General features: G+C 43.1%; 3 protein-coding genes across 6 annotated transcripts; 2 read left to right on the plus strand and 1 right to left on the minus strand.

Moving 5' to 3' along the window:
• Positions 1 to 21,617: 21,617 nt before the first annotated feature.
• LOC124120485 (protein FAM135A-like) lies at positions 21,618 to 95,300 on the plus strand. Of its 4 annotated transcripts, none has more exons than XM_048400136.1 (22): positions 21,618 to 21,765; positions 47,942 to 48,023; positions 55,922 to 56,010; positions 60,229 to 60,368; positions 61,157 to 61,227; positions 62,829 to 63,002; positions 63,277 to 63,370; positions 63,647 to 63,794; positions 64,190 to 64,239; positions 64,972 to 65,127; positions 67,117 to 67,190; positions 68,326 to 68,486; positions 68,892 to 70,425; positions 71,685 to 71,705; positions 75,502 to 75,561; positions 76,272 to 76,381; positions 81,121 to 81,212; positions 82,875 to 82,972; positions 84,366 to 84,517; positions 86,243 to 86,353; positions 91,081 to 91,197; positions 93,398 to 95,300. In XM_048400136.1, exons 2-22 carry the CDS (start codon positions 47,947 to 47,949, stop codon positions 93,601 to 93,603), a joined length of 3,735 nt encoding a protein of 1,244 aa, XP_048256093.1. In that variant the 5' UTR covers positions 21,618 to 21,765; positions 47,942 to 47,946; the 3' UTR covers positions 93,604 to 95,300. The 4 variants fall into 4 exon arrangements, with proteins under 4 accessions (XP_048256093.1, XP_048256095.1, XP_048256094.1 ...); XM_048400138.1 differs by having other exon boundaries at positions 68,892 to 70,368; XM_048400137.1 differs by lacking the exon at positions 71,685 to 71,705.
• A 15,175-nt stretch (positions 95,301 to 110,475) lies between these two features.
• Positions 110,476 to 116,240, plus strand: LOC124120482. Its single transcript, XM_046483318.2, has 2 exons — positions 110,476 to 110,615; positions 114,249 to 116,240. Exon 2 carries the CDS (start codon positions 114,300 to 114,302, stop codon positions 115,107 to 115,109), a length of 810 nt encoding a protein of 269 aa, XP_046339274.2. The 5' UTR covers positions 110,476 to 110,615; positions 114,249 to 114,299; the 3' UTR covers positions 115,110 to 116,240.
• An 8,008-nt stretch (positions 116,241 to 124,248) lies between these two features.
• LOC124120481 lies at positions 124,249 to 129,639 on the minus strand. The gene is made up of 4 exons (XM_046483317.2): positions 129,531 to 129,639; positions 128,125 to 128,257; positions 127,432 to 127,540; positions 124,249 to 126,308 (listed from the first exon to the last, which is right to left on the minus strand). Exons 1-4 carry the CDS (start codon positions 129,547 to 129,549, stop codon positions 126,213 to 126,215), a joined length of 357 nt encoding a protein of 118 aa, XP_046339273.2. The 5' UTR covers positions 129,550 to 129,639; the 3' UTR covers positions 124,249 to 126,212.
• Between the last annotated feature and the right edge of the window lie 4,637 nt (positions 129,640 to 134,276).

A 134,276-nucleotide genomic window follows, 5' to 3' on the forward strand; every position in this document is an offset into this window, starting at 1 on the left:
ATACATTTGTATATGTAGTGTGAGTAAAGAATACATTTGTGTATGTAGTGTGTGTAAAGAATACATTTGTATATGTAGTGTGAGTAAAGAATACATTTGTATATGTAGTGTGTGTAAATAGTACATTTGTATATGCTGTGTGTGTAAAGAATACATTTGTATATGTAGTGTGAGTAAAGAATACATTTGTATATGTAGTGTGCGCAAATAGTACATTTGTATATGCTGTGTGTGTTAAGAATACATTTGTATATGTAGTGTGAGTAAAGAATATATTTGTATATGTAGTGTGCGCAAATAGTACATTTGTATATGCTGTGTGTGTAAAGAATACATTTGTATATGTAGTGTGAGTAAAGAATACATTTGTATATGTAGTGTGCGCAAATAGTACATTTGTATATGCTGTGTGTGTAAAGAATACATTTGTATATGTAGTGTGAGTAAAGAATACATTTGTATATGAAGTGTGAGTAAAGAATACATTTGTATATGTAGTGTGCGCAAATAGTACATTTGTATATGCTGTGTGTGTAAAGAATACATTTGTATATGTAGTGTGTGTAAAGAATACATTTGTATATGTAGTGTGAGTAAAGAATACATTTGTATATGTAGTGTGAGTAAAGAATACATTTGTATATGTAGTGTGTGTAAAGAATACATTTGTTTATGGAGTGTGTGTAAAGAATACATTTGTATATGTTGTCTGAGTAAAGAATACATTTGTATATGTAGTGTGAGTAAAGAATACATTTGTATATGTAGTGTGTGTAAATAGTACATTTGTATATGCTGTGTGTGTAAAGAATACATTTGTGTATGTAGTGTGTGTAAAGAATACATTTGTTTATGTAGTGTGTGTAAAGAATACATTTGTGTCTGGAGTGTGTGTAAAGAATACATTTGTATATGTTGTGTGTGTAAAGAATACATTTGTATATATTGTGTGTGTAAGAATACATTTGTGTATGTAGTGTGTGTAAAGAATACATTTGTATATGTAGTGTGAGTAAAGAATACATTTGTTTATGTAGTGTGTGTAAAGAATACATTTGTTTATGTAGTGTGTGTAAAGAATACATTTGTTTATGTAGTGTGTGTAAAGAATACATTTGTATATGTTGTGTGTGTAAAGAATACATTTGTTTATGTAGTGTGTGTAAAGAATACATTTGTATATGTAGTGTGTGTAAAGAATACATTTGTATATGTAGTGTGTGTAAAGAATACATTTGTATATGTTGTGTGTGTAAAGAATACATTAGTGTTTGTATTGTGACTCTGTTTAGGCACCTTCCCCAATGATTTGTTATGAATCACAAGCTTCACACGCAGTCCTTGTTAAATCGCTGTAGACACAGACAATCTATATCGCACACAAGATGGTCTCGACGTTAGTGTATTGTATCATCATAGCGTATCTGCAGAGAGATAACAACATGTGTCACTGTACACAACCGGACGTAACTTGGTCATATCCTAGACGTGGAGGGGTTCTGTAGCTCACCCGAAGGTTTGCTACATCGTAGATGAAATTATTGCGACAGACATATCAGCACTAACACTTGTAACACACGTGTCTCCACAACAGGTATACGGTCAACAACAGACATGCATATACCGTATATCCAAGACGACAAAAGACGAAAATTACTGTTTAGCACACACGACAGACAGATCTAAAGTATATCACACGAAACTTACACATCTACTGTATTTAAAAGCGACAAAATCCATGAAAAGCAGAGTCGATTGTACGATTGCGACTATATCATGTGCATGTGTCTGTGACTCTCTATCAAAAAGTGCTAATAACAGTTGTTCGCGAAAAGGTGAGCGTATCCTGACCCAACGCATCACAAACACATTCAAAGGCAAGTCAATTGTTCACCTGAAAAAAACGCTGAATCGTATGGTACAAGCCAAACAAGGTAATTGCATCGGACATAGTTTTTGTCACTACTGCGGGAAATGTCCTCTACATGTCTACCATGAAACGTTTTGAAAGCTGTTCTGAGTCCTTGAAAGTTGTAACCTTCATCTTTTGAGCAAGAGTCGTATGACGCTCTTTGAAATCTTCGTAGAAAAAGCACGTTTGATAGTGCGTGAAAAGGTGTGGCATATAGACACCCAAAGCTGTATACGACTCGCGGGTACATGGATATTGGTCGTGGTCGTGGATCGGAACTTTGCCAGTACATACACCACTGCTGGGGTGACACCGCGACGTTACAGATTCATAAACGCCGACAGGAAATGGGATATCACTTGATCCAAGGGTCATCTGACGGTCAAAGGTCATGAACATGGTAAAATAATATTACACGACAAAGTCGTGACATCGTGCGTACATTAAACACATCCTCTGTATACTGTAGTGAGTGAGTGAGTATGGATTTACGCCGCTTTTAGCAATATTCCAGCAATATCACGGCGGGGGACACACATTGTACCCATGTCGGGAATCGAACCCTGGTCTTCAGCGTGACGAGCGAACGCTTTAACCACTAGGCTACCCACCGCCCCCTGCATACTGTATGGAAACTGGGGAGATAAATGACTTTTTTTTTATAAAACTATTATCTCTCGCAGGTCTATTTTAAAACAGGCTGAAGGGCCAGGAAAGACTCAACCCGGAGCGGGGTTACACGAAATGAATGCTCCACTGATGAAACAAAATGAAATATGCGAAATCTAAGAACGGCATTACCCATCATCGTTGAGAGCGACCTTGACCTCCATCGAGGTCGTCTAGTGGAGTGGGTGCTGCTGTACCGACATGGGGCGATTTAATCAGAGACATACAAGCGTTAGCCTTGCTCCAAGGCTGTACTGAAAGATAAGTCCAGGGATGTGTAGTCATTCTATCCTCCTAATAGGCAAGTCTAGATATATGGACAATACAAGACTCCAGTCTCTAATAGGGACAACTTGTTCTTATTTTTTACATAATCTAGAAATTAGTATTTAAACTCATAATTATTGCCTTAGAGACTTGTACACGTCTATACAAGCGTGTTAGTGAAGGATGCTACACGTCGTTGGACAAAATCAATGTTTGTGAAGAATCACGCTGACTTAAATAAGTAAACCTTAACACAATTAAGTGACTAGATACACGCTGTAGATACAGAACGGTACACTCCTTGGCCAATCGGCCTATGGTGGCTGTATATGCCAGCAAATACCGATTGATATTCTGATTGATTTTAAATCGTTTTGAATTGAATAAATATTACTCGGTATAAACTAATGATTGTACAATTCCCGAGAAAGGAACTAAATAATTATGGGTGCGTGCGTGCGTGCGCGTGTAAGAGGGCGTGCGCGCGTGTGTGTAAAACACTTAAAGTTAAAATAATTGTTTGGTTTTTTTCAAAGCAACCTTTCCTCCTCTGATGTTTTCGCAAGGAAACAAGATTGGTTTAGTTTGATCTAGACTTGTCTAGGCGTATAATTAAAAATAATTTATAAAATAAACTTCCAGTGATGAGGCTGGGCTAATGTGCCACCAGTGGCAACAGGCAATACAGAAATATGTGTTAAATGTTCATTTACACCAAGCTGAATCACACAATTGCGTATGTGTTGTTGCAAAATGTGACTATGTTACACGAGGGGCGCTACACTGCAGCGGTGTAAGACTACAGCGGTGACTTGACATTACGTATAGATACATACGCGTGTTGCCCGTTACACCGCCCTCTCAAGCATGCGCAGTGGGAAGGATGCACGTCAAAGGTTACACGCTTTTGGCCAGTCGCCCTTTATCCTGTTTATTTAGAACGTTCTTCGATAATGCAAACATTGCCCGCTTCCTCTGAGAATACCCGAGCATTGTCTGTTGTACTGGAGAGACAATTCCACATAAGCCACATACATCCTCGTGTATCCAGTGTTTTATATCGCCATTCTGTTACCATAAATACCCGGACCGCATCTGCCATCATAGCTTCGACGTCAGTGTATAGAGAATATTTCATGTGTCGAATGAAGTATTATGTTTCTCTCATTAAGTGACGGGGGGAAGGAGATATTTACATGAGTGGTGTAGCCACGAGTGAAAATATCTCGTTTTCCCCCCGTCACGAGATCAGAGAAACGTGATATTTCATGAGACACATTGAATATCCTATTTATTATATACTTTTTGTGTAAAACCTTGAAGCATAAATTCTCCCCACCTAACAGTGACGTTTCACCACCCCTTTTATTTGAGACTTAAAAAGTAGTTTCGTGCTTTCGCAATCTTTTAAATATAAACAATAATAACAAAAAATATTTAGGGTAACGACAATTCTCTATCGTACATTTAGATATGATTAGATACAGAATCAACTTCAACAAAAAATATTCTTGAAATCTACGAGACGGCTATTGGAAGCGAAAGAATACACGCTGGTCAAGCAACAAAAATGGCGCTTTGCGAAACGAACAGTCTCGGTTGAGGAGTTAACCCTGACAAAACGACTTCATCGTGTTGTGCCTGACGTACTGATCCAAGCAGCGATAGCTCACTCACTCACTCACCCACTCACTCACTCACTCACTCACTCACTCACTCACTCACTCACTCACGCATGCACGCACGCACGCACGCACGCACTCACTCACTCTTATCTCCATGACATACACAATTACATATAGGCAAAAGCTTGAAGTTTCACTTTTGTTTGCCACCATTCACCGTACACCTTGTTCCCATGCATGGGCAACAATAGAAAATCCTGTTGTTTTGATTTGTAGAAAGGCAACTGAACGTGTACTAGTAGTCCTAAATGTGTCTCTGTTGGTGAATTTCTTTTACAACATTAAAATCTGGGAGGAAGCCGACGATGGATACTTTCCTCTGATAAAAACCTCGCCATAAAATGCAGAGTGGTATTTTCCAACCTTTCAGTATTTTTAATGCAATGAAATGGCTTGCCAAGTAAAGCTTCAATCCAACTCTACGTTGGTAAACAGTTTATATGTTTAAATGTTTATGTAATGCTGGTAGTGTATACCACTACTGCTACTTAATACATTATATGTTAAACTCCGTGAAGAAACCGTATAGAATTGATCTTCAGCAACCCACGCTTGTTGTAAGAGGCGACTAACGGGATCGGGTGGTCAGGCTCGTGACTTCATTGATACATGCCATCGTATCCCACTTGCGTAGATCGATGCGCATGACGTCAGTCACTTGATAGACAACAATGTCCAAGCCAGCATGTGTGCGATGTACATGGGGTTCACTGCCTACAATGTAATTTATAAATATTCCTGTATGCAAAAATATCGTGCCAGTGTATCTGAATTACCCGACTTTACTGCTGTGCATCACATTAACTGGGTAATTAGGATGCTCTAGGTGACAACATGTGACAATATGAAAACCAATTATACATTTAGCCTCATAAACACAGCAGAGCACTAGACTAACATCTAGTCTCTGAAATGAACATATCGTACATAAAAAAACAGTTGTTCAGTTATCTTAATAAAAATATAATAAAAAGGAGCCCAGTGACTCTCTTCATTTTCAGATACTACAGTGATCTAGGCTTGCCAAACATTATAGACTTGCATGGGCTGTATTTGATATATATTTGTATCAGGGTCTGTAAGACAGACTAAGCAGAGCACATACAACCATCGGACATCGGTAGTGTTTTTTAGACATTCACTACGCGTCCACACCACCGGGTTCAAACGAGACCACTTTTAGAAACCATACCATGTGTTAGAGATCTAGGATTGAATACAAAGTCGTGTGCATTGCATACCAGTGCTACTACAGTACAGCACCTTCCTATCTGAGTGAACTTCTTAACCTACACCAGCCAGCACGAGATCTCAGATCAGCACATAAACTCCAGTTTAGTGTCCCTATGGTCTCACTCAAAGCATTCGGCAACAGAACTTTTGCTCACACTGCATCTGTGCTCTGGAATTCCCTTCCAGTGGAAATTAGGCAATATCTAACTCTGGACACTTTCAAGACAAAACTAAAGACTTATCTCTTTAGATGTGTCTATGACCCTGTGTGAGGCGCTATGAGCGACTACGTGGACGGAAATGGCGCTGAAGAAATGGACTTTATTATTATTATTATTAGAGATATATGGAAAGCTCTTGGGAATGTGCATTCGACAGTGTCAGAAAATATATCAAAACCACCAAAATGAAGTATGAAGTTATGAATATATCTAAATTTTCCATGATTTTTAACTGTCTTTCAGTGACCTATTATACTTCAAGATCAATGTCTAAAACCCCTACCAGGATGGTATCTGCGGAAAGAGCAGACCATGGGTAATAATCCCAATACAGTGAAACAACTGCCAGTGAAGAAAATGTACAAAGAGTTAAAAAAAATAAAAAAGTTCCACGCGCATACATTTAAGCGGGTCGAAGAGTACACGATTTTTTCCCTCAAATTCCAAATACATTTTTGAGATCCATAGGGTATTACCCATGTGACAACACACTGGAAACTAGTGTCCTGACCCATTTCAAGGTATGCATCTGGGTATTTCCGGCATCTGGGTATTCCTTACAACAAGCATAGTGACCTATCTTCATTGATCAATGATTCCTGTATTACGTATGATGTCTGCACTACATCAACAATAATGCCTGTATAACTTTAACCATGTTTCTAGTATTATGTCAACAATGATGTCTGTACTACGTTAATGATACGTATACTACTTCAACAATGATATATTCATTACGTCAACAATGATATGTTTATTACGTCAATAATGATATCTGTATTACGTCAACAATGGTGGCGGTACTAAGTCAAAAATATGTTTATGACGTCAACAATGATATTTTTATTTCGTCAACAATGGTGTATATATTATGTCAACAATGATGCCTGTACTACGTCAACAATGATATGTTTATTACGTCAACAATGCTACTTGGATTACGTCACCAATGATATGTTTATTACGCGAACAATGATATTTTTATTTCGTCAACAATGGTGTCTATATTACGTCAACAATGGTGCCTGTATTGCGTCAACATTTATGCCTGTGTGCATTACGTCAACAATGATGCCTGTATTGCGTCAACAATTATGCCTGTACTACGTCAACAATGATGCCTGTGTGTATTACGTCAACAATGATGCCTTTGTGTATTACGTCGACAATGATATGTTTATTACGCCAACAATGATGCCTGTATTACGTCGACAATGATATGTTTTTTACGCGAACAATGATATTTTTATTTCGTCAACAATGGTGTCTATATTACGTCAACAATGGTGCCTGTATTGCGTCAACATTTATGCCTGTGTGTATTACGTCAACAATGATGCCTGTATTGCGTCAACAATTATGCCTGTACTACGTCAACAATGATGCCTGTGTGTATTACGTCAACAATGATGCCTTTGTGTATTACGTCGACAATGATATGTTTATTACGTCAACAATGCTACTTGTATTACGTCACCAATGATATGTTTATTACGCGAACAATGATTTTTTTATTTCGTCAACAATGGTGTCTATATTACGTCAACAATGGTGCCTGTATTGCGTCAACATTTATGACTGTGTGTATTACGTCAACAATGATGCCTGTATTGCGTCAACAATTATGCCTGTACTACGTCAACAATGATGCCTGTGTGTATTACGTCAACAATGATGCCTTTGTGTATTACGTCGACAATGATATGTTTATTACGTCAACAATGATGCCTGTATTACGTCAACAATGATATGTTTTTTACGTCAACTTTGATGCCTATGTTACGTCGACAGTGATATATGTATTAAGTCAGTAGTGCTGTGTGTAAGGAGTTTGATTGAACAGGTCCTAGTGCTAGGAAGGCGTTGCGGTCATTGAGACCCAAACTCGCTTATTTCCAGGCGGAAGGGGTACAGCTGGACTGTGGCTGACAACAAGCGATCAGAACATGCATCAATCACGTGACTTGGGACGTCCATAATGGAACAAGGCTGTGGGCCACGGTACCCCAAAGTCGTGGTTCTTGCTCATGCTATCGCCCACTGGTTTGTCGGGCCCTCACTCATTAGAAACTGCCTGTTGTGCGCTGACGGCGGACGAAATTGCTTGTAAAGGGTTTCGAGATATGAGTTAAGTGTTTCTGTTTCTAAAATTATGAAATATGTTTATTTTAAAAAAACAGAGGTTTGCTTATATTTCTTGATAAAGTTGTATTTGGAAGTATATCAAATCCCGTTTCAATTACGTTTACTACATTTCGTTGTTTCAGGAACAGTCACACACTGTAATTAATTCAGAATCGAGTACGAGTAGCATAGAAATTCGTCCACTTGTAAGTCTACTCCTGCTGACTGTATATCTAGGATACAGCTATAAATAGTAACCTGCACAAAAACGGTGAAATATCCTCCATGTGACTGACCTTGAACATGATTGATCGCGTGACCTGGGTCTGATTATGTATATCTATGTATATCCGAACATACGTAATGTTAAGCCCTTCACAGCCTGTAAACACGCGCGGCTATTGTTCAATTCGACGTGTCAGTACTGGGTCACCAGCAACAGAGGATACCTTATCGTTTTGACCATGATCAAGTTATGGGTCATGTTACGGTCACCCTCGCCACAGCAGTGTCACTCATGCAGGTGCACTATGTTCTTAAACTAGCGACACCCATAACGACATGTCATGCGGTGTCCGGGTTCGAATCCACGAAACGCGATCTTAAGAAAAATCACTGCATGAATGACATGTTTTCACAAATAGACTTCGACATTGGCTTGTGGACACTCTCATCTCGGGGAGATGGTCGCTAGATTGGAGATAGAGGTCTGTAAAGATTTACCAGATTTAAAACAGGTGATTATAATGTTTGAAAAGGCCAATTTGAGCAGAGGTAAGGTTATTATGAAGTTGCAAAAAACATCGGACGCGGCGTGGACATTGGGCATAGCTTCAAACAACAGATGACGTCACAAGTTTCTCGACTGTTTTGAAGCATGTCCCTAAAGAGTCCTGTTTCTGTCTTTGAGGTGGTCATGTCGACCCACGTGACCCTTCCAGACGCCCAAATCAAAGGCCACTGATGTCGTTATCACAATATAATGTAGCAGTGTTGTATCATCAAGGAGAGAGTCGGGGAGAAGGGCTTGTGTTACTGAAGTACAGTCGATAGGGCCCCTCTGTTCCACCGATATGACTGTGTGAGAATGATGCATCTCGCAGACCAAGCCAGCCGTCTGAGAAAGTTTCTGCCAGATTCAACGATCAATGGACCACCAAAGAGTTCCCGTGTATTGGTTATCGTTAATAATACATTCGCTGACGCTACCGCCCCTCCCCGGTGAGAAGGTATGTAGGAATCACTGCAAGCCAAACAGACGAGCCTAACGGTCGCAGAACGCTCCTGACAGAACAGTTTGTGTTTTGCGCAGGCCGACAAAAAACGCCAGGTATTGGTTGCGTGTAAGTGTGGCAAGTTGTTTTCATGAGACAGTTGTCAGCCACTCACGGGATACAAAATGTCCCTCAGTCCCCATAGATCATTCGGTTGTACTTAAAAACAGGAATTAACGGCGAGTCGGCAGTAAGTCGGGTATAAGTACATACAACCAAGGAAGTGACGTCATGTCTCGCGCGTCGGGGAGTCCTAAGACTGGGTATAACAACTAAACATCTTGTATAATGACGGTCTATCACGTCGGAGAAAAGCTGTGCGATGTCAAACAACGTATTATTTATGCACAAACCTTCAATATAAGAACAGTACTGGTCGCGATAATAGGGACCCCATACACGTACTTTCTCTCAGATCTGACCTTCATTTAGACGTAATCGTTAATAATGTCTCAGTGTGACGTTCATATGCACCTCGCTTTGACCTTGCCGGCATTCGCCATCACACCGTGGAACTATTAACAAGCCATTCATCTTACGCCGGTTCCAAGTCATACGTAATGAGTTGGATAAACAGGGGCTGAAAATAAACTAAACGCACTTAGCCAAAGATGGCAGTGATTGTTCGGCGACGTACGAAAGTTCTTCATATAGTTCTTATAAGTTGGCGCAACTGGATGCTTCTATCCAAAACAACAGAATCTTTAAGAATAAGAACAGAGTTCAGAAATGTCAAATATATCCTCGTATGTGTACGTAACCATTTCTACATATGGGGCGGCCGGGTAGCCTAGTGGTTAAAGCGTTCGCTCGTCACGCCGAAGACCCTGGTTCGAATCCCGATATGGTTACAATGTGTGAAGCCCTGGTGTCCCCCGCCGTGATGTTGCTGGAATATTGCTAAAGGCGGCATAAAACCATATTCACTCACTCACCCCATTTCTACAGATACAGGCCATGTGGCAAGCTCATCTCAATACTTCCACACAACCAGGAATATAGTTTTCTCTTCTTTGTGAATGAGGGGCGGTCGGGTAGCCTAGTGGTTAAAGCGTTCGCTCGTCAAGCCGAAGACCCGGGTTCGAATCCCGACATGGGTACAATGTGTGAAGCCCATTTCTGGTGTCCCCCGCCGTGATATTGCTGGAATATTGCTAAAAGCGGCGTAAAACCAAACTCACTCACTCTTTGTAAAATACTGATGTGACATGTTTACCAAGCGACGAAAAGTTCAATGTCAAGCATGTTTCCCTGACTTTGAGCTTGCAAGGGATTCGTTTTCCAAAATCTCTGGGGGATCTTTTGACCCACGTAAGCAAAGATCACATTTTACTTAAAAGAAATTGAATTAATGAATAAATTGTAGAAATTGGTTGAAAAGACACGCTGTTATTTAAATTTGGTGTGATTACATTGTTAACTGCGATTTTGTGAGGCGGTATCATTTCAGGTGGTTAAAGTTGTGGAAAATGATTGCACCCTGATAATGTCATGTCAAGTCTTATCACAACCAAAGTAAATATAATCAAACAGGATTTTATTGTTTGTGTTGTTATCGCGATTATGTTTAAACTTGTGGCTAGCATTTCCTACAGCCGCCAGCAGTGAGGTGATGACGGAATCCTGCTGGGGCATCATACAGGTAGTCTGTCTTACAGACCCTGATACATTTATATCAACTACAGCCCATGCAAGTCTATAATGTTTGGCAAGTCTAGATTACTGCAGTATCAGGAAAATCTGAAAATGAAGAGAATCACTGGGCTCCCTTTTTATTAGATTTTTATTAAGATAACTGAACAACTGTTTTTTCTGTATGATATGTTCATTTCAGAGACTATATGTTAGTCTATCATACAGGAAGCTAAGGTCATACCAGCCCCAATGGTGTACAACACTTGTCGGACAGGGTTTTATTGAAGTGGGGAATACCTGTTACGTGAGAGATGGACGCAAGGATCGGACCACGTGACACGGTGGGCGGACGTGAGAAGACCTGTTCTGGTCCAGTCATCCAGCGACCTCTATAAGTTCAGGGCCGGGTGTTGCGTGTCAATAATTTGGTACACTGTCGCCTTAAGTAATCCGATAGTATAAGATGTATCTAGATTATTAAGCCTGAGAATTTGGGTGTTTAAATAGCCTGTTTGAAGACAGGCAAACCTTCCACAACAGCCACACAGCTTAAGTTGATCTTCTCCAAGGATCATCAAAGTCACGTGCATACAGGAGTATGAAAAGTAATGGTTATGCCTATCACTGGATTGTCTGGTCCAGACTCGATTTTATACAGACCGCCGTCATATAGCTGGAATATTGCTGAGTGCGGCGTTAAAAACAAACAAACAAAAGCAATGGTCATCTTATTCTGCTGTGTTTTCGATGGACAAATTGTTGCGACAGATTTCGGGTCCAAAGTCCAGGGAGGTCGCGTTGTATTAATCCTCGTGGGACGAAAACAATATGGCGCCATAGATATCAGATTACCTTAGGAAAATATCAACCATTTTTATCATTATGCTTTGATCAAAATAAAATGATACTAAAGTAATAAAAATAAATATCTGAAACGTTCTGGTATAACTGGAGTAGTGAGCAAATCGACGTTAAACCCAATTGCAAACTGCAGTTAACATCTGTGAGTGCCCTTTATACAGACAGGGGAAGCCTCGTGATTAAGCGTTCGTGGGTCGTGGTTCGCCGAAGGTCCGGGTTCGTGTCCTTGCTGGGATACAATGCCTGAAGCCACATTAGGGCGAAATCAAAATTCACACAATCTACAAAGTTTGGCCAATCCCGAGGCACCGAGGCCCCGAGGTCAGACAATAGATCATTTTACGTCCTCTTTACTCAGATATTCTAAATAACATATACCACATCGGTGCGCCGTGACCTGCCTGCCAGTGACAGTGATTTACCTAAAGTGGACTATTATAAGACTAGCACGAGTGAAGCGTCCCATCTCACTACCGGCTTCCGTCAGTGGGTAACACAACTCCGCCGACCTCATACACAGTGACCCCCCCCCCCCCCCCCCCCCCTTTGTCGCCGGACGTGATTCAGCGTTTTACCCCGACATACATTCTGACACCATCGTGGATTCAATCTGCAACATCTGCAGCAGCAGCAACAGCAATAGCCGCATTAACATCGATAGCAACAGTGTCGTTGTTCCATCCATCTTTGTTGTACTGTATTCATTATGTTCAAAATACATTTTCCAAAAGTGTAAATATTTTTCTGTAGCTATAATCATTATTATTTTTTATATTATCATTCTATATTTAAGACTTTAATACTTGACACTATATACTTTCCTGCACTGCAATATGACATATAAGCTTTAATAGTTTATGCATGCTTGATATATGTAGTATATTTGTATGACTAGAGTGAATGAATGAATGAATACCAGCAAGAATCAGGTTTTATAATATGTTTGTGATAAATAAAGCCAGAGCATTTATTTAGTTATTTATTTATGTATTTATTTATTCATAACTTTAGTGCTGATATTGACTGAATTTAGTTGATATGACTCATGTTATTTGAATTGTTAGTTCTATGAATAAACATGAACGGGGTTGTGGTGTTCTTACTAATCACGGGGCGGTCGGGTAGCCTACTGATGAAAGCGTTCGCTCGTCACGACGAAGACCCGGGTTCGATTCCCGACATGGGTACAATGTGTGAATCCCATTTCTGGTGTCCCTCGCCGTGATATTGCTGGAATATTGCTAAAAGCGGCGTAAAACCATACTCACTCACTCTCAATACGTCAACGCTGTATTCAACATCGCCGTTGTAGGTGCAGTAGTGTCTGTTCATGCAGTGTAGTGGTGTAGTGGAGGGGTGCCCTTACTTAATTTGTAAATGTTTGTTTATAATTCTTAATGGTGTTTATTACCACATACAGAAGCGCATTGTACACCACCATCATCAATATGCCGCACCCGCGATACCAACCAGCACACCGCGTGCGCGCTATTTAAATATCTGAACTTGTATAACATGTTTGCAATTATCCATCTCTCCAATCTCATTAAAATCAGATCTTAGTTTTCGCTAGCGACAGCGAGAACTAAGATCTGATTTTAATGAGATTGACATCTCTCAGTTGTTGTTTTGAAGGAACTCGGTAGACCATTCACTTTAATCACAGTAATTAACGTTTTATTATACTTGCTTTCACAATTATAATACATCGTGAACAATACATCCAATTACCATTACTCTAGTTATATAACATATAGTTGATGCGAGTAAAGACCACGGAGGAAGTAAACTATATCAGTCCCTTGCCTCAAACGAAATGAAAACCAATCACATGTTGTGACAAAACGTTCCGAGTGAACGCCAGAACTTCTTAAAAACGGTGTCGTACATAATAGTTACCCATAGAATACTATCTATATATTTTACATGCGCTTCGACATGTCGAGGACAAGAGATAATCAGGTCTCATGATAATCAGGTATATGTTCCGATACGACACTTGTCTCCGTGAAGATCTACGGACACATCCATAGGAGGTGGCATCTAGTCAGCTTCTAACAAGCCTATCACGTACAAGGCTTCTAGGTTATAGTGTAGGAGCGAAGTATTCAGACCATCATGTCACTTTCAGTATTTCCAAAGCGAACTAAATCGACAAGTTCCGAATGTATTTGTTTATATTGTTCTTGATATTTCATACGCGCAATGGTATCTTTACCCAATAGGGATGAGCCGAATGAATACTCTGCGGGTTTTCACTGTATAAATTGAAATTTCCGAATTGAGGTGGTAAAGAAAACAAGCCGAATCGTTTTAGAAAGTTCACTTCTGATTGGCACAAGTGCCCACCTATCTTTCATTTAAATTGAGCGGTCAAAGGTTGTTCAGGGCTCACCTCTCGCATCCTTCTTTGAAGGTGTCTTTAGATCTTCACGCAGAGACGTATCGTATCGTAGTGAAAGACTTTGTTTTAATTATATCTACTGCCGGATACTCACAGCATGGCATCATACACGATCAGGGCTCCATTAGTAGCATCATGACATCATACACGACCAGGGCTCCATTAGTAGCATCATGACATCATACACGACCAGGGCTCCATTAGTAGCATCATGACATCATACACGACCAGGGCTCAATTAGTAGCATCATGACATCATACACGACCAGGGCTCAATTAGTAGCATCATGACATCATACACGACCAGGGCTCCATTAGTAGCATCATGACATCATACACGACCAGGGCTCCATTAGTAGCATCATGACATCATACACGACCAGGGCTCCATTAGTAGCATCATGACATCATACACGACCAGGGCTCCATTAGTAGCATCATGACAGGCCTACAACTTGTGGCAATGCGGGAAACGTTGACCTAGTTTCCGTGTAGCGAGATTAGCACTTTTGGACAGTGTGAATAGCTGACGAGTCGGGCTCAAGGGGTAAACATATATTACTAAACTCTCATAGAGAAATATGGTTCATGGTTAAAAATAACAGACGCACTCACATGCTGTCATACACGATCAGGGCTCCTTGAGCGACTGTGTCAACTTAATACCCAATGTACCTTGAAAACAATTACAAATGTTACAGGAAGCCATTGCTGTGAAAATGTATTTAGTAGTTTTGCACACAGTCAGAATAGGCCTTCAGCAACTCATGCTTGCCGTAAAAGGCGACTATGCTTGCCATAACAGACGACTAACCTGATCGGGTGGTCAGGTACAATTACTTCGTTGATGCATATCGTGGTATCCCAATTGCGTAGATCGATGCTCATGATGTCAGTCACTAGATTGTCTGGTACAGACTTGATTGACAGCCGTCATATAGCTGGACTATTGCTGAGTGCGGCGTTAAACAACAAACAAACTAGTTTTATTTTCATAATGTGTTTGTTTTCTGCTGTTATATTACCATCTTCCCAAGGCAAGTGTGATAACTGACTTTTAAAGTCCTGTTTCCACTACACTTTCATAGTCAGTTAACTCCCTTGCCTCGGGAAGATGTTATTTTACATAAATATTTAAACTGTTTTGGCGTCTGGGTTACACGTGTACGTTTTATGACAATGTAGATATTTGCATCATCGGACAGGGATGCTACAAAATGTCTTTGCGCCGTTTTAATCCTCTGCATCAAAGTCATCTTGTTCTTTTATTAAATACATTTTTTATCCGCACTAACAGCCATGAGCGTCGGAGCAAAGGTTGAAGGTCGCAAAAGCAGTATCGGTGAGAACCTGACAGTGTTTTTAATCCGCCACAACACTTCATCTGTGGTTCCCCTTCTTAGGCCAAGCCACCTCGTTCTGTGATTGTCTAAATAAAACACACGCAGATAACGAATCGAACTGGTGAGTGAGGAAGCGGGGAGGATTTGGACGACATTAAGCCATTTAGAGTTGTCTCCCTTCCACCAACTCGTCTCCGTGTGTGAAGGTGTCCACGGGTGAACAGAGGTATGATCTTTGTTTTGTACTGGTTGAATGTGTCATTATGTAATTCAGTTTTCCGTGATTGACTGAATGGTCAGACAAGCAATCCTAAATGTAAAATCATAAACTTTAAATCACAAAATCTAGAGAAAATTTGAGATGCCCACAGTCATAGTCATCAACTAAATAACCTTTATGTGGTAAAGACGTTATATTCTCGTCCCCTTATTAGCAAGGTAAATTATATCTATCTAGAACCTTTAGCCAATTATAAGTTAAAAAATAGAAATCAAATTAATAGTTTACGAAAGACGCGTTAATATCCAAAAACTTCACCACGGTATTCAGTTTCTGATACATTTTGATGTTTCAAACTTTCCTTCCAGGCAAATTAATTTAAATCAGTTTTTATCGTCGACTGGAGAAGAGTTCCATTTGTGAAATAAGAAATACCAAGATATGAGAACGGGCCAATCATCTTTCTTATCAAGCAAATACAGCTACTACGCCAGTCACCTCCGGATGTACCGAACCCGGGACACCGGCCGTTTATCCGGCTGAACCAACAACAGGGCCCTGTTCCACAAAGCGATCTTAGTGCTAAGTTGGTCGTAACTCCCATACTTTATCATAAGCTTACGATCAACGAAGCACTAAGATCGCTTTATGGAACAGTGCCCAGAACAGGGTGCCGTTGTACAAAGCGATCTCAGCGCTAAGGTGATCGTAACTCCCATACCTTAACATAGACTTACGACAGTCGTAGCGCTAAGGTTGTTTTGTACAACGGCATCCAGATATGTTCCAGACATTTCCCACATCTGTTAGACGAAACCATGTGTTAGACACCCATGTCTCAGACATTTTACTAGAAATTGAAATTGGGCTTACCTGTCGCTGTAATGGACTAGTCCAATCTAGCGAGGCTGATTAGAACTACTACTGATTATTATTACTGACCTGCGTAAAGGGATTAAGGTCACTGAGTCAACTGTAAATTCTGGGAGAAAAGGAATTACAGTGCATATGTACACTTGTATCCGATGAGTCGTAACACTCAAAGTAAAAAGTATTTGAGTTTAAACAAGATTCTTAACTATTCTTTTGTTTGAGTAATTTCATATATTTGACACTTCATAATTTAGATTTAGCGATATCAGGTTTGTGCTGATATTGGCAATATAGTGCTGATATTGATTGAATTTAGTTGTAATGACTCATGTTATTTTAATTGTTAGTTCTATGAATAAACATGGACGGGGTTGTGGTGTTCTTACTAATCACGGGGCGGTCGGGTAGCCTAGTGGTGAAAGCGTTCGCTCGTCACGCCGAAGACCCGGGTTCGATTCCCGACATGGGTACACTATGTGAAGCCCATTTCTGGTGTCCCTCGCCGTAATAATGCTGGAATATTGCTAAAAGCGGCGTAAAATCAAACTCACTCACTCAGTCTTACTCTTCACTGTCTGACAAATGGCGGAGTCCACTTAAACCGCAGGCAACAGGCATGGGATTAGTAATCAATCAACCGTTACTAACCCCGTCTAACACGTGGGGTGTCAGACAGATGCATGGGAGGACACCTCTGTGGCATATGAAGATCAACACAGTGTGTGACAGTACCGTTACTCAGTCACTCTTTAAGACGGTGTAGCAAGCCGGGTCCTTCCACGGTGTGGGGCGGTCGGGTAGCCTAGTGGTTAAAGCGTTCGCTCGTCACGCCGAAGACCCGGGTTCGATTCCCGACATGGGTACAGTGTGTGAAGCCCATTTCCGGTGTCCCCCCGCCGTGATATTGCTGGAATATCGCTAAAAGCGGCGTAAAACCATACTTACTCACTCACTCATTCCACGGTGTGTCGACAAAGCAATTTTCCGAGATCCTAAAGAGTCGACAAACCAAAAAGTATGGTAGTTCCCACAGTGTGATCACTCGGGTGTTATACTCGTCTTGGCGTGTTGGTTTAGCTGTAGAGTAGTCGGAGGATCCAGAAGTGAAGAAGGTGGTCCGTCGAGCTGCCACGCTGCCGTTAGTGCCCTTGGACATGGTAGAGGACGTAGGAGCATTACAAAACTTAGCCGCTGCGGCTAAGGTATCTAAAGATGTGGCCAAGGATTGGCTAAAGAAACAAGCGATGTGGCAAATATACTTACCGGCACCGCATTATATACCGAGTATATGTCAGGTTCAATGAACTACATACTACATGTGCGTTACTTCTTTTGAAGAGTGTAGATCTTAGTGCTTCGTGAATTATCAATGATTTTCGTGTTATTCCCTTATATATACAAAAGGGGGAAAGTACCTGTGCTTCACATAAAGTTATGTAAATGTTATGTTATTGAAAATAACAACACAACGCTTCGTTATTCGTCCGTTCAATGTTCTATCATAACAATTTCATTGACAAACCCATACCTAGAGACAAAGCGACACGCCCTAAAAGAGAGGTGATGCAACAATGTCAATTTCGGATGTGATCACCATTTGCGTTGATACAGGAGAGGCAGCTGCGGCGGAATGAAGACATCAGATGATTGAAAACAGCCTGGGGGATGTTGTTCCAAATGTCAATCAAAGATTGGCCGACCTGAACTACCGTTACCGGCTGGTTCTGGTCCCGTCGTATGCGTTGTTCCGTCTTATCCCAGACATGTTCTATAGGGGAGAGAACTGCAGAAACAGCCGGGCATGGTAGTCCAGCAATGTCATGTTGCTTCAAAACGTCTGTTCCAACACATGCAACCTCTGGGTGTGCATTACTCGGCTGCAACGTGATATTACGTCCCTGTATTTGTATAAAACCCTGTCTTCCCGGTTGCGTACGCCATTCAAATTGCCAGTTACAATGATGAGTTGTGTTTTCCCTAGAGTTGCGACGACACCCTTTACCATTACACTTCCACCCCCAAATCGACGATATTGAGTAACGCTAGCGTCGATAAAACGTTCGGCTCAACGCCTGTAGACCCTTGCACGACCATCAGAGCTGCCCAGATGAAACCTAGAGTGATCTGTAAACAGTGTCCCAGTCTTGTCTTGTGAACAGCAGTCATATATAATTCTTTCATGAAATGCATTGTCATGAGATTAGGTGAAATGGGGTTTAACGTCGCGTTCAACGTGCGTGTGTGCGTGCGTGTCTGTTTTGTGTTTTGCTTCTTCTAGTTCAGACTAATGACTAGTCCACTGAGATACCTTCCCACAGTTTAACATAGATACCCCACTCAGATACAGAATACTGACTCCGATACGACCAGTTCTTGTTTTATCCCTTTAATGTCGAGTGCCAGGCAGGGTAACAACAAGTACCACTTTAACTTAAAGCATCACTGTGGATCATAAGGACTTAAAGTATCACTAAGGATCATAAGGAAATAAATCCGTACTGTTGATCATAAGCACGTAAAGAGTCACTGAAGATCATAAGGACTTGAGGCGTCACTGTGGTTTTCGATCCAGGACTTATACTCGGACCCCGTGGTACCGCGGCATTCATCGTATCGCGGCATTTGTGATTTCCGATAGTTCACGCGGGACACGCCTCTTAGCAGCGGTCTATTAATGCAAATGAGTAACCAGGAATGGCTCACTTCGTAAACAATTTCAATTTCCTCGGAATGTTCCGTCTGCTGTAAGTAAGGAGTTATTAATGTGTTGATACATACTTCTGGCATCTTTTTTAATATTGCCTTACCCCGATCTATCAATGGCCAACGATATAACCCGCAGTTCCCCAAGTAAACTTTCTCTATCGACCTGAACTAGATCATCTGCATATTCATGGCGACTAATAAGGTAACGGAAGTACGTAGTCCGCACATTTTTTCCCGCTCTGTGCCCAGAATCTATTGGGAGATCATAAGGGCCATAATGCCAAATTTAGAAATACGTTCTCCACTAGTAGCCAAAAGATAAATACATACTTTGGGCATACTAGGAGCGTTTTTTATATATTTATTGTTGACTTTTAACATTTTTCCATTTTGTGACAAATTATTGTCATCCAATTTTTTTTAGAAACAATCTTAGAACATAATTCCTGATATTTTGTTGTTGACTTATAAAAATATTTTTCTCTTACTTTTCGGTAAATATACATTGAATACCTATTGCTGATAACACGTTTAGAATTTTACTTGTGCTGTCTTTGCACTTGTCTGGACAAATCACTGATGTCTGGCATGATCATACCAAATGGTTGGTAGAATTATGTCCTCTTTTTGTCCAATTCGGACCTCCATACACAACTTTTCTCTGTACCGCGATACGATGGAGTTCTCTCCCTTGTCAAACAGAGCGCGAGGCCCGGCTTTTACTCGGAGCTACTAATGTAAATAATGAACTTTTATCAGTAAAATATGCATTGTTTGATAAAATAAATGATATCTGATATGGAGAACACGAATAATCATAAAGGTTAGTGAGTGCATTTTGTTTCGATTAGCGTACATGACAAGTATCGCGATACCCCGAGGTTGCAGGCTAAATGATTGAGTGGGTTTCATTTTATGCCGCTTGTACCAATATTCCAGCAATATCACGGCGGGGGACACCAGAAATGGGCTTCACAAATTGTACCTATATCGGGAATCGAACCCGGGTCTTCGGTGTGACGAGCCAACGCTTTAACCGCTAGGCTACCCAACCGCCCCAAAGGACTTAAAGCGTCGCTGAGGATCATAAGGACTTAAAGCGTCGCTGAGGATCATAAGGACTTAAAGCGTCGCAGAGGATCATAAGGACTTAAAGCGTCGCTGAGGATCATAAGGACTTAAAGCGTCTTTGTCCAAGATGTTATCGTGAAGTACTGATCTTGAATCTAAGAAATATCTCTGACACCCCAAAAATTATGGCTCATTAAAAGTAGAATTCAATAGAAATATGTTATTTCGAGGAATGTGTATGATGAATGCCATGAGGAAATCACAAGGTGTTATCAATCGTTGTTACAACAATCCTGGTATCGCTGGGGGGGGGGGGGGGGGGGAGAAGGGGAGGGGAAGGGGGGGGGGGGGGTACTGTCATTGTGAAATGTCGTTTCAGGAAATGTGTACGAAAAGATTGCCACTAGTTCAGGAAATATGTACATAATGTCTGACCAATTCAGGGAAGTGTACATAGTGCTTGTATCATAACCACCATCCAAAGTTCATGCATAATCCAATTTGATCAACATTTTATCCATCCATAGCACACTCCAATAAACAATTCAATTCATTAACCGAGGTCTACAGTCACGCCTCGATCGGGGCTAATGACGTCATCATGATGAGGCGATCACCCACCTGTCAGCGCCCCGGGAACCACCTGTGCCGTTATCTTCTCACCTGGCCATACACATGAATGAATATAAATGGTTATCTGATTGTCAATGATAACAGTGCATATTGTTTGCAAAATTAGCGGTTTTCCACAAGCGGCGTATGGTCTCTGGATACATTCTTGCAAAACTTAATCTTTCGTCATCTGTCCTTTTGATAACGCAGAATAACATTTGTTTCATAAAATGTATAATTGCCTAGAAAATTGTTTCTTTCACGCAATTGTGTAACACAAATTCAACAATTATTTATCGATTTTAACAGATTGTGTTTAGTAGGGTTTTTTCCCTAAGACCATATGACATAATTTTCTTCTCTTATCAATTGATATTATCCGAGATAAAATACAGCGATAATGAAACGATTTTCCATCATGAGGGTAGTTGAACGGCGGAAATTGCCGAACTTTCCCGCTAAAACCCGAGGGAACGGGCACCTGCTGAAGAAGGGGGACAACTCTTTCAAACGCATGCGCAAGTTGAGTTCCTGCTGATTGTTGATCGCTGTCATCGTAGACTCAAAGCTGAAGATTTTCAGTTATAACAACAAATGAAGACTATTCGGGATATTCTGTGTTAGGGAAGCCCGCCATCACGAATTGTTTTGCCAGGTAACCAACAGTTTTCGATCCAGATCTTTTAATAACCTCTATGTCAGTGCCTAGAATGGCATGTTTAGGAATTCCTTCTGACCGATGTTCTGAATCTGTGTGTATGGATATAAGAAAAGATGCCGCTAAAGTGATTGTGGTGACACATGGGAATCCTAGAAATAGCACAGCCAGTACGTGTTGGTTGGGCCGACAGGTCATTCGTTATTCGATAAGTATAACACGTTGACACACTGCTCAATCAGGATCTAGTTTTATCGGGGGAAATCGATAAAAAGTTTGTATGATTGATTGTTTGGTTAGGCGAGGTTAATGAGGAAGAACGCTGTCACCACGCTGATGTCATCTTCTCCTTGAGCTAAGTATGTTGTCAGTGTCAGCTGACAACACCAACAAACTTTGGCCCGTTGTTTTGTATGATGGTGTATTTTATTATCAGTGACTTGGACAAGTATGTTTTTGCTTGCAAACACCTTATGCATGGGCTGTGTCAGTTTCCCAGGCATGTATTTGTTCACTTGGTGACTTGGGTAATGTGCCCACAACCCAACTCCCATTTTCCAAATTCTAGATATCCCTCTGCATGGTAAAGAACAACTAACATGAGGGCTTCAACAGATCCAAATATACTCATCACCAAAAGAAACATGAACCATAGAAACATATATAGAAGTATGTTCATAAAGAAGAGATGTTTCCAATGTGTATCACTTAATGACAAAACTAACAATCAATCAAGTGTTACCACAGAGTGTCTTTATTCTTATCACGATATTCACGTGATTTCCAAACTTTACAAGCTAATCCTGCACAAGACAAATCATGGATCTGTGACATCACATGTGATGCGTTCATGAGCGACGGTTTACACAACACAGCAGTATGTACGTTTGTGCATCCAACCAATATAAAATTTCTTAAATATGAATAATTCTTCATATATTAACCAAAAAGAATGGTATTTGCGTTTCTTTTGTCAGTGAGCATATTTTGACTCGAGTACCCAGGGGACGAAACTTGACTTCTGCATGAGTACCCGATACTAGAAAGAGTAAGAACTTGTGTAACTTCCTTTTTTCCCAGGGAATAAAAGTAGATAATATTACTTAATTTACATCAGAGCTTCAGATAAGCAGCTTATTTGCGTAACATACCCCCAAAAAATATTCAAAACCCAATTACTTTCAATTAACTTGCGTACAGTAACTTATGCATTAAATGAAAAACTCAAATGTGTAAAAACAGCATGCGTAAATACCCAATGGAGCTTTTTCAGCATGCGTACAAAGGAGCTAAATTCCGAAACACAATTACGATCCAATTTACTTTAAGAGTCAAGCCTATATAGAACAGTTATCATGGTATACAGCTAAAACATAATTTCATATATTTTAAATCTTAAAATGTTCACTCTTTTTTGGAAATACCCAATAGAGTGATGAATAGATGAGTGAAAAAATATTGGTTACCCAATGAAAAATGTAATAACCCAATTAAAATAGAAACCCTAGAGTAAACACTCAATTGCTCAGAAAGTTATCTGGAGCTTTGTTACATAACCATGACAACATGTCGATAAACCCACCTGTGTGTTAGATTTTCATAATCGTAATTTTCTGGAATATGTTGACCTAAGCACATCGTGTAAGGCAATGACGCTGTCACTGACGTACATGAAAATGTCTCGGGCAACTCTACAACTTGCTACAAAATGAATACACTGACAACTTATTTATCTACTGTGGCCAGAAACTTGCTCTATGTATTTGTAACAACAGGAAAGTAGTTTGAAATATTAATCATTTGATATCTGTTTGCAACAGTCTTTTAGAATGTGCCTGTTAACATAAGCTTGTATGTGATTGGATAACTGACAGAACATTCATCCAATGAAATTTCAGAATAATTACTATCAATTCTATATGCTGTATACACCACCTTCCTGGTAATGTCAATTGTTTGACTAAATTAATGAGACGTCTTTCTTTGATTACGTACATTTGTTTTGAAATTAACAAAATATTGAATTAGAGTTACCTCCCCTTCACGAGTACTCAGTACAGACTTGAGTTATGCTGATACCAACCGGCCCCAAGTACTTGAGTACTCGTTGGAGCCCTAAATTACACTACTTCAAACTATAAACTCATGAATCCAGAAAAGACATCGAGAATGATGTGGACACGATGTGTGGTATCAACCATTAGTTTACAGCACCCAGATTTTATTCAGGCATTCTTGGTAGATCTGGATTTATTCCTGACTTTCAGGGCAAACAACATTCATTCACTTTAAGAGGCTGTCGAGAAACCAGGACCTGTTGCACAGATGGGCCAGCAGTTTGTGTCAGTTTAGTTTGTGAGACAATGTTCGTATGTATTCAGAAATCAGTTTTGAACCAATTGATCAGTAAAGAGTGAAGGAGTGAGTTGGGTTTAACGCCGCTTTTAACAGTATTCCAGTTATATCACGGTGTGTCAGCTTAATGTGGGAGGAAAACCTGAAGTGATGGAGGTCTCAGATGTTTACCACTTCGGTGAAACCCATGAACACGGGTATGGTGCTGACAAACCTAAAAACATAATTGGGGCAAACCGGGATTCGAACCCACAATCATGGGTTTTTTTGCGTGCCCAAGGGATGCAACTCTGCACAGCGAATCGTGGCGCCTTAGACGACTGGGCCATCCGTGCCCCCTGATCAGTAAAGATAATGTAATGTGAGTTAGCAGAACATTTTGGAAATACCTTTTATGTTTGCAAACTCTGGAGTCATTTGTTCCAAAATGTCTAATTTTTCTTTTCAAAATTTGAAAATATCAAAAACATTGCTGATGCAGAAAGGATAGTCTGGATTTATTATCCACATTTAGTTTCACAAAAAGTCTGCATTGGCTATAATTGTCCTTGGACTAGCCCAGCTAACTGTTGACAGTGGTTATAATTGTCTTTGGTCTAGCCCAGCTAACTGTTGACAGCGGTTATAATTGTCTTTGGTCTAGCCCAGCTAACTGTTGACAGTGGTTATAATTGTCCTTGGACTAGCCCAGCTAACTGTTGACAGTGGTTATAATTGTCCTTGGACTAGACCAGCTAACGGTAGACAGTGGTTATAATTGTCCTTGGACTAGCCCAGCTAACTGTTGACAGTGGTTATAATTGTCCTTGGACAAGCCCAGCTAACTGTTGACAGTGGTTATAATTGCCCTTGGACTAGACCAGCTAACAGTTGACAGTTGTTATAATTGTCCTTGGACAAGCCCAGCTAACTGTTGACAGCGGTTTTATTGTCCTTGGACAAGCCCAGCTAACTGTTGACAGCGGTTATAATTGTCCTTGGACTAGCCTAGCTAACTGTTGACAGTGGGTATAACTGTCCTTGGACTAGCCCAGCTAACTGTTGACATTGGTTATAATTGTCCTTGGACTAGCCCAGCTAATGGTAGACAGTGGCTAGGATTATCCTTGGACTAGCCCAGCTAACTGTAGACAGTGGCTAGTATTAGCCCAGCTAAGGGTAGACAGTGGGTAGGATGATCCTTGGACTAGCCAAGCTAACTGTAGACAGTGGGTAGGATTATCCATGCACTAGCCAGCTAACTGTAGACAGTGGCTAGGATTATCCATGCACTAGACAGCTAACTGTAGACAGTGGCTAGGATTATCCATGCACTAGCCAGCTAACTGTAGACAGTGGCTAGGATGATCCTTGGACTAGCCAAGCTAACTTTAGACAGTGGCTAGTATTAGCCCAGCTAACGGTAGACAGTGGCTAGGATGATCCTTGGACTAGCCAAGCTAACTGTAGACAGTGGGTAGGATTATCCATGCACTAGCCAGCTAACTGTAGACAGTGGCTAGGATTATCCATGCACTAGACAGCTTACTGTAGACAGTAGCTAGGATTATCCATGCACTAGCCAGCTAACTGTAGACAGTGGCTAGGATTATCCTTTGACTAGCCCAGCTAACTGTAGACAGTGGCTAGGATTATCCTTGGACTAGCCAAGCTACCTGTAGACAGTGGCTAGGATTATCCTTGGAGTAGCCAGCTAACTGTAGACATGGTAGATAGAATTACGGTTATAGTATGGAGGTATGGGCTATGTTTAGCCCACAGAACTCCCAGACTGTGGTGCTCTGTGAGTCACTGACATTTGTGTGGAGGGCGGCAGGGGGAGACAGGGGAGGAGTACACATGTACTGGCCAGGCAAACAGGTGCTCCTCAGACCAGCAGGTGGTGTTTTCAGAGGGCTGACCTCTGTTGTTCCATGGATGTATTTATCACATCCTGCAGTTGGAGGATGAAAACATGTGAAAAGATTGGGAAGGAAGCTACAGTTAACATGGTTGACAAAAGTGGTTATATTTTGTTTACCGGATATGAAATTATGTAGACAAACACAAAGTACATTCCTTCATCCTCGAACTTCGTACATTTTGTCGTTGTTCAACTTTGCCTGTAATTGACACAAACTGTAATACATGACTCACGGTGTATGTTATATATAATGTATGCACATTTTATTCATTGGTAAGCCGATACACCAGCATACACTGTGTGAAAAAAAATTCATAATTTTTATGATGTTGGCAGATCTGGCTGATTCAGCATGAGCTTGTTCCAAGGTATTAATAAGCTTTGGCCTGTGTTTTAGAGTCATAGACACTCATCATGGTCTGTCTTGATCTCGAAAACAATATGTTGACATATAATGGTCAAACTACAACAAGTATTACTTTTAGCATGTTTAGTGAGTCAAAGTATGGCATTTATCATATGTGTATCCATTCTGTGACAACAAGGTTTGCAGGATGTCAATAACGGTTACCTGATAATAGTTCTGTAATTAAAGAGGAGCTGATCAGTTCACACATGATTTCTACCAAAATATCATTGCAAACAATATTGAATGAAAATTTGAATAAAATTTTAAAAATGGATTACAAATGTAAACCATGTGTACAATGAACACTTTTTTTACCATATAGTGCAACAACAGGATTAATTAACTTGCATAATTCAGTACAGATTTGATGATGTGCTGTTTACAGTGATGTGAAGGTGTTTGTTTGTGAGGAAAATATTGAAATGTATTTGTACCATTGATTACCCAGTGGTTTGAGCAAATCCGCCACAGCATTAAGAGTGTTATAGCGAGGGACGACCGTAGTTTCGTTTGTTGGCATGATATTTGTGGACCATGGAAGTTTAACTTTAAGAACATAAAGAATGACATTTTGTCAGCTGCAATCATTTTTAAATTTTATCGGGTTTATGGCCCATTGCAATTATCAGTGGCCTATAGAACATGTAGGATGAAGTTAATGACCCATGAATACAAGAAATGGACTATAAAATTTGTAATCATAGGGCCGAAGGCCCACAAAGAAAATTTCCTCCCTATCAGTGATGTTTGCTTATGTTATCATTTCCAAAAATATTGATTGATACAGATAATGTAATGTGAGTTAGCAGAGGTTTTTATTATCATATCTGCATGATCAGTTAAGTGTGAACACACTACAAAGTCAATTTTTCTAAAGTGTCTAATTTTTCTTTCCCCAAATTGATACCATAAAAAAGAATTGCTGATGCAAATAGGATATGCTGGATTGATGATCCACACTACACTGGTGATAATTGTCCTCAGACTAGCCCAGCTAACTGTAGAAAGTATGAAGGTACCGGCTAGGATTATCCTTGGAGTAGCCCATCTAACTGTAGACTGTATGAAGGTATCGGCTAGGATTATCCTTGGTGTAGCCTATCTAACTGAAGACTGTATGAAGGTATCGGCTAGGATTATCCTTGGACTAGCCCAGCTAACTGTAGACAGTGGCTAGGATTATATTTTGACTAGCCCAGCTTGCTGTAGGCAGTGGCTAAGATAATCCTTTGACTAGCCCAGCTTACTGTAGGCAGTGGCTAAGATTATCCTTTGACTAGCTCAGCTTATTGTAGGCAGTGGCTGGGATTGTCCTTTGACTAGCTCTCCTTCTGTAGGCAGTGGCTAGGATTATCCTTTGACTAGCCCAGCTAACTGTAGACTGTATGAAGGTACCGGCTAGGATTATCCTTGGAGTAGCCCAGCTAACTGTAGACAGTGGCTAGGATTATATTTTGACTAGCCCAGCTTACTGTAGGCAGTGCCTAAGATAATCCTTTGACTAGCCCAGCTTACTGTAGGCAGTGGCTAAGATTATCCTTTGACTAGCTCAGCTTATTGTAGGCAGTGGCTGGGATTGTCCTTTGACTAGCTCTCCTTCTGTAGGCAGTGGCTAGGATTATCCTTTGACTAGCCCAGCTTACTGTAGGCAGTGGCTAAGATTATCCTTTGACTAGCTCAGCTTATTGTAGGCAGTGGCTGGGATTGTCCTTTGACTAGCTCTCCTTCTGTAGGCAGTGGCTAGGATTATCCTTTGACTAGCCCAGCTAACTGTAGACTGTATGAAGGTACCGGCTAGGATTATCCTTGGAGTAGCCCAGCTAACTGTAGACAGTGGCTAGGATTATATTTTGACTAGCCCAGCTTACTGTAGGCAGTGCCTAAGATAATCCTTTGACTAGCCCAGCTTACTGTAGGCAGTGGCTAAGATTATCCTTTGACTAGCTCAGCTTATTGTAGGCAGTGGCTGGGATTGTCCTTTGACTAGCTCTCCTTCTGTAGGCAGTGGCTAGGATTATCCTTTGACTAGCCCAGCTTACTGTAGGCAGTGGCTAAGATTATCCTTTGACTAGCTCAGCTTATTGTAGGCAGTGGCTGGGATTGTCCTTTGACTAGCTCTCCTTCTGTAGGCAGTGGCTAGGATTATCCTTTGACTAGCCCAGCTAACTGTAGACTGTATGAAGGTACCGGCTAGGATTATCCTTGGACTAGCCCAGCTAACTGTAGACTGTATGAAGGTATTGGCTAGGATTATCCTTGGACTAGCCCAGCTAACTGTAGACTGTATGAAGGTACCGGCTAGGATTATCCTTTGACTAGCCCATCTAACTGTAGCCTGTTCGAAGGTATTGGCTAGGATTATCCTTGAACTAGCCAAGCTAACTGTAGACTGTATGAAGGTATTGGCTAGGATTATCCTTGAACTAGCCAAGCTAACTGTAGATTGTATAAAGGTACCGGCTAGGATTATTCTTTGACCAGCCCAGCTAACTGTAGACTGTATGAAGGTATTGGCTCGGATTATCCTTGAACTAGCCCAGCTAACTGTAGACTGTATGAAGGTACCGGCTAGGATTATCCTTTGACTAGCCCAGCTAACTGTAGAGTGTATGAAGGTACCGGCTAGGATTATCCTTTGACTAGCCCAGCTAACTGTAGACTGTATGAAGGTATTGGCTAGGATTATCCCTGGACTAGCCCAGCTAACTGTAGACAGTATGAAGGTACCGGCTAGGATTATCCTTTGACTAGCCCAGCTAACTGTAGACTGTATGAAGGTATTGGCTAGGATTATCCTTGGACTAGCCCAGCTAACTGTAGACAGTATGAAGGTACCGGCTAGGATTATCCTTTGACCAGCCCAGCTAACTGTAGACTCTAGGAAGGTACCGGCTAGGATTATCCTTTGACTAGCCCAGCTAACTGTAGACTGTATGAAGGTACCGGCTAGGATTATCCTTTGACTAGCCCATCTAACTGTAGACTGTATGAAAGTATCGGCTAGGATTATCCTTAAACTAGCCCAGCTAACTGTAGACTGTCTGAAGGTATTGGCTAGGATTATCCTTGAACTAGCCAAGCTAACTGTAGCCTGTATGAAGGTATTGGCTAGGATTATCCTTGGACTAGCCCATCTAACTGTAGACTGTATGAAGGTATCGGCTAGGATTATCCTTAAACTAGCCCAGCTAACTGTAGACTGTATGAAGGTATTGGCTAGGATTATCCTTGAACTAGCCCAGCTAACTGTAGACTGTATAAAGGTACCGGCTAGGATTATCCTTTGACTAGCCCAGCTAACTGTAGACTGTATAAAGGTACCAGCTAGGATTATCCTTGGACTAGCCCAGCTAACTGTAGACAGTATGAAGGTACCGGCTAGGATTATCCTTGGACTAGTCCAGCTAACTGTAGACAGTATGAAGGTACCGGCTAGGATTATCCTTGGACTAGCCCACCTAACTGTAGACTCTAGGAAGGTACCGGCTAGGATTATCCTTGGACTAGCCCAGCTAACTGTAGACTGTATAAAGGTACCGGCTAGGATTATCCTTTGACTAGCCCAGCTAACTGTAGACAGTGGCTTGGATTATCCTTTGACTAGCCCAGCTAACTGTAGACTGTATGAAGGTACCGGCTAGGATTATCCTTGGACTAGCCCAGCTAACTGTAGACTGTATAAAGGTACCGGCTAGGATTATCCTTGGACTAGCCCATCTAACTGTAGACAGTGGCTAGGATTATCCTTTGACTAGCCCAGCTAACTGTAGACTGTATGAAGGTACCGGCTAGGATTATTCTTGGACTAGCCCAGCTAACTGTAGACTCTAGGAAGGTACCGGCTAGGATTATCCTTCGACTAGCCCAGCTAACTGTAGACAGTGGCTAGGATTATCCTTGAACTAGCCCAGCTAACTGTAGACTGTATAAAGGTACCGGCTAGGATTATCCTTTGACTAGCCCAGCTAACTGTAGACTGTATAAAGGTACCAGCTAGGATTATCCTTGGACTAGCCCAGCTAACTGTAGACAGTATGAAGGTACCGGCTAGGATTATCCTTGGACTAGTCCAGCTAACTGTAGACAGTATGAAGGTACCGGCTAGGATTATCCTTGGACTAGCCCACCTAACTGTAGACTCTAGGAAGGTACCGGCTAGGATTATCCTTGGACTAGCCCAGCTAACTGTAGACTGTATAAAGGTACCGGCTAGGATTATCCTTTGACTAGCCCAGCTAACTGTAGACAGTGGCTTGGATTATCCTTTGACTAGCCCAGCTAACTGTAGACTGTATGAAGGTACCGGCTAGGATTATCCTTGGACTAGCCCAGCTAACTGTAGACTGTATAAAGGTACCGGCTAGGATTATCCTTGGACTAGCCCATCTAACTGTAGACAGTGGCTAGGATTATCCTTTGACTAGCCCAGCTAACTGTAGACTGTATGAAGGTACCGGCTAGGATTATTCTTGGACTAGCCCAGCTAACTGTAGACTCTAGGAAGGTACCGGCTAGGATTATCCTTCGACTAGCCCAGCTAACTGTAGACAGTGGCTAGGATTATCCTTGGACTAGCCCAGCTAACTGTAGACTGTATGAAGGTACCGGCTAGGATTATTCTTGGACTAGCCCAGCTAACTGTAGACTCTAGGAAGGTACCGGCTAGGATTATCCTTGGACTAGCCCAGCTAACTGTAGACTGTATAAAGGTACCGGCTAGGATTATCCTTGGACTAGCCCAGCTAACTGTAGACTCTAGGAAGGTACCGGCTAGGATTATTCTTGGACTAGCCCAGCTAACTGTAGACTGTATAAAGGTACCGGCTAGGATTATCCTTTGACTAGCCCAGCTAACTGTAGACTGTATGAAGGTAACGGCTAGGATTATTCTTGGACTAGCCCAGCTAACTGTAGACTCTAGGAAGGTACCGGCTAGGATTATCCTTGGACTAGCCCAGCTAACTGTAGACAGTATAAAGGTACCGGCTAGGATTATCCTTGGACTAGCCTAGGTAACTGTAGACTGTATAAAGGTACCGGCTAGGATTATTCTTGGACTAGCCCAGCTAACTGTAGACTGTATAAAGGTACCGGCTAGGATTATCCTTGGACTAGCCCAGCTAACTGTAGACTGTATGAAGGTACCGGCTAGGATTATCCTTTGACTAGCCCATCTAACTGTAGACTGTATGAAAGTATCGGCTAGGATTATCCTTAAACTAGCCCAGCTAACTGTAGACTGTCTGAAGGTATTGGCTAGGATTATCCTTGAACTAGCCAAGCTAACTGTAGCCTGTATGAAGGTATTGGCTAGGATTATCCTTGGACTAGCCCATCTAACTGTAGACTGTATAAAGGTATCGGCTAGGATTATCCTTAAACTAGCCCAGCTAACTGTAGACTGTATGAAGGTATTGGCTAGGATTATCCTTGAACTAGCCCAGCTAACTGTAGACTGTATAAAGGTACCGGCTAGGATTATCCTTTGACTAGCCCAGCTAACTGTAGACTGTATAAAGGTACCAGCTAGGATTATTCTTGGACTAGCCCAGCTAACTGTAGACAGTATGAAGGTACCGGCTAGGATTATCCTTTGACTAGTCCAGCTAACTGTAGACAGTATGAAGGTACCGGCTAGGATTATCCTTAGACTAGCCCAGCTTACTGTAGAGTGTATGAAGGTATTGGCTAGGATTATCCTTGGACTAGCCCAGCTAACTGTAGCCTGTATGAAGGTATTGGCTAGGATTATCCTTTGACTAGCCCAGCTTACTGTAGACAGTATGAAGGTACCGGCTAGGATTATCCTTGGACTAGCCCAGCCAACTGTAGACTCTAGGAAGGTACCGGCTAGGATTATCCTTGGACTAGCCCAGCTAACTGTAGACTGTATGAAGGTACCGGCTAGGATTATCCTTAAACTAGCCCAGCTAACTGTAGACAGTATGAAGGTACTGGCTAGGATTATCCTTTGACTAGCCCAGCTAACTGTAGACAGTGGCTAGGATTATCCTTGGACTAGCCCAGCTAACTGTAGACTGTATGAAGGTACCGGCTAGGATTATTCTTGGACTAGCCCAGCTAACTGTAGACTATAAAGGTACCAGCTAGGATTATCCTTGGACTAGCCCAGCTAACTGTAGACTGCATAAAGGTACCGGCTAGGATTATCCTTTGACTAGCCCAGCTAACTGTAGACTGTATGAAAGTAACGGCTAGGATTATTCTTGGACTAGCCCAGCTAACTGTAGACTCTAGGAAGGTACCGGCTAGGATTATCCTTGGACTAGCCCAGCTAACTGTAGACTCTAGGAAGGTACCGGCTAGGATTATCCTTGGACTAGCCCAGCAAACTGTAGACTGTATGAAGGTACCGGCTAGGATTATCCTTGGACTAGCCCAGCTAACTGTAGACTGTATAAAGGTACCGGCTAGGATTATTCTTGGACTAGCCCAGCTAACTGTAGACTCTAGAAAGGTACCGGCTAGGATTATCCTTGGACTAGCCCAGCTAACTGTAGACTGTATGAAGGTACCGGCTAGGATTATCCTTGGACTAGCCCAGCTAACTGTAGACTCTAGGAAGGTACCGGCTAGGATTATCCTTGGACTAGCCCAGCTAACTGTAGACTCTAGGAAGGTACTGGCTAGGATTATCCTTGGACTAGCCCAGCTAACTGTAGACTGTATAAAGGTACCGGCTAGGATTATCCTTGGACTAGCCCAGCTAACTGTAGACTCTAGGAAGGTACCGGCTAGGATTATCCTTGGACTAGCCCAGCTAACTGTAGACTCTAGGAAGGTACCGGCTAGGATTATCCTTGGACTAGCCCAGCTAACTGTAGACTCTAGGAAGGTACCGGCTAGGATTATCCTTGGACTAGCCCAGCTAACTGTAGACTGTATAAAGGTACCGGCTAGGATTATCCTTGGACTAGCCCAGCTAACTGTAGACTGTATAAAGGTACCGGCTAGGATTATCCTTGGACTAGCCCAGCTAACTGTAGAGTGTATGAAGGTACCGGCTAGGATTATTCTTGGACTAGCCCAGCTAACTGTAGACAGTATGAAGGTACCGGCTAGGATTATCCTTGGACTAGCCCAGCTAACTGTAGACTGTATGAAGGTACCGGCTAGGATTATCCTTGGACTAGCCCAGCTAACTGTAGAGTGTATGAAGGTACCGGATCTGAGGTACAGTTTTAAATATTTAAGATATTCAAGGATAGCACTGGTTGCCCAGTCATCTCACTGTGTTGAGTTGCATCTCTTTGGCACAATAGAAACCTATGATCGAATCTCAATTCGCCCCAGTTGTTTCCTGGTTTGTCAGCACCATACCTGTACTTGTTGGCTTCAAGTGGTTAATCTCTGCATCTCTTCAGGCTTTAATCCCACATCCAGCTGATACGTTAAAATGTAACTGAAATACTGTTCAAAGCGATGTTAAACCGGCTTACAGAATCTACCCCCTGCGTATACTATGATTTAGGAGTTTCCAGAATCTACCCCTATTTATAATCTGGGAGCTCCCAGAATCTACCCCAGGTTATAACTATAATTTAGGAGTTCCCAGAATCTACCCCTATTTATAATCTGGGAGCTCCCAGAATCTACCCCTGGTTATAACTATAATTTAGGAGTTCCCAGAATCTACCCCTATTTATAATCTGGGAGCTCCCCGAATCTACCCCAGGTTATAACTATAATTTAGGAGTCCTCAGAATCTACCCCTATTTATAATCTGGGAGCTCCCAGAATCTACCCCAGGTTATAACTATAATTTAGGAGCTCCCAGAATCTACTCCAGCCCTGTTTGATTTAAATATTTTTATTTCATGGATGTACATGAAGTTTTCATTTTGGGGATGCATCTAACTCAGTCTTGATCTCTTCTGGTCAATTGCTGTAACAACATTGTCGTCTGATTAAGTTTACATGTATGCCTATTCAGTACACAATAAGTTTTAAAACATTCATATTCTGTTATATAAATTGAGAAGACAAAGATTTCTTCTTGCATGTATAAAACAACACTTTGAATTTTTGGATTCAGTAACAATTTATTATTATCTACACTGGGGTTGATTCTGGGAACTCCTAGATTATACCCTCTGGGGGTGGATTCTGGGAAAGGGAGAAAGTCCCCAGAATCTACCCGGGTATACTCTGAAGGGGGGTTGATTTTGGCAGCTTGCACTGGTTCCATCTCTGTTTGCTTACAGTGCCGATCGTGTACAGCAAAGCTTGTTTGTAGTGCACTTTGCCTACACTATGAAAAATGCACCCCTTACATTAACCGTGTACATGGTCAAAGTTTTTTGTATGTTATTATTACTTGACTCTCTGTTAAAAAACCTGTGAGTTGCTTTGAAACATGTTGTTGATCATATATTTCCTCTCAACACCCAGAAGGTAAAAGCAAAACTCTGTGTCTTTTCATAAGTTAATAATCCTTTGTAGAATTAAAAACTAGTTGTGTTTATAGTCAAGCTATTGTTATCTAAATCCCACGAGCAACCAGTGAGAAAGCCAATCATGGGAAAGATTGAACTAGAATAAGAGGAACTCCAAAATTGGTAAGAGAAAAAAATATTTATTAGATATTGTATTTTGATAAGTCATGAGTTTTGACAAAGAAATAAATATGTTCATAGTGTTATCTATGTTTAGGTAAGAGCACGAGCACCTTCTGTCCACGTCTCGGGCTCTAACTGACCATTTCAACGATTAGACACCATGCCCTGAGTGCTCTACCCCACCTAAACCATGTCCAACATTCATAGCACCTAAAATGCTTAAAAATCATTGTTTTGCGGAAAGTATTTTGAAATATATTCAGGAACTCTATGCTTACCAGTGAGAACACTGTGTGAGTCAGCCTGTGTGATGCACAAGAATATGGTCCCCGAGCCTTTCGCACGTGTACCTCACACTTTACCAACACAGGTTATGTAAAGCATGTTCGGGGACAAATATACCATACCATCAATCACCTAAACATTACTTGCCCATGTTCATGGGCCTTTTATGAGCAAACGTAGCCCTGATCAAGATAATAGTAATTTCTTTTCTTTCTATATGTTTCGTTGAACGAAAAGGTATCAAATCACTTACGCATATGTCAATCACTGGATTGTCTGGTTCAGACTCGATTATTTACCGACCGCTGTCATATAGCTGGAATATTGCTGAGTGCGGCGTTAAACAACAAACAAACTTACGCATAAATACTACAATACATAGAGTAATATATTGTGTAAAACTGCATTAAACACATATTTGGCAGTTGATAACCAGATAATTAATTTGTCTTTATGTAAGTAAATATTTAGTTGTTAATTTCGTGTATTTTCTCCCATGTCGCTGTGGCAGAAGACTACATTCGTTAGCCTTCTGTTTGCACTTCGCGGGTTTGAATCCAGATGGCCACACACGCTCTTCATGAAATTGTTCTAACATCAAGGTGAATGATAAGGTAAAAAGAAGTTCTGTCATTGCCAACTGGTGTTTAACTAACGATTAAGTTAGTTGGAGCATGGCATTACCAGGCAGGGATCAAACCAATTGTGGAGAAGATTAAAACAAACCAATTTTCAAATAAAGGACAATAAGATTAACTGACTTAACTAGATTAGTTACCGGTGCTCAACACCTGTAACAGAATATACAAGAAAACTTTTCATGCGCTGCATCATCACAGGCGGCAAACTCTTTGTTCATCAGGTTAAATTTACAATAAATTAATTTCCCCAAACTATTTAACAAGCTGTGAACTCCTGCTGTGAAGGTTGAAAGCCCAAGAGTAGCTGAATGAAATACAAATGCGGATTTATCTTGTTATCATGGTTATGACTAAGGAAAGAAAATTACATCATTAATTCAAATTTGAGTTTAAACAAATTACGATGAGACAAAAGTTATTCAGCATGTTGAGTATGGAGGGAATAGAATGAAATAAGCTTGCTCAGTACCTCCAAGGCGCCCGACCTCCACCTCGAAAGAACTACCGGGAACTTAGGAAGTGTCAAATATTTATTATCAATTTTTTATCATGTTAATATATATACAAAAAACTACAAGTATGACATTATTCCTTGTTTGTTGAGAATGGCATTGCTTGGAGGAGGTCATTATGGTATAGGGGTGACAGTTTTGCTATTGTGTGCCCTGAACAATGAAACTGTTTTGTAGGCAAAGTGCACTGTAGGCAAAGTGCAGTGTAGGCAAAAAGAGAAGTTACCGTTAAACACAACTCACTCACTCACTCACTCATTCACTCACTCACTCACTCACTCACTCACTCACTCACTCACTCACTCACTCACTCACTCACTCACTCAAGTTATTAGTTTTGGCGTATGTTTTAAAATCATTCACACTTAAGAAAGTGGTGAGGTATTTCCTGTGTTTAAATCTCAGAATTAAGTAGTTTCTTTTGACTGTACACCAGCAAATATGGGTCAGAGTAGGCAAAACAATAATCAAAATCGTTTTGTTTTTGTTTGTTGTTTTACGCCATACTTCACCATATTTGAGCTACATGGCAGCGGACAGAAAATAGTCTGAACAAACAGACCAGTGATTGATATTATGAGGCATTGGAGAACAATGACACACAATCAGTCAAGTCACCGAGCCTGATCACCGAATCCATTTAGTCAATTGGTACAACCAGCACAGGCTGCTTCTGACCTGCTCTAACCAGACACTCCTCGTGTTTTATAATCAGAATTCTTTTCAATTTTTAAAGATATTTAAGTACACATATTAAAGATAAAAATGTTGATTTAATGCTGGTACGTTACCTAAACCTGACAAGTTATTGATCTCATTTATCAGTCTTATCAGATTCTTGAAAATATAATTCTCCCCTCCAGAAGTTTGAACTGAGCTGAAATCATTTTCAAATTGCATTTGAAATTCCTGATAGACTTGATCATGTTGATATTGTTCATGTTTTCAGGTTTTATCAAGCTGGTATTTTATGAATGGTTCAACATCTAAAACTTAAGTTGCATATTGATGACATTTATCCTGACCAGCATCAATTATGGATACATTCCATGCATACAATTAATAAGCCGAGGAAGGATTACCGATTATTGATCGATGATGAAAATCAATCATATGTATATACCATGATATACGTTGAGATCAATACTGACCCTACATACCCCCGGCTGCTACTCTAGTTCAGCCTCAAACACAACATGGGAGATATCTGTTGTTTAAAACGTGGAATAAATACCAGTATCTCCCTAGTGGTGTGGTATGTGTGGTATTACAGCAGTGTGTACATGCACCCAGTATTGATTGGTGTGACTGCAGGGTCAATAGCACACTGTGTATACAGCCCATGACGCAGGGCCATCTGCAGCACACAACAGCTTCACACAATCACAGATGTAGGTAGGAATACCACTGTATTAATATATGTTACAGTGTTGGAATAGGAGTTTTATGTCAGAATTATATGTTAATGTTATTTATCAGAGGGTCCAAGAATGTAGAAACTTTAATGATTTCTTTTCATACAATCATTCTATTTTCATTGTGACATTTATTGGGCCTACCTTTAGAATACAGTACCACAAACTTTTCAAACATGTCACAACACCTTATGACATAATTTGTGGTATTTTGTTCCAGTCACTCTGGCGAAACAATGGCCTGTGACGTCAGGGGTCATTGAGTGTGCTTAAGCTCCTCCCAGTGATCTATCATCTCTACACGCAATGTCATTGAATAAGCCCAGCGATGTTGAGAGTTTCAAATATTTGTTTACTAAATATAGCCTGCGATGGCGCTTTTTATAGCAAACGCTAGTTTACGGAAGCACTTTTATTTTCAATATTTTTTTCGGAATTCAAGTGGCTAAATGATCATAAACTAATATACTTATATTATTTTTTTTATTCTTTAATTTTCATTATGCAGAGGGATGCAGTTCATTAGGTATATTGGAGCTGAACACATCAAAATGTCGCTGCAGTGTTAGGGTAGATTATCCCAAACTCTAACCTTAGCCCTTGGATCTCCTACACGCTACAAGTGAAAACTCCTCACTGTGATGGGTGGCCACAACCATGCTTGGAGTTAAACTCTCAACCAACGGACCGTTATGTTTACAAACAAGTGATGACTGTCGTGACGCTGAATACTCTTACCCCTGCTTAATTATTTTCTTTGTTCATCAATTTGAATTTCTATTTCATGTCAACTATCAGGTAATTGGTATAGTAAGAATGTAAGGGGGAAGTTAAGTGATTTTCCATTCGTCTGCAATCTTGAAGCAATATGATCAAATGAACAAAAAGTTAACAAATTCGTCTTGGAAATATGGTCAGTCGTAAACCTTTTCAAAATGAGCTACGATGGCATTTCCAAAGACATAAACGGAAGTATATACGTGACTAGATTTGGGGTTAGTAAAATTTCAAGATTCTTGTAATGGCTGCATCCACACTGGTTGCAACCATGTTAATGAGAGTGTAGCAAAGGTGTCATATGCTGGGAAGAAGCTGGGTTACACACAACCTAATGTTTTCCCATAGACTTCAATAGTAACATTATATTTTTTTTTTTAAATAATTAAGCATTCAACAGCTATTACCTGTACATGTGTGCACAGTTTTTGGCCTTAGAGCAGCAATAAAAACAAAAAAAATGGCTAGCTTAGCCAGCTCCTTTTCCGAGTACAGAAAAATATCTGTGGTCACATTCAGCATAAGTCATCATGTTGAAAAAGACATAATAGATAACGGTATAGAAAAACATGGTCAGTTTTAATAACTAGATGGATGTACATTTAAACATGTTAAAAGACATAAAAATCCTACACAATATCATCTAATCACAGCCTACAGATGTCTCTCGATCTGCACTGAAGGCACCCTACAAAAACTGCACTGTCACAACTGGTTCTGATTAAGTGTAGTAGAACCTGTACCGCCTGTTTACAAAGGGGCACAACTCTTGTAGCCCTTCTTGCATACCACTAATAATATAGTAACCTTTGTAACATGGTTCTTGCAAGTTTTATGAATGCTAGTTCGTCAATGTCAAACAAGCCAAATACTTTTTTTTCTGGATGCAACATATTGCTTTCTATACCCATTTGGAAATAGATGCAAATAATTCGACCTGCATGAGATGCACAGAGCATGACTGTGTCATTAAACCAAATTCAGCTGAAACATTTGGGAGCATGCACAATCAATATTTACTGTCCGTGTCTTGTCTTATCCATAGTTAGACAGTCAGAGAAAGCTTTACAGATCTTGTTTAGTGTGTCGTTGGTACAGCAGTCTTCCTTGGACCATCCCTAGTCCCCAGGACTCCCTAGACTGCCCCTGCTTGTGGAAGAGTAGGAAAAACATCATTGATCTTGACATAGTTGGGTCAAGTTACATTCACCGGCAGGTGGCAAGGGAATGCTGGAATCAGTGGGGAGTTGATCTGTTCATCATCCGATAATAAACCCACACATTCTATACGACTCAAAGAAATTAGAGAACTGCCAATTCTTTCATGATACTAAAGCTAATTATGACAGATTAGCTACAGTAATTTGAAGGAATCGGGTTGTCTTTAACTTAATTTTAGAAGTATATGTGTTTGGGTTTCAGACACAGGGTAGATACACTCACACAGGGTAGATACTCTCACACAGGGTAGATACACTCATGCAGGGTAGGTACACTCACGCAGGGTAGATACTCTCACACAGGGTAGATACACTCATGTAGGGTAGATACACTCATGTAGGGGAGATACACTCACACAGGGTAGATACACTCATACAGGGTAGATACACTCACACAGGGTAGATACATTCACACAGGGTAGATGCACTCATACAGGGTAGATACACTTACACAGGGTAGATACACAGGGTAGATACACTCACACAGGGTAGGTACACTCATGCAGGGTAGGTACATTCACACAGGGTAGATACACTCACACGGGGTAGATACACTCACACAGTGTAGATACACTCACGCAGGGTAGATACTCTCACACAGGGTAGATACACTCATGTAGGGTAGATACACTCATGTAGGGGAGATACACTCACACAGGGTAGATACACTCATACAGGGTAGATACACTCACACAGGGTAGATACATTCACACAGGGTAGATGCACTCATACAGGGTAGATACACTTACACAGGGTAGATACACAGGGTAGATACACTCACACAGGGTAGGTACACTCATGCAGGGTAGGTACATTCACACAGGGTAGATACACTCACACGGGGTAGATACACTCACACAGTGTAGATACACTCACGCAGGGTAGATACACTCACACAGGGTAGATACACTCACACTGGATAGATACACTCACACAGGGTAGGTACACTCATGCAGGGTAGGTACACTCACACAGGGTAGATACACTCACACAGGGTAGATACACTCACACAGGGTAGATATACTCACACAGAGTAGATACACTCACACAGGGTAGATACACTCAAACAGGGTAGATACACTCACAGGGTAGATACACTCACATGGGGTAGATACTCTCACACAGGGTAGATACACTCACACAGGGTAGATACACTCACACAGGGTAGATACATGCACGCAGGGTAGATACACTCACGCAGGGTAGATACACTCACACAGGGTAGATACACTCACACGGTAGATACACTTACACTGGGTAGGTACACTCACACAGGGTAGATACACTCACACAGGGTAGATACACTCACACAGGGTAGATACATTCACACAGGGTAGATGCACTCACACAGGGTAGATACACTCATACAGGGTAGACACACAGGGTAGATACACTCACACAGGGCAGATACATTCATACAGGGTAGATACACTCACACAGGGTAGATACATTCATACAGGGTAGATACACTCACACAGGGTAGATACATTCACACAGGGTAGATGCACTCATACAGGGTAGATACACTCACACAGGGTAGACACACAGGGTAGATACACTCACACAGGGTAGATACACTCACAGGATTGATACACTCAAACAGGGTAGATACACTCACACAGGGTAGATACACTCATACGGGGTAGATACACTCACACAGGGTAGATACATTCACACAGGGTAGATGCACCCATACAGGGTAGATACACTCACACAGGGTAGACACACAGGGTAGATACACTCACACAGGGTAGATACACTCACAGGATTGATACACTCAAACAGGGTAGATACACTCACACAGGGTAGATACACTCATACGGGGTAGATACACTCACACAGGGTAGATACACTCACACAGGGTAGACACACAGGGTAGATACACTCACACAGGGTAGATACACTCACACAGGGTAGATACATTCATACAGGGTAGATACACTCACACAGGGTAGATACATTCACACAGGGTAGATGCACTCATACAGGGTAGATACACTCACACAGGGTAGATACACTCACACAGGGTAGATACACTCACAGGATTGATACACTCAAACAGGGTAGATACACTCACACAGGGTAGATACACTCATACGGGGTAGATACACTCACACAGGGTAGATACACTCACACAGGGTAGATGCACTCGTACAGGGTAGATACACTCACACAGGGTAGACACACAGGGTAGATACACTCACACAGGGTAGATACACTCACAGGATTGATACACTCAAACAGGGTAGATACACTCATACGGGGTAGATACACTCACACAGGGTAGATACACTCACACAGGGTAGATGCACTCATACAGGGTAGATACACTCACACAGGGTAGACACACAGGGTAGATACACTCACACAGGGTAGATACACTCACAGGATTGATACACTCAAACAGGGTAGATACACTCATACGGGGTAGATACACTCACACAGGGTAGATACACTCATACGGGGTCGAGCAACTTTCACAGCTCACATGAAGCCAAAACTGTCAATTTTGTTGTCAGTAGTATCATCATGATCATTTCAAAAGGTATGTTTCTGTGCCGAATAGCTGCAAGGATGCTGATTGGGTAGGTTTGCTTGTACAACAGACACTTAACGTGACATGGGGCAGTGGTTTAAAGGGGCAGCGTGGTTAATTCCAGACTCATATTCTCACCATGTGACCCTGCTGTTTGATGTAGCCATAATGACCCAACACACTACCTGGCATACAGACCTGGTGTATTATTGTTCCAAGATGGTGCTGATGTGACCCGGCAGGGTGCTGTAATGCTATGCACCTGGGCTGGAGGCTGGGAGAGTTATCACACTTGTTTGTCGTTGTCGGCCTTTGTTTGGTCATTGGGCCGGAGGCCAGCAGCCTTCATGTCGTGGGACATCACAAACACTGGCTGAGTTGCGACAAGAACTGGTAATTGTTGAAAGTTTTCACACATACTCTCCTACACTTTGTGAGCTAAAGCTGTTGCTCGTATGCTGTTTCATCCTGCTTGTTCACAGACATGTGCAGGGAGTGTCAATTGTGACACAAATAGCTTGAAGCTTGAACTGAGGAATATTTAGTTTCACATTCAAATCAAGTACTTTGATGTTCTTCTGTACTGTGGGATTCCAGGTTAAAATACGTCCCCAGTAACCTATGCTTGTCTCTCCATGGGGATTCTGTGATAGAATACGTCTCCAGTAACCTATGCTTGTTTCTCCATGGGGATTCTGTGATAGAATACGTCCCCAGTAACCTATGTTTGTCTCTCCATGGGGATTCTGTGATAGAATACGTCTCCAGTAACCTATGCTTGTCTCTGTGGGGATTCTGTGATAGAATACGTCCCCAGTAACCTATGCTTGTGTCTCCATGGGGATTCCGTGATAGAATACGTCTCCAGTAACCTATGCTTGTTTCTCCATGGGGATTCAGTGATAGAATACGTCCCCAGTAACCTATGCTTGTCTCTCCATGGGGATTCTGTGATAGAATACGTCCCCAGTAACCTATGCTTTTCGCCATGGGGATTCTGTGATAGAATACGTCCCCAGTAACCTATGCTTGTCTCTCCATGGGGATTCCGTGATAGAATACGTCCCCAGTAACCTATGCTTGTCTCTCCATGAGGATTCCGTGATAGAATACGTCCCCAGTAACCTATGCTTTTCGCTGTGGGGATTCTGTGATAGAATACGTCCCCAGTAACCTATGTTTTTCTCTCCATGGGCATTCTGTGATAGAATACGTCCCCAGTAACCTATGCTTGACTCTCCATGGGGATTCCGTGATAGAATACGTCCCCAGTAACCTATGCTTGTCTCTCCATGGGGATTTCGTGATAGAATACGTCCCCAGTAACCTATGCTTGTCTCTCCATGGGGATTCTGTGATAGAATACGTCCCCAGTAACCTATGCTTTTCGCTGTGGGGATTCCGTGATAGAATACGACCCCAATAACCTATGCTTGTCTCTCCGTGGGGCTTCCATGATAGAATATGTCCCTAGAAACCTATGCTTGTCCCTCTGGAATATTGCTGACTGTAAACAGGGCATGTGAGGATGTGTTCAATAATTAGTAGGACATGTTTACCAGGTTTTGTTCTACTTCTGTCATGTTTGTTGACTATCTGGATTTTAATTTTCTCTCCAAATATGAAAATACCGCTTTTACCATGTTGAGGCCAACAGGGTTCTTTTTTCATTTTTTTCAATCACAACCACCACCTTTTTTAAGTTGAGGTTTACTGACTCCCAAGACCATATCAGCTTCCTTTAAAGCCTTCCTCACAACAGTGTACAACATTCTTGAAAAGGTAATATATGGGCAAGTCTATGAGTGAGTGAGTGAGTTGGGTTTAACGCCGCTTTTAACAGTATTCCAGTAATATCGCGGCGTGTCAGCTTAATGTGGGAGAAAAGCCAGAAGTGATGCAGGTTTAAGACGTTTACCACTTCGGTGAATCCCACGAGCACGGGTATGGTGCTGACAAACCTAGAAGCATAATTGGGGCGAACCGGATTCGAACCCACAATCATAGGTTTCTGGCGTGCCCTAGGGACGCAACTCTGAACAGCGAATCGCGGCGCCTTAGACGACTGGGCCACCTGTGCCCCCGGCAAGTCTATGAACCCATGTTTAACATGTAAACATGTTACAGAACAAGTAAACATGGTAAAGGCAACAAGCAACTTTGCAGATTTTAATACTTTAGGCATACTTAAAAACAAATGTATGACCAAGATTAAATTTGAAAATCAGAAATAGTGTAAAAATACGACACATGAAATTTTCCCCCAAATAAACAATTTCCTCCACTTAGCATGGTTAGGGGATTCCCCTTCCTGGAGGTTAAAACAGGTTCCTGATGCTTGACGCCCTGCACAGTTTCAACGATCAGAGCAGCACCCAGTCAGCACCCAGGCGGTCTGTAAATAATCGAGTCTGAACCAGACAATCCAGGATTGATATCATAAGCATCAATCTACGCAATTGAGATACGATGACATGCATCAACCAAGTCAGCGAGCCCGACCACCCAATCCCATTAGTCGCCTCTTCCGACAAGCATAGTCACCTTTTACGGCAAGCATGGGTTGCTGAAGACCAATTTTAACCCGGATCTTCATGGGTCAATAAATGTATGTAGTGTTAATATATATTAACACTACATACATTTATCAGTCAATGATACATACATTTATTATTACAAGGTCCAATCATCAAGTTAGATACTGATAAATTGTAATAATTGTCCAGTGATGACTGATTATGTACAGGAAAACTATGTGAACCCTAGTTCGTATATATATTTGTGTATTTGCGTGTGTGTGTGTGTAAATATATATAATTGTTTAAACTATCTTGTTTCCCAGTGTTGTGATCAGCATGATTAAAGACCATCCTTATTAGCTGACATAGTTCTGACTCTCCCTGATACATGTAAATGGAATTGATTGTTCCAGATAAATCCTGTATCCAACTCACTGGTGAACACAGCACTAGATTTTCCTTGATTGATTTTTGTCGGTATTTGTCGTTGTTGGTTCACAATAAGGATGGGTGTGGTCGTAACAATCCTCCACAGATATAGGTCCAGTGTCTCAGGCCTGCCTCAGTTATGTGGGACTGGCAGTCAGTCCAGTGGGTTAGACTGGCTTCAGGTCCATCAAGGATCCTCAGTGTGTGATACAAGCATCTTTCAACCAAACTGGCAAGTCCGACAGTTCCATACAACTCACACATGCCTTTGGCACTGTGATACAGTGGGGCACCAACAGACTTGAACGTGTTTTACATGATACAAGTGAGCAGTCTGACTTCACCATGTGATCTATGGATAGATGTTGGCACCATCAGACATGAACGTGTTTTACATGATACAAGTGAGCAGTCTGACTTCACCATGTGATCTATGGATAGATGTTGGCACCATCAGACATGAACGTGTTTTACATGATACAAGTGAGCAGTCTGACTTCACCATGTGATCTATGGATAGATGTTGGCACCATCAGACATGAACGTGTTTTACATGATACAAGTGAGCAGTCTGACTTCACCATGTGATCTATGGATAGATGTTGGCACCATCAGACATGAACTTGTTGAATGACTGTACACAGTAACCTAACACCATGGTAGCAGATAGACCTGACACAAATGGTACTTCCAGACTGTTCTTGTGATAAACACTGATGTTGACCTGTGATATATGAATATATGCTGACAAGTCGGTTCTTCCAAGTGATGCTAAAATGCTCATCTTTTCATGGTTGATAATATCATGAACCCCCAGACTTCATGCCATGATATGACCTGACTGTGACAGACATTCACACTGCTGCCTTCATGTCAGAGGAAACATATTGTGCCAGATGAAATCAGTAGCCGTGTGATACGAGACTTATACTGACCCCTGTGGTCATCTGTCATGGACTTATACTGACCCCTGTGGTCATCTGTCATGGACTTATACTGACCCCTGTGGTCATCTGTCATGGACTTATACTGACCCTTGTGGTCATCTGTCACGGACTCATACTGACCCCTGTGGTCAACTGTCACGGTGTCCTCCGGTTGGTCCAGGGACAGCCTCGCTATGTGAAGATGTTGGGATGTACAACTTATTGCAACATGTGTTACCATGGTTACAACTGTCTCATGGAATTAAATTTTGGATTTTGTGGAAATCCAATAATTTTTAATCAAGTGTTTGATCAAGATTCTTATGTGTTTCCAATGTGCAACTGAAAGTCTCTAGCTGCTTATGATTATATCCAGTTTTGATGCTGAGAAATGTGCTAACATCAACTGTTACATTATCACAAACATTGTGTTAGAGAAATACAAAACAAGGCCAACACTGTAATACTAACAAGCTGGTGAGGGCAGTCCGTTATTTCTTTGTACTGGGAAGTTGATGGCTCTGTGGCCTGAAGGTGCCCATGCAGCAAGTTGGCAGTGTGGAACTGTGGCACTTAGCACATGGATTGCCGTATTCCCCGGAAGTGGTATAACCATGATAACAGCCAGAGTGATGTGAACACAGCGTGTGAGAGGATATGGCAGTTGGCTTTGAACTCTTCCATATGGTTACATAAAAAACATTCAGTGTTAATATTTAAGTGACTGTGTGTACTTTTCGTATGATGCAATGCATGGTGTCTACCTGACTGTCCAGGAGTAGCCTCATGTCACTGTGTACAATGTATGTTTATATACATGTTAGACGACCTAAACAAAGGTGTTATGTCATTATGGGATGTCGTGGAGACACCCTTACCACATTACTGAACAGGGCTGATTTTAAACCAAACTCACTCTCTCACTCAATTGAGGAACAGTGGTCGTGTGGATTGTGTTCTAAGTGATGTTGAACACAACTCACCAACTTGAGGATTAGTGGTCATTGACAGTAAACATTTTAAACATATTCATTGACAATATGCATGATAAGTCTCTATGACAGTGTCGGTGATGGGTATTTGACTGTGAGCTTTGCTGCATCTTTGAAACATCCTTTGACAGTGTCATTGATTGGTATTTGACTGTGAGCTTTGCTGCATCTTTGAAACATCCTTTGACAGTGTTGGTCATGGGTATTTGACTGTGAGCCCTGCTGCATCTTTGATACCGATCCTTTGAAAGTGTCAGTGATGGGTATTTAACTGTGAGCTTTGCTGCATCTTTGAAACATCCTTTGACAGTGTCTGTTATTGGTATTCGACTGTGAGCTTTGCTGCATCTTTGAAACATCCTTTGACAGTGTCAGTGATGGGTATTTGACTTTGAGCTTTGCTGAATCTTTGAAACATCCTTTGACAGTGTCATTGATAGGTAATTGACTGTGAGCTTTGCTGCATCTTTGAAACATCCTTTGACAGTGTCGGTGATGGGTATTTGACTGTGAGCTTTGCTGCATCTTTGAAACATCCTTTGACAGTGTCGGTGATGGGTATTTGACTTTGAGCTGTGCGGCGTCTTGGACAAGTTTTAGAACAAACCTCTAAGTTAAGAATAAGTGACCTTGTTCAAGTTGTGACCATGCACTGCACCGATGTTACTCTTCCAGATGCGATGTGTGAACTGCAGGCCACCTTGGAGTTCTCGGTGGAGCTCAACAAGTTCTACAATGTAGATCTCTTCCAGCGGGGGTGAGTACCACCTTTTATTCAAAGTTGTATATAATGTTTTTTACCCTGGAACAGGTCCCCTGTGGTATATCACGCGTATAGCCTCACTGGTAATTGAGCATGTTGGCATTTTGTTTGGAATCATGACCATATTTGGCTGATGGAATCATGACCATATTTGGCTGATGGAATCATGACCATATTTGGCTGATGGAATCATGACCATATTTGGCTGAAGGAATCATTACCATATTTGGTTGACGGAATCATGACCATATTTGGCTAATGGAATCATGACCATATTTGGCTGATGGCTAATGGAATTATGACCATATTTGGCTAATGGAATCATGACCATATTTGGCTAATGGAATCATTACCATATCTTAGAACGTCAGTCAGGGTTGTATTCTGTATGGACTGGCAACTCTAAAAAATATGAGTCCCCACACACTTTTGTCAGTCCCAACTTTTAACAAATAAATAAATGTCACTGTTTTTTTTAATATTTCGAGGCTAAATCTCTTCAAATATGTATTTAACCTCAAAGCAAAAAATAGACAAGATGGTAACAGACATGCTTATGTTTGAAAAATATACAATTAGGATAACCGCCGATGATTTCTTAGGCACTTTATTTGCCTGTCCACAGCATCTTCCCGAGGCAAGAGAGTTAACGGACGATAAAAGTCCAGTTTCCACCCTTGCCGAACTAGGCTGGTATTATGGAGTTACATTGTGGCTGGACTAACGAGTTTATGCATAGTCCAATCAAAATCTCGCACCGAAATCGAAATCCGGTTCGTAAACTGTCATGCAGATTTCGATCGATTGCAAGATTTGCAAAGCATGTGCACCGCCAACTCGTTGTCAACAGATATTTTCCAAATCTTTTCATGTTTTTAATCAAGGTGCTCACGTGATTTGATGCATTTCACGATGTAAGACCCGTTTTATCCCAATATAGATCTTGATTATCGATCAGATCGTCCTGATTGGGCGCCACCATTTTGTGTGAAGCAAACGCAAGTGATACGAGAGGTGGAATCTGATTGGTCCATAGGAGAAGCTTAGAAGGGACATAACTGGTAATAGCCACTGGTGGCGCTACGATCGAGCCCAGTAATTCCAGCCTGGTTCGGCAAGGGTGGAAACTGGACTTTCATAGTCAGTTATCTCCCTTGCCTCGAGAATATGGTCCACAGGGACTGGCTGTGACATGAATTACCGGACCAAGCCTACCAGTAAAAAACTTCTAATTTCTGGTAAACGGGAACACTGATGAAGTAGTCTTTAACTCAACTCACTCACTTAGCTCACAATCACTCTCAGCTGTATCTCTTGTGACAAAACTTAAACCAGGTATGTTTATCACTCCTGGTCCTGCCATTTGGATTCAGTTAAGGGCATGTTGCCCAGGACTTGTGTGAAGTTTTGCCTTGTCTTGTCTGAGCTACTTGCCCCGGGGGATCCAGATCTCCAGGAACCTAGGCCTGTCATAAGCAATGCACTGTGGGGTGGCCTACTGGTTAAAGCATTCACTCACAACGCCGAAGGCATGGGTTCAAATCTACATATGTGAAGGCCATTTCTGCTGTCCCTACCTTGATATGGCTGTAATATTGTTGCATGTAACCCAACACACTCACTCATTCACTCACTTACATATGTAGTGGCATGTCATGAGGCTGATGTGTAGTGGCATGTCATGAGGCTGATGTGTAGTGGCATGTCATGAGGCCCATGTGTAGTGGCATGTCATGAGGCCCATGTGTAGTGGCATGTCATGAGGCCCATGTGTAGTGGCATGTCATGAGGCTCATGTGTGGTGTCATGTCATGAGGCCCATGTGAAGTGTCATGTCACGAGGCTCATGTGTAGTGTCATGTCACGAGGCTCATGTGTAGTGTCATGTCATGAGGCTGGTGTGTAGTGTCATGTCATGAGGCTCATGTGTGTTGTGGCATGTCATAAGGCTGATGTGTAGTGGCATGTCATGAGGCTGATGTGTAGTGTCATGTCATGAGGCCCATGTGTAGTGGCATGTCATGAGGCTCATGTGTAGTGTCATGTCATGAGGCTGGTGTGTAGTGGCATGTCATGAGGCCCATGTGTAGTGTCATGTCATGAGGCTGGTGTGTAGTGTCATGTCAGGAGGCTCATGTGTAGTGTTATGTCATGAGGCTCATGTGTAGTGTCATGTCATGAGGCTCATGTGTGGTGGCATGTCATAAGGCTGATGTGTAGTGGCATGTCATGAGGCTCATGTGTAGTGTCATGTCATGAGGCCCATGTGTAGTGTCATGTCATGAGGCTGGTGTGTAGTGGCATGTCATGAGGCTGGTGTGTAGTGGCATGTCATGAGGCCCATGTGTAGTGTCATGTCATGAGGCTGGCGTGTAGTGGCATGTCATGAGGCTCATGTGTAGTGTCATGTCATGAGGCTTGTGTGTAGTGGCATGTTTTGAGGCCAATGTGTAGTGGCATATCATGAGGCCCATGTGTAGTGGCATATCATGAGGCTCATGTGTAGTGGCATATCATGAGGCCCATGTGTAGTGGCATATCATGAGGCTCATGTGTAGTGGCATATCATGAGGCCCATGTGTAGTGTCATGTCATGAGGCTGGCGTGTAGTGGCATGTCATGAGGCTCATGTGTAGTGTCATGTCATGAGGCTGGTGTGTAGTGGCATGTTTTGAGGCCAATGTGTAGTGGCATATCATGAGGCCCATGTGTAGTGGCATATCATGAGGCTCATGTGTAGTGGCATATCATGAGGCCCATGTGTAGTGGCATATCATGAGGCTCATGTAATGACGTGACAGTGTTAAAATTCTACCATGCATTTTGAAAATTCTCAATTCTGTTTGGCAGCTTCCTTCCAAATTCTAGTTAGCACAGTTGAACTACAGGTAATCCATTTCTAAATTGAATACACAGTATGGTTATTATCCCCCGCCGTGCGAAAGCGCGAAGCGGGGGATATAGTATTCACGACCGTCCGTACGTACGTCCGTACGTCCGTACGTCCGTACGTCCCACCTGTTTGTTGCCGCGATATCTCAAGAACTAAACACTGGATTGTCTTCATATTTGGAACTATGGTGTATATACAGACTCCGCAGACACCAGTCGGTTTTGGTGACCTTGATCCCATTTTCAAGGTCACAGCAGGCAAATCTGCTTTTGGAGTTAGAAAACGGTGTTGCCGCGATATCACAAGAACTAATCGCTGGATTGTCTTCATATTTGGAACTATAGTGTATATACAGACACCGCATACACCTGTCAGATTTGGTGACCTTGACCCCATTTTCAAGGTCACAGCAGGCAAATCTGTTTTTGGAGTTGGAAAACGGTGTTGCCACAATATCTCAAGAACTAATCGCTGGATTGTCTTCATATTTGGTACTATGGTGTACAGGCGGGGGATATTTCGTCACTCTGTGACAAATACTTGTCTCCTAATTCACTCACTCACTCACTGAGTGACTTGTGAGAGTCGACCTTGGCCGTCAACACTCCCTCCACCCATGCTGTCGGTCTGTGATCACCACCCATCAGTGGCAGTGTCTGAAACAAAACCTTGAGATCAACCAGCCCATAGTTTGCATGCAGTGTGGACTCATTAGCTGTCATCTTATGAGTTGATACTCCTTCATGAATACCACCAGGGCATTTACTGACGACCCCGCTGTTCTGTTTACCTCAAAACAGAATCAATAGGAAGCCAATAATATCCAGGGAATGTTGCCATATGGGTGTTTACAGGCTGTCTGTCCCTTGAGTCCTGTGCTCCGATCTATGGCTGCCCAGGACGGGCGGTGAGAGCCACACCCTCTGTCCCGCAGATATGCAGCAGATTAGGGATAGGTAATTAATTGCATGGGGGATGGGCCGTTGACATTTCTGGCCAGACTGTGCTACGACATACCTTCCCTGAATACTTGATGGTGAACTCAAAATGTAGCGTGTTGTCGGGAAAATAATACAGATATCAATAATTAAAATTAAAATAATAGTCCGTTTTCATTATGACTTTCCTGTTAAGTGGAAAGACAGTGCCCCCTTCACAAAGCCAGGTTTAGCTCACCTGGCTTTGTGAAGGGGGGGCACTGTCTTTCCAGTTGGCTAAGGCACTTCCTGTACATAATTGTGTCCCTTGGGCATACCAGGATCCTATTATCATGGGTTTGAATCCCTGATTTTGGTTGTTGATCTGCCATATCCAAGCTCAGGGTCTCACCATTCAGCAGGACGCCCAACTCACCCACTCACACTAATAGAATCATTGCAATCATTGCACATTATATCAGACCATGCTGTCCATACTGTTTGTGCAAACATAGATTGAGCTCCTGTCAGACGGGGACGCCATATTAAGTTTGACCTACTAGGTACATTATGTCAATCAATTTCATAATGAGGCCACACCCATTATTTCATCGGTGTATTAATCATGCTTTAATTCAGATAAGAATTGAAACTCCCGATACAGTTTTGTCCAAGGAATATTGTGGAATATTTGTGGAACATTAGTTCAACATTAGTTCAACATTAAGCTGTAAATGTTGTATGTGTTTGTATACTAGTCAAAAGAAGTTAAGGCAGGCACACACACACACACACACACACACACACACACACACCCCATTTTGCCTGCCAGAGGGTTTCTAGTTTTCATTCCTAGATGACTCCCTGAACTTCAAGATGTAGAATGACTGGTCCCTGATGCCTACAATCAGGTCAACAACACATATACAATAAATGACTGGTCCCAGATGCCTACAATCAGGTCAACAACACATATACAATAAATGACTGGTCCCTGATGCCTACAATCAGGTCAACAACACATATACAATAAATGACTGGTCCCTGATGCCTACAATCAGGTCAACAACACATATACAATAAATGACTTGTCCCTGATGCCTACAATCAGGTCAACAACACATATACAATAAATGACTGGTCCCTGATGCCTACAATCAGGTCAACAACACATATACAATAAATGACTGGTCCCTGATGCCTACAATCAGGTCAACGAAACATATACAATAAATGACTGGTCCCTGATGCCTATCGGTCCAGGTAAGCAACAAGGAAAGCACACAATACTTGTGAGTATAAATAGAATCCGAGGAAGTAAGGCTGATATTGCATGTGTTACAATGAGATAAGAGACCATATTGACCTACAGCAGGTGGCGTAATAACCGCAGTTGTAGAAGTTACTAACTTGTTTACCCGAAGCCCACAATACCGTCTCCGCCCCAACATGTGGCATGATGCATGACTAGCCACATGACAACAGGGTCACCTACAGCAGGTACCACAGGTGGACGCTCCGCAAATCGTTTGCAAGTCGGGGGATATCATATGAACCCACTTACTCATTCCCACTCGCTAAACCCACCCACCAAAACACACACGGCATACACCCAGCCCAGCACCATTGTAGAAACACTGGGTTCTCACTCACTCACTCACTCACTCACTCACTCACTCACTCACTCACTCACTCACTCACTCACTCACTCACTCACTCACTCACTCACCAGTTGTCTAGTGTCAGGGAAGTGACTTTCCGCCAGCTAACATCCAGCCCTGCACCATTGTAGAGACACTGGGTTCTCACTCACTCACTCACTCACTCACTCACTCACTCACTCACTCACTCACCAGCTTTCTAGTGTCAGGGAAATGACTTGCCACCAGCTAACACCCAGCCCTGCACCATTATAGAAACACTGGGTTCTCACTCACTCACTCACTCACTCACTCACTCACTCACTCACTCACTCACTCACTCACTCACTCACTCACTCACTCACTCACTCACTCACTCACCAGTTGTCTAGTGTCAGGGAAGTGACTTTCCGCCAGCTAACACCCAGCCCTGCACCATTGTAGAAACACTGGGTTCAACCAACCATCAGCAAACAAATGGACCTGAAGCCAAGCAAACAATTGTCATCTGTTACCGAACAGCTGTATAGATTTGTCGTCTATTGGCGCTGTGTTGGAACACTGCTTACCAATAGTGGAACAGCTGGCGTGTTGACTATAGATATTTCTAAAACATATTGAACTACTTATTGCCAGATGTAGGTGTTGATCAAACTGAGATTACAGTCACATTGTGACTGGCATAAGGGGACGTGGCTCGTACACTATTGATACGCTTATCCAGTTGCCAGGATTATTCTTAGCTCACCTGAAACATGGCTCATGTGTACTACGGCTATGCTGATCTAATACCCAGACTCGTTCTTAGCTCACCTGAAACATGGCTCATGTGTACTACGGATATGCTGATCTAATGCCCAGGCATGTTCTTAGCTCACCTGAAACATGGCTCATGTGCACTACGGATATGCTGATCTAATGGCCAGCCTTGTTCTTAGCTCACCTGAAACATGGCTCATGTGTACTACGGATATGCTGATCTAATGCCCAGCCTTGTTCTTAGCTCACCTGAAACATGGCCCATGTGTACTACGGATATGCTGATCTAATGGCCAGCCTTGTTCTTAGCTCACCTGAAACATGGCTCATGTGTACTACGGATATGCTGATCTAATGCCCAGCCTTGTTCTTAGCTCACCTGAAACATGGCCCATGTGTACTACGGATATGCTGATCTAATGCCCAGCCTTGTTCTTAGCTCACCTGAAACATGGCCCATGTGTACTACGGATATGCTGATCTAATGGCCAGCCTTGTTCTTAGTTCACCTGAAACATGGCTCATGTAGGGTTGTACCTTGACCTACAAATGGGGGGCCGGGACCCCAAATTATTAATGTCAAGGGTCCTCACAGGATACGTTAGGATGCTCTAAAGTATTGGAATGGTCTTGTGTGCTGTACTGTAAGCATGGTAACATAATTATGTTAATACAGGATATATTTCTTGTTAATAATTTGATACAATGAATATTATTGTGCGTCTCTCGGGATGCAACATATTTCATTTTGCATCCTATACATTGTTGTGTAGCAGACACAGATTTCTGCGGCATGTTGGTTGGTTGGTTTGTTGTTTAACGCCGCACTCAGCAATATTCGAGCTTTATGACTGCAGTCTGTAAATATTCGAATCTGGACCAGACAATCCAGTGATTGATATCATGAGCATCGATCCATGCAATTGGGAACGATGACATGCATCAACCAAGTCAGCAAGCCTGACCACCCAATCCTGTTAGTCGCCTTTTACGACAAGCATAGTCACCTTTTACGGCAAGCATGGGTTGCTGAAGACCTATTCTACCCCGGAATCTTCACGGGTGTTCTGCATCATGGAAAACACTGCTCGTGTATTATGGATACGCTTATCCAGTGCCCAACATTGTTCTTAGCTCACCGGAAGTATGGATCATGTTAGGTTATTTCATGGGCCTGTTGAAAAGGTTTTCATTTTTTATGTCCTTTCATTTTTTATGTCCTTTGACAACACATCTATGAAACTAAGACTTTATGTTGCTGCCCCAAGTAGTAAAGGCAAGTATACCCGTGAAGATCCGGGGCAGAATAGATCTTCAGCAACTCTTGCTTGCCATAAAAGGCGACTATGCTTATCGTAAGAGGCGACTAACAGGATCGGGTTGTCAGGCTCGCTGACTTGGCTGGTGCATGTCATGGTACCCCAATTGCGTGGATCGATGCTCATGATGTCGATCATTAGATTGTTTGGTCCAGACTCGATTATTGACAGACCGCCAACATATAGCTGGAATAGTGCTGAGTGCTGCGTTAAACAACAAACAAACAAAATCACTGCAATAGTAATAATATCATTGGGTATTCCAGCAATGGTAATATTATTGGTGATTCCAGCAATAGAAATATCACCTAGACATATAGTACTGTTTCAACCGTTATCACCTAGACATATGTGCCTGTTTCAGCTATTATCAAGTAAGATGTGCCCTGAAGACGCCACCAAAAGCCCCTGCCAAGACGGAAGTGAGCATCACCAAGTCTCCAGCCAGCCAAGGTTGGTGTTGGGAGTTGTATAGCCTTGCTCCATGGCTGTACTGAAAGTCCATGGATGTGCAGTAATTCTCCCCTCCTATATGCAAGTATCGATATGTGGACAGTACAAGTCTCCCATCTCTTATACATAGGGACAACTTATTCTTATTATTTATATAATCTAGAAATTATGATTGAAACTCATAATCATTGCCTTAGAGACTTGTGCAAGTCTAGGAGTTGTAAAGCTCTGTGTGATGAATCCTGTGGGATAGGATGCTATGCCCACTTGCATAGACTTGCACGATAATTATTAGTTTAAATCATAATATTTCTAGATGTAAATATTGATACGCTGACAATATGTAAATAATAAGAACACACTGTCCCTATAAGAGACTCAGAGTACTGTCCACATATCTAGACTTGCCTATTAGGAGGATAGAATGACAACACATCCATGGACTTTTCTTTCAGGTAGCCTTGGAGCAAGGCTAGCGCCTGCAGACAATCCAGTGTCAGGTTGCAGTTGAGCTGCAGGTCTGGCTGTGTTCTCCACCAGCATCAGGTCATTGCCCAGGCTGATACACCAAGGTTATATATATTGCATTTAGTGGCACGGCTGCATTAAGGATACACACAACCAAATGTTTCCCATAGACGTCTATAGTAACATTATATGGTTTTTTTAAAATAACTAGGAATTCAACAGCTGTACCTGTACATGTGTGCACAGTCTGGCCTGAACATGCTTAAAGCAGCAATAAAAAAACAAAATGACTGGCTTAGCCAACTCCTTTTCCGAGTACAGGAAGCTAAACACACCACCCCCAGTTCTGCACCAAATGTCACTTTGAAAATTGTCACATTCAGCATACCGTATTTTCTTGAGTATAGTGCGCACCCATGTATAATGCGCACCCCCTCTAGCAGATTCAGTATTTTGAATAAATAAAAATTCGCTTATCAAGCGCAGAAAAAATTACACCGTACCCCTTCAGAGAAGTCCGGTAAAAGAACGGGTGATGAGAAACTTGGTCAGTACAAATTCGAAATTTGAGATATAAAATCACCAGACATGTTGATTTACCGTTTAAATTGTATTTTTTGTTCTGCTAGGTATTGTTTTACATCCAGGGATTAACAATGATTAACATTACCCACGCACGTGATCGCGTGATCGTGTGAACTACGTGTTGACATAGAATCGTCAAACTATAACAAATATGACTTTTAACGAGTCAGAGTACGGCATTTATGTTACATGTATCCATTCTCTGTCAACTAAAGTTCGTTTTAAGGCGTCAATAGCGGTAATCTGACCGTGGTTGCTGTTAATAACAGTGAGTCTTCCGATTGCTTCACACACAATTTCGCCGAAATTAATTAAAACAATATTAAAAGGAATTTTGAATAAAATTAATGAAATAAGTTACAAACATAAGTCCAGATATACAAAGAACACTTTTTATAGCCAGACAGTGTACAGTAGTTACATGACTAATTTGCATACTTCAGTATGGATTTGTTGACATGGTATTTTCGGTGTTACGTGCTCACGGTAATGTCTTTCCATGGGGGGGGAAGCGGAAAACATCAAAACTCATTATTTTGTGTATAATGCGCACCCCCTTCTACACAGCTGTGTTTTTTGGAAAAAAAGTGCGCACTACACGCAAGAAAATACAGTAAGTCATCATGTTAAGAAAGACAGTTCTACATGGTCAGTTTTAATTACAGGATGGATGTACATTTCAAAACCATTAAAACATTAAAATCTTACACAAAATCATCCAATCACATCGGCGTGCTGATTCAATCTGCACTGAAGGCTCTCCACGAAAACTGTTTGTCGAACGACTGATTTTGATTTGGTATAGTAGAACCTTAAGGTTTTGTGGAAATTTCATGCAGTTGCACTTTGATAGCTTACCTGATTCTGTAATTAAGCAATGGCAGCCAGAATCGTAAATTACATTTTAGCCTAGGTCGCTATATGTGGTGGCTGGATGTTGTACATTCAAGGAACACCATGACCACAAATACATTCATATTTGTTCAAGGCATCGACATCAGATGTTTAGTTTGTTTAAAGTTTGACATTGTCACTGTTGTATTAGTCAAATATGCCATTCATTCATTCATCCTTCTGTCGTTCAGCACTTACACACTTGTCTGCCTGATAAGCCATTGCCAATCATATTTTTTAGGGATGAAACGATACACCAAGGGATATTAACTCCATTGCCTGGTCAGTGTGGATCTAACGTAAAAAGGGAGTCAACAGTTTGTGTACAGGCTAGATAATGATAAAGGGAGACAACTGTGGGGAGGTAACTCTGCTCTTAACCCGCACAGATCCAGCAAACCCCTCCCCTTACCTCCTGCTCTTACCACACACGACATTCTCCCCACTTTTTGAAGCATATTAAATATTTATATATTGGGAAATTTTAGTGATTGTCAGGTCTAAAATTACAACACCTTAACTCATTTGGGGACTCATTTCATCAAATTACACAGTGCAGAACCTGAATTGCTATATCACAAAACTGACTCCTTTCCCAGAGAGCTGTGTCAGCACTTATCCTTGCAGCTATTAAAAGAATATCTTTGAGCTTTATCAATCCAGTGCTTAATCTGTGTTGGACTCAAAAAACAATATCAGGTGGAACAACTGTGTATTTTGATGAAATAAGTTCCCAAATAATCTAGCCCGTACACAAACTGTTGACTCCCTTTTTACGTTAGTTCCACACTGAGAAGGCAATGAGGTTGATATTGCTTCTTGCTGTTTGTTATTTTCTTAAAACATTTCGTTAAACTGTAAATTTCTCATTTAACTCTTCAATCGAGACTGTTCGTTTCGCAAAGCGCCATTTTTGTTTCTTGACCAGCGTGTATTCTTTTCCTTTATAGGCAGCTATATACAGTATATGTCATGACAAGTGGAAGTATATGTGTCATGACAAGTGGGAGTGTATGTGTCATGAGAAGTGGAAGTATATGTGTCATGACAAGTGGGAGTTATATGTGTCATGACAAGTGGGAGTATGTGTGTCATGACAAGTTGGAGTATATGTGTCATGACAAGTGGAGTATATGTGTCATGACAAGTGGGAGTTATATGTGTCATGACAAGTGGGAGTATATGTGTCATGACAAGTGGAAGTATATGTGTCATGACAAGTGGGAGTATATGTGTCATGACAACTGGGAGTATATTGTCATGACAAGTGGAAGTATTTGTGTCATGACAAGTGGAGTATATTGTCATGACAACTGGGAGTATATTGTCATGACAAGTGGAAGTATATGTGTCATGACAAGTGGAAGTATATTGTCATGACAAGTGAGAGTTTATGTGTCATGACAAGTGGGAGTATATGTGTCATGACAAGTGGAGTATATGTGTCATGACAACTTGGAGTATATTGTCATGAAAAGTTGGAGAATATGTGTCATGACAAGTGGAAGTATTTGTGTCATGATAAGTGGGAGTGTATGTGTCATGACAAGTGGAGTATATGTGTCATGACAACTGGGAGTATATTGTCATGAAAAGTTGGAGAATATGTGTCATGACAAGTGGAAGTATTTGTGTCATGATAAGTGGGAGTGTATGTGTCATGACAAGTGGAGTATATGTGTCATGACAACTGGGAGTATATTGTCATGAAAAGTTGGAGAATATGTGTCATGACAAGTGGAAGTATTTGTGTCATGACAACTGGGAGTATATGTGTCATGACAAGTGGAAGTATTTGTGCCATGACAAGTGGAGTATATTGTCATGACAACTGGGAGTATATTGTCATGACAAGTGGGAGTATATGTGTCATGACAAGTGGGAGTGTATGTGTCATGACAAGTGGAGTATATGTGTCATGACAAGTGGGAGAATATTGTCATGACAAGTGGGAGAATATTGTCATGACAACTGGGAGTACATTGTCATGACAAGTGGGAGTATATGTGTCATGACAAGTGGAGGATATTGTCATGACAACTGGGAGTATATTGTCATGACAAGTGGGAGTGTATGTGTCATGACAAGTGGAGTATATGTGTCATGACAAGTGGGAGTATATGTGTCATGACAAGTGGGAGTATATGTGTCATGACAAGTGGGAGTATATGTGTCATGACAAGTGGAGTATATGTGTCATGACAAGTGGGAGTATATGTGTCATGACAAGTGGAAGTATATGTGTCATGTAAAGTTCAACTTTTTCTGCAGGAGGTAACCAGAGTCTGTCCGCCACTATCATCAATGATGTTGCAGTCAGCAAGACGTTCCAGATTCTGTACCGCAACGAGGACCTCCCTGTCAATGATGTGTTCTTGTACCGGATACACACATTAGTTGACAGTACCAAGGTATGATACAAACACTAGTTGACAGTACCAAGGTCAGGTTTGAGTGAGTTAAAGTCTAATGTCACATCGGCAATATTCCAGCGATATGGTGACGAAACCAAGGTATGATACATACACTAGTTGTCACTATCATATTTCCTCTAGGTCGTATTTCCTCTAGAGTGCTGTTATATACCGTATTTCCACTGAACTGTTGTTATATGCCAAGCTTTGGGACAAGATTTTAAAACATGCTGGCTCCAATATGGCTACAACAACGGTTTTTACTCCATTACATTTGAATACCATAAACTTTACCATACCATGGAGTCCTGTCTCAGCAAGAGATACAAAAACAATAAGGGCTGGTCCTGAGGTGGACCAGGTCTGAAAGATAAAAGAAGTCAATCAGGCCTGGGCTGTTAATAGTGGAGATATGGTAAGAAGAATATTGCTGACTGTGGTTTATTACAAGCAGTGTCCGAAATAGCTGCCTGCCCACCTGCCCATGGCTGGTAACTTTTCTGTCGGGCTGCATGAAATCTTTGCTCTACCTGCCCGACTGGCAGATAATTTTAAGATGTACGTATTCAGTTTTATTATAACTCGTGGATTCTCCAGTTTTCCTTACTTCAACAAGATGTGATTTGTCTCTTAGTTTTTGTGATTTTTCAATGTTTATTATGCCTGAATGCTGGCTGGTAAATTAGAAGATGGGCAGGCAACCCTTATGAATCACCTGCCCGACTTGGGTCTTAAAATTATTTGAAACACTGATAACAAGACTCCCTCACTCACCCATGTTGCAGCTGCTGGACAGCTTGGAGAGGTTGGATCTGCAGCTGGCTGTGGAGCTGTGGTTCGGGGACGAGGAAAACGGGTGAGTCTCCGTGGATGGTTGTTTGTTTGTTGCTTAACACAGCACTCAGCAATATTCCAGCTAAATGACGGTGGTCTGTAAATAATCGAGTGTGTACCAGACAATCCCATGATTGATATCATGAGTATCGATCCATGGCATTGGGTTACGATGACATGCATCAACCAAGTCAGCGAGTCTGATCACCCGATCTCATAAGTCCTCTCATACGACAAGCACAGTCGCCTTTTACAGCAGGCATGGGTTGCTTAAGACCTATTCTACCCCGGATCTTCGCGGGTCTACACTACTGTAAGCAAGTTAGAAGGTGGAACAGTAACAACTCACTCTGATGGGATTTCAGGGTAGAACTGATCCTAAGTAACCTCTGCTTGTCATAAGAGGCAACTTAAATGGATAGGGTTTTCACGCCTTGGGGACTTGGTTTAGTGTGTGTCCTTGTACCCGGATGATGAGGGCTGTTGCTCATAGTATCAATCACTGGTTTGTCTAGTCCAGCCTCTGATAGTTATAGGTGGAATACCACTGACTGAGACACTCATCAATAAAACCTGATTCAAGGTAGATTGCTGATTCAAGTCACTCTCCCAGGTGGCATGTTTCTTTCATCATGTTCGTTTATGTTGTTTCGCGCTTCTAACCATATCTTTTAGAGACTAGTATGAAATAATGTGATTTTGTACCTAATTTTATTTCAATCGCTGACTCACATATTTTTAGTTCCTCTTGCTGAAAGTCAAGTGGGTATATGTCGTGGCGCTTTGTCCATTTTCCGTCGTTAATGTTTGCGTTTTTGACCTGAGGCCTATGGAGCTGAAATTTTGGATAAATGATCTCGGCTATGGTGTCTCTAAACTTTGCTCACAGTATTTCGATCTGATTTCAAATATTGCAAAGGTTATTGTTGTCCAAATGGTCATGTTCCATTGTTTGCGAGACTGTTAACTTGCAGCATAATTGTTCTTGTCACCAGGTTGAACATGCTGTCATGGGTCATAATAATCAATGTAGATGCAGAATTGGAAAACTGTTTCTGAGACCGGGCTAGTGACCTTCAGCACCCAAAGAGGGGTCTGTTTCCTGTGTCAGACTACTTAAAAAGTACATGACCCTGTGACCCCATTGACCTTGGCAGTTGAAAGAGCTGTGCAGTTTTAATCTTAATCTTAAATACCTTCTCCTCTCTCACTGGCATTATGAAGACATCTTATCTTGTTCAAATCAATGTGATTTCTTCGGGGTTTTTCTTTTTTTTAAATTCAATTTAACATAAAGTTCACTGATCATATTCTAAAGAACCACAAGACCAGTGCTTAGGATTTGTGTGAATGTCATGACAAAAGAAGATCCATATTTGTTTGAGGCATCATTAAGCAGTCAATATCGTTGTAAACGATGTTGCAAAAATAATTTTAGATATTTTTTGCTGAAACTTTCGCACCAGGATTAGATGTTTGTACAGTAAATGTTTGTACCAAATGAGGCTGAAGTGTAATCAAGCTGATACATCAGGTGAACTACAGAACCGTGTGGCTCTCGTTTTTATTGGAAATATATTTGTCAATGTGCACTTGTGTGAGTGTTGCCATGGTGTGATGCAGGTCGGTGCTGCAGGAGAAGATGGAGTGTGTGAGTGTCCGCACCCTGCAGCTTCACTTCCAGCCCACCAAGGGTGTGCACCACCACGTCCCCATCCTGTTTGACTACTTCCATCTGTCCACCGTCGAGGTCAGCATCCATGGAACCCTCATCGCTATACATCAGCCATATCTCAAGTAGGTGTATAACAGGTCATATAGCCATATCTCGAGTAGGTGTATAACAGGTCATATAGCCATTTCTCAAGTAGGTGTATAACAGGTTATATAGCCATATCTCATGTAGGTGTATAACAGGTCATATAGCCATATCTCAAGTAGGTGTATAACAGGTTATATAGCCATATCTCATGTAGGTGTATAATAGGTTATGTAGCCATATGTCAAGTAGGTTATAACAGGTTATATAATTATGCATCAGACACTTAATTAACAGTACTATATTTCCCAGCATGCCTCGACCCCCCAAGACGGCATGGGCCAACAAGTGTGCTGACCAGTCTACCCTGGAGGCAGTGTACTTCGGTCAGCGACCGCCCACAGGGGTAGGTGATACAAGCAATGTCTACACACATAGGAAATAACAGCAGAAAGATGCATACAATATCAACAATTTCAGTTGGCTAAGATATTGGTGATTTTCATATTATCCCACTTGATGAATGTATGTGCAGGAAGACTATGTCAAGGATAAGTATTGTCTTGGAGGTCATAATTTGAATAATGAAACTTGCCTGCGTCATGAAGAAGTCAAAGATGGATGTAAGGTCTGCCATGTATAACATGATAGTTCTCTTCAATAATGTGTCGACTCCATCCAGGCACCGTCCCCGAACGTGACGAGGAAGCAACAGGCCCATCTGACCCACAAACTCATCTGTAACATCCTCCTGTCCTCCTACGAGAGCCTCCAGGCTCACCTCATGATGTACATCAACAAACTGCCGGCTTCCACCAACTTCAAACTAGGTAACACCGCCCCCAGTCTCATGCTGCAACATTTTGTTACTTGTTCCAGCATGTTGATGTTTACCTTTGTACAGACTTTTCCTACAAACTCAAAGGGACCACTTATTTTAGTTTGTTAAAACCATAGTTCCTATGAAGCATATTTACAAATATATGGTTCATTTTATCTGTCAGTTTGTTAAAACGTGTTCGTTATAATCATAGTTTACTGTACTTGAAACAGGTGGTTGTAACAGCGCTGAAAAGACCAAACGATTAAAAGAAGAATACTATTGCTTGTCATTTGCTATATCGGCTTTAGATTACCAGTCCAAGACGTCCCTGCTAGAAACTATGTGTTGCCAGTTATTCCAAATGTATTTCATGAAAACTAGAAAATATGTTTCCTCTTTCAGAACCTAAAGATTGTCACGCCAGATTAGAAAAAGTCCTCATCAATATTTTGGTGAGTGTTCCTGGAAAGACAGGGTTAATGTACCTTCTGTGCCTGAGTCCATGCTCTTAAAATGAGCCACAAGTGCTCATTGCTCCACCCTGGTTCAGAGTGAGTGAGTGAGTGAGTAAGTAAAAGACAGATGTAAATATGTGTTACTCATGGGACGTGTGCATGTGACCTACCAGTGTTCCTGTTTACCGGTAATTACCAGTTTTTTACCAGTAAAATTAGGCTTGGACCAGTATTTCTTATGAACACCAGTCCCTGTGGACTAGCAAATATAGTACCTTATATATATTTTTGTTGTTGAACAAAACATTGGCGATATTAAAATAATATATTTTTTTAACAAAGTCATCTTGTCTGTTAACATCAGGGTTTTCCCTCTATTTTTTGTGCAAGGAAATAACATTTTGCTTTGCTTTGAGGTTAAATACATATTTGTAGCGACTTAGTCTTGAAATATTTTTTTTAAAAAGAGAAAATTGTGACTGATCTTTGTGTGAATGACTTGTAAGTCAAAGTTACTTCAGAGATGACGTCCTTGCAACCGAAGGTGATGTTGAGTAAAGAATTATAATAAGGTAACTTTCATACGTGTTTTTGTTTGTTGAAAGACTGACAAAAGTTTGGGGGGACTGGTAATTTTTAGAGTCCCAACAGGACTGGCAGTTTCAAAAGCCATTGGGAGCACTGCCTACTCCAATGACCTGTATAAATATATGTGACCTATGATGTCAGCACCTGGACGACGAGGATGACATGCTACAAACAGTCATCACGGACATCACCCAGCTGTGTGCCGAGAATGTCATCTTGTGGAACCAGTTCCTGGAAGTGGTCACCCTGAGGCCCCAGATCCAGGAGTACCTCGCCCAGGAGCATCACACAGCCAGGGTGAGTGAGGGGAGGAGCATCACACTGCCAGGGTGAGTGGGGGGAGGAGCATCACACAGCCAGGGTGAGTGGGGGGAGGAGCATCACACTGCCAGGGTGAGTGGGGGGAGGAGCATCACACAGCCAGGGTGAGTGGGGGGAGGAGCATCACACTGCCAGGGTGAGTGGGGGGAGGAGCATCACACAGCCTGGGTAAGTAGGGGGAAGGGCAACACACCAGGGGGAGGGGGGCATCACACAGCCGGGAGAGGGGGGCATCACACAGCCAGGAGAGGGGGGCATCACACAGCCTGGGTAAGTAGGGGGAGGGGCAACACACCAGGGGGAGGGGGGCATCACACAGCCGGGGGAGGGGGGCATCACACAGCCAGGAGAGGGGGGCATCACACAGCCAGGGGAAGTAGGGGGAGGGGCAACACACCAGGGGGAGGGGGGCAACACACCAGGGGGAGGGGGGCATCACACAGCCGGGAGAGGGGGGCATCACACAGCCAGGGGAAGTAGGGGGAGGGGCATCACACAGCCAGGGGAGGGGGGCAACACACCAGGGGGAAGGGGGCATCACACAGCCGGGAGAGGGGGGCATCACAAAGCCAGGGGAAGTAGGGAGAGGGGCAACACACCAGGGGGAGGGGGGCAACACACCAGGGGGAGAGGGGCAACACACCAGGGGGAGGGGGGCAACACACCAGGGGGAGGGGGGCATCACACAGCCAGGAGAGGGGGCATCACACAGCCAGGGGAAGTAGGGGGAGGGGCAACACACCAGGGGGAGGGGGGCATCACACAGCCGGGAGAGGGGGGCATCACACAGCCAGGAGAGGGGGGCATCACACAGCCGGGGGAGGGGGGCATCACACAGCCAGGGGAAGTAGGGGGAGGGGCAACACACCAGGGGGAGGGGGGCATCACACAGCCAGGAGAGGGGGCATCACACAGCCAGGGGAAGTAGGGGGAGGGGCAACACACCAGGGGGAGGGGGGCATCACACAGCCAGGAGAGGGGGGCATCACACAGCCAGGGGAGGGGGGCATCACACAGCCAGGAGAGGGGGCATCACATAGCCGGGGGAGGGGGGCATCACACAGCCAGGAGAGGGGGGCATCACACAGCCGGGGGAGGGGGGCATCACACAGCCAGGGGAAGTAGGGGGAGGGGCACCACACCAGAGGGGGGCATCACACAGCCAGGAGAGGGGGGCATCACACAGCCGGGGGAGGGGGGCATCACACAGCCAGGGGAAGTAGGGGGAGGGGCAACACACCAGGGGGAGGGGGGCATCACACAGCCAGGAGAGGGGGGCATCACACAGCCAGGGGAGGGGGGCATCACACAGCCAGGGGAGGGGGGCATCACACAGCCAGGAGAGGGGGGCATCACACAGCCGGGGGAGGGGGGCATCACACAGCCAGGAGAGGGGGGCATCACACAGCCAGGAGAGGGGGGCATCACACAGCCAGGGGAAGTAGGGGGAGGGGCAACACACCAGGGGGAGGGGGGCATCACACAGCCAGGAGAGGGGGGCATCACACAGCCGGGGGAGGGGGGCATCACACAGCCAAGGGAAGTAGGGGGAGGGGCAACACACCAGAGGGGGGCATCACACAGCCAGGAGAGGGGGGCATCACACAGCCGGGGGAGGGGGGCATCACACAGCCAGGGGAAGTAGGGGGAGGGGCAACACACCAGAGGGGGGCATCACACAGCCAGGAGAGGGGGGCATCACACAGCCGGGGGAGGGGGGCATCACACAGCCAGGGGAAGTAGGGGGAGGGGCAACACACCGGGGGGGGGGGGGGGGGGGGCATCACACTGTGTAAAACATATATCCTCATCTGACCATCCATCGCGTTTACATGATTGTAACATTGTAACTAGAGAGTTCATTGAAATTTGATTGACTCACAGATTTCTACTTCTTTCTACCAGTCATAGGACAGCTCCTAATTCCCCTAATGTCATCATTGAGAACACTGTTTGACATTGTAGGTGAAGAGGTTTGCAGAGGCCTTCTTCACATTTGAGTATCCGAAGATCACATGCCTGTCCTGCTACGAACCAAGGTTAGGTGAACACAGCATTTTGTTTGTTTGTTTCGTTTAACGCAGCACACAGCAATATTCCAGCTATATGATGGCGGTCTGTAAATAATGCCTGTCTGTCTGGGGTAGGCGTGTGAAGTTGCCTGTCTTCAGGTTCTCTGGGGTAGGGATGTAGAGAAGCCTGTCTGTCCGGGGTAGGGATGTAGAATTGCATGTCTGTCCGGGGTAGGGATGTAGAGCTGCCTGCCTGTCTGGGGTAGGGATGTAGAGCTGCCTGCCTGTCCGGGGTAGGGATGTAGAATTGCATGTCTGTCCGGGGTAGGGATGTAGAGTGGCCTGCCTGTCTGGGGTAGGGATGTAGAGCTGCTGCCTGTCTGGGGTAGGGATGTAGAGTGGCCTGTCTGTCTGGGGTAGGGATGTAGAGTGGCCTGCCTGTCTGGGGTAGGGATGTAGAGCTGCTGCCTGTCTGGGGTAGGGATGTAGAGCTGCCTGCCTGTCTGGGGTAGGGATGTAGAGCTGCCTGCCTGTCTGGGGTAGGGATGTAGAGCTGCTGCCTGTCTGGGGTAGGGATGTAGAGTGGCCTGCCTGTCTGGGGTAGGGATGTAGAGCTGCTGCCTGTCTGGGGTAGGGATGTAGAGCTGCTGCCTGTCTGGGGTAGGGATGTAGAGCTGCTGCCTGTCTGGGGTAGGGATGTAGAGTGGCCTGTCTGTCTGGGGTAGGGATGTAGAGCTGCTGCCTGTCTGGGGTAGGGATGTAGAGCTGCTGCCTGTCTGGGGTAGGGATGTAGAGCTGCCTGCCTGTCTGGGGTAGGGATGTAGAGCTGCTGCCTGTCTGGGGTAGGGATGTAGAGCTGCTGCCTGTCTGGGGTAGGGATGTAGAGCTGCTGCCTGTCTGTGGTAGGGGTGTGGAGTTATCTGTCTCTCTGTGGTAGGGGTGAGGAGTTATCTGTCTGTCTGGGGTGGGGTGGACAAGTGTTGTGGAGTTGCTTGTCTCTCTGTGGTAGGGGTGAGGAGTTATCTGTCTCTCTGGGGTGGGGTGGACAAGTGATGTGGAGTTGCCTGTCTCTCTGTGGTAGGGGTGAGGAGTTATCTTTCTGTCTGGGGTGGGGTGGACAAGTGTTATGGAGTTGCCTGTATCTTCTCACGTATCACTGCAGCATCCATGGCCATGCTGACCTTGCCAGCCTTGTCAAGAACTCCGTGTATTTCCAAAGCATTCCATCCCTGCCCGTGGAATGTACAGACCTTGATGGTGACTTCAACTCCTTGCCCATCATCTTCGAGGACATCTACCATGACCAGTGGCAGAACTCATATGGTAACCATGGTAACACTGATCGGCCCAGCTACAGCTGCAGCTGTAGATCCCAACCATACTGAACCATGAAAACTGGATTTTAAAAAGTATTTCTTTTCTCAATATTGAACAGAAAATAGTTGACCTTATAAGAGGATATGAATCTTTGATTTAAATGCTCTAGAGATTCCCCAGTTGAGTACTCAGCCAGAGTTCAGGAAGAGAATTTATGGATATATACATATATTGACAACTGACAGCCACTTGGTTGTCGGATATGATAGATGACGTTGCTTGAGACAATAGCTGGCCTGTTGCAGGGTACGAAACTGAATTCATTCAGTCGCTGGTAAACCAGTTTTCATTATTCTTAGCATTTAATCTCATAGAATGTGTTACCTTTACTAACATGCTGTTTCCTCACAGAGCTGGCAAAGAGGAAGAGTAGTATTATCCGTCAGAAAACAGAGGAAGAGAAGGAGAAAGAAAAAGTCAGCAAGTCTGATTCGAGTTCCACCGTGAATTCTCAGACCAGTGATCAAGGCACCTCCCCCAATAAGGTGTGGGTCAAGTCACGGAAAAAGTTCATCAAAAATATCAAACCTGAAGCTTTCCGGAGGCCTTCTTCGTACTCCTGCAGCGAGGCCGAGCTGAATGTCCACGGTGATGCTAAGGGCGCTGTGGCAACGCCAAACAAAGACGCTCAAGGTGTGACATTAGTTGGGTATCGGAAGAAAGAGCCGTTCGAGTTGGACTCAGTTGGGGTTCAACTGGGCACGCTCAGTCCAGCCACTGGGTTGTCCCAGCCGAATCTGGCGAGTCCATCGACCTACTCGTTCAATTCGGTGTCCATGCCTTCATTGTTTGTACGGTCCTGCTGGAGTAGGACAAGTGTTAACTCGCTACCTGACTTGACTGATTTATCTAAACATAGGGGTGACACGCTCGAAACACTTAAACACAATTTATCTCTTAAGAATGGAAATGCACATGACTCCAACCATGCTCGCTCGGTGTTCAAGGCACACAGATCTCACACTGCTCCCATTCCAGATCAATCCGGCCAAAACTTACCAAAACAAGATAAATCCAGTTCTGCTAGTGATAGTGCTAATGGTTCCAAGTCAACTGAGACACAGGGGTCAAAAGGTCACTCATCTAATTCACCAGGTACCTCAGCGAAGTCAGTTCGACAAACTTTAGATTTTGATAAAACATGTTATGACAGTTTAGCTGAAGGAATAAGTCAGGCTTTGGGCGAGAGGGAAGAGAAAGTTTCTGTAAGTTCTGATAACGAGGACAAACAAGACAGTGATACCAATGTTGCTAATGGTTACGATGAATTCATGGAATCTAATTGTGGTGCCAAGGGAGATGTGGATGTGTCGAAGACAGAACCTGCGTCTGCCGCCTTAAGCGTACAGCAGACGGCTCTCGTCACCAGCGGTGTGGATAGTGCCTTAGGAAGTGAAATCTCGTTACAAGATGGCGCCACTGTGGTCGAGACTGCATCGACTGTGTCTAAAGATAGTGGTTTGAACATGAAAAGTGACGTCACGTCCGTCATCATTGTAGATGATGGCGACACTGCATCAGTTATGTCTGAGACCTGCAATAGCAGTAAGATATCAATCCTTGAACTTCTCAAAGAAGAATATGCAAAATCCAATCCGGGTGAGAAAATACATTTATCGGATGAGCATTTAGATATAAGTACCTCCGTGAAGTCCAATCTGGGCTGTCATCGAGCGTCAAGCGACACCGACATCATCCGCAACATTGAAGAGGAGAAGTGGAAGGAGGAGACGAGTATAGCAGGTGTGGTGATGAGGCGCAGTGACGGCATTCCACAGCCTCGTGGCCGAGTCCTCTCATCATCGTCATCCTATCCGGAGTTGAGCAGGTATGGCGAACCAGAGAAACCCAAACTGGTGTCCGCGATTGGCCACAACACCGTAAAGTAAGTGACACAGTTAATGCACCCTGTGGTGATGGTGTCTCGTCCGTCGTCAACGCTCTTTGGTTTGTATCAAGCAGGGTTGGCATGTCAGGGCTTCCATAAGGAATCTGGAATCGGTGTACGTAGATACACGAGAAAACGTCTTCCAGAAACAACTCTATATCGCTCTGTGTATTTATTTTAAATTAAAATAATTATGCGTCTTCGGGATGATAATGATAAATCATATTTAAAATTGTTAGCTTGAATATTTGCCAAATTTACATTAAGGACCGTGATGCCAACTTTGTTTGACCATTTACTTTTGTTTGCTCTTCCTGACACCAGTTGATATTGTGTCGTGACATACATCACTTTGTTTTCATTTCAATTCTTCCTTTGTTATGGTATTGTTGTCTCCTGGGTTACCATGGTTACAAGGAAAACACCAAGTGATGGAAGAATGAGTCACACAACTACGAAAGTTTAAGTTATGAATTTAGACTCTGATCCATTCAACAATTACAACATTGTGGTTTGAATCCCGGATGGCAACCCCAAATTGCTAGAATTTGTACTTTACTAACAAAGTGTAATCCTAAATATAACATATATGTTGAATTACAACAAGACTTGATGTTTTCTGCTGTTGTTTTCTGTATAGAGTTGTGTAGAGATTGTTGACTTATAAGCAACACCCATGCTGATATAGACTGTGTTCCACTGGCAGTTGCCTCACAGAACATTGTTCCAGAGTTGTACAAGAAACGGGGGAAAATACACAGATCTTTTAATTCCATGAAAACAGTGATCCCTTAGGGTTCTGTACAACTTATTAATTATGTTTTCATGTTTTGTTTTTTAAAAGTGGTAGGCCGATGTGAGGATGTGTGTGTATGTAGTGTGTTTTCACTTCAGTGTGAGCAATACGAGTCACACACAACTGTAGTTGTATGGCCATGATGGTGTTCAGCTCTTTATGTCAAGTGTTCTCTTTTTAAACTTGTTTCGCAGTATCGGATGAAGGCTTAATATCATTTTAAGGGATTCTGAAATAGAAGATGTTTTTGAGACTCATTATTATGTATACAGAAATTAATACCAAATTCAGAAAAATTTGATAGTGATATCTGGAAAATTATTGACCGAAGACAGATGGAATGGTTATAATTGCCAGTGTTTTAACTTAACTGTTCCGTGTTTACTGATGTGACCAGGTCTGTGAGGTGACTGGATGTTTGCTGCATTCTTTAGCTGAGATCTGTGTATGTTTATTTCAGCGACATAGATACCAATGACAGGTAATCAGCTGGTGCATCTTTGCTGAGACTACTGACTCCATTAATACTGCCTGACTAATGCCTCATCACTTGCTCCCTCAAGACCTGAGAACAGGGCTGTGATTCCACCCCATCTGTTTATCAGTCAGCCCACCCCATCTGTTTTTGACCCAGCCAACCCCATCTGTTTATGACCCACGCCACCCCAAATTTTTATGACCCATGCCACCCCAAATTTTTATGACCCACGCCACCCTGTCTGTTAATGACCCAGCCCACCCCATCTTTTTTTATCCAGCCCATCCCATCTGTATATGACCACCCAAACTGTTTATCATTGTTTATGACCCAGCCCAGCCCATCTGTTTATCAGCTCACCCAAACTGTTTATCATTGTTTATGACCCAGCCCAGCCCATCTGTTTATCAGCGCACCCAAACTGTTTATCATTGTTTATGACCAAGCCCAGCCCATCTGTTTATCAGCGCACCTCATCTGTTTATCAGCCAGCCCATCCCATCTGTTTATCAGCCAGCCCATCTATTTATCAGCCAGCCCGTCCCATCTGTTTATGACCCAGCCAACCCCATCTGTTTTGACCCAGCCCACCCCATCTGTTTGTCAGCCCACCCCATCTGTTTATCAGCCAGCCCATCCCATCTGTTTATCAGCCAACCCCATCTGTTAATGACCCAGCCAACCCCATCTGTTTATCAGCCCACCCCATCTGTTTATCAGCCCACCCTATGGAACATGGCATGGTAAATACTATGTCAGATTAATTCTATATGCCACCTTGTGATCTGAAGTTGCAGGTATTTTGTGTCAACTGACATTTTACATATCACAGTTTAAACATTGAACTGTTATAGTAGACCCCCTCAGTCTTTCACTCCTGTGTGCTGTTAGCAGTTTCTCAGGTCTTGAAGGATTTATTTCTCTGACTGTATTTGATGTTGTCATTGTGTGCTGTACTTCTCTCAGGATATTGGCCTATATTCCATCCCGGTGTTATATCAATCATATTCAGTCCCAGTATTATATCAGTCTTATACCATCCGGCATTACATCTATCTTATACCATCCTTTTTTAATGATTTTATTTCACACAACAATAAGTTTACAGAATATAGTTCACATGCAATCTTAAAAACATACAAGTAACAAAGTCTAACTTATACCATCCTGGTGTGATATCATTCTTATACCATCCTGGTGTGATATCAATCTTATACCATCCCGGCCTTACATCAATCTTATACCATCCTGGTGGGATATCAATGTTATACCATCCCGGCATTACATCAATCTTATACCATCCTGGTGTGATATCAATCTTATACCATCCCGGCCTTACATCAGTCTTATACCATCCTGGTGTGATATCAATCTTATACCATCCCGGCCTTACATCAATCTTATACCATCCTGGTGTGATATCAATCTTATACCATCCCGGCCTTACATCAATCTTATACCATCCTGGTGTGATATCAATCTTATACCATCCCGGCCTTACATCAATCTTATACCATCCTGGTGTGATATCATTCTTATACCATACTGGTGTGATATCATTCTTATACCATCCCGACCTTACATCAATCTTATACCATCCTGGTGTGATATCAATCTTATACCATCCCGACCTTACATCAATCTTATACCATCCTGGTGTGATATCAATCTTATACCATCCCGACCTTACATCAATCTTATACCATACTGGTGTGATATCATTCTTATACCATCCTGGTGTGATATCAATCTTATACCATCCTGGCCTTACATCAATCTTATACCATCCTGGTGTGATATCAATCTTATACCATCCCGGCATTACATCAATCTTATACCATACTTGTGTGATATCATTCTTATACCATCCTGGTGTGATATCAATCTTATACCATCCTGGCCTTACATCAATTTTATACCATCCTGGTGTGATATCAATCTTATACCATCCCGGCATTACATCAATCTTATACCATCCTGGTGTGATATCATTCTTATACCATCCCGACCTTACATCAATCTTATACCATCCTGGTGTGATATCAATCTTTTACCATCCTTGTGTATTATCAATCTTTTACCATCCCGGCATTACATCAATCTTATACCATCCTGGTGTGATATCAATCTTATACCATCCTGGTGTAATATCATTCTTTTACCATCCCGGCATTACATCAATCTTATACTATCCTGGTGTGATATCAATCTTTTACCATCCTGGTGTAATATCAATCTTTTACCATCCCGGCATTACATCAATCTTATACCATCCCGGCCTTACATCAATCTTATTCCATCCTGGTGTGATATCAATCTTATACCATCCTGGCATTGCATCAATCTTATACCATCCCGACCTCACACTCACTCACTCACTCACTCACTCACTCACTCACTCACTCACTCACTCACTCACTCACTCACTCACTCACTCACTCACTCACTCACTCACTCACTCACTCACTCACTCACTCACTCTCACACACACACACACACACAGTGGAAGCATCAAGATTACTGTTTCATTTCTGGCTATTGAACATGTAGCATGGCCCATCCTCCTCTCGGTGTTGTCAATGGTTGTGCTTTGATTGGCTGTCCCCGAGGGCATGTTTCGTGTTGTACAGTTGTATGTGTCAGAGTCTGCCAGGGTTGTGTACAATACGTACCTGTGTCTCTTGTACCAGTACAATGGCGTTATGTACCTGTCATACACTTTCTGTGGAAATATATGTTACATACATTAGGTTTAGGATATATACTTGTATATGGTCAGATAAAAATATAACAATTTTACAGGTGAGACATATTTTTTAAGTTGCTATGAAATTATAGCAAATTCAAAGGTTAATGCTATACAATCGTAATAATTATGCATCTTTTTACAATAAAAGTGAACTGATCTTAAAGTACTATGAGGTTGCAATGCTACAGGGATCTGCTGTGCCATGCAAATTCAAATATGCATTTATCAATTCTACCATTCTTGCAAAATAACTTGCATACCCCCATGGTCCTATACTGGCAACAGCCGCCTCCTAGGTCTTGTGGTAGAGCGTCCGCCCGTAGAGCGGAAGGTCCGGGGTTCGATCCCCGGCCGCGTCATACCAAAAGACATTAAAAGATGGTACTTGTTGTTACCCTGTCTGGCGCTCGGCATTAAGGGGCTAAAACAAGGACTGGTCGGCTCGGAGTCAGTATACTGTGTCTGAGTGGGGTATTCATGTTAAACTGCGGCATGGTATCTCAGTGAGCTAGCACTATAAATCGGCATCAGTCCGGACTAGTACAAGCAACCACACACACACACACACGTGCATGCACGTCGCTATATAAGTGCAATAATCTTGGACGCGACGTTAAACCCAATTTCACCTCACCTATACTGGCAACAGAGTAGTATGTCAATATGCATACCCTCATGGGCCTATACTGGCAATATAGTACCAGTATCTCATTATGCATACCCCCATGGGCCTATACTGGCAATATAGTACCAGTATCTCATTATGCATACCCCCATGGGCCTATACTGGCAATATAGTACCAGTATCTCATTATGCATACCCCCATGGGCCTATACTGGCAACATAGTACCAGCATCTAATTATGCATACCCCCATGGGCCTATACTGGCAATATAGTACCAGTATCTCATTATGCATACCGCCTATACTGGCAATATAGTACCAGCTGACATGCCAGGATATATCTTGGTGCTAGGATATGTCATGTCTCCCCTACTTTGCTATGGAGGCCGTATTATTGAAGTGAACTGTGAATGGTTTACTTTCAGTTTCGTCACGTTGAGGGAGCGCATGAAGCTGGAGATGAAGTACCAGGGACACCTGTACAGGTGAGTTGATTACAGGTAGCTCTAGTGCTATGTAATAAAACACAGGAGGAGGAAGTCGGACTCATCTTGTTCTCTTTCCACTTATATGTAAATGTTACCTGAAACACAAGTCAAATTCTCTTGGGCCTGAATTAATAATTCACCACTTTGCAGTTTTATGGTTTCAAAGTATCCCCACGTAACATGTTTTCGAGCCCCTAAACAATACGTTACCATGAGCTTATTAACGTAGTCAAAGTAGATGCTTCAAAGATCACTGAAGATATCGAAGTGTTCACCGCTTGTCACTGAAGTTATTTTACGAATTAAGCTACATGAGGTAAGATAGTCAATAAGTAATGAAAACATACCTCAAAACTTAGTTTTTCACTTATCTTGTTAATGCACATTTTAATCAAACTTGAACTGATGCACCCATGATGTATCGTCTGCTGAAGGGCTTGAAATGAAGTGATGGTAACAAGATGGCACCTGATTGACGCATCTTGCACGGGAGACTTTATCACGATTCATTTGACAAGATGTGGTCATTTGACTATCCAGTTGTAAACAGAAATACATGTGCTCAAAGGTCAGACTTAATTTTAGTGCATTACGATTGTTACTAGACAAGTACAGAGAAATATTTCTTGGGGGCTCGAAAACACAGTGTGCGAGGTTATATGTATGTAAAGTCCTCCGGGCTGTGATGTACTCCTGATCTGTTCCAGCGAGGCATCCCAGCTGGCATCCTGCATGCCATACTTCCAGGTCCCCGACATCCTGGACGATGGCGGCCAGGACGGCATCCACCTCATCGTGTGTGTCCACGGCCTGGACGGTCAGTAGATATATATTGTATACACCACATCGTGTGTGTCCACTGCCTGGACGGTCATTTGAGATATATTGTATACACCTCATCGTGTGTGTCCACGGTCTGGACAGTCAGTAGATATATATTGTTTACACCTCATCATGTGTGTCCACGGCCTGGACGGTCAGTAGATATATATTGTATATACCTCATCGTGTGGGTCCACGGTCTGGACAGTCAGTAGATATAAATTGTATACACCTCATCATGTTTGTCCACGGCTTGGACGGTCAGTAGATTTATATTGTATACACCTCATCGTGTGTGTCTACGGTCTGGACGGTCAGTAGATATATATTGTATACATCTCATCGTGTGTGTCCACGGTCTGGGCGGTCAGTAGATTTATATTGTATACACCTCATCGTGTGTGTCTACGGTCTGGACGGTCAGTAGATATATATTGTATACATCTCATCGTGTGTGTCCACGGTCTGGGCGGTCAGTAGATATATATTGTATACACCTCATTGTGTGTGTCCACGGTGTGGATGGTCAGTAGATATATATTGTATACACCTCATCATGTGTGTCCACGGCCTGGACGGTCAGTAGATATATATTGTATACACCTCATCGTGTGTGTCCACGGTCTGGACGGTCAGTAGATATATATTGTATACACCTCATCGTGTGTGTCCACAGTCTGGACGGTCAGTAGATATATATTGTATACACCTCATCGTGTGTGTCCATGGTCTGGACGGTCAGTAGATATATATTGTATACACTTCATCATGTGTGTCCACAGTCTGGACGGTCAGTAGATATATATTGTATACACCTCATCGTGTGTGTCCACAGTCTGGACGGTCAGTAGATATATATTGTATACACCTCATCGTGTGTGTCCACCGCCTGGATGGTCAGTAGATATATATTGTATACACCTCATCGTGTGTGTCCAGTGTCCAGACGGTCAGTAGATATATATTGTATACACCTCATTGTGTGTGTCCACGGTCTGGATGGTCAGTAGATATATATTGTATACACCTCATCGTGTGTGTCCACGGTCTTGAGGGTTAGTAGATATATATTGTATACTCCTCATCGTGTGTGTCCACAGTCTGGACGGTCAGTAGATATATATTGTATACACCTCATCGTGTGTGTCTATGGTCTGGACGGTCAATAGATATATATTGTATACACCTCATCGTGTGTGTCCACGGTCTGGACGGTCAGTAGATATATATTGTATACACCTCATCGTGTGTGTCCACGGTCTGGACGGTCAGTAGATATATATTGTATACACCACATCGTGTGTGTCCACGGCCTGGACGGTCAGTAGATATATATTGTATACACCTCATCATGTGTGTCCACGGTCTGGACGGTCAGTAGATATATATTGTATACACTTCATCATGTGTGTCCAGTCTGGACGGTCAGTAGATATATATTGTATACACCTCATCGTGTGTGTCCACGGTCTGGACGGTCAGTAGATATATATTGTATACTCCTCATCATGTGTGTCCACGGTCTGGACGGTCAGTAGATATATATTGTATACACCTCATCGTGTGTGTCCACGGTCTGGACGGTCAGTAGATATATATTGTATACACCTCATCGTGTGTGTCCAGTGTCCAGACGGTCAGTAGATATATATTGTATACACCTCATCGTGTGTGTCCAGTGTCCAGACGGTCAGTAGATATATATTGTATACACCTCATCGTGTGTGTCCAGTGTCCAGACGGTCAGTAGATATATATTGTATACACCTCATCGTGTGTGTCCAGTGTCCAGACGGTCAGTAGATATATATTGTATACACCTCATCGTGTGTGTCCAGTGTCCAGACGGTCAGTAGATATATATTGTATACACCTCATCGTGTGTGTCCAGTGTCCAGACGGTCAGTAGAGATATATTGTATACACCTCATCGTGTGTGTCCAGTGTCCAGACAGTCAGTAGATATATATTGTATACACCTCATCGTGTGTGTCCAGTGTCCAGACGGTCAGTAGATATATATTGTATACACCTCATCGTGTGTGTCCAGTGTCCAGACGGTCAGTAGATATATATTGTATACACCTCATCGTGTGTGTCCAGTGTCCAGACGGTCAGTAGATATATATTGTATACACCTCATCGTGTGTGTCCAGTGTCCAGACGGTCAGTAGAGATATATTGTATACACCTCATCGTGTGTGTCCAGTGTCCAGACGGTCAGTAGATATATATTGTATACACCTCATCGTGTGTGTCCAGTGTCCAGACGGTCAGTAGATATATATTGTATACACCTCATCGTGTGTGTCCACGGCCTGGACGGTCAGTAGATATATATTGTATAAACCTCATCGTGTGTGTCCACGGTCTGGACGGTCAGTAGATATATATTGTATACACCTCATCGTGTGTGTCCAGTGTCCAGACGGTCAGTAGATATATATTGTATACACCTCATCGTGTGTGTCCAGTGTCCAGACGGTCAGTAGATATATATTGTATACACCTCATCGTGTGTGTCCAGTGTCCAGACGGTCAGTAGATATATATTGTATACACCTCATCGTGTGTGTCCAGTGTCCAGACGGTCAGTAGATATATATTGTATACACCTCATCGTGTGTGTCCAGTGTCCAGACGGTCAGTAGATTTATATTGTATACACCTCATCGTGTGTGTCCACGGCCTGGACGGTCAGTAGATATATATTGTATACACCTCATCGTGTGTGTCCACGGTCTGGACGGTCAGTAGATATATATTGTATACACCTCATCGTGTGTGTCCAGTGTCCAGACGGTCAGTAGATATATATTGTATACACCTCATCGTGTGTGTCCAGTGTCCAGACGGTCAGTAGATATATATTGTATACACCTCATCGTGTGTGTCCAGTGTCCAGACGGTCAGTAGATATATATTGTATACACCTCATCGTGTGTGTCCAGTGTCCAGACGGTCAGTAGATATATATTGTATACACCTCATCGTGTGTGTCCACGGCCTGGACGGTCAGTAGATATATATTGTATACACCTCATCGTGTGTGTCCACGGTCTGGACGGTCAGTAGATATATATTGTATACACCTCATCGTGTGTGTCCAGTGTCCAGACGGTCAGTAGATATATATTGTATACACCTCATCGTGTGTGTCCAGTGTCCAGACGGTCAGTAGAGATATATTGTATACACCTCATCGTGTGTGTCCAGTGTCCAGACGGTCAGTAGATATATATTGTATACACCTCATCGTGTGTGTCCAGTGTCCAGACGGTCAGTAGATATATATTGTATACACCTCATCGTGTGTGTCCAGTGTCCAGACGGTCAGTAGATATATATTGTATACACCTCATCGTGTGTGTCCAGTGTCCAGACGGTCAGTAGATATATATTGTATACACCTCATCGTGTGTGTCCAGTGTCCAGACGGTCAGTAGATATATATTGTATACACCTCATCGTGTGTGTCCAGTGTCCAGACGGTCAGTAGATATATATTGTATACACCTCATCGTGTGTGTCCAGTGTCCAGACGGTCAGTAGATATATATTGTATACACCTCATCGTGTGTGTCCAGTGTCCAGACGGTCAGTAGATATATATTGTATACACCTCATCGTGTGTGTCCAGTGTCCAGACGGTCAGTAGATATATATTGTATACACCTCATCGTGTGTGTCCAGTGTCCAGACGGTCAGTAGATATATATTGTATACACCTCATCGTGTGTGTCCAGTGTCCAGACGGTCAGTAGATATATATTGTATACACCTCATCGTGTGTGTCCAGTGTCCAGACGGTCAGTAGATATATATTGTATACACCTCATCGTGTGTGTCCAGTGTCCAGACGGTCAGTAGATATATATTGTATACACCTCATCGTGTGTGTCCAGTGTCCAGACGGTCAGTAGATATATATTGTATACACCTCATCGTGTGTGTCCAGTGTCCAGACGGTCAGTAGATATATATTGTATACACCTCATCGTGTGTGTCCAGTGTCCAGACGGTCAGTAGATATATATTGTATACACCTCATCGTGTGTGTCCAGTGTCCAGACGGTCAGTAGATATATATTGTATACACCTCATCGTGTGTGTCCAGTGTCCAGACGGTCAGTAGATATATATTGTATACACCTCATCGTGTGTGTCCAGTGTCCAGACGGTCAGTAGATATATATTGTATACACCTCATCGTGTGTGTCCAGTGTCCAGACGGTCAGTAGATATATATTGTATACACCTCATCGTGTGTGTCCAGTGTCCAGACGGTCAGTAGATATATATTGTATACACCTCATCGTGTGTGTCCAGTGTCCAGACGGTCAGTAGATATATATTGTATACACCTCATCGTGTGTGTCCAGTGTCCAGACGGTCAGTAGATATATATTGTATACACCTCATCGTGTGTGTCCACGGCCTGGACGGTCAGTAGATATATATTGTATACACCTCATCGTGTGTGTCCAGTGTCCAGACGGTGAGGGTCTTGCCTTCTTGACTAAATACCCACACAAACAATGCTGGATCAGTAATCATGAGACTCAACCTTATATATTATAAATTCCTGGAATGAATCTGCAACTCCAAAAGAATTTTTCAATATTCTTCCTAATAAATATCTTTTGGGAATATCTTCAGTCTTCAGCTGTAAGTTTGAATCAAATTGACAGAAGTAAATATTAAATGTGTGTAGTTTCTCCTTCTCGTGACCAGGTAACAGTGCGGACCTGCGGCTGGTGCGGACGTACATTGAGATGGCGTTGCCTGGATACAAGTTGGAGTTCCTCATGTCAGAGAGGAACCAGGTACTGAAACGCACACCAATATCAAACTTATCCAACAACAAAGTATATGATTCTTTCCTGACAAGTATAATATTTATCTTAAAACTCTTAAAATTGCTGATGCGGTGTAAGACAATATGTATTCATTTATTCAGTTATCTTAAAACAAGTTGTATAATGGTAACTGCCACCAAGCTGTTTATCATATTCTGGGAACAATATTTAAGGGAACACCCAAAAATATTCAGTAGTGATATGTAAAGACATTTGAGGAATTCAATCTTACTAGCAAAGGCAATATCTTGTCCATGCCCGGTGAGCATCGATGCAGACACAACATCTTTTGGGTATACTGATATCAAACGCCAGATTGTCTCCCCTTGCCATTCTTGTTGTAAGGCCTGCCCAAGCTGTTGCAAGTTGTGTGAATGCTGAGATCAGCTGTGAACCCTTCCGCCCACATCATCCCAAAGGTGTTCACTCGGTGACAGTGACATGCTGAGATCAGCTGTGAACCCTTCCGCCCACATCATCCCAAAGGTGTTCACTCGGTGACAGTGACATGCTGAGATCAGCTGTGAACCCTTCCGCCCACATCATCCCAAAGGTGTTCACTCGGTGACAGTGACATGCTGAGATCAGCTGTGAACCCTTCCACCCACATCATCCCAAAGGTGTTCACTCGGTGACAGTGACATGCTGAGATCAGCTTGAACCCTTCTGCCCACATCATCCCAAAGGTGTTCACTCGGTGACAGTGACATGCTGAGATCAGCTGTGAACCCTTCCACCCACATCATCCCAAAGGTGTTCACTCGGTGACAGTGACATGCTGAGATCAGCTGTGAACCCTTCCGCCCACATCATCCCAAAGGTGTTCACTCGGTGACAGTGACATGCTGAGATCAGCTGTGAACCCTTCCGCCCACATCATCCCAAAGGTGTTCACTTGGTGAGAGTTCACTTGGCTAGCCAGGGCAATACTGTGACATCTTGCTGCCTCAGACATCCTGTGAGGACGCACGTTGTCATCCTGGAACCCAAAGTTCTCACCTATGCACTGGGAAAATGGCTTTACTACTGGATGCAACATTTGGTCATGTTCCTTGTGCGGTCATCAGATCCGTGCTGTTGTTGTATGTGGTGCCAGCCCAGACCATGATGCTGCCACCACCATACCTATTGTGTTCTTGGACTGATACCTGATTCTACCCCTCTCCACACCATCTCCAAACAAGCTGTCTACCATCTGTAAAGAGTAAACAATTCCTCATTCCTTCAGAAAACATGGTGTATCTTCAATGCCCCTGTTGACGACCTCCCAGCTGCTGTGCCCACTGCTGTCTGAGGCACCTGTGTGCAGCAGTGATACGCATTCTTCTAGAAGCAGTATTTAAGTTTCGTATCGTTGACGCCAAAAGTCGGATTCCTTTGGCAACCTGAAGTTGTCCATCAGTTCTGGTGCAGAACGGAATCTGTACCTCAACACATTGGTGCCGACATACCGGTCCTGCCTGGGAGTTGTCTGTCTAGCCCCACCCTAATCTTAACCCCACCCGTTCGCTGATATCGTTCCATCAGTTCTTTATCACAAGTTATATGATATTTACCTTACAACAGGTTAGACATAAAAAGCCAAGTATGCTGTTGGATCTGACTGCCACCATGTAACAATTATTTCAGCTGGACACATTCGCGGAGTTTGAAGTGATGACCGTACGTCTGGTGGATGAGATCCTGTCCTACATCGACATCTACGGACTTCATCTTGCTAAGATCAGGCAAGTCTATACTAAGCATAATAAAAGTGAAGTCACACGAGATGAGGATGAGTACTTGCTCACACGTGATGAGGCTGGGTGTGTGTGTTGTTAGCCTTGTAACTGTGTGAGAGACCTGTGTGGACTGTCAAACCAGTACTTGCTCACACGTGATGAGGCTGGGTGTGTGTGTTGTTAACCTTGTAACTGTGTGAGAGACCTGTGTGGACTGTCATGCCAGTACTTGCTCACACGTGATGAGGCTGTGTGTGTGTGTTGTTAACCTTGTAACTGTGTGAGAGACCTGTGTGGACTGACATCCCTGTACTTGCTCACACGTGATGAGGCTGTGTGTGTGTGTTGTTAACCTTGTAACTGTGTGAGAGACCTGTGTGGACTGACATCCCTGTACTTGCTCACACGTGATGAGGCTGTGTGTGTGTGTTGTTAACCTTGTAACTGTGTGAGAGACCTGTGTGGACTGACATCCCTGTACTTGCTCACACGTGATGAGGCTGGGTGTGTGTGTTGTTAACCTTGTAACTGTGTGAGAGACCTGTGTGGACTGACATCCCTGTACTTGCTCACACGTGATGAGGCTGTGTGTGTGTGTTGTTAACCTTGTAACTGTGTGAGAGACCTGTGTGGACTGACATCCCTGTACTTGCTCACACGTGATGAGGCTGGGTGTGTGTGTTGTTAACCTTGTAACTGTGTGAGAGACCTGTGTGGACTGACATCCCTGTACTTGCTCACACGTGATGGGAGAGGGTTTCATCACGATGTCCTCATGTAGAAACAGGGGGCAGTGCAGGCTAGGGGTCTTGCCCGGGGTCAGGACGTACTTCATGCAGGTTGTAAGGCCGACTAAACTGGGGATTGGGTGGTCCTGCTGTGTGCCATCGTACATCCATGGTCTGGATCAGTGCTCATGCTGTCAGTCTCTTGTTAGCCTTGTCCAGACTCAGTTATTTGCAGGACATAGATTCTAATCATAAAACCCATGAAGATCCGTGTCAGAATAGGTCTTCAGCAACCCATGTTTGTCTTAAGAGGCGACTATGCTTGTCTTAAGAGGTGACTATGCTTGTCGTAAGACGTGACTAACAGGATCAGGTGATTAGGCTCACTGACTTGGTTGATGCATGTCATCATATCCCAATTGCATGGATCAATACTCATGATCATGACTCGATTATTTACATACCCCCATCTTATAGCTGTAATATTGCTGAGTTTGGTGTTAGAGAACAAACAAACAAACTTGTCATAACAGATAGGTATGGGTGGCCATGACGATAAAGGTGCTTGGGTTGGTTACTGCCAGAGAAGATGCTATCCACCCTTGATATCAGTAAAATATTGCTTTAGGACAATGAACCAAATTTTAAAGGGTTGTGATTCCATATTGCAGTTTCATTGGTCACTCTCTTGGAAACATCATCATCCGCTCGGCACTGTCTCGACCGCAACTCACTCACCTGCTGCCGAAACTGTACACCTTCCTGTCGCTGTCCGGCCCCCATCTTGGATCCATCTACAACACGAGCGGCCTCGTCAATATGGGTGGGTGTCTGTTGGACCATTAACCCTTCTTGCTATTTGTGTCTTTATAAGGAATGGAGACACTGGGTGTCAAGTTGTGTATTGCTCTGTAATTGGCTGTGTAGAGTTGCCTCCCTTAGGCATGCCATGAACTTATAACCATGGGTTCAAACCCGGTTTGACCTGATAAAGTTTCTGTGCTTGTCAGCACCATGCCTTTGACTTTCACCAAGGACCTGCATCAATTGGGGCTCTCCTCATACATCCAGTTGGGATAAACCCGGAACACTGATCCAGTAGTGTTAAACCCTACTCACTCACTCATTTAAACGAATAGGTAACTGAATTGTGCGACAAGGGGGTTTGAGAAGGATTCATGGTTACATGAGGTTCCTACACCATAGGGGTGGCCCAGTCATCTGTGGCGCCGCGATTTGCTGTGCAGAGTTGCGTACCTTGGGCACGCCAGAAACCTATGATTGTGGGTTCGAATCCCGGTTCGCCCCGATTATGTTTCTAGGTTTGTCAGCACCATACCCATGCCCGTGGGTTTCACTGAAGTGGTAAACATCTGAGACTTGCATCACTTCCGGCTTTCCTCCCACATTAAGCTGACATGCAGTGATATAACTGGAATACTGTTAAAAGCGGCGTTAAACCCAACTCACTCACTCACTCACTCACTACAATAAGTTCCCACCAACCCATGCTGGTCGTACTGTGGGGATCTCAGGTTAGAACAGATCTCCACCAACCCATGCTGGTTGTACCATGGGGATCTCAGGTTAGAACAGATCTCCACCAACCCATGCTGGTTGTATCATGGAGATTCCAGGTTAGAACAGATCTCCACCAACCCATGCTGGTTGTATCATGGAGATTCCAGGTTAGAACAGATCTCCACCAACCCATGCTGGTTGTATCATGGAGATTCCAGGTTAAAACAGATCTCCACCAACCCATGCTGGTTGTATCATGGAGATTCCAAGTTAGAACAGATCTCCACCAACCCATGCTGGTTGTATCATGGAGATTCCAGGTTAGAACAGATCTCCACCAACCCATGCTGGTTGTACCATGGAGATTCCAGGTTAGAACAGATCTCCACCAACCCATGCTGGTTGTATCATGGAGATTCCAGGTTAGAACAGATCTCCACCAACCCATGCTGGTTGTACCATGGAGATTCCAGGTTAGAACAGATCTCCACCAACCCATGCTGGTTGTATCATGGAGATTCCAGGTTAGAACAGATCTCCACCAACCCATGCTGGTTGTATCAGGGGGATTCCAGGTTAGAACAGATCTCCACCAACCCATGCTGGTTGTATCAGGGGGATTCCAGGTTAGAACAGATCTCCACCAACCCATGCTGGTCGTATCATGGGGATTCCAGGTTAGAACAGATCTCCACCAACCCATGCTGGTTATACCGTGGGGATTCAAGGTTAGAACAGATCTCCACCAACACATGCTGGTTGTACTGTGGGGATTTCAGAGTTACAAGAGGTCACTAGAAACCTAGGACCTTTTGGTTGTAACAGGTGACAAGTGGTGATCTGGTGGTCAGACTACCAATATCACATTGCTCACAAAATCAGTGACTGGATTGTCTTGTCCAGACTTCCATTAGTTACAGGTTGCCGTCATATAGCTGGGATATTGCTAAGTGCAGCATTAAACAACAAATAAACGAACAAACAACATGAGATTCCATGTGGTGTATGCGTGAATGTGTGTCCGCAGGGATGTGGTTCATGCAGAAGTGGAAGAAGTCGGGGTCACTGCTGCAGCTCAGCATGAAGGACCATCCGGACCCGCGCCAGTCCTTCCTCTACAAGCTCAGCTGCAAGCCAGGTACACAAATCCTCCCTTAGCCGCTTCTTGTTTTCAGTGGGGGCACGGGTGGCCCAGTCGTCTAAGGCGCCGAGATTCGCTGTGCAGAGTTTTGTCCCTTGGGCACGCCCGAAACCTATGATTGTGGGTTCAAATCCCGGTTCGCCCCGTTTATGTTTCTAGGTTTGTCAGCAACATACCCGTGCTCATGGGTTTCACTAAAGTGGTAAACGTCTGAGACCTGCATCACTTTGGGCTTTCCTCCCACATTATGCTGACACGCCGCGATATAACTGGAATACTGTTTAAAAGCGGCGTTAAACCCAACTCACTCACTCACTCTTGTTTTCAGTTGTATATATCTCTGTGTTATGGGTTTACAGATGCTTTAGAAACATTCATACAGAGATTACAGATAAGCAGCGTATTTGCATAGAATACCCCCCCAAATATTCAAAATTCAATTACTTTCAATTAACTTGCATACAGAAACGCATGCATTAAATGAAAAACTCAAATTATAAAAACAGCTCCCGTAAATACCCAATGAAGCTTTTTCAGCATGCGTACAAAGGAACTAATTTCCGACACACAATTACGAACTAATTTACTTTCCAAGTCAAGCCTATGTATTTTGAACATTATTTCATTTTTTTATATCTTAAAATGTTATCTTATTTGGGGAAAAAAACAATAGAGTGATGACTAGATGAGTGAAAAAATATCGGTTACCCAATGAAAAATGTAATAACCCAATTAAAATAGAGTCCCTGGAGTAAAAACTCAATTACTCAAAATTGATCAGGAGCTCTGTATCTCTCTAATCAAGTGTAAAACATCTCATTCACTTTTTAGGGATAACTTTCTCTTAAAAATAAGCCATTATCTGAGTACTTGCAATTCATTTAATGGCACATCAGTAGATACTGCAACAAAGCTATACAAGGATTCATATTAGATGTATTAGAAATTCACCTCGTATTGTGTGGTCAGCATGCTCACAACTTTTGTACCTTATCTGTACCGTGTACCTTACCCTGGTAACTACCTGTAAAGGGCTGCGATAATACCTGCCTGTATAACAGTGCTCTACAATACAATTCATGATATCTAAATGAGTAAAAATTGGAAGTGCTCAAGGATACAAAATATCATTTGTTTATCATAACAGTCTTACTAAAGCAGATATCTGTACAAAGTTTTATGGAGATGTTATACAGTAGGTCTTGTATTCAACCTCTTCCACAAGCAGGTGGACAAACAGATCTGCAGCTAATATCAGTACAATTTCCCTCTTCAAAAGTCCTAACATTTGTATACAATGCTAAAATAACTCAGGAAGAAATTAAGGAAATATTGAAAACTCCCAATTTTGAACAAATATTATTTTTTCCAATTTGTCTACCCTTTAAATACACAATGCCATTTAGGACAGGATGCAACCCAAATAAGTACAAGAATATGCACTTTACGAAGAAAGTGTCATCCCAGATATAACATGTGTCGCTACCCTTTAGACTCCTATATTCAGATACAAATCCCTGGTCACAATTACCGAATATTGCACTAAATGAATATGCTATCCCGGGGCTAATGAACAATCACATGGACAAGTAAAAAGTCTTTGGACACTATACCAGTTGGTTAAATATTCGTAACAATAATAAATTCATAAAATGTTTGTGCATGTCTTCAGAGCATCTAAAAAGTGAATCAAATCTTGAAGTTCGCAAGTTGAAAATCACTTATGCCTATTTCATTCTTGAACCTTACACCAAAGAAATAACAATATGACTTTGTGAATATCCGTAACGTATTTAAGTTTCATTGCCACATGTTCAGGCATTCCTTGTGATGTCCTTCACCTATCTCCTGTTAACTGTCGCGATAAAAGATCTCACATATGTAGCAAAACGGAAACTTTTAACCAGGAAGTAAGTGTATCATATCAGTATGGCCAGATGTCAAACACAGATTGCATCAAACACATTGCACAAACATCCTATTGAGAAGGAAATCCTAAACATATAACAATGAGACGTATATGTTTACATACAGGATGTCCCACAGCCGCCACACGGTTTATGCACTGAGAGCAGAATCAACAAAATGGAATAAATATTATGGGAATTAACCTTCCTAGACTCCAAACTACCCAATATATCTGAAATATTTGTAACACAACCCTGAAGAATAAACTTAAATTGTTTTCCCTTGTCATTCATTATGGAATATTCACTACATGATTTCCAAACAACAACCACCGATAATGTGCTGACACCATTAGACAATATAAATTTCCCATCTTGTAGTCATAGTTAAAGGGAAGCCACTCTAATTCTCGATATATGTTAACTGCTCCAAGCTCCTCACAGCGATAGTCCGTTCGGGGAGCTCTCTATACTATCGCTGCCACCAGTCAAAACTCCCCACTGTGATAGGTGGCCCCAACCATACTTGGGAGTTGAACTCACAACCGAATGACTGTTATGTTTAAAAACAAGTGACGACTGTCGTGACGCTGAATACACTTACTGCTGATAAATTACTTTATTTGTTTGTCAGTTTGAATTTCTATTTCATTAAAAGTATCATCTTTAATTGATATAGTAAGAATGTAAGGGAAAAGTATGTTGATTTTCCGTTAGTCTGCAATCTCAAACCAATCTGATTATGAAAACAACAAAGTAAATTCATCTGGAAAACAGAGTCAGTCGTAAACCTTTTCAAAATGAAATATGATGGCATTCTCAAAGACATAAACAAAAGTATAAACGTTACTAATATGGGTTTAGAGGGTAAATTTCAAGAATCTTGTAATGGCCACCGCGCCCACACTGGTGGCAGCGATGTTACCGAGAGTGTAACGAAGGTGTCAAGCGCTGGGAAGGAGCTTGTAACTGCTCTTGCTGAGAAGGTCAAGGTCATTGCGATAGCATACAAACACGCTGCTTAATTGTGTTTCAGCCAAAATAAATTAGAAAGGTAGTTTGTAACATTTTGTATGGAATGATTGTTAGCTAACATCTGTCATTGACTCACTGTTAGATGTACGTCATCATCGGTAAACACAATGTTTCAGCTGTCTTTGCTGGGATCTGTTCATGTTTTGAAAGTGAAAGTGGAAACCCCTCAGTTTTTGTGCTCAGAAATAATACAGTAGACCCATGCTGGCGAATTGTTTTCTTCAACATGCCGTCTTTTGGCCGCCATTTTAACTATTTAAACTACGTCAATCTTAACACTAAGACAGCTTCGTGAATGGGGCCCCAGGTTGTCTTGATCATGAGTTCGAATCCATGTTCAAGATCCTTGGTCAGTGAGCCCCATGTCCATTGGGACGACCTGTTTGCCTGTATGGTTGTAATACTGGTACAAGTGACGTTCAAATACAGCTCACTTAGACCTGGTAACCGTCATCATGTTCGCCTCCTCCAGTGTCCGTGTTCATGATGGAGAAGTAGGGGGTGGGAGGGGGCGGGATGAAGTAGTAGGGGTTGGAGCTGGAAGGATGAAGAAATAGGGGGTGGGAGTGGGATGAAGGAGTAGGGGTCGGGAGATGGCAGTTTGAAGAAGAAGGGGGTCGTGGGAGGGGGCGGGATGACGTAGTAGGGGGTGGGAGAGGGCAGGATGAAGGAGTAGGGGGTGGGACGGGGCAGGATGAAGAAGTAGGGGGTGGGACGGGGCAGGATGAAGAAGTAGGGGGTGGGACGGGGCAGGATGAAGAAGTAGAGGTGGGAGGGGGCGGGATGAAGGAGTAGGGGATGGGAGGGGCCGGGATGAAGGAGTAGGGGGCGGGATGACGTAGTAGGGGTTGGGAGGGGGCGGGATGAAAGAGTAGGGGGTGGGAGGGGGCGGGATGACGTAGTAGGGGGTGGGAGGGGGCGGGATGAAAGAGTAGAGGTGGGAGGGGGCGGGATGACGTAGTAGGGGGTGGGAGGGGGCGGGATGAAGGAGTAGGGTGTGGGAGGGGCCGGGATGAAGAAGTAGAGGTGGGAGGGGCCGGGATGAAGGAGTAGGGGGTGGGAGGGGCCAGGATGAAGAAGAAGGGGGTGAAAGGGGGCAGGATGAGGGAGTGGGAGGGGGCAGGATGAAGAAGTAGGGGGTGGGAGGGGGCAGGATGAAGAAGTAGGGGGTGGGAGGGGGCAGGATGAAGGAGTAGGGGGTGGGAGGGGCCAGGATGAAGGAGTAGGGGGTGGGAGGGGCCAGGATGAAGAAGTAGGGGGTGGAAGGGGGCAGGATGAGGGAGTGGGAGGGGGCAGGATGAAGAAGTAGGGGGTGGGAGGGGGCGGGATGAAGGAGTAGGGGGTGGAAGGGGGCAGGATGAAGGGGGTGGTGGGAAGGGGCGGGATGTAGGAGTAGGAGGTGGGAGGGGGCAGGATGAAGAAATAGGGGGTGGGAGGGGGCAGGATGAAGAAGTAGGGGTGGGAGGGGGCGGGATGTAGGAGTAGTAGGTTGTCACGAATGAATTAATGGTGTCAGCTCTGAGGCTTGATATCAAGAAGGTGATATGCGATGTGTTGTTACTTAGTATCATTTTGTGTAGATGAAGTGTGTACAGTTTTTGATGACTTTGTCAATGCATTATATCTTGTGGCCTTGTTCTCAGCAATGAAGCAGTGTGATGCCATGTTGCTTCAGTTGACTAATCACATCAAGAATCTGTAAAATGCAAATATCAGAAATACTCATTCCCATTACAGTTAATGTAATATACTACTGGTGCAGACAAGGTGCTTATGTTCCAGTTCTCCAACACTTCAAGCATGTGCTGCTGGTTGGGTCCAATCAGGACCGCTATGTGCCATACCACTCTTCTCGCATTGAATACTGCAAGGCTGCTCAGCGAGATGGTGGACTTATGGGTGAGTGGTGCATTGTTGGCAGGGCTGGGGTTGGGATGGTGGACTCACAGGTGAGTGGTGCATTGTGGGCGGGGCTAGGGCTGGGATGGAGGAGTCGTGGGTGAGTGGTGTGCTGTGGGTGGGGCTAGGGTTGGGATGGAGGACTCATGGGTGAGTGGTGTGCTGTCGGCGGGGCTAGGGTTGGGATGGAGGAGTCATTGGTGTGCTGTGGGTGGGGCTAGGGGTGGGATGGTGGACTCATGGGTGAGTGGTGTGCTGTTGGCGGGGCTACGGTTGGGATGGAGGACTCATGGGTGAGTGGTGTGCTGTTGGCGGGGCTACGGTTGGGATGGAGGACTCATGGGTGAGTGGTGTGCTGTTGGCGGGGCTACGGTTGGGATGGAGGACTCATGGGTGAGTGGTGTGCTGTTGGCGGGGCTAGGGTTGGGATGGAGGACTCATGGGTGAGTGGTGTGCTGTTGGCGGGGCTAGGGTTGGGATGGAGGACTCATGGGTGAGTGGTGTGCTGTTGGCCGGGCTAGGGGTGGGATGGTGGACTCATAGGTGAGTGGTGTGTTGTGGGCTGGGCTAGGGGTGGGATGGAGGACTCACAGGTGAGTGGTGCATTGTTGGCGGGGCTGGGGTTGCGATTGGGGACTCACAGGTGAGTGGTGTGCTGTTGGCAGGGCTAGGGTTGGGATGGAGGACTCATGGTTGAGTGGTGTGCTGTTGGCAGGGCTAGGGCTTGGATGGAGGACTCACAGGTGAGTGGTGCGCTGTGGGCGGGGCTAGGGGTGGGATGGAGGACTCACAGGTGAGTGGTGCGCTGTGGGCGGGGCTAGGGACGGGATGGTGGACTCACAGGTGAGTGGTGCATTGTGGGCGGGGCTGGGGTTGGGATGGGGGACTCACAGGTGAGTGGTGCATTGTGGGCGGGGCTAGGGTTGGGATGGGGGACTCACAGGTGAGTGGTGCGCTGTGAGCGGGGCTAGGGGTGGGATGGCGGACTCATTTTTTAGTGGTGTGCTGTGGGCAGGGCTAGGGCTGGGATGGAGGACTCATGGGTGAGTGGTGTGCTGTTGGCAGGGCTAGGGCTTGGATGGAGGACTCACAGGTGAGTGGTGCGCTGTGGGCGGGGCTAGGGGTGGGATGGAGGACTCACAGGTGAGTGGTGCGCTGTGGGCGGGGCTAGGGGTGGGATGGTGGACTCACAGGTGAGTGGTGCATTGTGGGCGGGGCTGGGGTTGGGATGGTGGACTCACAGGTGAGTGGTGCGCTGTTGGCGGGGCTTAGGGTGGGATGGCAGACTCATGCGTAAATGGAGCATTATGGGCGGGGCTAGGGGTGCCTGTGGGCAGGGCTAGAGGTGGGATGGCAGACTCATTTTTTAGTGGTGTGCTGTTGGCGGGGCTTAGGGTGGGATGGTGGACACATGGGGGAGTGGTGTGCTATGGGCGGGGCTAGGGTGCCTGTGGGCGGGGCTAGGGTTAGAATGGCAGACTCATATGTTAATGGTGTGCTGTTGGCGGGGCTAGAGATGAGATGCCTACTCAAGCGTGAGTGGGATGGATGAGTGGTGCATTGTGCGCTGGGTTAGGGGTGCCTGTGTGCAGGGATAAGGTGGGGATGGCGGACTCAAGCAAAAGTGGTGCTCTGGGTGGGGTTCATTCCTCAGCTGGGGCTATTGTGTATTCCTTTTTTCAGTACTTCACCAAGTGATAACAGCATCTGCAACACCATTGCTAAGCTGACACTGCAATATGACTCACTCACACACCACCATACCACACCACACCACACCACACCACAAACCACCACACCACACACCACCATGACACACCACATCACACACCACACACCACCATGCCACACCACACACCACATCACACACCACACACCACCATGCCACACCACATCACACACCACCATGCCACACCACAGAAGACCATGACACACCACACACCACATCACACACCACACACCACCATGCCACACCACAGAAGACCACACCACACCACACACAACCATGCCACACCACACCACCACACCACCACACCACCACACCACCACACACCACACTACACCACACCACACCACACTACACCACACCACACCACACCACACCACACCACACCACACCACACCACACCAAACAACACACCACACAACACAACACACCACACAACACAACACCACTCACTCCATGTGTTGCTGTGTTCAGGGTCGGTGTACAAGGAGATGGTGGAGAACATCCTGAAGCCCGTGGTGGACAACCCAGGATGTAAGCTCATCCGCTACGATGTGTTCCACGCGCTGTCCAGCACCGCCAACACCATCATCGGACGTGCTGCCCACATCGCTGTCCTTGACTCCGAGCTCTTCATCGAGAAGTTCCTTGCTGTTGCAGCTCTCAAATACTTCAAATAGGAGCAACTGTCAAAGAGGGACAGTTGCAATCTGAAATGGCTAGTTTGTACGAGGCAGGTGCCCCGTGGATACAAGAAATCTGTGAGGATGTATGACGATGTTAGATATGGCAGTTCATAACAAGATGGCATCTAGAAATGACAGTCCTTACAATTTTGAGAAACCTGTTCGGTACTTATATATTTACATTTATTTTTACTGAATATTTGACTCTGTTATATTAGAATTTTGTGATACTGGTTACATTTTATAGACATTCTATATGCATGCTTTACTCCGTGAATATCAATGGTCCAGAGACACATGAAACCTGTGAGGGCTTGCTGGGGACGAGGAAGACCTATAATCCTCATCAGCTGAGAGGTGTTGGGGTCCAGCACCTGTGGTGAAGCCTGTTCTTCACACTCCCTGGGGTGGGAGGATTGCGGAAATGACAAAGAAACGCCTCACTCACCCTCAGAGCAGGAGCAGGTTTCAGTGATAGCTCGAGACTCAAGATATTCATCCTGTGGTTGTGTTCATTTTATCTCTAAGATCGTTTAGATGAAGGCAGCCATATTTGTTCTGAGATCTATTGATCTTCAGTAAGAAGGTGTATTACAGCTTGTTCATGATCAAGTTTATGACAAGATGTGCGTTCCACTGAGTTGTCGGACGTTCCGTCTCACTGTTTTTATTTAATCTTTACATAACCACTGACTGGCTGAATATAATATTGCAGTTCCGATTACATGACTTTCTTGGGTGACGAAGTATCCGCTATACTAGTACCCAACTTGACCTTGGTACTTGGGTTCACCTCTTGCGTTCACCTCCCCTGCCCAGGGGACGAGGCTCGCAACAAAGTCATCCGCTCACCATTATTTTAGAAACATGTCGTAAACGCAGCAAGTACAATATTAAGATATCTCAATGTCTTATTCCTGGTATCATTCTAGTTTCAAGATTATTTTCTTTCGATCACTGCATTTGAAATCATATGAGTTATTATACCGGGTGTTTCCACTGAGTCCTAGGAGCAAACGAAGGTTGGGGGCATTGTTATTTCTGGAATATTTTACAGGAAAATGGCACACAATAATACTGATTCCTGCTTTCACAGAAGATTCTTGTAACTGAAGGTGTGGTTAGAATTGTCAATAATCCTGCTAATAATCTGTCACAGCACAATTACCTTTTTGACAAAGTTTATAATCTGGTCGCTCCAACCCAAGAATTCCCCTGAATCAAACAATGCAGGTTATTCTTAATGTTTCAATCAAAGCACACACTCGCCTGGGATGATGCATGTTTTGATGCACTTGGAAAGAGATGCTTGTGTTGACACTTTGTCCATCTATTTCCATTTGTATCCAGGTGGTCTGTTTAATGTCCACTGTCTTTGTTAAATCAACTGAGGGGTATTTTTTTCCAAAAGTTCAATATTACATTTAAGCAGCATATTCAATCAAGAATGTAATTCTTAATTTACAGAAAAATGGTAGTTTAGATAATGGGAGCCATAGCATGTATGATGGCTTTTCTGATTGCCTTGACGATAAACCACAAGGGTTGGCCCCTACCTCTAACTGTCTGAAGCCACGTGATGGGGAGGGCGTGGGATGAATTATTAAGGGGTGGAATGAACGAGTAGGGGGCGGGATGAAGGAGAAGGGGTGAGAGGGGGCAGGATAAAAGAGTAGAGGGTGTGATAAAAAAAAAGTAGGGGGCGGGATAAAAAAATAGTAGGGGGTGGAATGAAGGAGAAGGAGGTGGGATGAAGGAGTGGAAGGGGAATGAAGGAGAAGGGAGGGGGTGGGATAAAAAAATTAGGGGCGGGATGAAGGATCAGGGGGTGGGATGAAGGAGGAGGGGGCGGGATAAAAAAATTAGGGGCGGGATGAAGGAGGAGGGGGCGGGATAAAGGAGGAGCGGGCGGGATGAAGGAGTAGGGGGCGGGATGAAGGAGGAGGGGGCGGGATGAAGGAGAAGGGGTGGGAGGAGGTAGGATAAAAGAGTAGAGGGTGTGATAAAAAAAAAGTAGGGGGCGGGATAAAAAAAATCGTAGGGGGTGGAATGAAGGAGTAGGAGGTGGGATGAAGGAGTGGGAGGGGGATGAAGGAGAAGGGAGGGGGTGGGATAAAAAAATTAGTGGCGGGATGAAGGAGCAGGGGGTGGGATGAAGGAGGAGGGGGCGGGATGAAGGAGGAGCGGGATGAAGGAGCAGGGGGCGGGATGAAGGAGGAGGGGGCGGGATGAAGGAGGAGCGGGCGGGATGAAGGAGTAGGGGGCGGGATGAAGGAGGTGGGGGCGGGATGAAGGAGGAGGGGGCGGGATGAAGGAGAAGGGGTGGGAGGAGGTAGGATAAAAGAGTAGAGGGTGTGATAAAAAAAGTAGGGGACGGGATAAAAAAGTAGGGGGTGGAATGAAGGAGTAGGAGGTGGGATGAAGGAGTGGGAGGGGGATGAAGAAGTAGGGGGTGGGATGAAGGAGGAGGGGGTGGGATGAAGGAGTAGGGGGCGGGATGAAGGAGTAGGGGGCGGGATGAAGGAGGAGGGGCGGGATGAAGGAGTAGGGGGCGGGATGAAGGAGTAGGGGGCGGGATGAAGGAGGAGGGGCGGGATGAAGGAGAAGGGGTGTGAGGGGGCAGGATAAAAGAGTAGAAGGTGTGATAAAAAAAAGTAGGGGGCAGGATAAAAAAGTAGGGGTGGAATGAAGGAGTAGGAGGTGGGATGAAGGAGAAGGGAGGGGGTGGGATAAGAAAATTAGGGGGTGGGATAAGAAAATAAGGGGGCGGGATGAAGGAGTAGGGGGTGGGATGAAGGAGGAGGGGGCGGGATGAAGGAGGAGGGGGCGGGATGAAGGAGGAGGGGGTGGGATGAAGGAGGAGGGGGTGTGATGAAGGGGGGTGCATTTATCATGGCACTGTACATCTGTGCGATAGACATTTAAATATTGACAGAACCTTATTTCAACACAATTGTTACATGTCCAGAGCCTTAAACAGATGTACCCTTATGTTAAAAATCCAAGGTTCATTTGCCTGAGTAAATTATGTCCCTAACATGCTGCCATGCTGCAGGGCGGAGTGATTCTGTTGTACATGTTGATGTTATACACTGTGCTGTGGGCCCTGTAACTTGGACAGTTATTTATAAACTAATGAAACATATGAATTTGTACATTTGATGGAATGATTATTTATAAAAATGTATATAGCATATGACAACAATATTTTGTGTATTGGTCTGTATATATATATATATATATGACTTGATTGTCTCTGTACCCCATGATAGACTTGTACGAGTTTTGAGTTTACCATGTCGGCACCTCATGATAGACTTGTACGAGTGTTGAGTTTACCATGTCGGCACCTCATGAGAGACTTGTATGAGTGTTGAGTTTACCATGTCGGCACCTCATGAGAGACTTGTACGAGTGTTGAGTTTACCATGTCGGCACCTCATGATAGACTTGTATGAGTTTTGAGTTTACCATGTGTGGACCTGACGAGAAACTTGTATGACTGTCCGTTCTGTTCCTACTTACGTATAACCCAAGCTGTGATGGCGCCACTACTTACTGTGCAGACATTGGCCCGGGGGGGTGGAAAACATAGGACCTGGGGAGGGGGGGAGTATTACCAGTAGGCCAAACATTGCTTCCTTGTTTTGTTGATTAACCTGCTCTATATTTTGCAAGAGTAAATTCAAGAATATTTGAAAACTTTTTTGTTGTTGAAAAAATCTGCATATTCTGAACATATTTTTGTCTTTTTTTGTAACTGTTATTTCTGCATCCTCTGTGGTGCATCCTCTGTGGTGCATCCTCTGTGGTGCATCCTTTGGTGCATCCTCTGTGGTACATTCTCTGTGGTGCATCCTCTGTGGAGCATCATCTGTGGAGCATCATCTGTGGTGCATCCTCTTGTGCATCCTCTGTGGTGCATCCTCTGTAGTGCATCCTCTGTGGTGCATCGTCTTTGATGCATCCTCTGTGGTGCATCCTCTGTGGTGGATCGTCTGTCGTGCATCCTCTGTGGTGGATTATGTGGTGCATCCTCTGTGGTGGATCGTCTGTCGTGCATCCTCTGGTTGAACGTCTGTGGTTGATCCTCTGTCGAGCATCCTTTGTCGTGCATCCTCTGGTTGATCGTCAGTTGTACATCCTCTGTGGTGCATCGTCTGTCGTGCATCCTCTGGTGGATCATCTGTCGTGCATCCTCTGGTGGATCATCTGTCGTGCATCGTCTGTTGTGCATCCTCTGGTTGATCATCTGTCGTGCATCCTCTGGTTGATCGTCAGTTGTACATCCTCTGTGGTGCATCGTCTGTCGTGCATCCTCTGGTGGATCATCTGTCGTGCATCCTCTGGTGGATCATCTGTCGTGCATCGTCTGTTGTGCATCCTCTGGTTGATCATCTGTCGTGCATCCTCTGGTTGATCGTCAGTTGTACATCCTCTGTGGTGCATCGTCTGTCGTGCATCCTCTGGTGGATCATCTGTCGTGCATCGTCTGTTGTCTGACATAAAGATATTCTCCTCAGAATCCAGTGGACCGATGAAGCTGAGACTTCACCTACTTGGTCCCACTAATAATGACTCTCCAGTTTGTTCAAGAGGTTCTCATCCTATGGCAGCCATAACGCTTTATGGCCTTTAATCAGCTAGTTGTTTGCAAAATGTAATAAATTTGGTTCATATGTGGTAGTATACTAAAAAAAATATGTTCCCTTTTATCAATAAGTAAATTTTGACCTATATTTGACCTTCTCAGTCATCTTTGTTCAAAATGTTGTGAAATTTGGTATATCTGTAGTTCATAGTTGTCCCAATTTTTCGCAATATTTTTACCTGTGTTTTAACCTTTGAACATTGACCACCTCCAGAATTCTTTCAAACTGCAGTTCCTTGCAGTGTAAACATAAATTCCTCTGAAACCACTTGACAAATGAAGGTGAAACTTGACATGCAATGACAATACCCCAGTGTATTCAAGAGGTTTGAATTTGGATTTTCATTAATAGATACAAATAGATGCCATTTGGAAAGGTGAACTTTGGACTGTGCTTCCTCTCGTGACATCTTGTGTTGTTCAGGTCATCAGATTCTAGGTCAGTCCTCAGCGCTTCTGCAGAACATTTTTGAATATCAGTGCAAACACACTTTTGTTCAGTGGCTGTTGTTCAACTGTTGACTATTTATCCAGGCGAGCTACAGTGCTGCGGCACTGATGTTCTCTTTGTGGCTTGATGTATGTTGAATGAAGGAAAATCTTGGCCATCAGCAGAAGTAGGAAGAAATGGTTTGGCCTATAAACTATGTAAGCAGTTGGTTCTACAATATGACTTGTTAATATTGTAAGAATCGTGGTCAGTATGAAGGTCTGACCAGCAAGGATTAAGATTTCCCCACAACCACTAGCCCCTCCCCACAACCACAACCCCATCCCCACTACCACAACCCCCTCCCCACAACAACTACCCCTCCCCACAACAACTACCCCATCCCCACAACCACTACCCCCTCCCCACTACCCCTCCCAACAACCACTACCCCCTCCCAACAACCACTACCCCCTCCCCACTACCACTACCCCCTCCCAACAACCACTACCCCCTCCCCACTACCCCCTCCCAACAACCACTACCCCCTCCCAACAACCACTACCCCCTCCCCACAACCACTACCCCCTCCCCACTACCACTACCCCCTCCCAACAACCACTACCCCCTCCCCACTACCACTACCCCCTCCCCACAACCACAACCCATCCCCACTACCACTACCCCCTCCCCACTACCACAACCCCCTCCCCACAACCACAACCCATCCCCACAACTACCCCCTCCCCACTACCACAACCCCCTTCCTCACAACCACCACTACCCATCACCACAACCACTACCCCTCTCCACAACAACTACTCCCCCACAACTACTCCCCCACTACCACTACCCCCTCCCCACCACCAATACTCTCTCCCCACAACTACCCCCTCTCCACTACCTCACCCCTCCCCACAACAACTACCCCCTCCCACTACCACTACCCCCTCCCCACAACAACAAACCCACACACACACCCATAACCGCTACCACAACCCCCTCCCCACTACCACTACCTCTTTCATTCCACCAGCGCCGCCGCCACAACAAATCTACCAAAATAACTTCAAAGATAAACCAAAGGAATGTGAATTTGTTTTTTTGTATTTTTTGTTTTGTGTGTGTGTGCGTTGGGTCAAGGAGAGGGAGTGTTATGACTTGTAAGGCGAATATTCGTTGTTGCTTATAAAACTGTTTCCCTGGCCAAAAAATGTGATTTGTCGACCTGCAAGGAGATCCCCAGGGACGCTGTGTCACATTTACATCCGTGCAGACAGTTAAGATAGTGTTAGTTTCAGGTGAATAGATGGTGTGTCTGTTCCTGTCTTGTGACAAATTGTAATACGTTTGTTGTGGCCTTGTGAACTCTCTCCATCTCACATTCCCATACGGTCCCATCCAGACCACTTCAACAAGCCACTCACACACAATCTGTTTCATCTCCTTCATCACCATTAGTTTGCTAAATTTAGAATTCACTTTTTTTTCATGAAGTTTTATGTATTTGTAGAAGCGTCTCTGTTGAGATTGGGGGGGCACGGGTGGCCCAGTCGTCTAAGGCGCCACAATTCACTGTGCAGAGTTGCGTTCCTTGGGCACGCCAGAAACCTATGATTGTGGGTTCGAATCCCGGGCCACCCCAATTATGTTTCTAGGTTTGTCAGCACCATACCCGTGCTCGTGGGTTTCACCGAAGTGGTTAACGTCTGAGACCTGCATCTCTCCAGGCATCTCCCACATTAAGCTGACACGCCGCGACATAACTGGAATACTGATAAAAGTGGCGTTAAATCCAACTCACTCACTCACTGTTGAGATTGGCCAGTGTTCCGCGTTTCGCCCGAGATTCGGTAGCAGTCTGTATCATATTAAGCAACTACAGCACCTGGCTCCTGGAGACAAAGCTCCTTTAACCACGTATCTGTTGATCACGTATCTGTTAACGACGTATCTGTTGACATACAGAAGAACCTTTTTTCTTTTGACACATTTCTCAGATGTTGTTATCTGTCAAGAAATTTCTGTTAGAAAGCTTGCATGACGGTCTTATGACTGGTTGTGTTGTTGTAGAATGTTACCTCACTCACTGTTGAGTACACGATGAGCTCTAAGTGTGGAGAGAGAGAGAGAGAGAGATCGCTACCTTGAATTGCATCACAATACTTTGCAGACCATTATGATGTCATCGGTTACCACAATGTCACAATCAAATGACATCACCCTCTGCCAATGAAGCTGGTTAGCTGTACTTGTTACACTCAAGACACTTGTTTTTACTGTTTTCAAACTGAAGAAGAAAACTTTTGCTCTCTTATGTACCAAAACTTGTCGATTATATTTTAACTCTCATCGACCTGTGTTAGCAGATTTGAGCACTAAAGACACAAGGATCACATTCTGTGTGTGTCCCTAACTGCATCTTTTGTTTGATGAATGGATTCCTAGACAAAGTCAAAGAAATGAATTCACTATCAAAATTTGTCTAATCAAATATGTCATGGGTGCCTGATGTAAAACGTCTATTTTCTTCCCCCTTGGCAGGGGTGTATCTGTTTATAACAGGATCTCTATATTTAATATCACCTTCCTGTGATTGTGCTGTGTCTGGCGTCAACGGACAACAGACTTGCATGCTTCATTGCCAGCCTTGTTTAATCTTTAGCATGTAGTACATATATGTAAATATCTTTAACTTGTTACCATGGTTACGTTGTATTATCTCTGTATATGTTACCTGTAATTATCTATGTTGATACCTGCACCTTTGAATGTTGCACTGTCAGGTCAGTAGATGGACCACTGTCAGGTCAGTAGATGGACCACTGTCAGGTCAGTAGATGGACCACTGTCTAGTGTTTACCATAACTGGTACTTCTACTTCAGTGTTTATTCAAAATGTTCACGGGGGCACGGGTGGCCCAGTCGTCTAAGGCGCCGCGATTCGCTGTGCAGAGTTGCGTCCATTGGGCACGCCAGAAACCTATGATTGTGGGTTCGAATCCCGGTTCTCCCAAATTATGTTTCTAGGTTTGTCAGCACCATAGCCGTGCTCGTGGGTTTCACCGAAGTGGTAAACGTCTGAGACCTGCATCACTTCGGGCTTTCCTCCCACATTAAGCTGACACGCCGTGATATAACTGGAATACTGTTAAAAGCGGCGTTAAACCCAACTCACTCACTCACTCAAAATGTTCACAATTTACCAAACCCTTTTCTAAGTAACTGACCCTGTACTTAACAACCTGTTACAAAATATCCATGCAGATGGTTGATAAGTCTTGACTTATTTATGATTTATCTGGCCACTTGGAAACACTTCGCACAGTATAAATGTACAGCACGCAGGCACTGTAGTCCTATCAATGAGAGTTCTGACGGGGCAGTTCCCCTAACAACTGCACATAAAAGGCGACTAACGAGATCGGGTGGTCAGGCTCGCTGACTTGGTTGATGCATGTCATCGATCCCAATTGCTCATGATGTCAATCACTGGATTGTCTGGTCCAGACTCGATTATTTACAGACCGCCGTCATATAGCTGGAATATAGCTGAGTGTGGCGTTAAACAACAAACCAACAACCAACAATAACAGTGCATTTAACATCACAATTTTATGAAAATCTATATGAAGTATCATCTTTGATAAGCATTTAAAAGCTGGAAGAATAAAGAAATGAAATTTATGGATAACAACTTCTTGATTGTTTATAATGTCTATCCACTTCATGACGTTTTTGACATGGTAATTATGTAAAGAATGAAGAACTATGTAGTCTAGATTTGTGTGGGAGTGCCAAGGTCATGAATTGCTGCCGTTCGGGCATCAGTATGAGCAGCAACATCGACTTTATGTCTGTTTAAAGACAATGCACTGAATAGTCTGTTTGATACCTCCCTACTGCCATGGTGGAACCGGGAATTTCCTCCAATTTGTAGACAGTTGTTACAGTTGAATATATGGTTTTACAGACTGTTGACTCCGAGGTAGAGCAGCGTACTTGTTCAGGTGATGTAGTTTGTCAGTCCTAGGATCATACAGTTTATCTTCATATGAATGAAATGTTTGTCCATTTAGTTCCATAATTGTGTGAATTTGTGTCAAGATGAGAACAGCCATATATATATGTATATGTTCTAGTCTGATTGTCTACGTGTGTAGCTGATAGGAATATAAGAGTTCTCTGCCCTTGAGTTATATATATTTTGTATCTACTAGATTTCCATGACTAACATGTTATAAAGACAGTATCTCCCAATCTAGTGACAGGATTGTTTTGTTGCACAAACTGTTACCATGGTTACCGTACTGTTGTCTGTACCTCAGGTCAGGAATGGGTTCCCATGGAAACCTGTCCCCATTGGCTCTTGACAGTATTTGTGCCAATCGTGATAGCATGAAGTGGCATATTTGTTGCAGCACCTAGTGCTAGTGTTAGTCATTTGTGGCAAGGCCACAGAATCATACACACTCTCTTTGCCCATAGTGAGGTGCATGAACTGTTCCACTCAACAATCTTAGCGGGGCAAATGTCAGTACTTGTCAGTACTTGTTAGTACTTGTCAGTACTTGTTAGTACTTGTCAGTACTTGATCTTGTATTATGTAAATGAGAAATCAGGAGAATCGCTTGATTCTGGGAGTTGATTTCAACAGATTCAAGTGATTTCTCTGACAAATTGTTTGATAGGCATTACTTATAAGTTGACGGTTGACAAGGTAGACACAATTTTATGGATAACAACTTCTTTAATAGTGTAAAAAGCGACGGTTTTAAGGATCTATACCGAAACATTGCTTTTTACAGTATTAAAGAAGTTGTTATCCACAAAATTGTGTCTACCTCGTGATTTCTCTGACTTAAGCCATGTAATGGTTGAAAAAATAATTTATCTTTAATTTTCTATAGTGAGCTTTAGCTATGACAGTTCTACGTGTTTAAAATGTCATTCAGAATGGCCAGTGAATTCCTGGCACCGAATCAGCTGCAACGACACCGTGTGGTCATCCTGATGGTTTAAACCTCCAAGACATGGAGCACTAAGATTGGGGTGTGGAACCTGGCGCTGTGCATAGTCTGTGTTTTGTTGAAAGAAAGTTTGTTCCTAAACACTGGTTTTCTTGCAATATTCCTTTGGTGACAGTTAAAAAGTTAATTTTGGGAAATTTATGTTACAAGCTAATCCTTGTTTACATGCACACATTTACCCCAGGGGATAAATTTTGTCATGTACACACTTTTTTTAATTAAGCCCAGGGGGTTAAATACCACAAGTCGATGGGTGGAGCAAATTTTGTACCCCCTAAGGTGAAATAGTGCATGTAATCTAGGCTTTAGATATTGTACCAGAAGATAAGCAATGAGTTTGTATGAGTGAGTTACTGTGTCTTATTTCCCATGATTCAACTGTGTAGTCAGCACCTGTAGAGCACAGTGCCACCTGGCTTTAGTTTTAGCAAACAATAATTTGATGCAAAGCAAAATATTTGTTAAAACTCAATATTTATGTTTTTTGTTTATTTTTTGTGTAAAGCGCCTGTATCTCTATGCATCTGGGCCCTGTTCCACAAAGCAATCGTAGCACTACGACAGTCGTAAGTCTATGTTTAAGTACGAGAGTCATGATCGCTTTGTGGAACGAACCCCTGGAGAAGTGCTATAAGCTCCCTAGGGGCCCATTGTCTCAGTTGAACCGCTTGGGAACATGCATTTTAAATACACTTGCTTGGGTCTGGGCTGCAGGCAGTGTAGTGTCTGTTATGTGATGTGGTTTACAGCTAGGCTTTGTTGGCTGATTTGTCAGTGTTTCATCTATATCATGTACCTTGTTATATTTGATCACAGTAAACAAACTATTTCTTTGGAGTCCTTGGAGAAATGTGAGAAGCGTTGACGTTTCATGGCCATATGTCAAAATGTCGTGGTTCAAGTGAAATGTGCCATGAGCTGTGAAGGCTGGGAAGATGTAATCACAACCTGATTGGTAGAATTGGAGATTTTAGGAGTGCTTCCAGCAGTGCTGATATCCCACTCCAAGGGAATCCCCTCAGTGATGGATACTGAATGACAAGGGCCAGTCCAATCACATGTGAATTCTCTCCATGCCGTCGGACACATCTTGAACAGAATTGTATAAAGATAATTCAGAGGACTTGTACATATTTTGCTGTTGACTGTGAGTGTATATCTGACATCAGTGACAGGGATCCTGAGGTATTTCCTAGTATTTACAGATTCATCTGTAATCCATGTAGAGCATCATAGAATAAGGGCAATGTCCCTATCAAACATTGACCAGTATACATTGAATCACAGGAAACTTGGGACATGACAGTGGTTCTTTATCACAGACTCACACCATTCTATCCCTATGTTCACTCATTGTGTATTGCATGCAATATATCACAATTTTCAATTCCGTAAAAGTAATTGAAGACATACTCAAAATTCATTATGTATCTTTCTCTATATAAACACATCCATGCAGATTCAGGGTTTGGATAGTATTATCCTCAACACTAGCTCTGTACAAGTTGCAGATGTCTTGTTTGTGTACAATAGTATTGACTCTGTGTGAGAATGTTTCCTGCTGTGCGGATGGGAATTCAGTCCATGCTGCCCCTACACAATGCCTGCCAGTAATTAGTTGTAGGGGAAACATCATCAGCCAACAGACTTGCATGTCTTGTAGCTTTCCCTCCCTCTGTTTTGCCTGACATGACGAAGAAATAAAAGTATGAATTTGTGCCAATGTTTCTGTTCTGTTTTCCAAGCATTGTAGGAGAGTTCCCTTGAGTTGTGGCCTGGTTGTCACTGTCATATGTGAAGTTGTGACCAAAGTCAAGATGGTGCCCTGGTTGTCATTATCATAGATATGAGGTTGTTTGTGTAAATGCAAATATGTAACATGACACCATGCTGCAGTCAGGTAGATATTGACAAACTCTAGTTAGGTAAATATTGACAAACTCTAGTTAGGTAAATATTGACAAACTCTAGTTAGGTAGATATTGACAAACTCTTGTGAGGTAGATATTGACAAACTCTAGGCAGGTAGATATTGACAGACTCTAGTCAGATAGATATTGAGAAACTTCAGTGAGGTAAATATATACAACATGTGCAGGAACGGTATATACAAAGACACAATTCACTATACTCCGGCAAAGCCTAGTTCCTGGTATTGTACGGCCGCTTCCTTTGCTATTCCACATCACACCACTCGCATGTAGACTTGAAGAATCAAATTTAGAAGAATTAACTTTCTTTTAGCTACAGTAACAGTTTGGACACTACCGCGTTCCTTGACTGACGCGATGTTTCATGGTGGTAATTAAGGGAAATACGGTAAGGCGGTTCCTTGACTGACGTGATGTTTCGTGGTGGTAATTAAGGGAAATACGGTAGAGCGGTTCCTTGACTGACGCGATGTTTCATGGTGGTAATTAAGGGAAATACGGTAGAGCGGTTCCTTGACTGACGCGGTGTTTCATGGTGGTAATTAAGCGAAATACTGTTGGCTGGTTTGCACTTCTTTCCAGAAAATAATGGTAGTGTCTTGAGTTTGAAAATTGTAAGCGATAGATAATCAAACACGGGGCAGCGTTCGGTTTCTTCCGGGATCGCCGTCATACAGCGTCCGTGTAAGCCACGCGAGCCAAATAGTTGTTCTATAACGAATGCATGATTCACAAGAAATGAATGTTTGACCCAAACTTCACAAAGTACACGTGAGGATATAGTTATGGCGGATGTAATCCTTAAGTGTATTTTGAGAAGTTTGGGTCAAACATTCATTTCTTGGGAATCAATCATTCGTTATAGAACAAACAACTTGTTGGTCTCTTAATTTAAGTTGTTCTTTCAATCTCAACAATAACTGGTCATTTACCAAAACTGACTACAATATGCTTTGATTTCACATAGGCACAAGTCATTAAACACTATCCTTACCAACGGGATTACAATGCGCAGACACCGTGAAGCCCCACCCACTCATGATCAACACACAGAAGCTATAGTTCATTTCAACTATCTCTCTCTCGATCGCTTGATCGACTGGATAGAACCATTCTCGATTTTCCAAATCTATTATCTTATCATTGTTTAACACAAATTAATTGAGATACATGTACGATACACTGGGTAATTGAGAATGGTTTTGGTGTCTGGGTGATAATTCAACTATCCTATCTGCTGTAGTTCTTTACCTCGGGTGGCCCAGTCGTCTAAGGCGCCGCGATTCGCTGTGCAGAGTTGCGTCCCTTGGGCACGCCAGAAACCTATGATTGTGGGTTCGAATCCCGGTTCGCCTCGATTATGTTTCTTGGTTTGTCAGCACCATACCCGTGCTCGTGGGTTTCACCGAAGTGGTAAACGTCCGAGACCTGCAACACTTCGGGCTTTCCTCCCACATTAAGCTGACACGCCGTGATATAACTGGAATACTGTTAAAAGCGGCGTTAAACCCAACTCACTCACTGGTTCTTTACCTCCGTGAAAATCCGGAGTAGTATAGGTCTACAGCAACCCATGATTGTAAGAGGTGACTAACGGGATCGGGTGGTCAGGCTCGCTGACTTGATTGGTGCTCATGATGTCACTCATGATGTCAATCACTGGATTGGGAAGTCATATAGCTGGCGTCATATATAGCTGGAATATTGCTGAGTTCGGCGTTAAACAACAAACAAACCTCCATGGAACGAAATACCCGTGTGTTAAAAACGTACTCAAAATAGGAAATCTCCCACAAAGGATTGAATGATTACTATTCAATGATTGAATGATTGCTATTCAATTAATGTTTATCTAACACAGTACTTCATGTAAAAGGCAGCTCGGCGTTTCCCGAACACAGAAACACCCGTCATTAGCCTATATTGTTGACCCACACTATCTATCAACAGGTTTGTGTTGAAGGCTCACTATACGCCAGCACCCACGGGGTGGTCAGTATAATAAACTGTCTAATACCATTACCTAAGGTGTATTTTTCTCACGATAATACATGGTCACCTCGTTAAAATCTCATTTTATAAGATCGAAACCGTCAAAGGAATATGTTGCATGTGTTGAGCGACGCCCCGCTGGCACGCGCGATTTGCCGCCAGATGAAACGGGTGTAAATGGCGGAACGTTTGCGTGGAACAACTGAGTGTGACGGCATCGATTGCTACCTTGCCCCGGGCTGAGGAGTCGATATGTGTTGGTGTAATGTTATTCCTCCTTGGCTCATTAAGTCGATTTGTAGATTTTACAAACAGATTTATTGTTTGTGTTACGGTTTTAAGTTCAATGTAGCGTGTCGAACTGAAAGTGGGAAAGGACGTGCGAGGACGCCATTCTTCCGTTCCACAGCGCGGGTTTCAGAAGTGGACGATTGACATATATTAAGTACGCTTGTGAAATATACAAACATTTAGCCGGTACACCTGTATAAATAGTCTTTCTTAAAGGACCCAGACCACAAACAGTCTCTTCCCCCTCCAGCCTACACCCATCCTACCTCAGTCTCAGCAGTCTGTACTCATCCCCTGAATTGAGAGGGATTCCTTCTATATATTCATACTCACGGTGTTCTTTATAGAATTATTTTATTATTCCTGTACATAACTGTATTTCGGGGTTAGTCTAATGTAACGATAGCAACGCCTGGGATACAGACTTAAACATCCGGGGAATATGTCGGGTCCAGCAGAGGCATAGATGGGTTACTGTTAAACTCCCTAGTCGGGCAACTGGTCGTTAGAGAAATATTTAGAATACATTCAGACGGAGATCGACTCCCTGTCCGACCTTCTCTGTCCATCGTAGGTGGAACGTCGTTGAATGTAATTCCACAAATCATATATGCGTCGGTTATGTATGTGACATACTAGTATATTATAATGCACCACGTATTGGCATTTCATGAAATCCCATTACATACGCAACGTTACGCAGGGTCCACGGAGAACACACTGGAGCCAAATACCAACCTTAAGCACAGAATAGGATTACCTGCACACCGCCGCGCCGTACATATACAGTATACTGAACCGGCTATCATAAGCACCTATCGTGTAGATATTTGCACATAATTTATATTGATGTTATAAACCAAACATTAATACCACTTATGTCATTAGTGGCCGTGTGTTGTTTTTTTCCAAATCAAGTAAGGGTCTCGTAAATAGATCCACTTATTTCAGTCCTATTGTGTTTGGTAAATAAAATATGTTTAAACTAAACTAACATGACACGGAATACCCGGGCTGAATATCACACGACAAAAGGGTGGTTAATTCCCCATGAACGCCATGTGTTTGATACACGTCTGTCCCGTGCTCGGCCATTATAGATATTTAGCGTGGTCGCGTTACACGGACTGTGGAATTATGCATAATTAATCACTCATCTTTTCACTAATCGAGCCTTCCAACTACCAGATGTTCTCCACGCTTATGACTGCGATAACAAAGGTAAATCTGTTAATACATTTTCTACAAGTGTATGTTTATTTCTCCTAAACGTACGTACCCGTACCAGAGTATATATCGTCATCGGCTGTCCTAATAGATACTAACTGGCAAGGAAATACACACGAAAATCCACTGAACGAAGTTTACGGGACCAAAACAACTGTATATACATAGACTGCAATCGAGTGTTGTGAAAAGGGATGTGCTATATTTCAAAGTCGTGTGGTCCAAGGGAGGTAACTCTATTTGCCTCCGCTGCAACATCGTCACCTAGCCTTGCTTTTAAGAGTTAATTTCAACTTTAGATTCAATGAAGGAATATTATTTTTTATAAACATTATATGATGACATATAAACGACAATATATATTTGACTGACGATCCCTATGGAACAAGCTTGACGCGATACACCTCGTTATACATGTCATTTGTGGATGAACATGTACCTGCCATTTAATAGCGTTTAGCAGCGGAGGATAAGCAATCATAGGGTGAGTAATGAGTGTCACCCTGTCACAATCTTCCCCCCCAGGCAGCTTGTGTCTGAACGAGGACATCTTGATCCATATTGTCACCGTTTGTGTTGGCTACACTGTTGCATTGATTGTCAAAACCATGGAATAACACTATTAAACAACATTTGGTAGCCATGCATACCGTCGTACAACATACGATACGTAGACATCTGTTGCTACGTCTCGAGGACGTATTCAAAGTAAGTTGGTCTATCGTGGACTTCTGTCGTTCCATACAGTCTTTAATTGACGTTTATTATTGTAGAGTCTTTAACAGTACAAACTGCACATTCGGGGACTATCAAAGCAATCAATATTTAACAAGCGTGGCGAGAGTTAGTTACGGGGTGAAATGGTCAAGTTGTATTTGAACAGTTTGATAAAGTTCACCATTAACCGCACTTTAATCAATAAATGAATCTGGATTGTCCTCTAATTAATGCACTTGTCACACTCACTGACCTTAATTGCCTTAAACTATAATCCTTCAAATCACACGATGGCATTTTCCGACAGAAACAATCCTGTCATAATTAAACAAAAGACAAATATAACTGTTGTTCCCAATCACAAAGAAAACAGACTGCTACTATGTAGAATTAATCGCCGCACTTAAACACAGCCGTTTATACAGTGAAATTGTCGTAACAACCGTGTTCGGCTAATGACGGGGGATTAATGACCTTTAATTACCACGATGAGTGTGACGTAAAAGCCTCGCGGTATGTGGTTGGCAAAACATCCACTCATACCCTGTACTGATTTATTCTTTGTCTAACTGGTATAAAGGCAGGCCAGGTATGGTGCAGTTCTACACCTGCAACGCTCTTGCCTTGCTCAGTCGGGAATGAATATGAATCGGGTCTGACGTTGCCTGTTCAGCGACCAATCGGAAGGCAGAAGCTGACAAGGGACAGGGTGTATTTCACGCACACTAAGCACCGAGGTAGGTAACTTACGTTTTACACATCCAAACTTCATTTCTGTGATATATTTTCTGTAAATATGTACAATTTGCTCCATGCTCGCCCCTTATGATTTTTCATAATCTCTAGAACAGCGCTCTTTTCATGTTATCCAAGAAATATTTAGTCGGCTGTCAAACTGTCTTCTTTGTTTCCTAAACAGGGAGGGGCTGGCATGGAATTTGTGTTATATGATCCCAGCAGATTTTCCAGGCATTTACAGGGGCAAAGTTGGGAGCAAATGTGTTAAATGTATATACAATGGCAACTGTGCAGATAGGAAACCCCGGCTGGAAGTGCCCAGTTGTCATCTCACGAGAACAGTGTTCCCTATACGTAGCGTGCATCAGACGGCCATGTTTAATCCAAATGAAAAATCAGCATATTTTGAAGAAATTCCGGGCTAGGATACCCTGTGACATATCGGAAGCCTTCTCGAAATGAAATTATTGAAATAGGATATCAAAAATTGAGGGATCTTACCGTCAGATATCGATGTTAATGTTTCATCGTATTTCATTGTTGTTTATGACATCACCGTCTGCTGACTTGCATAAAACTCAAGATGTACTATGCTACTGAAGTGTGTCGACTGCTTGAAATATTCGGTCCCCGCACTTACAGTCGACAAACGCACACGAGGTACATATATTCTCTTTTTTTGTCCCGGTCTAAAACATTGATGATGTCTGACATGGACGCGTCTCTAGACTGACAAGTGAAGACTTGCCTCAGCCGTACGCTCCCCCAAGTTTAAAATAGGTCATTAAGTGTACGCAAGTGTAGAAAAGGTATCTCTCGGCTAATTTTGAGGCTGGGTGTTTTTTTTGTTGAAAACGCGCGCATTGAAGTACAGCAGCGCGGTAAATTTAAAATATTTCTCAGACTGTTTACATTCATTTATTTCATCGTCAGGTATTTTGTTCCGAAGTTAAATCCGTTATACATACCACCGATATCAACAGTCCCACGTAACGGTAAACAGTTTGTATTTGTCTGGGTCTTATACCAATAAGGAAAGCGAAACAGTTGCAAGAAAGCGAAACAGTTGTCGAAGATTACTAACGCTGTTTTTTAGCATTCTGTTCTCATGACTGAATTCGTTTTCAAACAGTTTGTGTGTGTGCGCGTGTGTGTGGGTGTGTATGATCAAATATATCGAACTAGAACATTTCTGTGTGGAAGGTGTACATGGTGATTTTAAAGGTTAAAACCCCTGTTTCGTGGTTACTGGTATACCGCAATGGCCTACCGTAATCCCCAACACTGAGTTAATACACCGTTGCCTGGCCCAAACACAATAACGACGGACCTGTTTGTGTTTAATCTCCATCAGGCGGCCGTTATTGTGTTTTATAACTTGTTTGTAGCACGTGTGGCGATGAACGAAGCCACGACAGGAATGTATGACAATGTGTAGATATATCATCTATTGTGCCCTGCCTCGTGGGGTCATAATGGCTATCTGTATGATCTAGCTAGCGCCCGGGGCCGACCCCCACCTCCCACCCACACCTCCTTCCGGCGACAATACTTTACATCAGTATCAGCTTTCAATGACGTGTCATTGTTGAGTCACATACTTTCCTATAGTGTGTTAGTTGGGAACAGAAGTCGTATACAGTATATGAAAAATAAACTGCAGAGCAAAAGAAAGTTTACATCCATCTTTTGACCAAGGCCGAAGTTAACTTCTTTTGACAAGGGGGGGGGCGGCAAATATTTGTACAAGTATCCCTTGTCCCCAACTCCATTCAAATAAGACTATTTTTATTAATTCTTTTATTTTTAATTTTATTTTTATTTTAATTCAACTGCTCCTCCTCCTCCTCCTCCCCCCCCCCCCCCCCCCCCCCCCATCACACACACACACACACACACACACACACACACACACACACACACACACACACACACACACACACACACACACACACCCCACCTATAACAAGTAGAGCAAATACAACTTTACAACGTACAACTTTTTGTACGACAATGGTTATTCGAAGGTTATAAGAAATGGTTATACGATGGGGGTGTATGTGATACGGGTATCATAGTGGTGTTTTGAACCTTAAGTTTGCAGTGTTTCGGCCTAGTAACGTTTTGATAACGTTTCTAATTTTTCAGTTAATTCCAATTTTAAAGTGTATACTTTCTTTTGCCTGGCAGTGTAGTATAAAATTAGTTGGTAAGAACTATAAACTATATATAAAAACACAAAATCAATACCATTTATCGTATCACACACTTATTTCATGTTTACTTAGAACACAACAGTTACAATCAAGTTTACCACATTCAGTCTCGCATCTGTCAGGGACCACAACAACATACATCCAAACAAGAGAATTGTTAGACTGTAAGGGGAAAGGGGAAGTAACTCTCATCAACGGGTGACTGCACCGGGCAAAGCCTTCATCCACCGCGAGGATAGTCCTGCTCTGCAACCCCTTCTTTTGGCCACTACTTTTTTCATATACAACAGTAACAAAAAACAAACATGGTAACACCGGAAATATACAAGTAAGGCTCTATTAAGGCTAGTGTATAGTAAAGACCTCGATGCTTTATGCCCGAGTTCTATGACGGACAAACGTTGGCTGCATTATCAGCCGAGTAAGTACAACACAGGCTATCGCCAGAGGGAGGGATCTAAATTCTTTGCAATCATGAATTACAGTGTATTTCTTATTTGGGGCGGAGAATCCATTTCGAGGACTCCTTGACACTTAAATTTGATAGTATATTCTATCTCCATTTTGGGTGTGACATTTAAGGGAGATGGTTCAATAGATATACAACTTCTTTCTTTCATGACTGCGCCGTGTCCGTGTAGATACCAACACATCGCTTGTTTTATAACAGTGTAATTATCTCCCTTGTTCACCATACCAACTTCTAAATACGACTTACAGAACACAATTTTCTACTTGGAGAGTGTTATTTTTCAAAATATCACTCCGACTTAGAAAAATCCATGACTGCTCCATTTTAAACAAATTAGCTGTTCGATGTCCAAAGAAATGTTATTAAAGAGCAAAAACAATTCCATGACGTCTAGTACTGAAAAGGCGTAAGTTTGTTTAAAGAACGCTGTATCCATTTTTAATAAATATACAAATAATACTTAAAGACAACATACACAGGTCTTGCCTTAAAGGTGAATAGTTGTGAGTAGGACCTAAGAAAACGAAATTTATAGGTAAATCCTATTATTATTTATAAAAAACAAAACAATGTTATTCTGACCTGCAATGTTCAATCACAGTGGACAGATTGAAGCTTATATATCACATGCCTGGAAGCAGATTCGACGTCAAGCTGCGTTAGCCCTCAAAGGTGATGCAAGCTGCAGTAAAAGCTATTGCATGCTATGAGATCAACAACTATATTTTAGAAGCGCTTCAAGTTGCCCCTGGAAACCGTTTTTGTAAATTTCTTTATAGCAGGCTTTTGTTTTTATGAATTTATATGGGAACAGACGTAACTTTATTTGAGTTGATAGTATCGCGTAGACGGGTTCAGTTGCATAGGCGAATGATCTTTTTTTACGATGCGACTTTCTCGCATCCTCCTCTTCCGACCTCGCTTTCACTCATCCTATTTTTCAGCTTCAACGACTACATTTCCGTGAACTACGTTGTCACCGTCGCAAAAGCAAGATGTCCATCGACATTGTTGATCTGGAGGACATAGTCACCACATTCTTCTTTGAGGAGTGGATGGAGGACAAGAAGAAGAAAGAAGCTGACCGCGAGAGTGTTGAGATCAAATGGGACCGCGTTCGGTTCACCCACTCCCCGGCGAAGTACGTTAAGGATGAAGAGGAGAAGAACGGTGATGAGGAGGGGGAGAACGGCGAAGATGCCGACCCGGAGAAGAGGATTGCGAAAGGTGGGAATCCCAACGCTCACGTGATATTTACTGCGTTCTTTGCGAACAATACTGAGGCCGAACAAGTTCACACGTTAACGACGGAACGTCGGACAAAGTCGACGTGCACTGTCTCGTTATCTAAAGCATACACATTGGGAGCATCGGTGAACATTCGGATCACACCTCCTAACCCTATTGTTGAAGCAAACGCCGGATTTAAAGCCGAGATGTCGAAAATGAAGGGTTTGAGTGAGACTGTCGAGAAGGAGCTGACGTGGTCAGTCAACAGTCAGATCAAGATCCCCAAGAAGTCCCGGACACGAGTGGACCTGGTCATCAAGGAGGAGGAGTATGATGGCCGCTTCACCATGGACACCAAGATCGAGGGGAACGTCATCATCACGGCGTGGACCAAGAACAGGGACAAGCACGTGAGCTCTGCTAACATCAAAGTAGCCAGTATCTTCGCAAAGAACAAATACTTTAAAGTGGACAAACCCAAGAACGCGGCGGTCTTCGTCACCCAGGGAAACTGTAAATGTCGCTTCGGAATTGAGCAGAATATGGAACAGACGGAACTCCCGCTCTTAAAATGAATGACCTTGACATTTATAGATCCCCAAGTGCTGTCTTTATGCAATGGATGCTACATCTCACCGGTCATCGTGAGTATGTTTGAACTATGAGAAGCAGCGAAGGGCCGTGAGTGATTCAAGCTAGGACAATGATGGACAGGACACATTTCATAATGTAGTGTTTTTATATATTTCATCGAGCATTGGTGCTTCAGTTATTATATTATTATTTACATATATATATGCATATGGACTCCACGTCAACATCAATCTTCTAAAGGAATATCCGCTGCAGTATACGCCCCAGGACGCTGAAAATGCTATTTCAGTGATCACTGATCCTTTGATCATTCGCATTGAAGGCAGCCCCCGTGATGCGTAGGCTTGTGTATTGTAGCGGAGTATTACGATCACTATTATAGGAGTATAGTAATCATTCTTTGTCACCATGCAGGTGATTCCTTATCGACGATGTGAGATGTGGCAATGCACGTGTTCGTCTCGCACGTCCAGTAGACACGCCGCTATTAAATCATAACCCGTCATGTCATACAGCATATTCGTTTTCAGGTTGTAGTCTTCTTTAATGATTGCTGGCTTCGAGTCTCTGTTATAGTTTCGCATGAACAAGAATTATGAAAAAAGAACTTTGATTATTTTTGTTTGCGAACACTCTTGAAATATTTCATGTCAAAATCCAAAGAAGCGTCGTAAACGAATGTAAGTTTTTTTCAAAGGGAGGTAACTCTGATTTCTGCAATGGTGAGGGTTAGTCTCAAAAGTGAACCGGAATGTTTTCAGTTGTTCGGGGGAAATCGATGAAGGCTTTCATGAACTTTATCTGTGATATGTACAAATACATTTCATCTGTTTGTGTTCATTCTCTGGTTCGTAATATCGTTTGGATCATTGAAGTTTTACTCATTTCTTTGGTCAATATTTCCTCCTGGCAGTCACAACGACAAAGAGTCACGATATGGCTGTAATACTGCCGATGTGACTTCACATTTGAACTCACTACGACATGACCCACACTGCTGTTCAGAAAAAAAAAATCATTTTTATTTCTTAGCCAAAGAATTGTTTTACATGAATGTTATAGTTAACATGCTTAAGGAAAATGTGAATAAATTATTATTATTATTATTATTATTATTATTATTATTATTATTATTATTATTATTATTATTATTTTCTTTCCTAAAACATCACTCCTGAGAGTAGGCGAATCGGATTGAACGTTATATACACCTGCACCTTTTCAATACACCATGGACATTTATTACGTCTGAGTATATGTGAAGCACATGCAGCATAAATTGAGCCACAAAACAAAGTATACCGAGCTTGTTTTGTTTAATTGGAAATGGAAGAAAACTGTTGGTAAATTTGACCATCACTGATTCCTGCAACAGTTTGTACAAAGTAATCTGTGGCTGGGTAATTTTGTGTAAAAATAAATTGGTCCAATTAAGACTGGGGTCAGAAATGAATCTGCAAACACATGTCCCCTAACACGTTTTAAATCAAATTATATTTTTTTAAATAAAACCATGTAGAAATATTCTTTAAGTGCTGACTAAGAGCCTGTACAGTTCATTTTGGGGCTATTCTATTGCTATTTTTAGATATTTTCAATTGAAAAAAAGAAATATGATAAAATCAACTGAGATGTATATTTTTCTGTTGCCCGTCAGTTTGCTAATGCTTGTACAACACAGGAATACAACGTACACAGGAGTACAACGCACACAGGCGTACAACGTACACAGGCGTACAACGTACACAGGAATACAACGTACACAGGAGTACAACGTACACAGGAGTACAACGCACACAAGCGTACAACGTACACAGGCGTACAACGTACACAGGAATACAACGTACACAGGAGTACAACGCACACAGGCGTACAACGTACACAGGAGTACAACGTACACAGGAGTACAACGCACACAGGCGTACAACGTACACAGGAGTACAAAGCACACAGGAGTACAACGTACACAGGAGTACAACGTACACAGGAGTACAACGCACACAGGAGTACAAAGCACACAGGAGTACAGTTAAGCACTAAGTACATTGATCTAAGAAATATATTCACAGAAATAACATAAACACAAACAATTAAAGATATATAGTTGTGAAAACAATCGGAAATGGAGAAAACAACAAAATGTCAAGAATAACTGTAACAAGCGGGTCCAGAATTACAGGATGAGTAGAGTCTGGGAACGCTAGTAGTCCCCCGACCCCCAGGCTCCTGGTTGTTGTTGGCTCGTCAGTCTGCTGGATGCAGGGATGAGTTGCCATCCCTGAATTCCCTCTCCCACGAAATGCCAGGGTCCTCCTTCTTCAGGTACACATGTACCCAACCCTTCACCACCTGTCAGAGAGGTTGGCGGTGAGTAGTGAAGGAAGGCAGGTAGATGTTACATAGTATCTCGCCTACCACTCGAGATTATTACCGTTCTCACACAGTGTATATAATGTACTATCCTAGCACTGAAAACAATCCAGGTGCTGCGCCAAAAAGTTTATTTATTGTATTCAAAACGATAGATACATAAAATTCTAAAATTTACAAATCAGTTGATTTTAAACTAGAAGAGACAGGTCTTTGTATGTAGTATGAATTTTGTCGAAACTTCAGATACAACTAGGTGAATTTATTAACTTCAGTGTTAATCCCAACCTACTTCCGCCCTGGTTTGTCCGTCGACGATGACGTGAGGGAGATCCTGGACACCGTATCTGTAGTCCCCGTCCAGGCCGCCGACATCGCTACCGTCACCGTGAGACCTGCAGACCCCAGGAAGAGTGAGTACACGCCAGTGTGTGGGAACTAGCTGCCCCTCGTGACCCACTGTATACCACAGCAGTCCTAATTAATGATAATTTGCGCTTTTAATTTTATAAAAATGGGCTTGAAAGTCCCTTGAATTTAGCGATATGCTATGCATATGTACTTCCCGAATGACTATAGATATTCATGTCTATCTCCCGACTGATAGCAGATATATATGCATGTTCACCTCCCGATTGACTATAGATATACATGTTTACCTCCCGATTGACTATAGATATATATGTTTATCTTCCGACTGTAGATAAATAGAGGTTATCACGCGAGTGTGTTTATTAGGAATAAACATTGTATTTAGCGAGCCTTGGCGAGCTAAATACATAGTGTTTATTCCTAATACATAGAGGTTATCACGCGAGTGTGTTTGGGGATGGTAAATATCCTGCATTAGGAATAAACATTGTATTTAGCGAGCCTTGGCGAGCTAAATACATAGTGTTTATTCCTAATACAGGATATTTCCCATCCCCAAACACACAAGCGTGATAACCTCTTTATCATATAATGTTATTCTTTAATTCTGTGCTTTAAAATCGCTTTCCCTCTCTCACAAACATTACCGAAACATTGCGACTTTTCCTGGAATGCGTGCATTAATATTTATTACGTCACAGGGTAGGTGATGTGTCAGTCGGACAGTGACAGTAGCCGATATAGTTCCATCTGAAATCTGTTTCTTATACAGTGGCGAAGCAACATATACGCAAAACAACAGTTGTTTGTAATTGCCTTTCGCGGCATTCCATCGGTCTGTCCACTATAGTAACTGCCCTTTGTCAAAGGGAAGCTACTCTTACCCTAGTCTATGAGACGTCACGGCCAGACGTTGTTGACAGTCGGTCTGTCCTGTTATAACGTTAAGAAGTGTAGTCAGATGTACACACAGCGTCAAATCGAAACAAGGTAACAATTCAGACTTATTTCGGCCAAATCCAACTATTTTAATTTGTGGAGAAGGTTTCAAGCCGCAGAGGTCTACAAGCACAGATAAGGCTACTGATCCCGCTTGGCTAGGCCTCGTGCCCTCGCAAAATTGTTTCGAAATTTATATCTCCAAAGTTGCCAAAACTGATAAATTGCCTTAGCTACGTCACAGTTAGACACTGATTTTCAGTATATTAGACTGTTCTTTTGATAATGATAGCAATTATCCCTGTAGTTTATCCAGATTCCCGATGGTTAATTCTGACTCGATCGCCGAATGACGAGGGCGACGCCATGTTTGTTTATAAAGAGTGAAAGTAGTCCTACTTGACCTTTGATATTTGCATCTCTATCCGCATATGACCCCAACGGATATCGTTTTTATCCGTTGGCTTTATCCTGCCGAGAAACCTACCCATTATATGATAAAGGATATTTCCCATCCCCAAACACACAAGCGTGATAACCTCTTTATCATATAATGTTATTCTTTAATTCTGTGCTTTAAAATCGCTTTCCCTCTCTCACAAACATTACCGAAACATTGCGACTTTTCCTGGAATGCGTGCATTAATATTTATTACGTCACAGGGTAGGTGATGTGTCAGTCGGACAGTGACAGTAGCCGATATAGTTCCATCTGAAATCTGTTTCTTATACAGTGGCGAAGCAACATATACGCAAAACAACAGTTGTTTTTAATTGCCTTTCGCGGCATTCCATCGGTCTGTCCACTATAGTAACTGCCCTTTGTCAAAGGGAAGCTACTCTTACCCTAGTCTATGAGACGTCACGGCCAGACGTTGTTGACAGTCGGTCTGTCCTGTTATAACGTTAAGAAGTGTAGTCAGATGTACACACAGCGTCAAATCGAAACAAGGTAACAATTCAGACTTATTTCGGCCAAATCCAACTATTTTAATTTGTGGAGAAGGTTTCAAGCCGCAGAGGTCTACAAGCACAGATAAGGCTACTGATCCCGCTTGGCTAGGCCTCGTGCCCTCGCAAAATTGTTTCGAAATTTATATCTCCAAAGTTGCCAAAACTGATAAATTGCCTTAGCTACGTCACAGTTAGACACTGATTTTCAGTATATTAGACTGTTCTTTTGATAATGATAGCAATTATCCCTGTAGTTTATCCAGATTCCCGATGGTTAATTCTGACTCGATCGCCGAATGACGAGGGCGACGCCATGTTTGTTTATAAAGAGTGAAAGTAGTCCTACTTGACCTTTGATATTTGCATCTCTATCCGCATATGACCCCAACGGATATCGTTTTTATCCGTTGGCTTTATCCTGCCGAGAAACCTACCCATTATATGATAAACATGTTTATCTCCCGCCCGGTAGTTGATATATATACATGTTTACCTCCCGATTGACTATAGATATATATGTTTATCTTCCGACTGTAGATAAACATGTTTATCTCCCGCCCGGTAGTTGATATATATACATGTTTACCTCCCGATTGACTGTAGATATACATGTTTATCTTCCGACTGTAGATATGCTTGTTTATCTACCGCCTCATAGCAAATCACCAGGTCTGGAAAAGGGTTATAATCCGTTCACCTACCGTCTGTCGGCCTCATCGTCAGTGATCTCAGCCGAGGAATAAGTTACAACCTGTTCCTGAATTCAACTGCCTTGACCTTTTTTATGCATATTAAGAAAATGGCCAACACAGCCGCCAACCCCTCGTGCTGTCATACGGTGGGTATTTTACTAGAGGTTCGTCGTGTTGTGAGCGACAGTACTGTATCCCAGGAGTATATATAACCAACAGAGTTCGAACCCCGGTTCGCCCCGATTATGTTTCTAGGTTTGTCAGCACCATACCCGTGCTCGTGGGTTTCACCGAAGTGGTAAACGTCCGAGACCTGCAACACTTCGGGCTTTCCTCCCACATTAAGCTGACACGCCGTGATATAACTGGAATACTGTTAAAAGCGGCGTTAAACCCAACTCACTCACTCCCTATCTGTATAATGCCGTTTCACGGTTGGAAGAAATTTAAAAAGAAGGAAAGTACGTTCGTAAGATCAGTCATACAAAAAACGAATCAGACCTGGGCCCACTTGCACAAAGCGATCTTAGCGCTAAGATGATCGTAACTACCATACTTTAACATATGCTTACAATAGTCTTAGCGCTAAGATCGCTTTGTGCAAGTGCGCCCAGGACAGTTTGAAGTGAAGAGAGCGGGGCGACTTCACACGTAAGTAGTTTCGCTTTCTCTTCCAAGTGTCATCGATTGCCGGGAATGAGGTCATGTGTGATGCGGGTCCTGAGCAGTAGTGTTTAATGGAGGGCAACATGATTGCGACAGTTAACCAAGGAGGAAACGAAACTAAGACAGCACACCACTTGTTGCAAAACACATTTGTTTTCATAGACAAGCCGTTCAAGATTACTGCTTCGTTGTTTAAGGACATCATAGCCCCCACTAGAACATAGATAGTGTGACGATCCCCTACCTAGACCAGGGGTCTGGTATCTGGCCGACATTCTCAGCCTCGGGTCCCGCTCATGAAGACCCAGACAAGGCGTGTTAATTCCACCAAGTCTTTTGGTTGGATGTTTCGGAGCACCTTCATTACTGCGCACTTTTTATTCTTCGTGAGGTATTTTGCTGCTACAATACTGTATGAACGACACATTGTGTATCTACTGGTGCGCTGGTTCGGTTACATAAGTCGATCTTAGCGTTTTTGTTTTGTTTGTTTGTTGCTTAACGCCGCACTCAGCTATATGACGGCGGTCTGTAAATAATCGAGTCTGGACCAGACAATCCAGTGACTGATGTCATGAGCATCGATCCACGAAATTGGGAAACGATAACATGCATCAACCAAGTCAGCGAGCCTGACCACCCGATCCCGTTAGTCGCCTCTTACGACAAGCATAGTCGCCTTTTACGGCAAGAATGGTTTGCTGAAGACCTATTCTACCCCGGATCTTCACGGGTCTAATTCTTCTTGAGGTAGTTTGCTGCTACAACGCTGTATGAATGACATCTTGGGTATCTAGTGGTGTCGCTTGGGCGCAGGTGCGGTTACACAAGTCGATCTCAACCCCCACAATGTGGTTTGATAACATAAGGTTATCGTTATCTGGTGTACACTTCCAGTATAAGGCTGGTATGTGTCGAACACGACGAACCATCCCTATCTCGAAGTGTTGGTCACCGTCAAAAAAATGGTCGATAGTTCGATACTGAGAGCCGACATGAAAGTGCAGATGCATTCTGTCGGGACCATACATCGTTAAATACGATACCGGAGTTCGAGTAAACGAGGTTTCACTGTATGGGGAACCTTCTGTTCATGTCATCGGGTCTGCCTGCGTGGCGTAGTGGTAAACCGTTTGCCTGGAGAGCGGAAGGTCGCCGGTCCGATTCCCTCGCTGCCTCACACCAAAAATACACTACAAAATAGTACTTGTTGCTACCCTGCCTTGTGCTGGGCAGTAAGGGGCTAAAACAAGGACTGGTGGGCTGGGAGTCAGTATATTGTGTCTCAGTAGGGTATCCATGCTAAACTGCGTATCAGTGGGCTAGCACTATAAAACCCGGACTAGTACAAGCAGCCACACACATGTGCACGCACTTCGCTATAGAAATACAATGATTCTGAACACGACGCTACGGTCAAATTCACTTCACCCCACCTTATGTCATAGGTGTCCTCCAATGTATTCACCGTCAAGAACGTACCCATGTCTCTATGTAATATTTGGGTCATAACTGAATAGATTCATTCACGCAAGTTCTGCGACAAATCTCAAGCCTACCAACACTTTAGTGAATAAGGATTGCGACAACAGACGTACTAAGATCTCTTACTGGGGCATAGCCTTGCGTTGATAGCAGAGTACAAATACAAAGCTATCTTACTGTAGCGGAGCCTTGTGTTGACAGCAGACGTACTAAGATCTCTTACTGGAGTGGGGCCTTGTGTTGACAGCAGGCGTACTAAGATCTCTTACTGTAGCGGAGCCTTGTGTTGACAGCAGGAGAATTAAGATCTCTTACTGTAGCGGAGCCTTGTGTTGACAGCAGGAGAATTAAGATCTCTTACTGGAGTGGGGCCTTGTGTTGACAGCAGGCGTACTAAGATTTCTTACTGGAGTGGGGCCTTGTGTTGACAGCAGGCTACTAAGATCCCTTACTGGTGTGGGGCCTTGTTTTGACAGCAGGCGTACTAAGATCTCTTACTGGAGTGGGGCCTTGTGTTGACAGCTGGCGTACTAAGATCTCTTACTGGAGTGGGGCCTTGTGTTGACAGCAGGCGACTAAGATCTCGTACAGGAGTGGTGCCTTGTGTTGACAGCAGATGTACTAAGATCTCTTACTGGAGTGGGGCCTTGTGTTGACAGCAGGCGTACTAAGATCTCGTACAGGAGTGGTGCCTTGTGTTGACAGCAGATGTACTAAGATCTCTTACTGGAGTGGGGCCTTGTTGACAGCAGGCGTACTAAGATCTCTTACTGGAGTGGGGCCTTGTGTTGACAGCAGGCGTACTAAGATCTCTTACTGTAGCGGAGCCTTGTGTTGACAGCAGGAGAATTAAGATCTCTTACTCTCGTAATAATATTGCTTACTGTCACAAACACTTGTCTCTTTGACCTTCACAAGCCTGTGGCCTTCACGTGGTGTTCAATACATGGCCTCCATGTGGCGTTCAACGCATGGCCTTTGCGTGATGTTCAACATATGGCCTTCACAACATGGCCTTCACGTGGTGTTCAATACATGGCCTCCATGTGGCGTTCAACGCATGGCCTTTACGTGATGTTCAACATATGGCCTTCACAACATGGCCTTCACGTGGTGTTCAATACATGGCCTCCATGTGGCGTTCAACGCAAGGCCTTTACGTGATGTTCAACATATGGCCATCACAACATGGCCTTCACGTGGTGTTCAATATATGGCTTCCGTGTGGCGTTCAACGCATGGCCTTCACATGGCGTTCAATACATGGCTTCATGTGGTGTATAACACATGTCCTTCAAGGTTACATGATGTCACAATCCGATGACATCACTCATCTCTCTGCTACTGAAACTGGTTAGCGGTACCTTTTACACTCAAGATTTTGGATGATAAATAGAATCTCGGCAAGCCTCAGCGTATTGAACCTTTACCAACCCGTGTTGATATATTTGACATCCATTGACACCAGGGTGAGATTCACTATATCTCAACTAAAACTATTTCCATATTAAGAGTGTTCGATGTTAAGCATGTTCGAAATTCAGCATGCCCTTGGAAGCCTGTTGTTTTGACCTATGGTTTAACAAACCAATTAACAGAGGGTGGCCTAAACATGTCAGTAAATGAAACACACATCAACACATGCAGTAATTACATTTATTGACAAATACACAGAAGACTAATCAGTAACATACAGTGAAACAGATCACTCAACATGGTTCTCAGGAGTTACTTCAGCAGTGGGACAATCAGGTTGGTGTCACCGACAACAAACACACCAAAGCTGGATTCAGCATGTTCAGTTCAACAATAACTCCTGTTAATTTATCATATTGCGGTAGATATACTCTAGGTACAAAGTAAGCAAGCACTGTGATGTATGCAGTTTCCACAATCTCTAACACCCATTTTACAATTTTGGGGAAAAACTTAAATGACATAATTATTACGTCAATCGAATGTTTCCCATGAAGCTTGACAACATAAATGGCCAAAGATGTTCAATATTATTAAACTCAAAGACCATAAACTGATATGGCCACTGTTAAGCTTTAAAAAAATAAACCATTTTGAATACTTCAGTAAAAACGCATGGCATGGTCAGATGACAAGATGTAAAAACACGAAATACTCAAACGATCAAGAGGTTATCAATTAATATGAATCAGTAACATGTTTGTATAAAGTAAACCAGATCTATGGCATAGGTAGGTACTGTTCAAATAAACAGATATAAAATACTGAGTTCCAGCCCAATAAACGTAACATGCACGATTCACCACACAATGATCCACGATGTTACACAATGATATTACTTAGTAGCAGGACCTGCTATTGATTCCACACCGAACCAGCCTATGTCTTTGTCATAGGAACGGAGCTGACAGATCAATGTTTAGGTTCAGGACAAGCAGATCCTAAAGGGACACAACTCTGCACAGCAAGAATGAGGCACCCCAGGCAACCGACGGACTATGACACCTCATGTTGTACAGGACACAAAGCAGTATGACCGTCCGCCAGTGTGTACCAACATATGTACCATATGGTACTGGACACCCAAACACAGGAAAGAAGCCAATTCAGGAAGGGGATGGGAGTGAGTCTGGCTTTAACCCACTATAAGCATTACATTGTGCCCATCAACAACAAATGCCAGCACAAACACTGCTTGTTGTCAATGTGATCCTGTGTCAGAGTGTGCACAGATCACTGCATCGTACCAGGATGCACTAAACAAGCTAAAATACGAGTGACTGAGTTGGGTTTAACTCCGCTTTTAACATTATTCCAGTCATATCACGGCGTGTCAGCTTAATGTGGGAGAGAAGCCCCAAGTGAAGCAGGTCTCAGACGATACCATTTCGGTGTAACCCACGAGCACAGGTATGGTGCAGACAAACCGAGAAACATAATCGGGGCGAACCAGGAATCGAACCCACTATCATAGGTTTCTGGTGTGCCCAAGGGACACAACTCTGCACAGCGAATTGCGGCGACTTACACAGCTGTGTCCCAGCAAAACCCCGAAAAAAGGACATTTTCTTTGTGGTGTTTTGGGGGCTTGTAAAGTTCAAACTTGAAAGCCGTTTTGTTCTTGGGCCTTGAAAATTCAACTTGAACCTTCTATCAAACTTCACCTTCATCATGTTCATGCTAAAACTGCCCTCCGTAGCAGCCCTTCTCCTTCCCAGGCTGTGTCTGTAGTTTATCACTGCGACCAAGTCTGGGCTCACGCTGAGGTAAGTGACTGGTTAGGACAACAGTGCTGGAATTTGCCTCGTGTAACAAGCATTAATATATTATTTGGTCTTATTGTTTCATGTTAGAATCAAATATAATAAATCCATCTCTTACCCTACAAATACATAAAAAGCATGTGAGATTCTAGCATATCAAAAAAAGAAGATTGTACACTGATTGTCCGCAGAATCAATATCTACCCAATGACATATTACTGCTTACCCTAAAACAATGGTATTGCAATCAAATATGTGTGGACTGTTAAGAAGATATATAAAATGTTCTTATGTGGGGACCTACAGACCACTGGTCAGTGCATACAAAAGTGCCGGCGCTGACCAGTGGCGTCCCCGACGCTGAGCTTTATTCTGTCTCCAGGGTGCCGTTTCTGAAGTTTGACTCCCAAGACTTGTCCTTGTTCTTCTTCTTCAGAAACATGAAGACCCAGCCCTTCTCTATCTGTAACAGTTGGAAGAGACAAGGTAATGATATCATGATATACAGGGTGATTCAATATCATAACAGGGTGGTAAGATATCATAATATACATATGCCATACCACACTGTCACAATAGACTGATACCGCGCTGTCACAATCGACTGATACCACACTGTCACAATGGACAGATACCACACTGTCACAATGGACAGATACCACACTGTCACAAGAGACTGATACCACACTGTCACAATAGACTGATACCACACTGTCACAACAGACTGATACCGTGCTGTCACAATGGACTGATACCACACTGTCACAATAGACTGATACCATACTGTCACAAAGGACTGATACCACACTGTCACAATGGACTGATACCACACTGTCACAAAGGACTGATACCACACTGTCACAATAGACTGATACCACACTGTCACAATAGACTGATACCACACTGTCACAATAGACTGATACCACACTGTCACAATGGACTGATACCACACTGTCACAATAGACTGATACCACACTGTCACAATGGACTGATACCACACTGTCACAATAGACAGATACCACACTGTCACAATAGACTGATACCGTGCGGTCACAATGGACTGATACCACACTGTCACAAAGGACTGATACCACATGGACAGATACCACACTGTCACAATAGACTGATACCACACTGTCACAATAGACTGATACCACATAGACAGATACCACACTGTCACAATAGACTGATACCACACTGTCACAATAGACTGATCCCACATGGACAGATACCACACTGTCACAATAGACAGATACCACACTGTCACAATAGACTGATCCCACATGGACAGATACCACACTGTCACAATAGACAGATACCACACTGTCACAATAGACAGATACCACACTGTCACAATAGACTGATCCCACATGGACAGATACCACACTGTCACAATAGACAGATACCACACTGTCACAATAGACTGATCCCACATGGACAGATACCACACTGTCACAATAGACAGATACCACACTGTCACAATAGACAGATACCACACTGTCACAATAGACTGATCCCACATGGACAGATACCACACTGTCACAATAGACTGATACCACACTGTCACAACAATGACGATTGCTTACCTTCAACTTTGTCTTTTCCGGCACGATGGCCCCCGGGAGCTGGCTGACATGATACTGGTAGTTGGAGTCGTCGAGGCCGCCCTTGTCCAGGATCTTCAAGGTTATGGACCTGACAGGTAAAGGAAGACGTTCATGTCGAGCGAGGAGAGAATACACACCATGCACACGAGGAAGAAATCATACACTGAAATGCCAATGAGCCGCCTTCGATAAAAAACATGTTCGGTCCTGCATGTCAATATATATGACGATACAAAATATGTGTTTTTAATGTAACAAAAGAAAAACTCTCTCCGGCTAAATGTCAGATTCAAAAGCTGCCCGTGTCCCTCAGTCCAGGGTCTTTGTGTCATTATTCTGGTGTAGGATGATCTGTGTATCTAGATATGTATCATATTGTGACCTTGTTATTATTGCATCCTTGTTGTCAAATATATGGCGGCAGCCAGTAAACAGTCCAGTCTTGACTAGACAAACCAATGATTGATATTATGAGCAATGTCCTTTGCCACTTGGGTGTAATGACATGCAATTAACCAAGCTGACCTACCAATCCATTAAGTCACCTTGAACGAGCAGCTTGTCTTCTTATTATGCATAAAAACATCTTCACATGATAAATGCCCAAACATATATTGATTTTAATATAAAAGGGTAAATGAACCATGAACATGATGAATGAGTTTTTCGTACAGGTTATCGTTGCCATACAAAGGTCCCACAAGTTCTGCATTCCCCTTCTCAGCCTGGGATCCCCTTCCTGGCTTGATCCCCTGGATCCTCATCCGAACACGGACGAATCCCGCCTTGGTCGTCTCGTCGAAATCTGGAAAAAAAACATGATTTGGCTATCAAGATCTTACTTAGATCTTACTCGGTATGAAGAAGACTTATCTTCCAAGATCTTACTTGTGGGCAGTATGTACAAGACTTGCGTGGAATATGATATCAGTTATTTACTGGTAGTGATTCCGTCAGTGATCGTGATCTAGGAGTGCAAAGCCACAGTTGTGAAAGTACAACACTAGCAATGCTGGGGCCGGGACGAGTCCAAATGTACAACCCGGGTACCCGGACCCCTAATACCTGACCCTACCCACCAGAACCCTGGCAATAACGATTTGAAACATGTATAAAATAATCTCATCACACATACACTGAACCTGCTGAAGTGACCGAAGCTGTAACTTTACTTAATCATATACACGTCAGAAGGAATGTGTGCATAGTCAGAAAAAAATGCAAACCTTAGACTTGTAGCTTAACCATGGAGTGTTATTATTACCGTATTCGACGTAATAAGCGCCCCGCTCTAATAAGCGCCCACGGTGATATTTGCTAATATATTGGCTAGTGAACAATCCCAATTGGCAACCCTTCCGACTGATCAATGTACACAAGACTTATTTATGTATAATACGCACTCGTGTGTGATATGCACCCTTAATTATGGGGAAGCATATTCTGGAAAAATATATCTGTCGTACATAAACATTTCAGGCTGTCAGCATTAACAAAGAAGGGGGGGGGGGGGGGAGGGTAGAATTTCACTTTTGAGGCTGTTTAGAGGCGCTCCTATTGTGTTATCACTATTCAGGCTGGTAAAAGTTGCATAATAGTGAAAATAAGTATGTCCCCATTTTAACAGGGAAAATTCTATCATCACTTCAAAGCTACTGAAATAATCAAAAACGTAGAAAGATGCACACCATTTTCATCGGTTCATTTGTTTAAACAGACAAAGAAATTAGACTGGTGTTTATCATTCTATGAATAGGAATTTTGATTTCAATATTTTAACCATATGACAAGGCATAATTTGCCATTTATATTTTAGATGATAAAACGAAAGCGAAAGTTTATCAACTAGAATGTCCCCGTTTGTGCGCTGAAGTCGGAGAGAGACGTCGGACTCGGAGTTTCTGGGAAGTACTGCACACTGACGCGCTTCGCCAGCCTTCCACCCCAGGCGTATGTTTCCAACATAACATTTTCATCACCATTTCCAACTCGCATACATTAGCTCTCTCTTGTACCGTTTGTTTCTTCGGATCGCGTTTAAAGGTACAAATGTCGTCAGGTAAATGTCCCAAACTTACCGCAGTCAGGCTCCTCCATGGTCGCTTCCGTGTGTGGCCACGCCCGCTCTCATGGCCTAGCCAATCAGCTACAAACGTTAATTTCCGTATCTACGGAAATACCCGGCTTTCTCACAAACAACATGGCGGCGTGGGCTGTTTCAAAGTGCAATAACAACTTTATTTGAGCGTAAATGTTTATATTCATTAACTATGAGAATGTAAAAACGAAGTTAAGAAACCTTCTGTATTCCCAGCACGCTTTTGTTCATGAAATTAAATATAAAATATTCTGACACTGTCCCTGCTCATCATGAGACCATAAATTGAGCTATTTTATGGTCTGTGGCTCGTCAAATTTAATAGCTCCTAGTCATTTGGACAGAAAGTTTTTAAAAAAAGAATTGAAAGAAAAGACAGAGAAGTAGCACTATGAAGAAAATAGAAATTAGATGACAGATGAGTGAAATGTCTACTCCAGTTCATCGATTAAAAATAAACTATAAATATGTTTGCATTAACGGTTTGATTGGCATTCTAGAAGTTGGAGAATAGATAACTAAACGTACAACTTTATGGATAACAACTTCTGGATTATTGCATATAAACGATGAATGGCTCATTGACTTGGTTGATGCATGTCATCATATCCCATTTATGTGGATCGATGCTCATGATGTCAATCACTGGATTGTCTGGTCCAGACTTGATTATTTACAGACCGCCGTTATATAGCTGGAATATTGCTGAGTACGGCGTTAAATAACAAACAAACAAAACATTTGGAGCCACACCGACTGTACATCGAAACGTTGCTATATGCAATACATCAGAAGTTGTACGTTTTGTTGTTTACATAACATGAAAATGACAGTAATTCGTACAATACCTTACCCCGATTGTCTCAAATCTCTTAATATGTGAAGTATCTACACCATATTGTCAATACACTCTGCCTGGTACTGCTAACACGTCTTGACAAATGAACTGTGTAAGTAAGTAAGATTGGTTTTAACGCCGTGTTGATGAGAAAAGCTGGATGGAACTCTAAGTATTCAATAGATATTGTCCAGTAGCACGAATATGTGCCAACACGTAATCCTAATCAGGGCGAATCTGGTCTTGGAACCCGCTACCACAAGATCTTGCACACTTATATGGACACACTAAAAAGGTTGATGCAGAGTTAAAGCGAATTGATCTAGAGCAACAGAGGGTCGAATCTGAGGAACGCCAAAAACGTGAAGAACGGAATCACCAGTTCAGAATGATGCAGATGATTTTGGGAAGAATGACACCTCAGTCACATCAGCACCTGGCCCTGGATCTCCGCACTTTGTGAATGCACCCCTCAGCTGTTCCTCAAACTCCTCACGTCGCATGCAACACAGGTTATGCAACACTACACAGGTCATCGTGACTTGCAAATTCCACTGACACATCTAGTCTTTTCTTGAGACACCGCCATCTACCTTTCAGCCGACCGAATGCACTTTCAATAGTCACCCTAGCTCGACTGAGTCTATAGTTAAATTGCTTCTGAGTAGGAGTGGGGTTTGCCTGATTGTGCAAGGTTTTTAAATCCAGGTTTTAAGGGGCTACGCAGCATCAGCAACCAAGGTAATTGGCATAATAATTTCCTTGTCTGGAGTAGTAAGTTTTCTTGGCCACTTGGGAAACAGGTAATTGTTTTCGCCTTTATGAAACAGTCCTGAATTTCCAAAGAATGTACAGTAAACTATGGTTATAACGAACTCAAAGGGACCACTAATTTTAGTTCATTATAATCGTTGTTCGTTATAAGCATATATACAGCATAACTACAGCAAATAGTCGGGACCATGAAAGGAAGTTCGTTATGTCCGTCAGTTCATTATAAGCGTGTTCGTTATAACCGTAGTTTACTGTACTCTCCCTGGCCAGCTAATGCTGATGTCGGTGGAGATGTACTTGTGGTCACATACCGCTTGTAGGATGATTGAATAGAACCCTTTCCTATTACGATAATCTCCGTGGGCATGAACTGGGCCTATTATGGGAATGTGTGTCCCGTCAAGGGCTCCACCACAGTTCGGAAATCCCCAAACCAATTCAAAGCCATCCAGCACTGCTTTCAGATCCTCCTCCTTTGGACATTTGACATAGTTCAACATCATTGTGTCAATAAGTGCTTCACAGACATCGCTCAGGCACTTCCAAACAGTTGATTTCCCAACTCCAAAGAGATTTGCAACTGTCCTGAACTGTGCAGGGGATGCAAGCCAGTAGACTGCTACATCTACGTTATGGTCACTGTCCAAACGTTCCTTTACTGGCACAGACTCATTGGACAGGGATTCCTGCAGTTCCTGACAAAGAAAGTAAAATGTTTCATTTGTCAAACTTTCCTTTTACGATGTCATTCCACCAGGCTCTGGACCTCTGTTTTACCCACGCTTTTCTATCATGAGTAAGACCCTTAGTCCTGCACCATGACGGTGGAATATATTTATTTTATAAAAATAAAAAATCTAGAAACGCATACAAAAGCAAGTCTAGCCAGCTCAAGCTAGCTCTACATAGGGAAACATTTTTTAAGTTTTAGAGTCAAGAAGGATTCTGTGTAATATACGATTTCAGAGACTAAATGTTAGTCTATAAGACCCAGTGCTAAACCAGTGCATATAAATATAGGAAAGTCTCGTCTTCTCTTCATAATAAGTAGCCTGTTCATCTTGGTTTTAAGAGCGAGTGAGTGAATGAGTTGTAGAGACTGAACTACTCTGGAACTTACGTCAGCAAATATATTTTGCACACAGCGCACTTTCTTCACGTGAACGCAAAGTATTTTTACTTTTGCTTATATGTGCACATTTACTCCGTATGTAAAGATACTCAATGTACATTTTGGCATGATAACAGGGTATTATTAACTCTCTTCTCATTCAACTTGGATTGGAAAACAACCTGTTATATGTTTTAAATCATGAACAGACTGACCAATATGTGTGCCTTACACCATTTCCATACTTTATGTACACCACCAAGGATGCTTTTCATGTGAACGCTTAGTAAATTTACATATACGCACGTATGTATAGTTACACATGTGTAAAACTACTTACGTGAGTAAATGTAGTGCATGTGAACGGGGTATACCTTGGTGGCAGACACTGTTGTGTACTGTACATGCTCTTCCCTTGGGCCATAGAGTTGGTGAATAGGGCCGCCGAATGACCCGCCTTATAGTTAGAACTATATACAGTAAACTACGGATATAACGAACCCAAAGGGTTCATTAATGTTAGTTCGTTATAACTGTAGTTCGCTATAAGTATATACACAGCATAACTACAGCAAATAGTCGGGACAAAAAAGTCAGTTCGTTATATCCGTCAGTTCGTTATAAGCGTGTTCGTTATAAACGTAGTTTACTGTATACGCTAGTTAGGGCAAGTTCACGTCATTTAGAGCTATACATACGCTAGTTAGAGATATACAAGTTTAGGTCATTTATAGAGCTATACATACGCTAGTTATAGCTATACAAGTTTACGTCATTTAGAGCTATACATATACTAATTGGAGCAATACATACTGAGGGGCCAGCGATACGCTTCTCAGCCATAAATATATACTACCATAAATAAATTCTCTACTTACTAATATACTATAGACTCTAATTAGGGCCATACATACGCTAGTTAGAGTCATACATACGTTAGATAGAGCTATGCACAGGCTAGTACACACGCTCGTTAGAGATATACAAACGCTAGTTTGAGCCATACATACGCTAGCCTAGTTGCTGAAGCGTTTGCTCGTCACGCCGAAGGCCCAGGTTCCATTCCCCACATGGGTACAATGTGTGCAGCTCATTTCTGGTGTCCCCTGCCGGGATATTGCTGGAATATTGCTAAAAGCGGCGTAAAACCATACTCACTCACTAACGTGTAAGGAAAGCCCGCAGGAACATACGTCGGTGAACCTACACCTACCTCGCCTGAAAGGTGGGCGCCCCAGTCGCCATCGTGGCCTCAAGATGTTCATTCAGTCCTCACGACAATGAAATGGGTATAGGCCCCCGACAGGTTTTGACTTTAAGCAGGGCGTTTTGTCTTGTAACAACGCCCACCATTACGAATATATAGCAAGATAACAAAACGATGAATTTACGTAGTCCCCGTAATGCTATGATACAACACGGACTGAGTCAAGACCCGCATGGGATCGACCGGACTTTTACTTGACCAGAGGCCATATACCGACAAATAAGTGGGGGTAGCACGTAATCTTTCCGATTTAAACGAACGACCCGTGAAGATCCCGGGTAGAATAGGTCTTCAGCAACCCATGCTTGTCGTATGAGGCAACTAACGGGGCCGGGTGGTCAGGCTCGCTGACTTGGTTGATGCATGTCATCGTATCCCAATTGCGTGGATCGTTGCTCATGTCAATCACTGGATTGTCAGGTCCAGACTTGATTATTTACAGACCGCCGTCATATAGCTTGAATTGTACTGAGTGCGGCATTAAACAACACCCGTCTATACATCCAGGTATAGGATAACCTTATCAGTCTATACATCCTGGTATAGGATAACCTCATCAGTCTAGACATCCTGGTATAGGATAACCTTATCAGTCTATACCAGGTATAGGATAACCTCATCAGTCTATACATCCTGGTATAGGATAACCTTATCAGTCTATACCAGGTATAAGATAACCGTATCAGTCTATACATCCAGGTATAGGATAACATAATCAGTCTATACATCCAGGTAT

The sequence above is a fragment of the Haliotis rufescens genome, unplaced genomic scaffold (assembly GCF_023055435.1).
Source record: "Haliotis rufescens isolate VD_foot unplaced genomic scaffold, xgHalRufe1.0.p SCAF_2, whole genome shotgun sequence".
Lineage (NCBI taxonomy): Eukaryota > Metazoa > Mollusca > Gastropoda > Lepetellida > Haliotidae > Haliotis > Haliotis rufescens.

Coding starts and splice junctions, on each gene's coding strand:
- LOC124120485 (XM_048400136.1), top strand. CDS start 47,947: ATGTGTGAACTGCAGGCCACCTTGGAGTTCTCGGTGGAGCTCAACAAG. Junction 68,487..68,891: donor CCAGTGGCAGAACTCATATG/GTAACCATGGTA, acceptor GTTTCCTCACAG/AGCTGGCAAAGAGGAAGAGT. Junction 70,426..71,684: donor ATTGGCCACAACACCGTAAA/GTAAGTGACACA, acceptor TGTTTATTTCAG/CGACATAGATACCAATGACA.
- LOC124120482 (XM_046483318.2), top strand. CDS start 114,300: ATGTCCATCGACATTGTTGATCTGGAGGACATAGTCACCACATTCTTC.
- LOC124120481 (XM_046483317.2), bottom strand. Junction 127,541..128,124: donor TTGTATGGCAACGATAACCT/GTACGAAAAACT, acceptor TTTACCTGTCAG/GTCCATAACCTTGAAGATCC. Junction 126,309..127,431: donor CGGAAAAGACAAAGTTGAAG/GTAAGCAATCGT, acceptor CAACTGTTACAG/ATAGAGAAGGGCTGGGTCTT.